General features: G+C 49.6%; 5 protein-coding genes and 1 long non-coding RNA gene across 10 annotated transcripts; 1 reads left to right on the top strand and 5 right to left on the bottom strand.

The window, feature by feature from the left end:
- Positions 1 to 3,590: 3,590 nt before the first annotated feature.
- Positions 3,591 to 13,087, bottom strand: BCL3 (BCL3 transcription coactivator). The gene is made up of 9 exons (XM_031459220.2): positions 12,646 to 13,087; positions 10,829 to 10,982; positions 6,510 to 6,618; positions 6,075 to 6,279; positions 5,879 to 5,967; positions 5,590 to 5,667; positions 4,791 to 4,958; positions 4,319 to 4,436; positions 3,591 to 4,205 (listed from the first exon to the last, which is right to left on the bottom strand). The coding sequence occupies exons 1-9, from the start codon at positions 12,899 to 12,901 to the stop codon at positions 4,018 to 4,020; spliced, it is 1,365 nt and encodes a 454-aa protein (XP_031315080.2). The 5' UTR covers positions 12,902 to 13,087; the 3' UTR covers positions 3,591 to 4,017.
- Positions 13,088 to 36,970: 23,883 nt separating this feature from the next.
- Positions 36,971 to 44,341, bottom strand: CEACAM16 (CEA cell adhesion molecule 16, tectorial membrane component). Its single transcript, XM_064490013.1, has 6 exons — positions 44,305 to 44,341; positions 42,726 to 43,070; positions 42,140 to 42,415; positions 40,909 to 41,190; positions 38,464 to 38,790; positions 36,971 to 37,035 (listed from the first exon to the last, which is right to left on the bottom strand). The coding sequence occupies exons 1-6, from the start codon at positions 44,339 to 44,341 to the stop codon at positions 36,971 to 36,973; spliced, it is 1,332 nt and encodes a 443-aa protein (XP_064346083.1).
- Positions 44,342 to 59,232: 14,891 nt separating this feature from the next.
- On the bottom strand, positions 59,233 to 73,580 carry CEACAM19 (CEA cell adhesion molecule 19). The gene is given in 8 exon segments (XM_064489983.1): positions 59,233 to 59,265; positions 59,457 to 59,542; positions 60,528 to 60,574; positions 60,973 to 61,041; positions 61,318 to 61,483; positions 72,554 to 72,715; positions 72,718 to 72,921; positions 73,526 to 73,580. Coding segments are annotated over 8 exon segments (822 nt in total).
- On the top strand, positions 66,271 to 137,908 carry LOC135322069 (uncharacterized). Of its 2 annotated transcripts, XR_010382378.1 has the most exons (5): positions 66,271 to 66,518; positions 134,685 to 134,767; positions 136,153 to 136,340; positions 136,474 to 136,646; positions 137,183 to 137,908. It is a non-coding gene; the product is annotated as an uncharacterized LOC135322069 (long non-coding RNA). The 2 variants fall into 2 exon arrangements; XR_010382377.1 differs by lacking the exons at positions 66,271 to 66,518; positions 134,685 to 134,767 and having other exon boundaries at positions 135,921 to 136,340.
- LOC105104707 (PVR cell adhesion molecule) lies at positions 80,123 to 96,397 on the bottom strand. Of its 4 annotated transcripts, none has more exons than XM_031458803.2 (8): positions 96,156 to 96,394; positions 93,332 to 93,691; positions 91,196 to 91,501; positions 89,780 to 89,897; positions 86,975 to 87,123; positions 85,792 to 85,914; positions 83,997 to 84,028; positions 80,123 to 81,565 (listed from the first exon to the last, which is right to left on the bottom strand). In XM_031458803.2, the coding sequence occupies exons 1-8, from the start codon at positions 96,232 to 96,234 to the stop codon at positions 81,497 to 81,499; spliced, it is 1,236 nt and encodes a 411-aa protein (XP_031314663.1). In that variant the 5' UTR covers positions 96,235 to 96,394; the 3' UTR covers positions 80,123 to 81,496. The 4 variants fall into 4 exon arrangements, with proteins under 4 accessions (XP_031314663.1, XP_010996763.1, XP_010996764.1 ...); XM_010998461.3 differs by having other exon boundaries at positions 80,123 to 81,568; positions 96,156 to 96,393; XM_010998462.3 differs by lacking the exon at positions 83,997 to 84,028 and having other exon boundaries at positions 80,123 to 81,568.
- Positions 109,726 to 121,720, bottom strand: IGSF23 (immunoglobulin superfamily member 23). Its single transcript, XM_010998460.3, has 4 exons — positions 121,657 to 121,720; positions 115,093 to 115,416; positions 112,104 to 112,373; positions 109,726 to 109,877 (listed from the first exon to the last, which is right to left on the bottom strand). The coding sequence occupies exons 1-4, from the start codon at positions 121,718 to 121,720 to the stop codon at positions 109,726 to 109,728; spliced, it is 810 nt and encodes a 269-aa protein (XP_010996762.1).
- Positions 137,909 to 141,017: the final 3,109 nt, after the last annotated feature.

Genomic DNA, 141,017 nt, shown 5'->3' with positions numbered 1-141,017 from the left:
CTGAGTGGTGGCCTCCCACGAAGATATGAAACCATTCCAACCCCCTAGGACCTGTGCATGTGATCTTATTTGGAAAAAGGGTCTTTGCAGATGCAGATAAGGTGAGGATCTCGAAGTGAGATGATTCTGGATTATCTGGATGGGCCCTAAACCTTAAGACAATTGTCATTATAAGAGAGATGACAAGACACAGACACACAGAGATGGAGATGGAGGCAGAGATGGAAGGGATGCAGCCACAAGCCAAGGAGTGCCAGAGCCACCAGAAGCTGGAAGAGGCAAGGAAGGGTCTGCCCTGAGAGCCTTTGGAGAGAGTGCAGCCCTGCTGACACCTTGATTTTGGACTTCTGGCCTCCAGAGCTGTCAGAGAATAAATTTCTGTTTTAAGCCGCCTAGTTCATGGTCATCTGTCACAGCCCTAAGAAACGAATACAGCTTCCAAATGAGGCAGCAGTAGGGCCACCGTAGCCCAGAGGCAGGGGCAGGAACACTGGCACATGGTCACAAAAACACACAAAGACACATGGCCACCTGGGTCAGGACGGTCAAATGATTATGGGCCACCCAGTCAGAGCTGACCCAGAAGTGCATGTGTGGATGTGTGTGCATGCATGTATGTGTCCACACATACACACACAGCTATTGATGGAGCCCAACAGTGTCTCTCAGTGTAACTGAGCAGGACTCTATTGTCATCGGTGGCCATCTGATATCTGTAACAGTGTTTGTAACTGCCTAACTGTATAATGGTTTAAAGGGTTTTTCTCATCCTCTTGCTGACCAAGTTGGGCTGGAGAGGAGGGAGGTTTGGGTGATCCACCCCACTCCCTTGTGGTTCTGGGTACAGGGATAATGCTCAGTGCTCTGCTTTTGCCCCCAGTGCCCTCCTCCTGACTCCAGTGCCCTCCTCTTGACCCCTTGTGGTTTCCTGGTATCCTGTTGTTTGAGCTGCAGTCTGAGGCCTGCAGCAGGAGATCCCAGGCCTCAGTCTGCTTAAAAGGAGAAAAGTACTTATCAACCTGACTTTAAACTGCGCAAGTTTTTCTCTAGAGCTCTTTTCCACAGAGCCCCTTCCTACGCATCCTTTGTTCTAGGCATAAGAATATTAAGAAAGTCCCAAACCTGGACGTGAACTTCATACCCAGCAGAGGGAAGGGGACCACAGCATCTACAAAAATAAGAACAACTTTGCAACAGTTTATCACCTTGTATGCAATCTCTATGAAAGATAGTTCTGCCTCTCAATTTCTTGAACTTTTACTATAAACCCTCTGCCTTCTCTCCCCAGCAGGCTCACAGTCATAGAAGTGTGATCCCACTGTGACCTCCTTTGCCTGGCAAAGAAATAGAGCTGCCTTTTCTACTTCATGCAAAGCTCTGTCCTCGAGTCTCAATTCGGTAAGTGGGGTATGGAGACCATGTTTTGGCAACACAATGAAGACGTTGAGACAGTTGGCCCCACAGATAGAACATGTTATGAAGTCATGGCAGCAGAAATGTTCACAATAGCCAAGACATACAAAGACCCAGAGGCCCACGGAGGCCCCCCTAGATTGAAAAAAACAGCAATTACCATCACTCAGAAACATACAAACACATGGTCACTCAAGACCAATAGATAGGAATGTAGTTTGGTACAGCCGCTATGGAAAACAGTATGGAGATTCCTTAAGAAGGAAGAAAAAACTAAAAATAGAGTTACCCTATGATCCAGCAATTCCCTTCCTGGGAATCTATCCGGAGGAAACTCAAATTCGAAAAGATACATGCACCCCAATGTTCACAGCAGCACTATTTACAAGACATGGAAACAACCTAAATGTCCATCAACAGTTGACTGGATAAAGAAGTTGTGGTATATTTATATAACGGAATATTACTCAGCCATAAAAAGAAAATACTGCCATTTATAGCAACATGGATGGACCTGAAGATCGTAATACTAAGTGAAGTAAGTCAGAAAGAAAAGTACCATATGATATCACTTATATGGGGAATCTAAAAAAAAAAATGACGCAAATTAAATTATTTACAAAACAGAAACAAACTCACAGACATAGAAAACAAACTTATGGTTACCAGGGTGGAAAGGGAGTGGTGCAGAAGGTTAAACTGAGTTCGGGATTTGCAGATGCTAACTACTATATATAAAACAGATGAACAACAAGGTCCTACTATTTAGCACAGGGAACTATTTTCAATACTTTCTAATAACCTATAATGAAAAAGAATATGAAAAGGAATATATATGTGTACAATGAATCACTATGCTGTACACCAGAAATTAACACAACATTGCAAACCAAAAATACTTCAATAGAAAGAAAAGACCAATAGAACGGGGCTAAGGTTGCCAGCTTCTCTGGAAGGACACCCTTTTCACCAAGGCTGGAGGCAGTGGGGGCTGACATCGGGTCCAGTCCTTCCTCAGGGGTCCCTGTTAGTCCTTGCTCCCCACCCCCACTGTACATCCATCTGCCCTTCTTGATGGGAAAATCCTTGTCACAAATCTCTCATCCACATACCTATCTCCTAGTAATGTTGCTTCTCTCATTGAAGTCCAGGGTCAGCTGCATTAAGGCTTCCAACAAATATCTACATCGTAATCTCTGGAATCTGTGAATGTGTGAAGTATCATATGGCAAAAGGGATTTGGCAGATAAGGATCCTGAGATGGGCAGATTATCCTGGATTATCTGGGTGGACCCAGGGGGATTATCACAAGGTCCTTCTAAGAGGGAGGCAGATCAGAATAGGAGATGTGCAGATGGAAGCAAGAAGTTGGAGAAATACCAGGAAGGGGCTACAAGCCAAGGAATGCAGGTAGCCTCTAGAAGCTGGATAAAGAAAGGGAACAGATTCTCCCCTGGAACTTCCAGAAGGAGCCAGCTCTGCTGACACCTTAACTTTGGCCCAGTGAAGCTGATTTTGGAATTCTGACCTCCAGAACTATAAGAGGATGAATTTGTGTTGTTTTAAGCCACTCACTTTGTGGTGCTTTGTTACTGTGGCAACAAGAAATGAATGTAAACCCTGACTGATACATAAGAGACATGTCTAGAGAGTTAAAAATAAACCTGTATGTTGTGGGGGCCCTCGAGCCAGAGTAAAATGTTACACATCAAGTAAGGTAGTCACACAAAAACAATCACACTGGATGACCACAGGTCTCCCTCCGTGTTAGAAACACCCACGGATGCTACACACAAGGCAACCCAGAGACCCCGGAATCAACAGTTTACAGCAGGCACACAACAGTCAGCTGTGGTACCACAGGGACCCACAAACTGCTGCATCACTCAAAAGCACACCACTCACAGCCCACACCCAGAGCTCCCATGGAATCCAAGAGTCCCCAGAAAGATGTCACACATCACGTCATTCACAGAAAACAGTGGCACAGTGACACAGTGACAGACCACTTACAACCAAACACACCAGGAGCCCCAGAGGCACCCATACACGTCACTGTCAGTCTAAGACTCACAAGGTCATTCCTGGAGTCAGCTGGATACGGTGTCCAGGTGTGCACACACACAAACACGCTTCCTCCAGACCTCTGTATGAGAGAGGCCCAGCCAAGCCAGGGATATGGTACAAAAATAGTTTATTACAAAAGAAATTCAACCAAAATGCCTAATAATTTACATTGTTATCAGTGCCTGGCTATAGTCCATCTCTCCTCATCCAACTGGGGAGAGCACAAAGAAGAGTGGCTTTTCCTCGGTTCCACCATCTCTGGAAGAGGAGAAGGAAATGAACATTTGGGTGGAGTTCCAGACAGGAGACTGGTGCCTGAGAATAATGGGGGTCAGAGTCCTGGGCGCCAGAGATGAGTTGGGGGAATATCTGTGCTGAGAAGAGGGGGCTTATGGGTAAATACATGTGCCTTTGTGCAAATCCTGGTCCAGAAGATTGGGGGGGGCAGAGTGAGATCTTCACAGTTTTCAGGAGGGCTGACCCCATTGGGCAGCAAGGTCCCTCCTCATGAGTCCGAGATCTGCCCCCCCATCCCTCTCAGCTGCCTCCTGGAGCTGGGGAAGGGGGCACCGGCTGGCCAGGGGCTCGGAGGACCCCAGAAAAGGGCAAGAAGGTAGGTGGAGATGAGGGAGGAAGGAAGAAACTGGGGGGAGCCATGGGGAATCCAGGGAGTTCTTTAGGGGGAGACTGGGAGGGCGAGGAGGGAGGTGATGCTGACAGAAGACCTGTGGGAAGAAAAGAGAGAGGAGGCGTGAGGGCAGTGAGACTGGATCCAGAGAGAAGGGGGCTGGGGGCCCCCACTCCTGGGTGCTGAGGGAGGAGGGGGCTGATTTCTCACCATTGGAGCTGACTCGGCTGCTGCTCTCCGGGGAGGTGGTGGTGCTCCGGTCAGAGGAAGGCTCAGGCTGGGATGCAGGAGCCGGCCGGGTGGCCTTCCCCCTCAGGATGTCGATGACCTGTAGGAGGATGGGGAGTCGTTACCAAGCCACCCTTGCCCACCCAGCACCGCCTTTCTCCACCTCCCCTAGCTCATGGGGTCTCCATGTTCAAATGGGCACTGCCTCTATCTCAGTATGTGAAGGCGGGCAGGTCCCTTCCCGTCTTTGTGCCTCAGTCTCTCCTCTGTCCAGAACTCACACCCACGCACTCAGGCTCACCCGCCCGCCTCCACGCCCTGCACGGACACGCACACGCAAACCGCCGCACCCCTGCATACAGTGCCCAGTCACATCCACGCTGACCGGCGCTCGGGCACAGACCCTTCCTCCGTCGCCCCCGCAACTCCCACCGCCACCAGCGCGCACGCTCACCCGGCGGCTGCGCGCCACCATCAGTGGCGTGTCGTTGTGGCAGTTCTTGAGGCCGCTGTCGGCGCCGCTGCGGACCAGCGTGCGCACGAGCGGGAGGAGCCCGCGGCCCGACGCCGAGTGCAGCGCCGAGCTGCCCGAGTACATCTGAGCGTTCACGTTGGCGCCGTGCTGCGGGCCAGGAGGGGCGGGTCAGGACCACCGCGGCGGCCTGACCGGGGCCAGGTCCGAGTGGAGGGGGCGGGGCCAGAGGGAGGGGCGGGGCCGGGTGGGATCAGAGCCTGGGGCGGGGCCACATCAGGGTGGGGCGAGAGAAGGCTGGAAGCTGGACAGAGCGGGATGGGGGGCGGCGCTGAATCAACCCGTGCTGGACTCGGCAGCCTGGCCAAGGTAGGGTGGAGTCAGAGAAGGGAAGACTCCAGAGTATGGGCCTGATGGTGGTCACAGTCGAGGCAGAAAGACAGCGTGGAGACAGGGCCAAAGCCGGAAGGCAGGGTCAGTAAGACTCTCGCTGGGTGGGGGAGCTTGGGCCATTTGGACGGCGGAGGAGTAATGGGAGAAGGGCCTGGATAAGTTCGTAGCCGGTGTGTGTGTGTGTGTGTGTGTGTGTGTGTGTGAAAGAGAGAGAGAGAGATAAGTCATAGGGTTGACAAAGAGTCCTGGAAGGAAGGGTCGGGGCCGGAAGTATAGCAAGAGAGAAGACAGAATTGGAAGGGGTCAGTGAGTGGCAGGGATGGGGCGACAGCCTGTTGGTAACAGAGGAAAGAGTGGGCGAGAGGCCACGGGCATGGGCTGTACCCACCTGCAGCAGCAGCTGCACCATGCTAAGGCTGTTGTTTTCGACGGCGTGTATCAGTGGGGAGCGACCGCTTTTAATGTCCTGAGGCAGGGAGGGAAGGTTTTGAGCATCTCCTACTTGTGTCCAAACAGTGGGCGGGTTCGCATCGCAATCGCTTAGTCTAGCATCTCAGCCGGATGCATACTTCAAGCCCCACCCCACTCATCAGGGCGTTCTCCCACTGTAGCCCCTCCCCGTTGGCTCCGCCCCTCCCCGCTCCTATTAGCCCCACCCCCGACCCAAGCACGCTCACCACAGCGTCGATGTCCGCGCCATGCTCCAGCAGCAGCAGTACGGCTTCGTGGCACTCGGTATTCACGGCCACGTGCAAGGCAGTGAGCCCTGAAGGAGAGGGAGACTCAATTAAACCTGGGCGTGGGGCTCTGCGGCCTCAGAAGAACTCCACGGCTTGCCAGACAGCCCCACCTTGCACCCGGGCAGGTGCTCACCGTCGTAATTGCGGGCCTCCAGGTCCACGGTGCCTCCGGCCGCGCTGTCCAGCAGGGCCCGCAGGCAGGCCGGGCTGCGGTGCTCGCACGCCAGGTGGGCTGCCGTCTGGCCATGGCGGTCCAGTGCCATGGGACTGGCACCGGCCATCACCAGGAGCCGGACCACAGACGGCAGGGTGGTGATCACAGCCAGGTGTAGCGGTGTCTGGGGACGAGAGACTGTAAGGGACCCGTGCACTGCCCTGCCTCCCAGTCCTGCCTCCCCCAGAATTTCTGAGTCCTGACACCTAGCTATAGTCTTATTCCAGAACCAGAAATCTGGAGTGCCTCCTCCCTCAGATTCAACAGTCAGGGCCCCCAGCTCTTCTTCCCCTAGGACCCAGGAGTCCAGGTCTCCAGCCCCCTGTTCCATCAGATCCAGGTCCCCAGGCTCACCTGCCGTAGGTTATTGTAGATATCCAGGTCCCGGCCGCCATGCTGGAAGAGGTTGACTAGCCGATGCACAGCTGGCAAATTGCCCTGCACTACGGCAATGTGGAGTGGCCTGGGGGTGGAGGATCACGGGCATGAGGGGCTGGTCACCTCTCACACCCACAATCTTAGCAGTGCTCATTCCATTATGTGCAGGCTACTCTAGAAAAATCTCCAGAATCCGGCCTCTGCTCCCCACCCCTACTCCCTCCGTCTTGGTTCAGCCACCATCATCTCCCTCCTAGACTGTCCCCTCCTCCCTGGCCTCCCTGCTTCCACCCTGCCCTATGGCCTGTCCCTCACATAGCAGCTAGAGAGACCCTTGTGGAATCTAAGTCACGTCATGCCCCTTTTCTGCTCAGAACCCTCAGAGTAAAGGCCAAAGTCCTCGCTATGGCCCACAGGCCTTATGTGATCTTGTCTCTCATTCTTCAATTCCTTTATCTCTGTCCACTCTCCTCACTCAGCTGGGACCATTGACCTCCTTGCTGTTCCTCAAACATACCAAGCATGCTTGCCTCCCAGGGCTTTCACACTGGCTGTTCCCTTTGCCTGGAATAATCTTACCCCTCCCCCAGATCTGCAGGGTCAGCTCCCCTCATCTGGGCCTCAGTTAAAATGGTACAGTGGCAGTGGCTCGCCCCTCTCCCTGTTTCATTTTCCCCCACATCATCACCTGACATTGTACACTTTACTTGTTTCCTGTCTAACTCTTCCCTGATAGAATGTCAACTCCACCAGGGTAGAGCATTTTGTCTGCTTCTGTCACTGCCCAGTGCTTAGGACAGTGGCTGGGGCTGAATAGGTGCTCCTCAAACACTCATGGAATAAATGAGTCCCTCTCAACGATCCTTGGCCATCCTTGAAGCTGGTGACCACATCCCCACCCCATTCCAGGCCATGAGTTTCTCATCTGTGACAGGAGTGGGGATGAACTCAAGGCCATCAAGGGCTCCCATCAGTTGTGACTGCAGATCACGTTCAGCCTTCAACCCAAGAGTGGAGGAAGTTTTGCCCAGAAGGGAGGTGGGACAAATGGGGATGGGGGTCATTGTTTGGGAGGCTGGGCTGCACAACCTAGATACCCCCCCCCCCTTTTCCGGACTGAAGGACTCATTCCCTCAGCTTCTGGGAAGGTTGTCAGCACTCTTTGTTAATTACTCTCTGCAGAAAAGAGCTGCTTGCCCAGGTCGTGGGGGTCAGGTGGGTGGGGGTAGATGTCATACAATGGCATCCAGTGACTGGTCAGTGTGGGCATAGAAGGTCTGGCCTTCTGGCCCCAACTCTGAAGGCCACTCCAGCTGCAAAACACTCCCTCTGGGATGGCTGAGGCCCTGGTGAAACTACACAGAAGCCTGACTGCTGCCCCTGCCAAGTCCAGCTTCCTCCACCCCTGCAGGCATTGATGTGGAGAACACTTTCCAATAAACTTCCTGCCACTTCCCAGGGCCCCCCACCTGGAAGAGTCATTTCAAAATGACGGCAATCTGGGATGACTGTACCGGGTCGGCAAGGGGACATTAGCACTAAGGGCACAAGGCTGAAGGTACATAGGCCCCACACCTTTCTTTAAAGTCCATTTACTGGAGCCACTACTTTCTCACCCACCACTGCTGGGGACCAACCAGAGCATGGCTCTGGCAGGTGAATAGCGGTTCTCCCACGCTGAGAAATCCTGCAGCCCAGGGGGCTCTGGGGAAACTAAGCAGGCCAGGGTTACCAACTGGGTGGCAAATCTCTCTAGCTGTGAGGCTAGGGCAAAGTCACATGGCCCTTCTGAGCCAGCCTCGGGTTTCTTCTCTGTAAAGCATAACCCATAATAACGCTTATCTCCCAGGAGGGGATTATGCAGATGAAACTCTGATTCTGGACCCAGATCAGTGAAAGACACATTTAAAAAGAAATCTTGGGGGAGGGGTCGCTTCTGGGCGAGGGGCCCCTGGGATGGGCTCCCGCCCCTCCCAGCATCTCCCAGGACGCCCGGCCCGGGTCTCTCTCGGGGCGGGCGGGGTTAAGTGAGGGCAGAGGGAGAGAATGATTTCAGAGAAACCGTCCAGGCCTGAGTTCCCATAAACGCGCGGGCCGCAGGGGGTGGGGCGGGGCTGGAGGAAGTGGGGACGGGAGGGGCGGCCCAGCCCTCGGACTTCCAGTAACAGGTCTGCTGGGCGGGGCTCCGCTTCCTGCTCCCGGGGGAGGGAAGCCTGTCCTGCCGGGGATCTACCCCGGCCACCCTGGCACCCCAACTTCCATCCTCGAAAGGGGCGGAGAGGGGAGCCCAACTTAGAGACCTAGTTACCGTTGGGGGAAGGACTCCAAGTCCTCCAGCCAGGGGACGCCTCCTAGAATTCCACCCTTCGGGGCTTAGACTCCAGCTGGCTGCCTATCCCCCCAATCCGGGCATCCACTCCCAAGATCTCTTGGGACCCCAGGAATATAGTTCCCTAACTCTTTGCAGATACGAACTTCCCCATTCCCTCCGAGTAGATCCCTAATCTGCCCTGCACCCTCGTCCTACTCTGCTCAGAGGTCAAGGACTACACTACCCCCACCTCTATTCTCTGGGATTCAGAACACATGCCCCCCTCTCTTGGAGACCCAGATGCCAGCTCCCCAGTGCCTGACCTCTTGGGGGTCCAAATGCCCTGATTCTTTCTCCCTTGAATCCCTGGAAGTCCAGCCTCCCAACTGTAGCTTTGCTGCTTTGGGGACCCAGACTTCGCGTGTCCCCCTCCCCCGCCCCCGCCAGGCCTGCGCCGGCTGCCCATTCCGGTAAAGTCTTGGGCCCCAGCGGAAGGGGTTAAGGTTAGAGGGAGAGCCGGGAGGGGGAGGCTGCCAGTGAGTGACGGGTGCTGACGTGGGGGAGGCAGAGCAGCTGGGCTGCGGTCAAGTTCTGCGGGAAGGGATTTCCCCCAACAGGCAGCTGAGGCAGAAGTGTTTGCTTTGGGGGAGAGGGGGGAGTAGGGGGTAGTGGGGGAGAGCGGCTGGGGTGTGGGGCTGCGGGCTGCTGTGCCAGGTCCCTCTCTGCACCCCTCTTTCACAGGCTGCAAACAAATCACCCCTGGGGACAGGTACAAATTAAATCTATTTCACAGATGACCCCAGAGGTACCCAGAGTGGGAGGGAACTAGCTTCGCTGAGTCCTTTATATATCTCACAGGCACTTTCTCCTGCTTTGGCTCACAAGGCTGGCTCACAACCACCCTGGGAGCTCTGTTCGAACAAAATCCCCTCCCACATACCGAGTACCTACTGTGTGCCCGGTCCTGTTCTATGCACTACATGTATGTCCATCATTGCTCTCAAGCCCAATTGTGATGATGAGCCCTGATCTCCAGCTAGGAGATATGAGCCTCAGGGATGGGAAGTCACCCAGGGGCCAGTGGTGGAGCCCCCATTTTCATTGCAGAAAAAGGCCTGTCCATCCCAGTCCCACCAAAACCATCCCCAGATCATCACCTTCTAGAAGTGATTGCATTTCTGCCTCACAGAGACCCCCACATACTCATGGTTCCTATTTTTATAGGAGGAGACTGAGGCAGAGAGGGGTGAGAAGTGGCCAGCTGAGATTCAAACTGAGGTGGATAGAATCATAAGAATCATGGCAGTCAAGTGTATTGAGGGCTCACTAGGTGCTGGGCCCGGGGCTAAACCCTCCGATGTAGGATTTCCCAGCGGTCCCAAACTGCAGGGGATCAAACCATGAGACTGGTGAAATCAATTTAAGGGATTGTCAGCCTAATTTAGTGGGCTATGACCAGGAAATGAGACTAGAATAGAAAAAACCCAAAGTAGACCCCATGTTGTAAGGGTGAGTCCTGTTTTGTTCTGTGCAATTTTTTTTTCAAGTTTATATGTGCATGTATGTCCTGGGCTTAATATAAAGTCATCACAACAACAATAATCTTAATTAATACTTACTGAGCACTTCCAATCTCCCAGGCTCAGTGCGAGGAGCTTATTATCATGTATAATTCATGTAAGAAATCAGTCAGTGAAATGTCTTTCTCATTTTTGGATTTTGATAAAAAATTGGAAATCCACTGCTTCAAAAAAAGCCCTAGGAAGTAAGTGCTCACAGGGTGCCCATTTTCCAGAAAAGGAAACTGAGGCTTAGAGAGGGAAAGGGCCTTGCTCAAAGTCACAGAGACAGCGGTGGAGACCGGATTCTAACTTGGGTCGAGATAACTTGAAAGCCGATGCTGAGGGCACCTGTCCTTCGGTGGGTGAGGTGGGGGGAAGATTGGCCCTACTAATCCCTCCATTAATGGGGGACTGTCACTCACGTGTCTCCGTCCTCATCCGCACGGGTGGCCATGGCGATGTCAGCCGACAGGGGGTGTTCCATGGAGCACATCATGGGGTACAGGGGTGTAGGCAGGTTCAGCAGAGGAAAGGGGGAGCCCATGGTCGGAGTCGGGTACAGGGACAGTAAAGGTCCTGGGCAGAGAAAGGACATGTCTGAGGCCAAGCCCATAGATCTTCAAACCCACCTGCCACCTCCAGGCTTTTGCTCCTGCCAGGCACCTGCGCTTTTCCCAGGTCCCCTTTGCATCTCACACTGAGTCCTCAACACGCATGACAAACTCCTCTCCCACATCCCTCCCCTGGGCTCCCGAAGCTTCCCCCTCAGCCCTGGTCACTCTCAATATCACTTATTTTCACTTGTGTCTGACTCCCAGCTCCTCCTAGGCAGAGTCCCTTAAGGACTGAACCCCTATCATCACCCAGCAGGGGGACCCCAGGGTCTGTTTGCTGAGTGAATTTGTGGCTGAGGGACGTAAGGATGGATGAAGCACTAGGTGTAGGGTGTGGGGTAGATGTGAACAGAGTTTGCAGAGTGGGGAGTGGTGCTGGGAGCCTGTTCAGATCAAACTGTTGGAAGGGACCGTGGTAGCAGGCAAATCCACATCCACCCATCACACAAATGGGGAAAACTGAGGCCCAGGTTCTCACTCAAGGAATGGGAAAGGAGGCAGTGACAGGCCTTGGGATGCACAGCTCAAAGCTGTGCTCTGAGGGGGTGGAAGGTGCAGGAACTGGGCAAAGGTCTGGAGGTACTAGGCATGGGGTCTCTGCAGCTCTGGAGGTTACTCTGGGATGCTGAGGTCAGCACAGCTGTGAGAGGGGATGCTTCTTCCTGGAGATCAGGGATGGAGACAGGATGGGGAAAATGGTGTTTGGCGTTCTCTGTCATCTCCTGATCCTTGGAGGCTCCCATTATTGAACTCTCAAGTTTCCTGGTTTTTGTATGTCCCATACCGGGCCTTGGTGCCCTGGGACCTTCTTCCCAGAGACTCCCTAAATCCTCTTTTTCTGGCCCTAAATCCTTGATTCCCAGAACTCCCCAGTCCTGCCCCCAATTCTTAGAATCCTCAGTCCCCAAGCCACCTGACCCCAGCAGAGACACTGATCACTTGCAAGCACACATAACTAGGTGCTCAAAACCCCAGATCTCTGTCCCACTGGCTCCTTAGGACTCCTAGTATCTGGATCTGTTTCTTTGGATCCTTGTGACCCCAGATATTGGGGTGCTCAGAACTCCAACTATGTTCTCCTAATTCCAATGTCTCCCAATATCTTGGTTCTTGAGATTTTTGACATCCTAGGATCCTTAATATCTGTCTCCTTAGAACCCCAGCCTGTTTCCTGACTCCCTTTGACCCCACATATCTGGATGCCAAGAACTCCAGTTTCTCGTGTCCAAGTGCTGATTTCTCATAACTCTAGATATCTGGGTTCTTAAGAGTTTATAATTCTGTGTTCCTGGGACTTGATTCCCTGAGACTGGGCACTGTCTCCTGGTTCTGGATACATGGCACTCGGACCCCGGGCTGTATCCCTCAGGGCCTCCTGACACCCAGCTTCCTAGAGCAAGGATATGTGTGTCCCAAGGTCTGCTCCCTGATGCTCTCGTATCTGTACTCCTGGGACCCCAGGTTCTGCCCCACTAAGGAACCCCGTATCTGTGTCCTTGGGACCTTGGCTTCCGTCCCCTCAGCTGCGTGAGACCCCTATATCACGTCGGAGCTCTGCCCCTGGATCTGGGGACCCTATGCCCTGCCTGCCCCCCAACCGGCCCGGACCCGCGGAAGCCACTCACCCTGGTAGTAAACTGCCTCTGGACGGGCCAGGCCGTGGGGGGGCGCGGGCACAGCGGGCGTGTCGGAGCCAGCGCGGAGGGGATCCGGGGGGACCACTGGTCCCGCGGCGCCGCGGGGGGCGGCGGGCTCCGGAGAGGGCGCGCGCAGGGGGCGCTTGCGGAGCGGCAGCGCGGCGCCGGGGGGTCCGGCGGCCTTGGGCCTGGTGCGCAGGTCCACGGGCCCCTCGTCCATGGTCCCCGCGGGGCATCGGGGCATGGGGCCGCCGGGGACGGCGGCCGAGCGGGCGGCCGGAGCGCGGCTCGGCTCGGCGGCACGGGAGGGTGGTTGCGCCGAGCGCCGGGACTTCCCCTGCCGCCGGCTGAACTGAAGGGACTTTTGTCGGCCCGGGCGGTGCCGGCCGCCCGCCTCCCCGCCCCCGGCCCCCCCGGGGCCACCCGTCCGCCCCAGGGGTTTCCTGGACCCGCCGCTGCTCCTGCCGTCCTGCGGCGCCGCCCGCCGAGCGCCCCGCCCGCGCCTCGCCCCGCGCCCGCCCCCTCTCGGCCCCGCAGCGCCCGGGGCGGCTGGGCCTCGGCGGGAGGAGAGGGTGGGGTGGGTAGGGGGCGGGGTCGGAGGTTGCGGGGTCCCCACCCCTGCGGCTGCAGGCCTCAGTTTCCGTCTCTGTTTTTGTCTTTCTGGCTATAGGTCTCTATCTCTGTATTTCCCAGTCTGCAACTGTCTCTGACTCTTGGGTTTGGAGAGATGTCTCTTTATCTCTGTGTTGCTCTCTGTTCTGTCTCTGTCTCTGTCTTCTCTTCGCGTCCCTCGCCATCTCTCTGTCTCATGAGTGTTGTCTGCTTCTCAGCCTCTCCCCCAGGGAGACAATTCCATGAGGCGCTGGGGTCTCAAGGACGCGGGTTCGATTCCCGATTCCCGATTCCCACTTCTCGCTGGGTGACCTTGACCGGGCACTTCTCTTCCCTGAGCCGTTTCCTCCTTTATGGGAACGAAAAGACGCACCTAGGGCAAGGACTACCCTCGGCAGGCGCCCAGGCACTGTCTCTCCGCCCCCTGACACCATCTCTGCCTCCTCCATGTGCCTCCTTAGCGGTGGGTTTGAATTTCGCTGGGGGTGGGGTGCGGTGGGAAGTGCACAGAGAAACACTGAATGTGTCTCTCCCCGCGAGGTCCCTGCACCCAGCCGGAGCCGCCGGGCACTAGGTGGGTGCTCCGGGAATCCTCGATGCACAGAAAGAGACGTGGCAAAAGAGGCAGAGAGGTCGTGAGAGACCAAGGGAGAGACGGGCAGATAGCAAGAGACGCAGGGACACAAGACCAGTGTCACAGCGACCAAACCCGGGCCCAGGAGGCGAGGGCAGTCTGGCTCCCCTTCTGCACCACATCCCACTCCCATCCCGGGCGGAGTTGGTGGGTGGGGAACAGGCCAGGCCGGTTGGGGGCATGACTCAGAGGCCCGCTGGAGCTGGGGGGCGGGGGACGGCAAAGGCGGGCCTCTCCCGCGTCCCCTCCCCTGCAGCCCTTCTCCCCGCCCCGGGGAGGGGCCTGGGCCTCGCGGGGCTTTCCCGGATTTCCCTGGAGGCGGGACCGTTGCTGGGGTTGAGTCCCGGTCACCGAGTTACGGGAGGCGGAGCAGGAGGCTTTGGGACCTAGCGGGGGCAGAGGAAGGGGGGCTGCACTCCGGCTCTGTTCAGGCGGCACGCAAGAGTCTCCCTGGTTCTCTCCATGTGTCTCCCTATGTCTCTGCAATTCTGTCCCTCTGTCCCTGGCCTCCCTCTGTCTCCAGCCCCACCCTGTCTCTTTGTTTCCCAATCTCTGCGTCTCTGTCTCCTCGGCAGCGTCTCTCTGGGACCCTGAAATTGGGTGTGGGGCCCCGGTTCCCAGGAAGGGACTTTGCCCCAGACTGGGGCTCCACCCGGTGGATCGTTAAACGGGATGTGAGGAGCAGCTGTGGGCAGACTCAGGCCTCAGCCCTTCCCCCGTCTCTCTACCTCTCTGGCTCTCCCCCTGGGTCCCCTGTAATGGGTGAGCATCTGCGGGCAAGACCTGGTTTCAAGTCCCACTTCCACCCCTTGCTGACGGTGGACCTCAGACAAGTTGTCTCTCTTAAAACTCAGTTTGCTCTTCTGGAAAATAGGGCTGATGTCAAGCCCTGGCCCTAGAGTTGTGTGGGCTACAAGGGAAGAGGTGAAGGAATTAGGTTGGAAAGTCTGGGTCCCACTGCCCCCCCCCCACCCAACCCTGGCCTCTGGTGACTCTCAAACACAGGGGAGGGACAGGATGTAGAATACTACCCCTGCACAGACGGAAAGTCAGCCTCAGGGGAGCAGGGCTTGCCCAGGTGATGACCCTAGGAGATAGTGTTGGCAGGACACCCACCCACCCCGGGCTCCCTTGTGGCAGGTGGCGTGATGGCTCTCGGCCCAGGCAGGACTGGAAAGGGGGATGACTGTGCTTGGTCCAAAGAGGGGTTGGAGGGGCTGAGGGAGAGGGTGCTGGTTCTGAGTCTGAGGATGGATGAGGGATAAGAGTCTGAGGGAAGAGGATCTTCAGGAGGAAGACAGATCTGAGACAGAAGTAGGTGGTCTAGGGAAGGGGAGAGAGTCTGAGGGAGGAGGTGAGAGTCTGAGGGAGGAAATGAGGGTCTGAGGGAGGAAGTGAGGTCTGAGGGAAAGGGAGAAGGTCTGAGGAACTCTAAGAAAGACCAAGTGAGGGCAGTGGCTCTGAGGGAGGAGGAGAGAGTTGGGGGAAACGGAAGGGTCTGAGGGAAGGGGAGATTTGAAGAGCATCTAAGAGGGGAGGCAAATTCTGAGGGAGGAGGACATTGGAGGGAGCAGACCTGAGGGTCTGAGGGAGGAGGAGCAGTTGGAGGAGGGCCTCCGTGGGCCGGAGGGAAGAGCGGCATGCTTGGGGAACCTGCAGAGACTCAGGGGAGGGAAGAAAAGGGAGGCTGGAGTCAGCCCCGCCCCGCAGCTGTCTCTAATTTCCCAGAATCTTCTGCTGCTCAGGAAAGTCCCAGCTCCCACCGCCGCCTCCCTCCAGTGTCGGGAACGGAGGATGCGGAACCAGGATGGCTCCCCCTCCTTTTCCCTTTGCTCCCTGCACCCTAGGCGGGGAGGACTAGGGTCTCCCCTCCCTGGGCTTTGAAATCTGGAGGCCCCCCGCCGCCAGTAGGGGCAGTCCCTGGATGAGTCCCAGAAACTTCCCAGAGAAGGCCCGAAAGTCCTATTTGGTCTCTAACCACTTTCCCTCATGCAGGCGACCCTTTGTACCTGTTCAGTTCTCCTGCGTCCTACTGCTTCTTCTCCCCTTGTCCTTCCCCGAACCTCCCTGGGGAAGGAAGGATCACAATTGTACCTGCTCGAGGTCCGAAGAGAGAAATGAAGTCCTAGTTAGAAAGCTGCAGGTCTGGGGCAGCTTTCTTGCCTTGGGGGCCTCAGTTTCCCCTTCAAAGAAGAGAAGATTGGGCTGGTCGGGCCCTATGTTCCTATTGACTTAATTCCTGGGCTTGTCCTGTTGGCTTCTGACTGAGGCCAGGATACAAGTCCTGTCTCCTGCTTTCATTAGTTATGTGAGTTCCAGGCAGTTAGCTTTCTCATTTATAAGACAGACTAACTCAACAAAATACACTTCCATTCTACAGGTTCTGAACTACAGAAAGTGCCTAATATGATGTAGCTGCTATTATTATTCTTCCTGTTATAACCTGGCATAGGAATAATAATTATTATCAATTAACCCATAATTTCAACAGCAGGATCCATTTCTTTGAGGAAATTAACATCCAGCCTACTGGGCTTAGAGACATGGGTTGGAGCCCTGGCTCTGCCATGTGTTGGCTGTGTGACCTTGGATAGGTGGCTGCCCCTCTCTGTGCCTTTCTATGACTTCATGGTTGAGGGTAGTAACAGCTTCTGCCTCCCAGGATTGCTGAGCAGATGAAGTGAGCCCAGGTGTGCAGAATGAACAGCTGAATGAATGAATGACTTCTATTCTTGTGTCCATGTTGCCTGCCTTCACCCAGCAGGCCGGACCTTTCTTGTCATCGTGTTCCACCCAGCGATCAGTCAAGATGGCCCAGTCCTCCTGGCTGAGCTCCCACTGGGAATTGGCCCATTTCATTCTCTTGACACCTTGTGAGGAAAAGTCAACGAAAATCGCTATTTTTACAGAGAAAGAAACAGGCACAGAGAAGTGACTTCTTAGGATCACACGGTGAGAGATTGGGGGAGTGAAGATTGTAAGCAGGTCTCTGTGACCCCAGCTTGGCTGCTGTACCCGCTGCCCTGCGTGGGGTGGTCATTAGTCCCAGAGGCCCAAGGCCTTCTGTCTCAGCTCTAATTCCAATTACTCCCTGGGAAGGAGTCGTTTAGATGGGGAAACTCAGGCACAGGAAGGCAAGGTCACGTGCCCAAGGGTCTACACTCTTTCCCCAGGGCTATTCTGCTGCCTCCTGGCACAGGGAAGTTTGAGCAGACAAGAGAGAAGTTCGCTTTGCAGCAGGAGGAAATAGAGTTAGATTTAAGAGTCTCGGGGAGAGCAAGTGAATTTTGCAGATAGAGGGAAACAGAGACAGTGACCCTAGATGGAAAAGGACTTGCCCGAGGTCACACAGACTGGCGTCTGGGCTCTGGGTTGAAAGTCCTCCCTGGGTCTGCACACAGCTGCCCTCTGAGGCTCCACCCCACCCCCAGGGGTGAATGCAGGCCAGCTTCCTGGAGCACAGCCTGCGCCTCCTGGTTCCTCCCCACCCTGGGGCCTTGGCAGCTGCTGGAACCCCTGGCACCAGGCAGGATCAGCGTATCTGGGGCCTAGGCCAAGACTTAATCTTCCTCTTTCTCCCTGTTGCTGCGTCTGCACGCTCGCCGCTGAGTCAGAGGATTACCACATCGTCTCCAGGCGGGCTTCGAGACTGGACACCCTCCCCCCTGCACTCCTCCCCCCAACTCACTGCCTTGATCAGACAGGGGAGATGGGAGGAGTTCGGGGATATCAGCATCTGCCCTGGGCGGCTGCAGGGGGTGGTGGCTCTGGGAAGGTCAGGTGGAGGGCAGAGGGGTCCCAGCGAGGTGATGATGGTAGACAGCCAGGCATTACAGTGCTAGGCCTTAGTGGAAATGGGGCTCATCTGTAAATGAGGCTCACTGTCTAACTGTTTGGGTTCAAGCTTGAGCTCAGCCACTTACCAGCTATGTGACCCTGGGCAAGTGACTTACCCTCTCTGAGCCTCAGTTTCCTCATTTATAAAATGGGGGCAGAACCAGTGCATGCCTCACAGGGTTGTGGCGAAGGTCAAATGAGTTCACACCTGTTGGCACAGGCCGACATGGAGTAAGTAATCAGTACGTGGAAGCTGTGATTTTCAAATTTGCTATTAATACTGAGTATGGGAGTGTTGCCACAGAGGCACACTGCTTGGATCCCCTTTGAAGAAAGGACTTGTTACCCAGCTGCCAGGCGTGTAGGTGGCTGACAGCCTCAACAGTTGGCTTCTTCAAGGGCTGCCTCAGTGTGTCAGTCGGGGGCAAAGTCCCCTGGGCAGCCTCTAGCCATTGACAGAGCCTGGCAGGATGGGGCGGGGGGGCGGTCTGGCTGTTTCCGGCTACTGTGGGATTCCTCTAATGCAATCTTTGCTTCAGGGGCTCCCTTTTGGGCTGGCATCGTGGCCTGATGGTTCTCTTGCCCAATCCTGCCCTCCCTTCCCTTTCTCACATAAACCTTTTGCCCTCCTACCTCTCAGTGTCTGCTTTCTGGAGGACCACATCCATGACAAGGCACTTGGGAGTCAGACAACTGAGTGGGAGTATCGGCTCTGCCTGAGTGGATTTGGAGTCGCATCTGATCTCTCTGGGCCTCAGTTTCCCCCTCTGAGTCATGAGGATGATAACATGACGGCTGAAAGGATCCGGTGAGTCAGCTACAGCGCCTTAGGAACTGTTGCCTACGTCTTCCTTATCCAGAAAGCTGAGACAAGTCGAATCTGGGTCTACCTTCCACTTTGCCAGTTCCCAGCCATGTGGCTGCTGCCAAGTGCTTTGCCCTCTGAACCTGGTCTGTAAAGAGGGGATGGGCCCCTCCCTTCCCGGGTAGGGCACTGGCGAGGTCAGGCATGGGGAGCCCCGCTGAGCCCGGCTCACTGGATGCTCAGTAGCCAGGTGGTGTCACCATTGTGAGTGCCATGACAGGGGAGGTGAGCAGGGGTCTGCATGGCGGGCATGTTTGACCCCCGTTGAGGTCCTGCTCCCAGGCTGACAAATAAAGGGAAGCCCCAGGGCTGGGAAAGTGTGGTGTCTCCTGGAGAAGTTCCCTGATTCTAGGATACACCGTGGAGGTGGGAAGGGGGAGGCCTCTGCCCTGCTCATTCTGTCAACCAGAGAAGGGGAAGGGTGTGCAAGAAAGAGGGCCGGGCGGGGAGGGCAGGTGCTGGTTGCGGGGACTGCCTCCCTCAGCAGACTAGAGCTCCCCAAGTTGGGGAGGAAGGCCACCACCACCAGACTGGGAGGTCCCTGAGGTGGGGACACGTTCCGCATCAGTGCAGGAGTTCCTTTGCAGGTTTGCCTTGGGTCCTTCCTCCTCCATCAGATCAGACTCTCCCTGAGAATGAGTGTGACTTCGCGGATTAGATATCTCTACGTGCAGGCAATGCCTCCTCTCTCAGACTTGGAACTCCCTTGGGTGGTGGCTGGGCACGCCTCTTGTTAGACTAGGAGCTCCTGATTGAGGAGGCAGTGTGCTTCCATCATCTGTCTCGTACATGGTTCTCAATGGAGGGGGACAAGTTTGCCTCCCTCCCAGGGGACATTTGGATGAGTATTAGACCAGAGCTTCCTGAAGAAGGTGGGCATGCCTCCACCATCATGCTAAAGCTCCCTGAGGGTGAGTCTGAGTCCTGAGCTTGAATCGGCCATCGTACTAAGAGTGCTTAGTGAGCTTAAGTCTTGTCCCCAGTATTAAAGTATAAGCTATGAATTACCCAGGAGGAAGTTGTGGCCTGCCTCTCCCATCAGCCTAGCCACTCCCTGAGATGGTGTGAGCCTCCCTCAATGAACTGGGGCCCCCCTTCCCAAGCCCACCTCCCCAGGGCAGAGCGCAGAGCCCATCCCAGAGGAAGGGACAGCACCTTCCCTGAAAATCTAGCCTTTTCCCTGGAAGTCGGTGCCTCCCCAGCCTGAGGCCACAACCTCCCCTGCAGCCACTAAGGCTTAAAAACACAGATGCAAAACCAGGTCATGCCAGGCCCTTCCTCATTTAAGCTGGGGCCACAGTGGACTCACCTTCCCTGTCCCAAACCACTGTCCTGGCCGGGGCTACCCCTGCCCTGCCAGACTTTCCCATGGCAGACATGTCACCACTGCCCCGCCTGGTGGAATCAGGTCGCCAGCTGGAAGCAAATCTCCACACGGCAGCGTCCCAGCTGCACAACCCCAGGCAGGCTCAGTTTCTCCAACTGAAAGTGTGGGGCTGGCGCCAGGCCTCTGTGAGTTTGCACTGGCTATGGGCCGGCTGGTGAGAGGGGGTGTCCAGAGGAGCTGTCACCATCAGGCTCTGTGGGAGGTGGGGGTGGGAGTTGGCTGTGGCATCTCCTTGGGGACATCACCCACCTCTCAACTTGTCACTTCGGCCTCCTGTGGTCACATAGCCGCGGAACATTGGCTCACTTCTGGGAAAAATCAAATCATTATCGTGAGTTTAAGATCCCAAATTCTCTTCTGTGGGTTCCCACCGCACCCTCCTGCCTCCGGGCTCAGGAATTTTGCCCCCCCTGGAGAACCAAGTCATCTGAGGAGCAATGAAGAGATGGTGGAATCATGGGATGTAAAATAATACATATTTCTAAATTAGGAAATATGATGTGGAGAAATGCATAAAATGCAATGTTCCACTTCACGAACGATTATAAAGGGAGCAGTTAGGTTCAGAAATGGTTCTGCTGAGTCCTCAGAAGCCCCTTCAGGCCTCTTCCAAATCACAACTCTCTCCCTCCCTCAAGGTAACCCATATTCTTTTATGTTTTATTGCTTTCCTTTTACTCCCTATGAATACACACCTGACCACTACAGTTTTCTTTCTTTCTGGAGGGGGAAGTATGTATGTATGTATGTATGTATGTATTTTAACAGAGGTGCTGGGGATCGAACCCAGGACCTCGTGCATGCTAAGCATGTGCTCTACCACTGAGCTATGCCCTTCCCCTCCTTCAATTTTTAATAAAGAGGATCTTTCAGTGCAACCTCTTGAATCCGGCTCCTTGCATTTTGCGTTTTATGTCTGTGAGGTTCATGCATGTTCTTACATCTGTTGGAGTGCCTTCATTTCCGTGACTTTGTGTCTATCATTCTCTGGCCTGGAAAACTATAATTTCTTCATCCGTTCTCCTGTTCGTGGGCATGTGAGCGGTCTCTCGATTCTGACTCTTTGGACGATGCTCTGTGCATCCCCTGGTGCCTCCAAGCCCACGCACTTTTCTGCGTTATCCAAGAGTGGTAGGGTTGGGTTGCAGCGGTCCAGCTGTGGAAAGATACAGCCACACGGCTTTGCTCTGATTTTCACTCCCATCTACTTTGCTGCTTTGAGTTCTACCTGCCCCACATCTTTGTTGGCACTGGATCTGGTCAGACTTTTGAAATACGAGTCATCCTGGTGTGTGTGTGTGTGTGTGTGTGTGTGTGTGTGTGTGTGTATCTTCTGGTGGTTATAATTTGCAATTCCTTGCTCAGGAATGAAGTTGAGCACCCTTTCCTGTATCCACTGTCCACTGGAATCCAAGCACAACATAATCTTCAAGACAAAAAGCTCTAGAAACTTAGAATCTTAGTGGCAAAGAATTTTAGAGTCCCAGACTTTAAGGAACTAGACATTCCAGAATCCTGTGCCTCAGTTTCCTTGTTTGTGTCACAGGGATTATTCAAGTCTCTGACTCAGAGGATTGGGGACAGGATTCAAGGAGTTACATGCACACTGAGAACTGAGCCCGGTGCATAGTGAGCGCACTGTAAATGTGATTTCCCCACAGGCAGGAATTTCATCCATCTTGTTCTTTTCTGTGTCCTTGAAACCTCCAACAGGATGGAAGCTCAATAAATATTTCCTGAATGGATCTTAGCCTCAAAGGATCAAAGAAACTTGCAATTGTGGAACCTCAGGAGCAAAGGCTAACAGAATTTAAGAGATGAAGACTTATCAGGCCAGAGAGTCTTAGATTTGCCAAGGATGCGTTTTTATCACGTGTAGTTCCTAAGACTGACTGTTCAAGTTTTAGAAATGAGGACATTCCATTGGTGGAGGCTTCCTAGCTCTTGGGAGTGTCTCATGTGGGACTGAAAAGACAAAACCTCTGTCTTCTCACCCTGCTTGTTACCCCTACTTCTCATATCCATCACCTCCCTCCTCACCCTCCCGGCCTCTTCCCGGCTCATCCTCCCTGAGCAAGTGAATGGATCTTAAGTAAGCTGTTCCCACCTAGGGTGCTAGGGTGTCAGCCAGAGAAAGTCCAGGCTACTGCCATGCGGCCTTGAGCCAGGCACCACCTCCCTCTGCCTTATCTCCCCCTGCCCTGCCCCCACCCACACCCCTGCTTTTAGCCGAGGCCTCTCCCCCCACCCTCCTGCCCACACATGCCCCTTTAACTTCAGCCTCAAAAACCCGTCTCTTCCATTGAGATCCAGACCAGGACACACAGGAGGGGTTCAAACTACATATCATGTCTCAGCTTTGGCAGCCTGTCCTCCAGGAAGTCCTCCCTGATTTCTTTCCGTAGGCTGGGTCAGGTGCCCCTCTCTGGATTCCCCAACTCGAAGCCCCAACCATTCGGAGATGTCGCTGTCTGGAGGCAGCTCAATCTCCCCTACATGTGAGCCTGTGAGGGCAGGCTGGGGCTGTGCTCGTCCAAACACTCCCTGGAACAGCTGAGATATCAGGGAACAGGTCCATCAGCTCCACCTGACTATTGAAAGAGGCTGTCTTACAATGCTCTGAATTGTGCACCCAGGATGCCATTCCTCTGGGGCCCTGGGATGGCTGTCTTCGCTTTTCTAGGTCAACAGGTGTGCCCAGTGGTTCAAAGGGACTCAGGTAAGGTCCGATGGTGCTCAGCCTAGGACCTGCCCTCCTGAGACACAGTAGCCATTGTCAGCAGCTCAGCTCTCATGTCCCCAGTTCTACCCTAAAGTCTCATAAAGCCTTTCTGTTTTATTTGTAAACATTTCTTGCATGTACCCATGTACCTGTGTACCCACTGTGAGACCCCAGACTTCAGGACCCATCTCCCCAACTCCCCACTCCTTCCCCTGAGGCACAGAGAGGTTAGGGGCTTTGCCTAAGGTCACACAGCCATGGAAGGGCCGGAGGAAATAGGCTTTTTAAAATCAACTTTATTGAGACGTAATTTACATACAGCAGAATGCACTCAGTGTACGGGGTGCAAGGGATGAGTTCTGATAAAAGTTTACAGTCATATCATCACACTCGAGATATAGAACACTTCCATCACCCCCAAACTACCCCCGTGCCCCTCCAGTCAAACCCTCCCTCCATCCCCAATCCCTGGCAGCCACTGATCTGTTTTTTATCCCTGTTGTTTTTGCTTTTCCAGAATATCACATAAATGGTATCATACATTATGCAGCTTTTAAGAAAAATTCATTAAAAAATTTGAATACAGTCAAATTTACTCTTTTCGGTGTCCTGTTCTATAAGCTTTGTGCCATGCGTGCAGCAAGGTAGCCACCACCAGAATCAAAATGCAGATTTTTCCATTACCCCCAAAACCCCCTGCTGCTGGCCCTCTGTGGTCACACCCTCCCCCGTCCCGCCCCCACAACCACTGATCTGCTTTCTGTCCCTACTGAGTGGCCTTTTTCAGAAAGTCTTATAAATAGAATAACAGAGATTTGTGAGTCTAGCCTCTCACTTAGCTTAACTCATCTGAGATTCATCCACGTGGTCGTGTGCATCAGAAGCGTGCTGCATTTCATGACCATGTGTGGATGGACCACAGTTAGCTTATCCATCTACCAGCTGAAGAACACCTGGGTCATTTCCAGCTGTTGCCCATTCTGAAGAGAGTGGCTATAAACACACGTGTACAGGTTTACGTGTGACCCTAGGTTCGCTTTTCTCTTGGGTAAATACCCAAGGATTGAAATTGCCAGGTTGTGCCTGGGAAGTGTATATTTCACCTCTGGGGAGATTGGCAAACTGTTTTCCAAAGTGGCTGCTCTGCTTTGCAGGCTCACCAGCAGCTCAGGAGAGTTCTGATTGCAGAACTAGGATGTGAGTCTGGGTTTGTGAGACAGGGCTGAGCTCTTGGTCACCAAGCCACAGGGCTCCTGTAAATGATTGCAACAAAAGGTCTTTCCCCTTTGGTCACACCATGCAGTTACTTAAAAAAAAAAAAAAAAAAAGAGGAGGCAGTTCTGGGCTGATGTGGTGTGATCTCCTAGACAAATTGCTAGAAGGAAAGTCCAGAACAGGATGAATGTGTGCATTTGCGGAAAGAGGGGAGGGGAAAGAAATATGTGTACATATTTTCTGATCCATTCATAGACTATCTCTGGAATAAACACAAGAAGCTGGTAAGAGCGGAAACTGGGAGGTGGGAACAGGACTAGGGAGGGGTTGGAGCAGAGGTCAAGTAGATAGGCCACATCTCAATTCTATTTTGTGCTTTTTGGATTTTGAAACTTGTGAATGTCTTACTGGTTCAAAATAGACACATACATTCCATCCACTCCACCGACAGGTATTTCAGGCCTGGCTCTGGTGGTAAACAAATAAGATCTGATCACTGGGGAGTTGTGTCCTGAGACATTGTCAATAAGACAAGGAAAATGTAGACAATGTCAAGTATTCGCTATGGAGAAAAATAAAACTGGCAAGTGACTGGGGGTAGGGTGGGGTGGGAGAGTGGGGAGTGGTTTAAAGTGTTTTTAAAATCAGGAGGCCCTCATCAGGAGTGACATTTGGGCAAAGATGTGAAAGAGGGGAGAGAAGAAGCCATCTGGACATCAGTGGGAAGAGTGTTCCAGGCTGAGGGAACAGCAAGCGCAAAGGCCCTGAGGTGGATTATACTGGCTGTTTGAGGCTGGTTGCTGGAGTAGAGTGAGCAGTGGGGAAAGTGGAAGAGAGATTGGGAAGATGAGAGCCCAAGGACAAGGGAGGGTGGGACAGATTGTTTGGGTCTTGTGGGCCACTGCCAAGACTTTGGTTTTACTCAGAGGGAGATGGGGGCCATGGGAAGGTTCTGAGCAGGGGAGAGATGTGACCTGACTTAAGATTTAACAGAGTCTCTCTGGCTGCAAGGGTTTCCCTTTGCAGGCAGGGCAGGGACAGGGGCAGGGAGCCCAGTGAGGAGGAGACCACAGAGGTCCGGGCCATAGGTGATATGGTGGTGGCTGCGTCAGGTTGGGTGCAGCTGTGAAGAGGAGAAGTGGCTGGATTCAGAAGCTAGTTTGAAGGTGGATACCCTGATCTGTCTTACTTCTGCCTGTGTTGGGGGGCGGCCAAGAAGCCCAGGGAACCAGGACGGGGAGGAGTGAGAGGACCAGGCTTGGTTTGCGGAGATCAGAGAAAACATCCTTGGGGCTCTGATGTTTTAGCTGAGACCTAAAGCAGCTGAGGAAGTATTTGAAGGAGGCCAGTGCCAAGATCTTTTAGCAAAACAGACAGGAGGATGGACCCAGGCAGGGGTCAGGCCACATGGTGCCCAGTAGGCCTGGAGCCCTGGAACAGCCCTTGGGTTTTCTCCTGAGAGCACTGGGGAGCCACAGCAGGTTCTGAGCAGGGGTCAGGGTTGAGTTTTGGAAAGACCCCTTTGACTGTGCAGGGAGACCAGCTTTGCCTCGAGCCAGCAGGTGGCTTGGGTGGGGAGGGTAGGTGAGGGAGGGGTGACGAGCATCCATTCCAGAGATTTAGGAGTTAACTTCCTAGGAAAGGGAGATGGTGGGGTTTGTGCTGACTTCTGGGGTCAATGTCAGCTAGCATCCTAGGGGTTTCTCACACCTGAACTCAGTGAATCTTCACAACCACCCAGAGAAGTATCCCCTTTTCACAGCTGGGGAAACTGAGGCTTGGAGAGGCTGCAAAGTTCCCAGTCCAAGGTCACACAATTGGGAACTGGAGTGTGGAGATTTGAACCCACAACCATTTCCCTAAGAAAGGCCAGGATGCAGCCCTGTCCATCTCCTACCCTCCCGGCTGCCCTCCAGCAGTGGCCTCAGGCAGGGTTAGGCCACCACCCTTCCCTCCCTCCCTGCCCAGAGCCCCAAGCCCAGTTCTGGACTTTATCCCCAGCCACCGCCCAGGTCAATAAAAGTCAGGCAAGCAGTGCAGAGGCCAGCAGGCAAAATTCCCCTACTCCCAGTGCCAGGGGAGTTACCCAGGGCGCGGAGGGCAGAAGGCAGGTGCGGAGAAAGGGGCCAAGGGGGAAGGGGAGCATCTGCAGTTCTGCGGTGCTGCCTCGTTGCCATGTGCCTCAGTTTCCCTCTCGGTAAAATGGTTGGGGCTCCTTCCAGGGACACAAGAAGGACCCTCAGGCATCTTCCCTTCTGGTCGGACTGGGAGACAAAGGTTTCCTCAGTCTGATGGGGGAGACAAGGAGCTCCACCCTGATGGAGACGATAAAGAGCTCTCACTAAGTCTGATGAGGGAGACAGGATTTCCCAAACAGGATAAAGATAAGTCCCAGCTCCCTGGATAGAGAGCAGGTGTCTAGTCTGCATTTCCAGTCTGCTGGGGGAGGTTAGGAGGGCCCATTCTGATGTGTGATATGGTTAGTTTCTAGTCTGAGGGAGGAGGCAGGTAGCCCTAGCCGCAGTCTGAAGGGGGAGGTAGAAATTCCTCCTTGACGCCCCCTCATCCTGCCCCACTCTCTGTGCTCCCCAGGGGGAAACAAGATGCTCCAGCCTGAGCTTCCAGTGTGATGAGAGAAAATGTTTGCTCCAGCTCAGCCTGCTCTTTCCTGAGCCTCCAGAGTCCAAGCAGCACCTGAATGCTTGAAATGCCACTGTTAGTCAGCTCCAGCTCTGGAGGGGGCCAAGACCAAGGACCAGGGAGGCAAAGGATTTGGGGGATCCAAGGGCAATTCTGCGGGGCTCTGGGCCTGACGTCTTTTGTGAGCTCAGATCTGGATGGTGAGGTACTGGCGCCACCTAGTGGCATCTATGGACCAGGCCTCCCATCCAGAGCTGGAGGAAAGCTGAGGCCCCCGAGGACGTGAACCCCTAGGTGCAAGTCCCTCCCGCCCCCCGAAAAAAAGAAACCCATCTGTAATTCTGTGGCTTCACTGTGCTCATCCTCCAGGTGTTCTGGGGGGAGGGGTCTTTCTGACCTATAAGTCTGCTCCTGCCTCTCTGCTCACAACTTCTCCATGGCTCCCCAGTGCCTGAGAAGGAAGCCCGCACGTGGGCCCCGAGGCTGGCCTCTCTAGCCTCTCCCAGACATCCCTGTGCTTCAGCTGAACATGAGTAGATTTTTGAGCATGTCAGACTCAGAAACTACCTTCAGGCCTTTGCACAGGCTGTTCCTTTTGCCTGGAACACCCTTCCCTGCCTCTTCCCCAGCATCTCTTGTACTCCTCCTTCAGACCTTGGAGTAGATGCCTCCTCCTCCAGGAGCCCCTCCTTGACCTCCCCAAGTCAGGGTTACAGTCTTATGGGGAGTGCTATGTCCCTACAGGGCCTGACACTAGCTACATACTCCAGGGAATGTTTGTTTGAATAAATGAATGAATGCCAGGCTGGAGAGTTTGCCAGGGCAGCCAGAGGAGAGTTTAATCAGAGGAGGGACAAGGTCAGATTTAGAAGCTTCCAGGTTTCCTCTTAATCCTGAGCCTTTGTATATGCTGTTCCTTCTTCCTGGAACATTTGCACGTATTAACTCCCGCTCATCTTCTAGGTCTCAGTGGGCCGCCCCTTCCTCCAGGAAGCACTTCCTGACCCCCTGGGTCAGGCATTCCCCAACCTGGCCTCCTGGGCTCCCCCGATCTCATCCCTGACCAATGCTGGGTTGTCACTGTCTGTGACAAGTCTGTCTCCCCTATTGGGTCCTGGGAGGACGGGACTGGGTTCTGTTCATCCACTGTCTTCCTGCAGAGCTTATAATAGAGACATCCTTTTGTCAAGACCTGGGCTTCAATCTCGACTCCCCCATTTGCAGCGTGTCTTGGGTGAGCTCAGGGCCCTCCTGGAGCTCCAGCTTTCTCGTGAGAAATGTGAAAAGAATGGGTAGTTCTTCCTCCAGCCTCCCAGGGACATCGAGGAGACAAGACCCTGGGTCCTGAACTGACCGTGTGCCGGGTGACTGTGGGTGACCCACTTCCCCTTTTGGGGCCCATCTGGCTATATGAATGGGTGGCAGAGGCCCCATCCTGCCGGGACATTTCAGGAGGCCGGCGCGGGGCTTCCCAAGGCGGGAGGGTCAGGGACAGGCAGAGGGAAGAGGTGTCTGCTGGGTTAGGGGAAAACCAGCCTTCCCCATCATAAAACGGATGATGGGAGGGAAACAAACAAGGCCGGCTCCACCCGGGCATGAGGGGAAGTTGGGGGAGAGGATAAGGGGCCCCTGGAGGTGGGTAAAAACCACAATCCACAGCTTGTGCCAGCTTCCCTCCCAGAGCCTGTATGCCATGGGGTCCAGGCTGTCTGCCCTGTCACTGGCCCCACCTCCAATCCTGCTCTGCCTGCAGCCTTCCAGCCTCACGAATGGCAGCTCCATCCTGCACATGCTCGGGGAAGAGCTTAGAGACCCCTCTACTTCTGTCTTCCCTCACACTGAATCCAGCCCATCAGCGAATGCTGTTGGCTCCACCTTCAAAGTCCATCCCCACCTCCACGGCCACCATCCCGGTCCAGCTGCCGCCACTGCTGTTGCCTCCTCACTGGGTTCCCTGCTCTTCTGTCTCCCTCCAATGGTCTCTTCCAGCAGGGGGCCAGAGGGATCCTGTTAAGACCTGAGTCGGGGCCTGTCCAGCCTCTGCTCAGATCCCTCCTGTGGCTCCCACCTCACTTGAGGTAAAGGCCAAGTCCTTACTGCAGCCTACAGGGCCCTGCACGCCCCCGCTTGCCCGCTGCCTTCACCGTCTCCACTTCCCCCACACTTGCTCCACTCCCATCACCCTGGCTCGAATCCGCTTTCCTGCCTCCGGGCCTTTGTACATCCTGTGCCTTCTGTTTGCAGTGCCTCCTCCCCACCAACTGTCCACCCAGCTCCTCTGATCTTTCAGGTCTCACCTTGTGAGAGGCCGACTAATGCTCCCCCAGAGATATCCACGTCGGAATCCCTGGGACCTGCGAATGTTACCTTGTATAATGAAAAGGACTTCACAGAGGTGGTGAAGTTCAGGATCTTGAGATGGAGAGATCATCCTGCGTGATCTGAGTGGGCCCTAAATGTTATCACAAGTATCCTTATAAGAAGGAAGCAGAGAAAGATTTGCTACAGAAGACACAGTGCTGTGACAATAGAAGCAGAGACGTGGGGTGCAACCACAGGCGAGGGACGCCGGCAACCACCAGAAGCTGGAAGAGGCAAGGAACGAATTTTTCCCTGGAGCCTCCAGAAGGAACCAGGCCCGTGGACACATCGGTTTTAGGCCTGTAAGATGCATAAGATGCACTTCTGCCTGCCAGAACTGTAAGAGAATGCACTTCTGCTGTTTTAAGCCACTGAGTTTGTAGCAATTTGTTTCGGCAGTCACAGGAAACACACACGCCTGAAATGTCACCCCTCCGGGAGGCTGCTTCGGAGCCTCCGCCTACATTACACACAAGAACCCACGCTTTTCCATCAGAGCATTATGACACTTTGTGATGACTTTGTCATGACCTGTTAACACCTGTCTTCCAGTCTGGGCTGTGAGCTCCGTGAGGCCAGGATCCCAGATGTCTCATTCAGTATGTGTTCCTGTGACCTTACGCAGGACCTGCTGAGGGTCTAGGCTCAACAGATATTTCCGTTCAAATTCATTCATCCATCCACTTATCAAGTATTTATCAAGTACCCAGTGTTTGCCTGGCACCGTTCTTGGAATTGGGGGATGCAGACAGTGACTCTGCCCTTGTGTCTCCCCTGGTTATGAACCGAATGCTTGTGTCTCCCTTAAATTCACATGTGGAAGCCCTAACCTCCCCCCGCCACTGTGCACCGGTACCTGGAGATGGGGCCTCTACGGAAGTGCTTAAAGGTGGGACCCCAAGCTGAAAGGATTAGTGTCCTTCTAAGAAGAGACCCGACAGCTTGCCCCCTCTCTCTCCCCCCGAGCTCACAAAGAGCACTGGGCAAGACGGATGTGCCTGCAAGCCACAGGAGAGGCCTTGGACTGAAACCCGCCTGCTGGCACCTTGCTCTTGGACTTCCCAGCATTTTGAACTGTGAGAAATAAATTTCTGTTGTTCAATCCATCCCATCCGTGGTATTTTGTTACGGCAGCCCAAGCTGACTCAGATACCCTCTAGCATTTGCTATTTCTCAGTTGTTTTTCCCCTCATTCCACACTGCTTTACTTATCATGGCAGTGGTGGTTTAAAAATCTGTCCACAACTTCTTTGAGGATCCTCCCCTCAGCGGTGAAGCGAATCCCCCTCCCCTTGAATATGGCTGGATGTAGCGACTTGCTTCTAGTCTGTAGAATACAGCGGAAGTGAAGGTGTGTGATTTCTGAGACCACTGTGGCTTCCTTCTTGCCCCGCCGTGGGATCACCAGCTGCCTTATCATGAACTTTCTACAGAGAGGCCTGGGTGGCAAGGGACAGAGGCCGCCAGCCAACAGCCACGTGAGTGAGCTAGGAAGTGGATCCTCCAACCCCCAGCCAAACCTTCAGATGACTGTGACCCAGCCAACCTCTTAACTGTACCCTCACAGGAGACCCTGAGCCAGAACAATCCAACCAAGTTACTCTTGGATTCTTGACTCACAGAAACTGTGAGATAATACAGCTGCTGATGTTGGGGGAATTTGTTATGCAGCAGTAGATAACTGATACAATCACTCTATGGTGTGTTTTGTTATCTGGTAGGGCAAACTTCCTGATCATTACTATGGCTATTTATTGAGCACCTACTGAGCGCAAAGCACTGATTTAAGTAATAGACAAGAGATAAATGTCCTGCCTTATGGATCTCACATTCTGGTGGAAAAGACAGATAATGAACAAGTGTAGAACAAAATACATAATATGAAGTGGAGTGTGTGTGTCATAAATGCTCTGAAGAACAAAGCTAGATAAAATTAGGTGTTCTGGGTGGGGGTATGTATCCCTCTGAGGTGGTGATATGTGAGCAGAGATCTGAATGGAATGATTCAGATATCCATGGTGAGAACATTCCTGGCAGAGGGAATGGCCAGTGCAAAGGCCCTGAGGCAGGAGTTGTGTGGCTTGGTCAAACAATAGCCAAGAGGCCAGTGTGGCCAGACTGGAGTGAGAGAAAAGGAGAGGAGGAGGGGTATAGACTGTGATCTGAAGAGGAGATAATTCCAGAAATGTGACCTCACCTCTGGGGCCTCTATTTCTTCTTCTGAGGAATGGGTACCTGATACCTGCTTCTGAAGGTCACTGTGGGAACTCAGGGAGATTCTGCCTGTGGTTAGCAGCACTGGTGAGGCCCTTTGGCTGCCCTTGTCCTGTGCAACCTTGAGGGGCTGGGACAACCTCTCTGGACTCTTCACTGTGTGTCAGGACAGGCTGGAGTTCACCAGACTCCCTGCTGGGTTTTGGTTCCCAAGGTCTGGCCTTGGCATCCTGGTGCCAGGCACCCCCCTCTTCTCTCCTCCCCTCCCTGCTTCTCACTCACCTCCTTCTTCCCCTCTCATCCTCCTCCTCCCTCACCTCCTCCCTATTCCATCCTCATCCCTCCTTCCCCTCTCCCTCCTCTTTCTCCTTCCTCCTCCCTTTCTCTCACCCTCCTCCTTTCTATCCTGAATCAACATTCTGGCCCGGGGAGAAAAACAGGGCAGGCTTCCTTCCTCACCCTGGCAGGGCTCCAGAGACTGACTGGGCTATTGTGTGTTTTGGCCTCAAGGTCATTCCTGCCCCGAAACTGCCCTCCCCACTGCAGAAAGTTTACTTGGGAAAAGGCATTTTGGGTGAGGAGGGGATGAATGGGGATGGGGAGAGGGGCAGAGGCAGTGCTGGAGGTCTGGCCTGGCTCCCACCATGGCTAGAAGAATCTGAGGGCCCAAGAGGACCCCAAGCACCCTCCGGGCTTTGTGGGGGGACATGGGGAGCCGTTATCAACTCCTTGGGGCAGAAGAGGGCCCCAGTCTCAATCTTGGGTCTGCAAACCTGCCCTGTGATCCTGGGCCAATTCCTGGCCCCACCCCTTCCTGGCTGGCTGACTTTGGGCAAGTTGCCTCCTACTCTTTGTGCCTCACTTTCCTTTTTTTGTCAAACAGTCCCTGCATCTGTGTCCCCCAATGTCTCAGCTGACAAAAATCACCCAGGCTCTTTATTTTTAAATAATCCAGCTTCCAGCTTCCTTTCTCTGGAGACACAGTTTCCCTGGGCCCAGGCAGGAACCTGGGAGGTATATTTTTAATAAACAGCTAGGAGACTGTGGAGATGTGGCCCCATTTCAAAGGGAGGCCTGAGGAGCAGGCTAGGGAATCAGCGCTGAGCGCACGTGGCACGGGCACCTGTGATGATCAGTGTCGGGATCTGGAAAGCTCGTACACATGGACTAGGTTTCTTATAGGCTGTTTTCAGGTGATGACAATTTTCAAGAACAGCCTGTATTACATAAAATGAGGGAAACCTGTGCCACAGGATTAAGTCCCCAAGGAAGAAGGCATTATGGAAAAACGGTGATTTGGGGCTTTTTCATCTGCCTGTTGCTCAAACCTAACATCTTCATGGTTAAAAAGTGCTTACGGTAGGGAGGGTATAGCTCAGTGGTAGAGCGCGTGCTCAGCATATATGAGGTCCTGGGTTCAATCCCCAGTCCTGCTATTAAAATAAGTAAACCTCACTACTCCCCAAAACAACAAACAAAAAATACTTCTATATATAAATAATATACTTTAAATAGATTTATTTACAAAATATTTATAATATTATATATTATTAAAATATAATATTTTTATAATAAATAAACCTAATTACTTCCTCCCAAAAAACCCCAACGAAAACAAAGAAAGAACCAAAAAAAAAAGTGCTTATGTTAACTAGATTCTTTCCTTGTATGGACTCATTTAATCTCTTAGTCCTAATTCTTTTTATTGTATCAGAAGTCTTATTTTTTACCGGGTTCTTACGAGGTTTTTATCACTCAAGCCTTCCTCCCATACCTGAATTAGGCAGGTGCTGGCCTCCAACGGGTATTCGTCCTCTAAATCCACTAGAAGTTCCACTTCTTAATACTTCCATCCTACTGGCTTCTGGAGTATCTATTACCTGGGCTCACCATAGCAGGAGGAGGCGGGCACTGTCATTATGCCTGTTGTGTGGGGGAGGAAGAGCCGGGCTGCCTGGAGTCCCACAGCGAAGGCGGCCAGCTCAGCTCTGTCGGGCTCCGAGGCTGCGCCCTTGCCCGGCAGCCCTGCTGAGGAGTGAAGGGGACTCGTCAGCTGGCGTGTCCACCAGGCAGCCGTGGGGACCGTGGGACCTGGAGCGAGGTTTTTGGCTCTCTGTGCCTCAGTTTCCTCACCTGTAAAATGGAAGAGCTGCCAGTAACCACTCAGAATGGCTGTTGTAGGGATTCACTGAGATAGAGCACACAAAAGGACAAAACTGATGCTCGGGATAGAGGAGCCATGATTATTGTATGATTGTGTTCCTCTTTTTTCCTTTTTCTTAAAAAAAATGTTCGTTTCTTGTTGTTACTCTTTCTTGGACTCTTAAAGAAGGGGACTGGACTGCCTGGAGGATTCAGTCCAGGAGCCCAAAGAGACCTAGGGGGATAGGAAACTTGGTCTTGGGGACATCTGAGCCTCCACATCCTGAGGACACGGGATCTGGCTTGACCTAGAAAACTGAGCTGCCCCCCCTCCTGTGGCCCCTCCCCCTGGCCTCATTCTGCATTGCACAAAGCAAACCCCAGCTGGACACAACCCCAGTCTTTCCCGAATCCTTGCTACTGTGGCTGGAGCTTTTTCTCTTTGGGCTTAGGTGAGAAAGGTCATTTTGTCCAGCTTAGTAGGTAGGAGATTCAAGGTCTGTCATGGCAAAGCCTGCCAGCTGCCCACCTGGGATCCATCCTTCCCGTCTTCTTTGAGAGCAGGACCCTGATGTTCTTTGGTGCAGCAATATACCCAGGGAAAAGGCTACATGTCCCAGCTGCCCTTGCAGCTAGGCTGGTCACATGACTAAGAGCTGGCCAATCAGATGCAAGTGGAAATTGTAGTAGTTGGGATTTGGGGAAGGGTTCCTTAAGAAGGGCACAGTCCATAATCTGGCATGGGGCTATTTTTACCCTTTGTTTCCTTCTTTCTGCTTCCTGCCTGGAACATAAATGAGGCAGCTGCAGCTCCAGCAGCCATCTTGGACCATGAGGTGATCAGGAGAATGGAAGTCCCCAGCTAAGAATAACGGAGCAGAAAGATAGAAAGAGCTGTGTCCCTAATGGCACTGTGGAGCCACCATTTCAGCTCTGAACAATCTACTTATGGTCACTTTTTATGTGAGAGAGAAATACTCTTCTATCCATGTAAGCTACTTTTATATACATATTATATATATACACCAGTTTCTCTTTTATCTTATATATTAATGTCCTTTCTCTTTGCTGTTTGTGTTACATTATTTCCAGTCTTTCTTACCAGCTATTGAAGAAAAATTCTAACTGATAGGTATGTCACTGATTCTTATGTGAACTTGGAGGTGTGGCAAGAACTTCGATGCTTTTTCTCATTTGGGGCTGGTTAGTGTTGTTGGGGTTAAGAGTATAGGTTCAAATCCATCCTCACTTTCTAGCTGTGCCATTGCCTGGAAACCTCATCTTGGAGATCACGGATTTAGCTAATAGCCTTCAAACTCCATGGAGCTCTCTTAGTGCTCAGTTTGGTAGGACAGAGTCAGTGGACAGAACTTTTAGCTCCCTCCTTCCTTCATTAGCCAGAACTGGTCACGTGGCCACCTGTTGCTGTAAAGCAGTCTGGGAAAGTGAGTACCTGACATTTTCAGCTGCTTTTATGGGAGGCAGTGCCTGCCATCATGAAAGAGGAGAGGGGAATGGTTGCTGGGGAGCTAACCACATTCTCTTCTCTCTCTCTCTCTGAGAGAGGAGAGAGAGAAAGAGAGAGAGAGAGGGAGAGAGCGAGCATCTACCCTGGGACAGACCCTTCACTTTAATCAAAACAGTTTCTCTTTAATTTTATATATTAGTCTCTGCTGTTTCTTGTTACATGTGCAAACAGTTTGTCCATTTCACTGATATTTTCAAAGAACCAGCTTTAGGTTTTATTGACTCACTCAATGTTTTATTTTCTATTTTATCCATTTCTGCTTTTATCTTTCTTAATTCCTTACCTTTTCCCCTTTGGTTTATTTTGGGGACTTTCCCCCTCATTTCTTGAGTAGAAACTTACTTTGCTCACTTTCAAGCTCTTTTTTTTTTTTTTTTTAACACTCTCAATGCATTTAAGTATTTAAGGCTTTCATTCTGCCGCCAAGTGCGGCTTTGGCCGTATCCCACGGTTTCATTATATAATGTTTTTACTGTCATTTGATTCTGGTTAGTATTTTGCATTTTAAGTGTCCCTGTAATCCAAGTATTATTTAAATTCAAGGGTTTCCGGGGGCAGGGGTATAGTTTAGTGCTAGAGCAGGTGCTTAGCATGCATAAGGTCCTGAGTGCAATCCCCAGTACCTCCATTAAATAAATGAATAAACAAACCTAATTACCTCTCGCCCCAAATTAAGAAACAAACAAGAAAGAAATTTTTAAAAAGGATTTCCCCCACTAAATGTTTAGAAATTTGGGGTGGGGAACGGGCTCTAGCTTTTGAATTGTTATCTACTTTTATTGCATTGCATTTTAAATAAGATATTGACCTACCATGTAAGCTTGCACTTGAAGAAACGGCTCTGAGGCTAACAAAATGGTTTGGAAAACTCTAGCCTATCCTAAGTCCACACCTTTTTTACTGATGGACAAATCGAGGGTCTAGTGAACCCACAGCAAATGTAGGATTCCAACCCAGATTTTATAACCCTCATTCTGGGTATCTTTCACCACTCACCATCTTAGCTCAACATAGCCATCCCCAGAAATGCTCTGGCCTGAAAGTTTTGGAGAAATCTCTCTACTAGTCCTTTCCATCCCTGCCCAAACCTCTCTTTCCACCCCAAGCCTGGAGTCTGCTATCTCCACTTCTAACACCAAGAGTCTCTCGCCAGTGGGTCATCTTGAGTGGGTGGGGGCCTGCGGCTCAGACTCCACTAGTGGGAGGAGTTAGAAGACACACTCTCTCTGCTTCCTGCTCCCCTGTTCTCCACCCCTCACCCCTACCCCTGCCCCATTTGCATTCATTTATTCATAGGGGATTTTTGTATTTAGAGGAGAAGGGAGATATTTTAGGGCCGTGCAGGTGATGTGTGAGAGATACGAGGGGTGGGGGGGAAATCCCAGGACAATGGAGGACACAAAAGGGCATCTTTGGTTAAATGGATGAAGGCCAGAAGGTACTGGAACTCTTCTTGAGAAATGTGGTCATTCCCTGTCCTGTGCACAAGCAGCTTGGCATCAGGCCCTGGATTAAGGAGCAGGGTGCAGTGTAGGAGAGGGCATGTCCGGCCACTGTTTGGTGCCAGAGGAGGGACGTTCTTTGCCCCACTAGGAAGCAGGACCCTCAGATATAACCTGGGGAGATGTGGGAAGGCCTGAGGCCCTGATATCAAGCAGTGGGAGCTTGGAGCCCTCGGATTTGAGTATCCCTGTAGATATATGCATCCCGACTGAGAATAATCTTGGGTGGGAAAAGCAGCAAGTGTGGCCACCAGGAAATGGCAGGGTTGGCGGTGGCGGAAGGATAGGCTGACACATACGTGTGTTAACCAGGACGTTTATGAACTCTGTGGCTCTCTGACAGCTCAGTGAAGGAGTAGGGCCCTGGTGGCTCTAACTCTAGGGTGGAAACAGGAGAACAGTGGACCATGGTCCGGCATCCTTGCTGGAAGCAAGAGGTCCTCCGCTCAGGAGGAGGCGACGAGGAGGGTGGCACAAAGCGCCCATCTCTCTGGAGGTCTCCAGGGCCACGACGCTACTCCAGGTCTGTGCGGAAGGATGGGCACAGCGGCGGAGGAGACTGTCAGGGAGGTAGGAGGCCAGGCCCCCGGCGCCCCCGTGCCTCCCGCTGCCCTGCCCGCCCCAGCCTCCCGGCGGCCCCGCCCACCCCCGCGCTCAGCCTGTGCCATGCTCAGGTTCAGGAAGGTGGCGCTGGTCCCGGTGCGAGGAAGGGAGGTTGACTGTGAGAAGAGAGACAGGGTGAAGAGGAATTCCGGGGCTTCATCGGGGGTGGCCTGCTGCCGCCGACAAGCATTCTCCCTCCAACACGGACCCAGAAAACCAGGGTTTGAGTGAGTGGATGAAGGAGGGTACCAGGGGTGCTTCGCAGTGATTGAGTCCCTGATCCTGGAAGCTTCAAGTCTGAGGCAGGAGGTCACTATCCTTGACTCAGGGACATGGCTTCTTGGACTGCCTGGGGGAAGCGAGACTGCAGACTGGGGAATGACCTAGCCCACAGTGTCTGATAGCTCCTGGTCAAATGGGTGAAACTTGACCCTGCCTCAGGGACATTGCCTCTCAGAGCTCTGGGAATGCTCAGTGTGATGGGAGAAATATGGTCCCTGACTCTGGGAGCTCCTGGCCTGATGGAGGAGACATGGTCCCTGGCTCTGGGAGCTCCCAGCCTGATGGAGGAGACATGGTCCCTGGCTCTGGGAGCTCCCAGCCTGATGGAGGAGACATGGTCCCTGGCTCTGGGAGCTCCCAGTCTGATGGAGACATGGTCCTTGGCTCTGGGAGCTCCCAGTCTGATAGAAGTGACATGGTCCCCAACTCTGGGAACCCCTAGTTTGGTGAGCAAGACATGGTCTTCAACATTTGTTAATTCCCAGTCTGATGGAGGAGACATTGTTCCTGACTCCTGGGAGCTCCCAGTCTGATGGGGAGACACGGTCCCTAACATCTGGGAGCTCCCAGTCTGATGGAGGAGACATTCTTCCTAACCATTGGGAATTTCCAGTCTGATAGAGGAGACATAATTCCTACGACCTAGAAACCTCCATCCTAATGGAAATCACCCTTATTTCAGTGTGAGAGATGTATTTTACCTTCTAGGGGTAGAAATTCTGTTCTCACTCTTACTATAATGCAAAGGACAAAACAGGACCCTCATTGTCCGGGATGACAGTCTGAAGAGGGAGGCATGGTCCACCCTCACTCTGCACCTCTAGTCTGATGGGAGAGGTAAGCCTCCATCATTAAACCATCCTCCCAGCATGGTGGTAGAGGCAATAGCTCCTGTGTTTTAGGGGCCACCAATCTGCAGGAAAAAGGATACCCTATCCTCAGGCTACGTCCCATGTTTTAAAACCTTTGGTCTGGTATGCCTCTGCCAGGAGCGAGAAGGCACAGAAGCCCTGCTTAGTGCCCCCAGTCTGATAGAGGGAGCCTCGCTACCCCTGGTCTAGGTTATCAGTTTGACAGAAGAGGCGAGAGCTCCACTGGGGAGTCCCAGGTCAGATGGAGGAGGCAAAGGCCCCTTCCTTCCGTCTGATGGTGAGGCATATCCATCCTTGACTTCTCTCCCCAGACTCACGGAGGAGGCAAAGGCCTCTTCTGGGAGCCCCTGTCTGAAAAGAGGTGCCCCCCGCCCCCTCCTGCACACTCACGGGCCACCTGCAGCTCCACTTCCAGCGTCTCAGTCTTGCCCTGCAGTGTGACGGTCTTGAGTGTGTAGCGGCCGGCGTCTGTGAGGTTCAGCTTCTGCACCAGCAGCGAGCAGTTGGGGAAGCCCACCTCCCGGCCTGTGTGCGCGGGGCCTGCAATCCAGTTCCCCGACGGCAGTTGGCTGAGCAGCCGGTTGGGCTCGGAGGCAGGCCCGCGGTACCAGGCGTAGACCAGCAGGTCCTTGGGGTAGCCCGGTACGGTCAGTGTCACGTCCTGGCCCTCCATCGGCCTGCTCGGCACCGGCACGATCATCATGGCCACTACTGCCGCTGGGGAGAGAGCCGGAGGGGCTGGGTCAGCTGGGCCAGCACAGGGCACAGCATCCCCTGCCCACCCCCAGCCAGCTCACCTATGCCTCCCCCACTGGCTGGTGCTCCCCTTGTGGGGTGCTGGGAGGGAGACAGAGGAAGCAGGTGGCGTGTGGTAGTGGAGGCAGAGTTTGTGTCCCAGCAATGCCCGCTGCCAGGGAGCTGTGTCTTCCCCCATCAGACTGGGAGGCCTCAGTGGGTGGGGGCCGTCTCTCCCCCACTAGACTAGGAATTTCCAGCCTTTGGGGGGATATCTCTCTATTAAACTGGAAGACCCTAGAGGGGTGGGTCATGTCTCCTCCATCAAACTGGAAACTCCCAAAGTATAGGGGCCATGTCTCCCCCATCAGATTGGAAATTCTCAGAATATGGGGGCCGTGTCTCCCCCATCAGATATTTGGGAGCTGTGTACTCCAGGTTGTGTCTCTTCTGTCAGACCGAGAGACCTCAGAATATGGGGGCTATAATTCCCCATCAGACGGAAAGATTCCAGAGGGTGGGAGGCCATGTCTCCTCCATCAGACTGGAAATTTCAGATTATTGGGCTGGGTCTTTCCAATCAGGCTGGGGACCTCAGAAGTTGAATGGGAACATGTCTATTCCATGAGACTGGAAATTCCTAGAAAGTGGGGGCCTCTACTCCCCCATCAGATTGGGAGTACCTCCAAAGTAGGAACTGTCTCCCCCATCAGACTAGGAATTCTCAAAAAAAAGGGCCATGTCTCTTCAAGACCATGTCTCCCCTATCAGAATACAAAATCGTCTCAAGTGTGGACTGTGTCTCCTCCATCTGACTGGAAGCTCACTGAGGGTGGCTGTCCTGTCTCCTTCATCACTGCTTGGATGGAGTATGAGGCGCTGACTCTTCTCTCTGACTGGTAGCTCCTTGATAGGGAGGCCCTGCTTCCCTGTTTCAAGACCATCTCTCCAAGGGCAGAGCCCATGTCTCCTCCATCAGATCAGAGTCTCTCCCAGTGGGGAAAGGGTGGTGTCGCCCTTTCCTCTGTCTCTCCCCTGGCACCTGCCACAGGGTTGCTGACAGTTCAGGAGGCTCTTGGGGACACTGTACCCATTCCCTGCACATACCTGCACACCTCGGACACCCCCCATCTTGACCTGCACAGACAGGGCTCTGGGCAGCGCCTGAGGTCATCTGGTCCACCCCCCTGTTTCTTGCCAAGACCGGCTGCCAAGGCTCAGGTTGGGTGGGGCAGGAGGTACACTTACCTCTGGGGATGCCATTTCTGCTTTGGGTGAAAGAGTATCCACCCTTTGGATGAGACCCAGCCTGTTAGTAGGAGGGAGGGTGGAGGCGGGGAAGGACTGTTCCCACTGTCCCTCAGGGGACGGTGGCCACTTGGGAAGGAACCAAGGCGGAATGAATGAGGCCCTAATGTTCAAAGCCACCATCCCCAGGGGAGGAGAAAATGTCCCCTGAGGCTCCTGATGGCTCTGAGAACACCAGCTGTGTCTGCACTACCCCCACCACCAGGTTGTTTAAGGACAGAGGCCAGACAGTGCCTCCCTCGCTGTGTTTTTCCATTTGCCAACAATTGGCTGTGATTGTCCGGAAGCGGATGCACGTGTGCCCATGTGCGCATGCGCTCCCCGGCATCTGGGCCGGATAACGGGGTAATCTAGTTGGCTGCGCGGAGGTGCCGCTGTCTGGGTGGCAGCTAGTGGGCCAGGCCTGGAGCAGCTGTGGCGGACTGCATTGAGAACAGGGGCGCCCCTGTGACGGGATGGCCGAATGTTTTTCCATTCTGCCGCTGCACAGCGTGGGCTATGTGGCCCGTTTCTCCCTTTGCCAACCCCTCAAGGAAGACAGTCTGATTTGTCATTTGCGTTCTAAGTGGCAAAGCACGAAGGACTGCCTCCTTTTGTCACCTGCATGAAGAGGGTCCATCTGATGTGCCACTTTGTTACTTGGCCAGTGAATGGGTTGGAAATCTCTCTCTTTCCCATCCTCTCTTGGGGAAATGGCGGCCTCATGGTGGGCGGAGAAGCCAAACCTTCACAATCTAACTGGGCTTCCACCGCGGGGGTCGGGGCGGGTGGTCAGGCTGGGGGTTGACTCACCGGAGAGCTTGACCACCACTGAGGCGGATCCAGAAAGCAGGGTCTTGGGGTTCTTAGCAATACACGTGTATGTGCCCTCCTGGGCTGCCGTCATGCTGCTGATGTTGAGGTGGTCCTGACCGTCGTTCTTCAAGGCCCGCCCGTTGAAGGCCCACACGTACTCGGGCTCTGGGCAGGACCGGGACACGCACCACAGCGTGAGGGAGGTGTTGAAGTCGACTTTGATGGTGCAGCCCGTGCGGGTGGTGGAATCCTGGAGGATGGCCACGCGTTCTGGGCCGACTGTGAGGGCGGGAGGGAGAGAAATGGGGCAGTAGAGGGGCAGGGCAGTCGAGGTGGGCACCCCTGGCTTTCTTTCCACCAGGCTGGGCCCCTGGGAATATCTGGGCCTAGCAGAGGGGAAAAAAAAAGTTACAGTCCCGCATGAATCTCTAACTTGCGCTAAGATCTTGAGAATCACTTTCTCAGGGATCTTGGTTTTTCTCTTCTGTAAAAAGAGGATGTTGGGCCAGACAGAATTTCAAGATAACGTTTGAAATCTATGGCTACATTAAAAAAAAAAAAAAAAGAAGAAGAAGAAGTCTAACTGATTGGTTTCTGATAAGCCATTCTAAGAGTCTAGAATTCTAGGGCTCCAAGAGCAGATGTTTCTAAGTTATTAGGCTTCTAAGATTCTAGAAATCTATGTTTCTGAGATTCTAGGATTGGGTGGCTCTACGGTTTTAGAATTAGATTCTCAGAGTCTAAGAATCTCTGCTTCTAGAGTTTGCAGGATTCTCAGAGTCTAGAATTCAGTGCTTCTTAAATCTAGGTTTCCCTGGTTGTAGGATTCTAAGTTCTAAGTTTTTCTACATCACTCATGTACCTCAGTGATTTCTTTTCTTTGGAGTCCACACTGCATATCTGCTGTCCCTGGGGATGACTCCACGCTTTGGTTATGTTTTTTAAAGTTTTGTTTCCACTCCCATCCCACCACTCACTTCCCGCCTCCCTTTCAAACCCAATCAGCTCGGTGTCCTTTCCTTGGAGTATTGATTATTTAATTTCAAAGGTGGTCTTTAGTCCTTAGGAGATGGAGCAAGTGCATTGTAAGGGGGAACCCCTGGTTTCTAATCCTGCTGGCCTACTGACTCACTGTGTGCCCTTGGGTGCCCTTTCCAGGCCTCAGTTTCCCCATCTAGGCGGTTGGGACACTGGGTATCTCGGATGGGGCCGGGCCAGGAGGACTCACAGTACACAGTCAGGTTGATGGGCTCGCTGCGGCTGACACTGACTGGGTTCCAGACCTCACACTGGTAGGCTCCAGCCTCCTCCCTGCGGACGCCATGTCGGGTCAGCACCCGGCCATCGGGGGACAGGCCAAGACGGATGGTGATAGGCAGGGCCTCGCCATTGAAGAACCAGCGGACCTCAGCGGGGCTGGGGCTGCTGCACGTCAGGTGCAGGGTGTCTCGGCGCTCCACCAATGCAGTGCTGTTGGCCGTAACCACGGGCGGGGCCAGGATCTCTGTGGAGCAAGAGACAGAGGGGGAGGGGGCCGGGCACCACCTGCTCTGGGGGCCTCCTTCTCCCCAGGCAAGGAGCATGATAGGATCCTGGCGGTGCCCTTGAACCTCCAGCCAGGACAGACAAGGAACAGGAAGGGAGGCAGATTTAATCCTGGAAGCCATCCTGAAGGATGTGAGCATTTTAATGTTATTTTAGGTCTTTTTGTTTGATGGTTTTAATATTTTTTAGAGTTTTTTTTTTTAAAGCAGGATTGGGAAGGAGACGGGGAGGCCCAGCTGGGGTTGAGGGGGCTCCAGGGGGTGTCTCACCATAGACCTGCAAGTGTCCGTAGCCCACCTCCGTCTGAAACTGCCTGTTGAGAGTCTGCAGGATGTAGGTGCCCGAGTGTCTGGGCAGGACGCCCTGGATGTCCAGGCCGCCGTCGGGGCGCACAGCCTCCCGCCCCGTGTGGGCCGGGCCGGGGGTCTCATCACCCGTGCTTACGATGTAGCTGGCCACCAGGTAAGACAGGCTGAGCGTGGGCCCCGCGTACCAGTTGTAGGCAAGGAGGTCCCCCGAAAGCCCTTGGACAGCCAGTGTGATGTTGTCCCCCTCGGATGGCTTGGCAGGCTGGGGGGTGATGGTGATCTCAGCTCCCACGCTTAGGAACGCGGCTGAGGAAGATGAGCCAGAGGGGTCAGATGAGGCAGGCTGGGACCGCTCCCCACATTTGATGGAGGAGGAGACATAGGCTCCTGCCGCATGTGTTCTTGCCACACGTGTTCCTGCTATGCAGTAAGTGCTGAATAAGTGTTAGCCAGGTGCAGGGGCTCAGTCCTGGGGAGATGGGTCTGTTCTGAGGACTGAACTGGATGGGCCATGCTAAGGATCTAGTATAAGGCCGGGCACACGGCAATCTCATAGCACACGCTCACAGCCTCCAGGAGCTTTTGGGTGCGTCCAGAGGGTTTTCCTTCTGTGAGAGTCATCATCAGGCCTACACTTATGAGATCAGGCTGCCTCACCCAGCCCCTGGGCCTGGACTCCCAGTCCAGTGCTCTTACTCTGCCTCCCCAGGCTCGGCCACAGCAGAAAGTTGGGACGTGATGAATACACCCCACCCTTTCTGTTCTCAACCCAACAGATAAGCCTCAAACCCATCTAGCTGGTTGAGTCTGCCTGGGTTGGAGTTGTATGTGGTTTCCTGGAGTGGGGAGCCGGGGCACCTCTTATGTAAGACGTATTTACATGCCCAGCCTGGTTTCCGGTACTTTCCATGCTGTTAGAGCATGGCTAGGAGTAAGGGCTCTGGGTCTGGCTCTTAGCCCTGCTGTTTTCTGGCTGTGTGACCTGTTACCAGTGACTTCACCTCTCTGAGCCTCAGGTTTCTGGTCTATGAAGTGGGGGTCACGAGTGGACCACCTTTGTAAGGTGGTTATGAATACATGGAAAGCATTTAGAACAGCTCCCAGTATCCAGTAAATGCTAGTAAACCCTGCTTGTAATGACCTTCAAGTGACCCTGGGAGTTAGGCCCATCTCCTAGATGAGGAAACTGAGGTTTAGAACTGTCCAAACCATATCCCCAGGCCCCAGGAGGAGCAGAGCTGCTGGTTCCAACTCACTCTAGTTCAGGCTTCCATAGCTCAAGTAAGAGTTTGCCCCAAGAATGCTCACACCCAAGCCTTAGAAATCTCCAAAATCCACCCCGAAAACCTCTCCGGGTGATGGTCCTTCCCGGCCTTCCCCTCGCTGGTGACCCTTGGAGGAGCAAACCACACCTGCATGATGCAGAGCAGTCCTCCCTACCCAGCATGCTGGATTTCCAGCTCACACCTTCCCTCCCCAGGCCGGGCATCCCCTCCTTTCCCCGTGGGGGCCGAATTCTGGGGGTGCCATCCTTGCTCACCACTGAGGAAGAGCCAGCTGTACCCGGTCAGCACCATCTTTCACCCCAGTCCGGCTCCTGGGGATAGTGGCGTTGGCGGCCCGGTGCTCCGAGGCCCTTCCTGATTGGGGTTTGGCTCCGTCTGGTGCCGGATCAGGGAGGGTTCGGTGATTTGGAGCTGGGGGGGGGAGATCACCTGAATTTGGAGGGATCGAGTCACCGAGGATCTGGGGCCCCGTTTGGGTACCAGAGTGGGTGTGGCAGGCACGGGCCAGGGGTCACGACCTGGTCAGGCCTCCTGGGGCGCTGCCTAACCTTCTTTGTGCCGAGGGCCCAGATTTGGTACCAGGAGAAGAACCAGGTCGCCAGGGAGGAGGGAGGAGGGGCAAGGGAAGATTTTAGGGCAGTTCTTAACCATGACCCAGGCCTTGGCTTCCCTGGTGAGCTTAGGGGTCACTGAGCAATAAAACCCATCAGCAGTGATTGCCCGTTTCCCAGTCCCAACGCCAAGGGTGACCTTCATGTGTCATCTCTGTGGCTGCCCTGTGATGTGGGCACTGTCAGAACCCCCAGTGGCAGATGAGGAAACTGAGGCACCAGGAAAGGACTCTGACTTACCGATTCCTGCAAGGCGGGGGGAGAGGTCTGAATCCTGCCCTGTTTCCAAAGCTACACAGAAGGGAAGGAGGCTGGGTGCCTCCACACTTTCTTTGGGGCCCTGCTTCATTTTGACCTCCTGCACAGGGCTGAGAAATTCAGTCTGTCTTCGCCTCTTGAGGCCTCGTTTTTGCCTATCTGTCAAATGGGTGTATGTGGAGACATTGGGGCCAGAGAGAGCCCAGTGTTGACCTGGGATCTGCACTTACTAGAAGTGGGGCTAGGGGCAGCCCCTTCCTGAGTTTCCGTTTACTGTGGAAAAACAGGGAGGATGTAGCCCTGACTCTGGTTGTTGAGAACAGTGAGATGCTACATGTCAGGAACTCTGCCAGCACCTGGCAGAGTCTGGGTCCCAAATACGAGGTGTGGTTGCTGTTACTGGACCTGGTTCCACTGTTCCTGGCCTCCATGACCCTGGGCAAGTTATGGAGCCTGCCAGGCCTTGGTTTCCTCATCTGTAAAATGGGAGTGATGCTTGTACCCATCTCATGGGGTTGTAAGGATCAAATGAGTGAACTTGTATGAAGTACTTACGATGATGGCAGACATGGAGCAAAAACGCAATAAATCACTCATTCATTTATGCTACAAATATTTAATGAGCAGAGACTGCCTGCCAGGCGCTGTTCTAGTGGCTGGTGGGTAAAATCCCTCTCTTCATCGTGCTGACAATTGTGGGATTAACACATAAACAGAAAATCTATTCCATGTTGATGGAGATAAGTGCTCAGGAGAAAAACAAAGCTGAGAAGGGGGCTTGTAATTTTGAAATTGGGGGCAGAGGAGGGGCTGAGGGAGGATGTCTCTGGGAAGGTGACCTTGGGCAGGAGCCACGGGGGATCTAGGAAGGGTGTTCCTAACAAATGTGTTATTATCAACATCTTGGTGGCTTCTGGGTCCTGGTCTCTCTGAGGCCCCAGCATCCAGCTTCTGGGCAGGGGGCCATACCTGCAGCTCACCTGTCCTGGTTTGCTCCTCCAGCACCGTGTCCTGAGCTGCCCTGGCAGGGGCAGGGCGGGGCTCTGACATGGGGGGTGGTGCTAGGTGAGAGGGGTGGGGGTGGCCAGATGCGTTGTGGGTGACCTGGCTCCTTCTGCTCCCCCCATCCCTCCTGCGACCTCACCTTACCCTTCTCTGTCCTGGCCCAGCCCTCTCCCCTGAGCCCTGGGAACTTGTCCCAGTGTCATTCAGAATGCCTCCCCCGGATGTCCCTGGGCACCTCTCCCTCACCCCGTCCCAAACTGACCTCGGCATCTTCCCCCCGACCTGCTCCTCCTCCTCCTTGTCCTTTTATCAGGGATGGCGCCACCGTCCACCTGTCACTGGGACAGAGAGACTGGGTCTCGTCCTTGATGTCCAATTCCCCCCCAACCCCTCACACCACACCCTCTCATGCCTGCCTCTTAAATATCTCTTCCTTGTGTGCCTTTGTCTCTGTCCCTGGGTCCAGGTCCTCCCACCCCCCCACCCCCCTTTCCCCACAGCTCCTTGTCTGGCTTCCCCTCCTCAACTCCTCCCTGATCTCTGGCCTTGGTTTGGCCCCATCTTGGTACTCAGAACCTGCTATGACTCCTTGGCATCCTCAGGAGAAAACCCAACTCCTCATGGTGGCCCACCGGGCCGTGCATGGCCTGGCCCTGCCCATTTGACCAGCCTCATGGAACATCCCTTCCTTCTGGAAACTCTCTGTTCCAGTTATTCTGCCTCACTTGCCCTCTCTCCACCCAGCATATCCTTGTTTCCCTCTGCTCTATTTCATTGCCTATTCAACAACTCCTCCTCTTCCAGGAAGCCCTCCTGGACTCTCAGACAGGGTTAGATATGCCCTGGATCCCCAGTCCTCACCCTGACCACGCTGGGTCCTCACTCTCAGAGGGTGGGTCTGTTTCTTCAACAGGACTATGAGTTGTGGGAGGGCAGGACCACAGCTGCTTTGGTTGCCACTGTGTCCCCAGCACCGCCCAGCACGGGATCGGGTGCAGAGCAGAGGATCAGAGAGTGTCTGTGGAACCAGACACCGGGTGTGGATGACACAGAGAGGAGTCTCCAGGGAGGCCTGGGTTTCTGATAACTTGCCGTCTGGCCGAGGAGTGAGAAGAGGCTGTGGCTCTGAGAGTCTTGAGGCAGGTCCTGGCTTTTGTCCTACTCCACCAGGGCTCCCTACCTCCCCCAGCATCACCCGACCCTTCCTGATCTGCTCCCAGCCCCTACCTCTCTGGCCCTGCCTCTGGTGCCTCCAGACATGAGCCCAGAATTTTGGTCCAATTGAGCACTGAAGTTTCTTGAGCACCTACTACGTGCCAGGCCCAGAACTGGGCAGGAAGTAGACCGGGCAGTCCTGGACAGGACCCTTTCTTTGCTTGTCTGGGAAGCAGGTGGTGGGTGATCATGACCCTGACCTCCCTGGAATTCCTCCAAGGGTGAGGGAGAGCAGGTGGGTGGAGAGTTCAGTGCTGGGCCTGTCCCAGAGTGGGAACTGGGTACATGGTTCCATTGTTCATTAACTTTTCAACAACCGTTTATTGAGCATCTGTTACGTACCAGGCACTGTGCTAGGCTCCAGGTTACAGCCCCATACAGGAAAGACAAAAGCCCTTGCCCCAGAGAGCTGACTTTTTTTGTCTGGGGAGATAGTCAACTGACAAATACAAACAGGTACAATATTATATCAGATGGAGATAATGCTGTGGAGAAAAAGAAAGCAGGGTTGGAGGTGTCTGGGGCACTGGCTTATAAAGCACAGAGAGAAGATGTTTTAGGAGGCTACATTGCCATACTGAATCTGGGGGAAAAGCATTCCAGGGAGGGGGAACCATAAGTGCAAAGGCCCTGAGGCAGGAGTGTTTTGGTGAGTGTGAGGTCATTGTAGCTGGAGCAGAGTCAGTGAGGGCAGAGAGGGAATAGGGTAAATTATTCAGGGCTTTGTGGGTCACAGGAGGATTTTGGCTTTTACTCTGAGATGGGAGCCCTGGGATGGATGTAAACAGAGGAGGGATGGGAGTTGACTTAGGTGTCAATAGGATCTTCTGGCTGCATGTGGGGAACAGACTGTGCGGGGGGTGATGGCAGATGCTGAGAGGCAAGGAGGTGACTGTAATAGTCTGTGCTGTCCAATCTGGTAGCCACTACCACTAGCTTATCTGAATTGAGATGAGCTATGAGTGAAGAGTACACACCAAAGTGGTGATCATTTTGTAATATATACAAATATTGAATCACTATGTTGTGCACCTGGAGCTAACATACATTGTAGATCAATTACACTTCAACTAAGAAAAGGAAGGACACATAATCACAGTATCCTAACAGGTTCTGCAGTGAACAATATTTACATTGTTGTAATGATGCAAACACTTACTTTGTTTTGAGTTTCCTTATATATACAATGGAATACTACTCAGCCATCAAAAGGAATGAAATAATGCCACTTCCAGCAACATGGCTGGACCTAGAGATTATCATATTAAGTGAAGTAAGTCAGAGAGAGAAAGACAAATATCATATGGTATCACTTATACATGGAATCTAAAAATTGATACAAATGAACTTATATACAAATACTCATTATTGATATAATTAAAATTATGATAAAATTTTGGGGAGAGGATGAGGAAGGAGAGGTGGAGGTATTAATTAAATTTTATCTCTTATAACATCTATACATTTTAAAATGTTTTTCTTTTCTTTTTATTGTATCTCTATGAGATAATAAATTTAACTAACCCTGTTGTGATAATCATTTCACAACAGATGTAAATCAAACCATTAGGCTGTACACCATAAACCTATACAGTGCTGTATGTCGGTGATTTGTTAATAAAACCGAGAAAAAACCCCCAGAATCTGAAGGTGAAAAGAAAAAAACCCACACACTAAATACTGAAGATTTATTGCAGACCGAAAAAAAACAAAAGAATGTAAAGTAGATCATTCACTTTTTATACTGAGTCCATGTTAAAATGATAACATTTTGCCTACGCTGGGTAAAATAAATTCATTTCACCTGTTTCTTTTTTTTTAACTGCAGGTACTGGGATGGAACCCAGGACCACGTGCGTGCTAAGCATGCGCTCTACCACTGAGCTATTACCTTCCCCCTTCATCTATTTCTTTTTACTTTTCTTCATGTGATACCGGAACATTTTAAGGTGTATATGTGGCTTGCATCATGTCTATTGGATGGCTCTGGATCAGGCAGAGGGTGGTTATGCCTGGACCAGGAAGGGGCGAAGCTGTCGGATTGTTGATATATTTTACTAATGATACACTATTCACTTGACGTTGTGGGCTTTTCCTGTTATCTCATCCGGGACCACCCTCCCTCCCTGAGAACCCATTTTGCAGATAAGGAAACTGAGACTTGGGGCCGCAGCCTTAGGAGGTTGGAATGGGTAGGTCTTGAACTCTGCACAGCCAGCTGGTGACAAGGTTCTCTGACCTTGTTTTGTCAACTCTCTCCCCCCACCCCGGCTCTCTTATCTCACCAGCCTCATTGTTTGTTCCCTAGGGAGCCAGAGGCCATTTGGGCCTCCTTCTGTCTCCCCGCTGAGACCCCGCCCATCACTGACGTCATCGATATTCGTGAGATGGAATGAGTGGTCGGTTCTCCCGTGGCAGGACCCTTGTCCTGTCCCCCTGGGCAAAGCCCTAGAAGCTGAGAGGTTGGCTAGAGCTGCTCATTTAGCTTGGCTGAAGCAGGCTTCTGACCTCCCGGCCCCCCTTTTCTCCTCCCCTTATCTGTCCAGGGCGAGGCTGAGGTGCTGCAATATTTACTCATGGATCTGACTTCAGGGTGTGGCTTCCTGTGCCCGCCTGGCAACTCTGGGCTTGGTCCTGGTGGGGGCGGGGGCGGGGGCATTGGGGGGAGGCTGTTCTATCCCACGTCCCCCACTTGATTCCTCACCCTCAAAAGAACACCGGGGCTACCCTGCAGAAGGGGACAGTGGGTTGGAGGTCAAGCCTCAGACCTTTGAGTAGGCTGTTCCCTTTGCCTGGGTACCTGTCCCTCCCCAACCCCTTGCCCCCTCTCCCCTCCTTCACCCGGGGTTTTCCAAGTCTTTTAATCATTTAACAAATATTTGTTAAACACTGACTATCTGCCGGGCTGTGCTGGGGATACAGGCAACATCACTTCCCTTGTGGGACTAAATCCTATTGGAGGGAGATGTGCAATAATTAAAGACTGATAGAGCGTATCTTGTCGGGTGGAGATAAGTGCTATAAAAATATTCAATAGGGGGAGAGGTTGGGGAGTGGCAGGGGCAGCTCTTTTGGTAGGGAGGGTGGAGAGGGCCTTTCTGACGAGGTGACGTTTGAGCAGAGACCTGAAGGAGGTGACCCGGGGGACTGTGACTATCTAGGGGAAGAGAGTTTTTGGCAGGTCTCAGCAAGTGCAAAGGCCCTGAGGCAGGAGGGTCCTGGATGAGTGTGAGGATAGGGAGGAGGTTGGTGTGGCTAGAGCTGTGTGAGGGAGGGGGATCATGGGAAGAGGTGGTTATAAAAAGAGCAGGGGACCCAGATAAGGGACCTTTGTACACCAGACGGCAGGTTAAAGATGAGTCGGGTGATGGTAAGTCCCAGCTTGGGGTAAGAGAGCCAATGAGAGGCAGAAGGGAAGACTCTAAGTGTGGGGTGAGGGGCTGCAGGGGTCTGGTTTGGTATGTGTGAGGGGCTGGGCTTTTCTGGAAGGCAGTTCAAGGCAGGAAGTGAAAGGCAGAGTTAGGGAGGTGAAGGGGAGCAGAGAGGGTGCCAGGGTTCTTTGGGGACCCCATAAGGGCTATGAGGACCTGGGAAAAGGGAACCCAGCTAGGTGTCCTTCCTTTCTGGGCCTCATGTCTCCCATCTGTAATGTGGGAAGGAGTTGGACTTGTATTTAGACTTATGGTCAAAAACAATTTAAAAAGTATTTATTTTCTATTTTCTTTAATTAATTAATTATTTTTGGGGGGGGTAATTAGTTTTTTAAAAGGATTTATTTATTTTTAATGGAGGCACTGGGGACTGAACCCAGGACCTCGTGCATGCTAGGCATGTGCTCTGCCACTGAGCTGTACCCTCCCCTTCTAAAAACTTTTTTATTCTGGAAAACTTCCAAGTTTTATAGACTCCTCAAAAACAGAGGAGAACAGAACAACATCCTTCCCCCTACAGCCATCTCCCACCTTGGGTCAATCTTGTCTCCTTTCCCCCACCCAAAACCCTTTCCCATTTTATTTGAAAGCAAATTCCAGTCATGGGATCATTTTATTCATAGATACTTCAGCCTGTATCTCTAAAAGATAAGGACTTGCTAAAAAGAAACAAACAAACAAACATACTCACAGTGTCATTATTTCATGTAAAAAGTTAAAATGAATAATGAAGACCTCTTTAGTATCTTCAAATACCCAGTCAGTGTCCAAATTTCCAATCATCTCCTAAATAGTAGACTCTTTTTACCAGCTTCACTGGGGGCATCATTTCCATCCCATAAAATTCACCTTGTGCAGCCATCCCCCAAATCTTGTTTTAGGACACTTTCATCACCCCCAAGAGTTTCCTTGTGTCGAGATACAAAAACGATTCCATATTTTGAAATGTTTGTTCCATCAGTGGAACAATTTCCTCAACTAAATTCTTCCACGGAACGCCAGGGTGTCCAGCAGATAAAAATACCTTGGTCTTGACTCATCCCCCCACCCCCAGGTATGGGAACAAGTCTGCACCCCCATCAAAGGTATGGAGGGTGATACTTCTGAGACCAGGCTACCTATGCCACCTGACCCCGTCCGGACCCTTTCAGAGAGCAATGCCCTTTGGCACACAGAGCGGTTGAGTTTGGGAGAGAAGGGTTTTCCCCATGAATCATAATCCCTCTTGGTCACGGCCCAACATACTTCCTTCCCCCAAGCAGCCACTTCCTCATTTGTCAAACAAGGAGCCACAGCCCTGAGAATCAGAGGTGCCTGTGGACTCATGGGAAGTTGGTAGTGGTGGGCAGTGACCCCTGGTGGGCAGAGCTTGGGTGGGGAGAGCCAAGGAGCCTGGGGGTTCCCAGTTCCAGCCAAGGACGTTGGTCTCTTCCTAATTGGGCCGAACACTGAACCCAGTGCCTGAAATTCCACCATCTGAGAATGATACCTCCTTTGGATTGAGCAGTGCCCTCTCCTCAGACCCCTCTGCTTGGACAAACAGACCCCTGACATTTTAGTAGGTGGGGATTACATCTTAGTCCTTCATTTCAGACTGAAACATGCAGAGGATAAAGCTTGGGTGTTAGAAAGATTTGGGTTCCATTCCCAGTTTGTCTCTTAACAGCCTGCGTGACCTGATCTTTCTCAGCCTCGGTATCTGCGTCTGTAAAATAGGGATAATCAAAGCTCTTGCCTCACAAAATCGTTTTGAGGATAAAATGAGCAATAAGTAAAGCACTCAGCACCGTGTATGGTGTTCAGTAAACGTTCAGTAAATGTGTATTATTAATTATTATTACATTTGCTTCCATATTGCCTCCCCTACTAGACTTTGAGTTCCCTGAGAGTAGAGGCTAGTCTGGCTTATTTTCATGTCTCTGGTGCCCAGTTCGTTCAATAGAGCTTGGTGTACAGTAGTTGCTCAATTAACACTTGTCAATGAGGAATGGAGATGCTGGGTACAGAAAGGGAAGGATACAGACCATGAGAATCCACACCTGTTCATTTATTCCACACACATTCCTGGAGCCCCTGCCCTGTGCCTGCCCTGGGCTGGGTGGTGCTGGGACCCATCAAGTGGCTGAGGCCGCCCTGGCTGTGCCTACACCTGCAACCAGGGTCTCCAGCTGCCTTCTGCCAACATGCTGAACTGAACGCAAGACTGTGCCCTGAGCTCATAGTCCAGTGGGGGAGATGAACCCATCTCCAGCCAGTGATGACCCAGAGTTGGCAGGGTTGGGGTGGATATGAACTCAGAATGAGGACCTGACCCAGCTTGGGAGTGAGGGAGGACTTCCTGGAGGAAGAGGTGTCTAAGTTGAGACTGGAGGATGAATAGGATTGGGGCAGCTAGAGTGGAGTGGTGTGGCTGCAGGCATACTCCAGGCAGAGGGAAGAGAATGTGCAGGGTTCTGGAAGGAATTCAGTGTCTTGGACCATAGACCACAGGGTAGGGGTTAGGGGCAGGGGTCTTAGAGGTGAGGCTGAGAGACCCCCAGGAGCCAGACCTCACAGGCAGTTGAATGATTTGGCCAGGATGGGTCCCAGCAGGGAGGGACAGCTGTCGAGTCTGGGCTTTAGAAAGATTCCCCTGGGCTGTTTTCTGTTGGGAGGATGGGACGGGGTGGGAGGAGACCAGGTAGGAGGTTGGGGAGGCACAGGGAGAAACAGGATGGTCTGGCCCAGGGCTGCACTGTAGAGAGCAGGGAAATCCCAGCTCAGGAGACTAGGGGACTGGTTCAGGAGCCTGCCCCAGAGAAATTGAGGGAAGGAGGCGCCCATGTTTCAGCACCAGGGTAGCTGGGTGGACTCTGGGCGCCCAGAAGGTTAAAGTCAGGGCTGGAAACTGAGGGTGGGTGGACGCAGGGGCACCACGCGGCGGGGCGCTCGGCTGTGGGACTGTGCGGTCCTCTGCTGCCCCCTGCTGGCTCCGTGATGACCCCCCCCCCCCCCCCCCCCCCGTCCTGCATGCAAGTCTAACTAGAGTGGATCCAGTAAGTCCATACCTAACCAGTGACAGATGACATTTCCTGGGCGATCGTGCTGCAGGGTGCACTCACGTTCACTGTCCCCAAGACTACACTCCCAACCTCGGTCCCCAGCTGCCTTCTGCCAACACGCTGAACTGAACACAAGACTGTCCTCCCAAATCTCTCTCTTCCTCCCAAACCCCTTCCTTCCTTCTTTCCTTCCTTCCTTCCTACCTTCCGTCCTTCCTTCCTTTCTAAAAACAGTGTTATTGAGATACAGTGCACATACCATACAATTCACTCCTTTAAAGTGCACAACTCAATGTTTTTCGTATGTTCATAGGGTTTTGCAATCATCATCACAACAATCTTAGAACACTTCCACCACCTCCCCAAAGAAACCCTGTCCCCATTAGGAGTCACTACCCATGCCCCCCTCCCTCCCAGCCCCTGGCAAACATTAATCTGCTTTCTGTCCCTATGGACTTGCCTATTCTGGACAGTTCACATGAGTGGAATCGTACAGTATGCAGTCTTTCGTGTTTGGCTTCTTTCACTCAGCATAACGTCCTCAAGGTTCCATATTGTAACATGAATTAATATTTTATTCCTTTTTAATGCCCAAACAATATTTCATGGTATGGATAGGTTGTACTTTGTTTATCCATTCATCTGCTGAGGGACATTTGGGTTGTTTTCACTTTTTGACTATTTTGAATAGTCAAATGCTTCTCTAACATTTGTGTGCAAGTTTTTATTTTATTTTATATATTTTTTGCTATCATCAAACATGGAGGTGCTGGGAATTGAACCCAGGACCTCGTGTATGCTAAGCACATGCTCTACCACTGAGCTATACCCACTCCTGGGTACAAGCTTTTGTGTGAACGTATGTTGTCATTTCTTGCAAACCTGGCCCTCTTGCAGTGTGAACGTCACCACTACTCCTTAAACCTCGTAGGCAAAGCAGGCACCTGGGGGTTCCCCCACTCTGGTACCCCAGCTTCCTCAGCACCTGTTCGGTTCTCCCTCAGAGCATCATCCCCCCTGGACATTCGATGCTGTTTGTTGTCAGCTCTCCAAGGTCAGGGGTCTCTGTGTGTTTTGTTCACGACTACCTCCTCAGAGCCTCAAACAGCTGCACACAACAGGTGATCAATAAATGTTTGTTGAATTGATGAATAAAAAAAAATTTCCCCAGTCACCCCCACCACTGTGGTCCAGCACTTGTTGAATGAATGAATGAGTCATTGATTGAATAGATAGGGGAGGGCAGGCCTGCCTGGGAATTTCTCTCAGGAAACTATGTGGTTGAGAGTGTGGGCTCAGGTGTGAATCCTGAAGGTGCATTGACTGACTGTACATATTTTGGTTCTCCCTATTCTGGGCACGTGGTAGGAATGCACCTGCCCAGTGCTCTTGACATTGGATTGTGCCGTGTGACTTGCTTTGGCCAATGAACTTAGAGTAGGAGTGTCACTTCCTGGTGGAAGCCCTTAAAAGCCAGTGCGTGTCTTGCTAGGTGCCCTCCCTTTCCCTGTACAGTGACTGGCCCTGTCATCCTGGTTCCTGAATGGGGAGATGTGAAGCAGAGCTCTCCTGACCCTCGCCACACCTGCCTGCCTGACAGGAACACGTAGCATGAGCAAAAAAATGAACCTGTGGATGTTCTGAGCCATGGAGATTGTAGGGTTGCTTGTTACTGCCGCATAATCTAGGTCATCCTGACTGCAACACTGGCATAAAGTCACATTGGAGGTTAGGGCTTCAACATGAGTTTTGGGGGACACAAGTCATTGTATAACAAAGCTAGTTCCAAGTGAGCTAGAAGGCGTACAGTCAGGCTCAGAGAACTTACTCTGGAAAACATTGTCATCTTGGATGTATTAAGATTTAGAAGGAGCTGGATGTAACAGAACCCCTAAGTAATGGTGGCTTAAACAAAAGGGTAACTATCTAACCTGGCATGGTGGCTCCATCCATATCACTGTCCTTCAGGCTCCCTCTAACTTGGCTTTGGGCTGTCCTTGTCCATGCGACCCCAGATAGTTCCCATCACATCTTTTCTTGAGCCTAAGGGAAAGTGAACCGAGAAGAAAGGGTATCCTTTCCCTTTAAGAAAATGACCCGAGGAGTGTGTATATCACTGCTGCTCATATCCCATTATTCTGGAATTAGTCACATGGCCACACCTAGCTGCAAGGGAAGCTGGGGAATGTAGTTTTTATGCTTGACAGCCATATACTTGGTTAAAAACCCTATTTCTGGGGAAAAGGAGATCACAGATATTGGCATTTGATAAGCAGTTGCTGGTATAGAGGAGAGGAAGGCAGGCATCTGGGTTCTTCTCATCTGGGGTTGGGATAAATTGAGTCCCTCACACCCTACACCCTAGCAGCCAGTGCCTGGCTGAGTTCTACCCGTGTGTTGACCTGGTTAACCTCAGCAAGCAGGTGGTCAGAGGTCCAGGCATTGGGTGTCCTGAGAAGTCTGAGGCTGGAGAAGTCCCTCACAGGGAGTATTTGCATATTGAGTCAGCGGGAGAGGCAACTTCCCTTCCTGTGAATTCTTCCTCCTCCTCTACATTAATTTCCCGTGGCTGCTGAAACAAAATGCCACCAATATTGTGGCTTCAAATGACACAAATTTATTATCTCATAGCTCTGGAGGTCACAAGTCCAAAGTGGGTCTCCCTGGGCCCAAATCAAGGTGTCAGCAGGGCAGAGTTGCTTTCTGGAGCTTCTAGGAGAGGATCTGTTTTCTTGCCTTTTCTGACTTCTAAAGGCTTCTGCTCATGGCCCCTTTCAATTTTCAAAGCCAGCAAGGACCACTGGAATTTTTCTCCCATCGGGTCACTCTGACTTTGGGCTGCCTTGGTTTTCAGCCCCTTCCTCCATCTTCCAAGTGTGTCACTCTTCCAATCTCTGCTTCCTTCCTCATCACAGCTCCTCCTCTGACAGTTGCTCCTCTGTGTGCCTCTTAGAAAGACCCTTCTTAAGACATTCAGTGCCCTCCAGGGTAATCCAGCATAATCTCCCCATCTCAGGATCCTTAACTTAATCACACCTGCAAAACTCTTTTTGCTATATAAAATCCTCTGTACCATTCACAGAGGATTTTGCTATATAAGGTAGACAACTTGGAGGGGCCATTATCCAGTTCTTAATTTTTTTTTTTTTTTAGCTTCCAGAGCAAAAGCCACAGTCTTTGCAATGCCTTACATGCCCTGCATGCTCTGCACCTCCCCATCTCCCTGACCTCACCTCCCACCCTCTCCCCCTTCCTTACTCTGTGCCCATCCCAGGATGATTCCTACCTCAGGGCCTTTGCACTTGCTGTTCCTCCTGCCTGAAATGCTCTCCCTCCAGATCCCTCTGGCTCCCTGCTTCTCTTCCTTCAGGTCTTTGTTCACTGTTACCTTCTGGGCGAGGAGGCCTCCTTTGGCTCTTTATTTAAAACCTTAGTCCCTCAATTCTCCCAACCCCCTTCTGTCTTTATTTCCCCAGTGCACTTGTCAGCACCCAACACAGCATGTATGTTATTTATTTATATTTTCTGGCTCTCTCTCCGTTGCCAGAGTGTCCTTCTAGGAGACCAGGAAGGTTTGTTTATTTTGATCCTTGCTGGAGCAGCAGGGTCAAGAACAGGGCACAGCCCACAGCTTATTCATTGTGGAGTGAATGAATAAATTAGAGGGTGAGAGATCCGGCCCACATTTAGGACAGGATTGGGTTGAGGGTAGAACAGGGAGCAGCTGTCCCAAGGGACTTGGTGTGAGGGGAAGTGGCCAGAAGGTGGTCACAGGTTTTGAGAGACTGAATTTTGAGTGGGGCTGGATCTGCCTGAGCAGGGAAGGGATCTGGGGGCCACAGCAACTGGCCAGGACTGTCATCTGGGGACACAGGCCCGTGAGACCAGGCCTGGCTGCCACGTGCCTTGTCCTCTGGGGCATGTGTGGTGGTGGTGGGTGCTGCCTTGTGCCCAGGGGAAGGGGCTCCAAAGGCAACCAGCAGAGCTGGGGTGGAGTGTTGTGGGCTGATAGTAGGGAGCCCTCTTGTGAGGTCTGGCTGGAGGTCGGCCTGAGATGACCCTCTTCACCCCCAAATATCCAGATGGGGGACTTTGGGGTAAGGGAGGCAAGAACCTACTTTCCCCAGGCCAGGTTGCTGGAGGGCCAGAGTTGAGGCCAGGCTGTACACGCAGAGGGTGAGCGGGATGCTGGGCCCTTCACTCCCCTGCCCCCTGCCCAGGACACCTGTTTGATGCTGTGCTGAGTCTTTGGCTGAGTCCACCTCACCAGCCTCACAGCCCTGATGGCCCGGTCCTTCTGGGTCTCTGATGTGGCTTTTCTGTGGGCCCAAGGCTCCCGAGGAGGGGTGAGGGAAAGCCACTGGCCTAGCCTGGGACCCCTTCAGGAGTTGGCACCAGCTGGCAGTACGGGGCAGGGTCAGGGTTCAGCAGGTCCTGGGGGGAGGGGAGAGGAGACAGAGGGAGGGGGTGTTGTTGGGGTGAAGAGCTGGGGGGAGACAGAGAGGAACCAGGTGGAGACTGAGAAACATGGGGAGAAACACACACATGGGGAATGCAGGACTGAGATGGAAAGACAGAGAGAGATACAGAGAGATGTGGAGGTACCCAAGAGCCAGGAAAAGGGGTAGACACGAAGCAACAGAGATCAAAAGACAGGAGGGACAGAGAAGAGGAGGGACAATGAAAGAGAGACAGAAACAAAGATATGGGAAAGAGTACAGAGCAAGAGAGAGACAGACAGACACACCCTGAGAAGGGTAGAGAGACACGCACAGGAAATGTGAGACGGGACAGTCAGGGGCACTGAGAAGAGGCAGAGATCTGGGGGCAGACAGGAAGGGATGAAGACGGGCTGAGACCCAGGCCCACGAATGGGCCCCCGTGCTGGGGTCCCTGCTCGAGCCCTGGCCAGGCAAGGCCCTTCCCCTCTCTGGGCTTCGTTTCCTCTGTGCAAATTCACTGCCTTGGAATCCTTTTCTGAAGGAGGAAACTGCCATCCCCAGAGGGGACAGGACTCATCCAGGGTCCCTCCTCAAGGCTGTGATGCGCTTTCCAGAGAGCGACAGCCCTCTCCCACCAAGCCCGGTTACCATGACCCCTCCCCACCCTCACGGGGTCCCCAACACCCACTCCTGCCTCCCAGCTCCACACCTGATAGTGGTGGCTCTCTGACTCCAGCGGTGGGAGTTGGGGCAGCGGTGGCAGCTGTGAAGGAAGAACACGGTGAGCCAGGCCCCAGGCACCCCAATACCCCCACTTTTGCCCTTTGATGTAGGGACAGACCTGGATTCCAAGTCCCTGCCGCCCCTCCCTGACCGTGAGCCCTCTGGGTGAAGGGAATGAACCTTCTGCGCCTCAGTGTTCTCCTCTGAGAAACGGGCATCACGGGGGGCCGTCCAGGGGCCAGACCATCACCCATTAACGAGCCTTCCTGTTGACACCTGTGGTTGTAAGCTTTTAGTCTTAGCTTTTATGTCCCTCTTCTTATTGAATTCTTCTTTTTGATCAACCTTTCCCACCTGATTGTAAAGGGAATATCTGCTCAGTGTGGAAAATAAGGACACTTACAGGGGGAAAATAAAATCCACCCACCAGCCTACGCGCCCAAAGACACATGCTGTTTATGTTGTGCTGTTTCCTTCCAGTCTCTTTTGCTTATGATTTTTAAAATGGGGAGCAGCCGAGAGAGAGAGAGACAGAAAGACAGACAGACAGACAGAGACACACACAGAGAGAGAGAAGCAGTTCCCAAAATGTGTGTGAAGCACCGCAGGGCACTGCAGCCAACTCGGAGGGGAGGCACCAGGTCAGAAGTAGGCTTTAGGGGACAGGGGTGGGGGCTCACCATGGTGGCATTTGTGGGCCTCGTGTCACTGAGAGGGGACACCAGGAGGACTGGAGTTGGCATCGCTTCATAGATGTTGTTGTCACCTGGAGCAGAAGACAAGGGGAGCAACGGCTGACAGGTGGCCCTCAGGTCCGCGCTAGCTGCTGCTGCCATTTATTTACTCATTCAACTACCATTTGTATTAAGCCCTCTTCTTGCCTGGCCTTATGCTGGGGACACAGCAGTGACTAAGGCAGTGCTGGCCTTGTCCTCCGTCCAGTGGGGGAGACAGACCCATCCCCAGACAGGGATGATTCAGAATGGGCAGGGCTGGAGTGGGATGAGCCCACAGGACTCCTGGAGAGGAGACCAGGAGGGCTTCCTGGAGGTGGGGACATCTGAGACTGGAAAGAGAAGTGAGAGTTATTTAAAGGCAGGAGAGCGTGCATACAGAGGCCTAGCAGTGAGAGAGCTGGCTGTATTTGAGGAACTATGTTCTGTCTGGATTTTGTATATATGTTTCTTTGTACCAGTTTGTTTTAAGGATGGAAACATTACATAGGACAGATGAAGCCAGGGAAGACAGTGCGACCAGTTTACAATGGGTCTGAAGAGCCACATTAAGGAGCCTGAACTTTGTCCTAAGGATACTGGGGAGCCATAGAGGGTGTCCCTCCATAGAGGAGGGACAGGGTCAGAGTTCTAAAAGGACCTTGCCCAGCAATAGGGTGGAGGTCAGCCTGGAGTTTGGGAGGAAAGCGAGGAGTTGAGCGTGGGGATCTGGGAGATGGAGCTTGGGTTGAGTTGTGACCTGTTGGTAGACAGGAGCCACTGGTGTGGCTGGGTGAGTGTGGCGTTGACTGGGGTTGGGAGTGCTGGGCACTGAGAAGAAGAGGAAAAGCAGGTTTGGGGTGAGCACTCATGCGCTCAGAATCTGTGGGCTGAGTCTAGGGGAGTCCCAGCAAGGGCTGGGTGGGGCAAATGATTGGAGGTCCCAGCGTGGGGACCACAAGGGGGTTTTTGGCTTGGAGGATGAAAGGGAGGGGCTGTGAGGAGAGCCGGGTAGCGAGACCAGGACCTCTGTCTTACCAGCGTGATGACTGGAACCCACTTCCGGTTTCTCTGTGGCCGTCATCCTGGGGACATATGGAGAGAATGACATTAGGATAGAAAGATGCGCAGGTGGGTGGGGAGAGACTCAGAGAAGCTGGAAAGCCCATCAGGCCCCAGAGAGAGAGATGGTCCTTGCTTCACAATGAGCCAGGGCAAGACCTGCCCCCACCCTAGCCTCTTCTCCCATAATCCCCAGCCACACAGCCCTTCCTCAAGTTTCCTTGGCTGCCACCTTCTGCCAACAAGCAACGCTTCCCTAATGTCCCCATTTACACACACAGACCACCTAAACATCCTGCTCCATCTACCTGTTTCATGATTTCCTTAGTATTCTTCTTAAGATTGGCTCGTTTGAATACCCTTACTTAAAAGGTATACTTGACCTCATTACTGCAAATTTGTTAATTTGCTACACACTGACCATGGGCTGGGCACTGTTGAAGGCCTTAGGGACACAGCTGGGAACAAAACTGACAAAGACCCCTGGCCTCTTGGGTCCCTTGAGAGGTGTATGAAGGAGGTTCTGGACAGAATTGAGCCCCTGAGCCAGCCATACCTGAAGCTCATGTTATATAGGACAAAACATTTTCTATTTTTTGATAAGCCAGTTTAAAGGTAGGGTCTCTGTCACTTGCAATCCAGAATTCCGTCTAATACAGGACAGGAAGATCCTGTTCCCCGTAGTGGTTCTGAGATTTGATGAGATTTGATGAGTTGGATGATGTGATTTGTGGGGGAGGGAGACAGAAGGGAAGGAGAGAGAGGCCTGGGGTTCCTGTACCTGTGGCTCTGGGCTCTCCAGCCTCTTGTCACCAGGAGATAGGCAATGCTGCCAACGCAGAGAGACCCGATGGCCAGAGAGCCAATGATGATGGCGGCCACGATCCCAGCACTCACTGGCAGGTTTGTAATGGGCAGCTCCTTAGGCTTTTCTGAGGGATATGAGCGAGAGAGAGAGAGGACTGTGTGATGTCTTGGGAAGGCCTCCCTGCCACCCTCCCTGCTGTATCACTGACTATTCACAGAGCACTGATGTGCAATCTCATCTTCCCAGCCCAGAGCTTTCTCCTGCTTTTCAGATCTGAGTTAGCCAACTGTCTGATTCCACCGCATGTGAAACTCAACATGTCCCGGCTGGAACACCTTGGCTTTCCTCACCTCAAAACCTCTGCTTCCCTAGGATTTTCTATCATCCTCAGCCCATCCAAAACCTATCTCCTGACACACTCCCTCACCCTCACCCTCACCCTACCAACCTGCTTTTTTTTTGCCTCTGTTGATGAGATCTCTATCTCTCTAGGAAAAGGATGGGATTCTGGGCTGTGTTTTGTGGGGGACATAGGGGACTTAACTCAACGATGTGCCAGATTTGGGGTCAAGCCTACCTGACTTCTGGCCCCCACCACAAGGACCTCTAGCCTTTAATCTCAAGCTGGATGCTTGTTATATCCTAGTCCTTGGCAGCTAAGCTTGTAGACTCTGAGGTTGAAATGCTGGGGTTTAAGTCCCTGCTGCCTACAGGCTGTGTGAACTTGGGCAAATTACTCAACCTCTCTGTGCCTCTTCTCATCTGTGAAATTGGGATAATAAGAATACCTGACTTTCTCACAAGGTTGTTGTGACAACTGGATGAGTTTACAACACACACACCCACGCACATACAAGCACACACAGAGTTCTCTCAATTATCCAAACAAAGTAGGCTTGGTGCCATTTTACATATGAGGAAACTGAGGCACAGAGCAATGAACTAACCTTCCCGAGGGCTCAGTAAGGGCAGTGCTGGGATCACACCCAGGCCATGTGAGCTCCTAATGAATGCTGTGTGTGCCTGTGTCCTGAGAGCCCTTGAAGGGTGGGAATGAGCTATTTCAGAGCAGAGAGTGCAGTAAAGACTGTTATCTCCAAATGGACTAGAGTCTGCATTTGATAGATAGATAGATAGATAGATAGATAGATAGATAGATAGATAGATAGATAGATAGACAGACAGACAGACAGACAGACAGACAGACAGGCAGGCAGACAGACAGAAAGATAGATAGATAGAGATAGAGATAGATATTTGTATAATCACAGTAATGAGTATTTTACCTATTTCATCCATCTCCCTAAACGTTTATATGTTCAAAGTATCCAAAACCCATTTTGAAATTTAATCTTGTCACTAGGAGGAAGGGCAGAGCTTATATCCAGACTTATCTGGTATGTGGGCATATTCAAAGTTGTCCCCACAGCCCAGGGAGGTGGTTAAATTAGGCTCATTCTGCAGATGTGCAAACCAAGGCCCAGACGGGTTGCATGTGGGTGGAGAATGGAAGGTTGTCCCTCTTCCAGATACTATACTAGCAACTTCTGCACCTTCTACTTAATTGAATCCCCACAACAGCAAGTGGAAATTCAGTGGCTTCTGTGAGCAGCTTAGGAGGAGGGGCAGGGCTGTGTCAGCTAACTTAGGGAGCCTCCTAGTCTCTGTCCACTCCCTCTCCCTTGTTGCCCAGTCTTCTTGCAACATCTGGAGCCCCTTCTCCCCAAATCTGCATGTTCTGGCCCATGCTGCCCCGTATACCCACCCATCCTCATCACCCACGTCTCCCTCCCTCACTCGCGGGGCTGCCTGGCCTTTCCCCATGTTGTTCGCTCTGCCTAGCATGCTTTTCTCCCCCACGCTATATATAGCTCCTGCTCGTTCTTCTGTGTCTAGTTCCTTCTGGAAGCCTTCTCTGACAGCCTGGGCCAAGGAGACTCCTGAAAGACTTCTCCTTTATGGATTACTTAATTATGCAATTAGTTGATTAGTGTTGCTAGAGTGGGCACGTGGGCTTCTCCCCAGTACCTACCTGCTCTGCGCGATTGAGCCCACCCCCAGTTCTGGGTGGGGCTCTTAGTAGCCTATTCCAATCTGTATAGCCCCACCCCTTGTCACAGTGATTGGATCAGAGATGGCGGCTATCCAGACCTAAGCCAATCAGAGCTCTGCATTCCTTTGGCCTTAGTGATTGGTTCAGATTGGTCCAATCAGAGTGAAGTGAAGGACTGTGGTTCAGAGTTACGGAAGAAGAGATCCCTTGTTCTGGAAGCAACCGAGAGGAGTTGTGAGGCCTGTGAACGTGAAGACTGGAGTCATTTTGCTACCACGAAGGCGCTATCCGTTTCCTTCCTTGGAAAGAAAACCCTGAGCTTTCGCTGGGCAGAAACCTGCCCCTAATTAAGAAGTTTTCCAGCCTCCTTTGCAGTGTCATGCAGTGCACAGCTCATTCACACATGCCTTAACACTGTATTGACCGAAGCACAACATTGCTGCCGTGTTCAAACCTGGTGACCTTATTTTAACTTGATTACCTCTATAAAAACGCTATTTCCAAATAAGGGCCCATTCTGAGGTACTGGGGGCTAGGACTCAACATGTCTTTTTGAGGGGACATAATTCAACATACAGCACCTCCTAAACCTGGCTCCCTGCCATCCTGGAGACTCTTTGAGCTGCTCAGATTCCTTTAATTTGTTCCCTTTCTGCTTTAATCAGCCAGAAGCAGTTTCTGTTGCTGGAGCAGAAACCTTTCCTGATTCACATGATTTTTGCAGTTTGTTATATTTCCTGCCTTTTATTACAGACCGTGAGCTTGTAGAGAGGGCATCTGTGAATCACTGTATTTTCCAACGTTGATTGCAATCGTATGCTCTTCTGTGATATGACTTCACCATCCTGCTATCCAGCAGAAGGTCTAACCTCCCTCTCTTGCATCTGGGCCAACCTTAGTGATTCACTTGTAATTGAAAGAATGCAGTGTCAGCGACAGTGTGTGACTTCCAAGGAAGAAGCTATAGAGTTTCTGCCTTGGTCTTTTGGAACATTTGCTCTCCACATGCTCTCCTCCATAAACCCTGAACCCAGCCACCACGTTGTGAGGAAGCCCAAGCAGTCACGTTGGTGAGAACATGTTACGATAATCTGGTTGACAGCCCCAGCTGAGGTCCCAGCTAACAGCCAGCACGAGCTGTCAGACATGTGAGGGAAGTCACATCTAGGTGATTCTAGTTTCCAGCATTTGAGCCAAGCTCAGCCTCTTGAAATGATTGTTGTTCTATACCATTGAGTTTGTTCCACAGCAAGAAGTAACTAGGACAGAGCTCTGCATTCTGTTTCTTCCTCTAAGACTGAGTTTTCTTTTGGCTTTTCTTTTCATCAGCCTCTGGGACCATGTGCACTCAAGTTCTATGAACAAAGAATCATCTGGGCCTTTTTCTTTGGAGCAAATTTATCCATGTTGGTCTTTGACTAGGTAAAATCACATCTAAAAAGTGTTTTGACACTGCTATATATAAAATAAACAACAAGGACTTACTGTATAGCACAGGGAACTATATTCAGTATCTTTTAATAACCTATAATTGGAAAGAATCTGAAAAGAATATACATATGTATGAATGTATATACAACTGAATCACTTTGTTGTATACCTGAAACTAACACAATATTGTAAATCAACTCTACTTCAATAAAAATAAATAAGTGAATAAATAAAACACTTTGAAAGACCAGTATACAAATGGACAGTGGCCAGATCATCTCTAAAAACAGGATTCTGACTCACAAGTTGCAGCAAGCTCCCTACAAAAACAGCCCTCTTATAAACAGTCCAGGAAGCCAGCATGCTTTAAGTCAGACTCACAGGAAGCCAGATTGCTGTCTCTAGTGACAATGCAGGAATAACTGCATTACAATAACTTCTGTAATAATCAGCTCCAAGTAGCCAGGACTTGATTAAAAACTAACAGCCTCTCTAATTTCTGTCCCTGCTTCTAACTTAGGACCAACCAGAGAAAGCTAAACACGCACCCTGATCACCTAGGATATCCTGCTTCTAATTAGCCTGCTTATAGCTTTTTCTCTGCCTCCAACAAGGACACACCTGAAGCCTTCCCTGTTTTCCATTCTAAAGCTTTCTCACCCTTCTGCCTGCCTTTGAGTCTCTGCAAGAGATAATGGCTGACTCCCCTGCTACAGCATGTTTTGAATTGATACACTTGGTTGTTCTTTGTTTATTTCTACAGCTTCAAAAGCAGCAGCTTCCCATGGACTTGTCAAGCCAGCCCTGGTAAGGATCCCATGGTGGGCGGTGTTGTGGTTCTGCCCTTCTTACAGACATGAAAATAGAGGTTCTGAGAGGTTTGGCCATTTGACTAGAAGTCGTATTGTCACCCACGCTCTGCAGCCCAGGTCCTAGGTGCAGAGGCTGTTTTTTTTAACCATCAGGCTAGTTGTGTTTTATCAACAGGGATGCCACAGAGGCCCTCAACAAAACCAGTCTGAACCGGCTAGGTTCACGGTGGCTGGCTTTCCTTGCCTTGATTTATCTCTGTGTTTCCCTACCAGCCCCTGAGAGCTGAAGGACACTGGCCCAGATTTATCCTGTGTTTGTTTCAAAGGCACTTAGTATTTGACACAGATGTTTTGCAGCTGTGCTTTAAGAGATAGACAGTGGTCAACGGCTCAGAATCGCCTGTATCTTGACCACAGGAACGTGCCTGTGTAGATGAGACCTGATGGTGTCCCAGAGTTACGTTGGCCTCATTACCACGCTAAGATCTCTGCCCGAGGTGGGGGGCGGGGCGGACTGCACCCTGCTAGGCGCAATTCGGGCCCTGGGCAAAGGAGCGTAGACTGCGCATGCCCGGCGGCTCCAGAAAGTCTCCTCCCCCTTCTAGAGCCCGGATGACCTGTCTGCCTCCTAACCCTTAAAACCCCGTTACTCGCCTCCTTTCGGAGAGAAGGGGCTTGTAGAACGTGAAATCCGCTTCTCCATTCTCTGGCCTTCCTCAACCCTGTCTTGCTTGCATCAAATTCAGTTTCATCCTTGGCAGCGCAGACCTGCGGGAAAGGACTCCCAGACCAAGCCAGGGGCGCTCCGAGTGAGCTTGGGCCCTCGGGGTGGGCCTTGCGTCTGATTTCTTAGCCGCAGTGCGGTGAGTACTTGACACCAGGGTCAGGCTTGGTGGCGAGGCAGAATCAAGTCCTAGTTAAGAGTGTGGCCTCTGGTTAAACGCCTCCGTCTTTTTGCCTCCATTTGTGACCCCGGGCGCCTCTTGTTTCTGTCAGCCTCTTTGTGACGCTGCGGCTGAAAGGCTCTGAAGGTCCAAAGAGTTTCTGCAGTTTTATGACCACTGTTTCTCAGGCTGTGAGGGTTGTGGTAGGTTCTAGGCCACCAAGAAGGTAACAGCTTTTTCGCACCAATTCTGACTTTCAGGGGCCGACTCTCCAGGGAGCTTGGTGCTTCTTTCCTCTCACGTGTTTTAGTAGTGGCAGAGCTTTAAAACAGAGGCCTGGTGAGTGTTGCCAAAGGCAGACTGCCGTGGACCCCCCTGGGCTGCCCGCACACGCCCGTGAGAGGTCCCCAGGCAGAACACTGGTGGTGGCAGAGAATCTGATCTCAACAGATGCTGCTGAAATAAATGCTAGAGTCTAAGGATTGTTGCCTCGTGTCCCAGCCCAGACTGAGGCAGGGAGAGGCTGGTAGGAAAGGCCAATGAACTTGGTTTTTCTCTTTCTCTTCTTTCAGTAAAAGTATAGAAGATTTCATCAAGAAGAGGGAAAAAGCAAGCTGTAATGGTACAAAATGTTACTGCTTATAGAAGCTTCCAGCACATGAGGGTAAAAGGTCTCTTTTATGAAGTGTGGCAATAAATACTCTAGCGTCCCGACCAGAGAGCTAGGTAATGAGAGGAAAAAAAAATGTGGGCTCTGGAGTCAAGCAGCCTGGGTTCAAGTCCAGCATCTGCTGCTCCGTAGATGAGTTACCTGGACGAGTTACTTAAACTATGTCTCAGTTTTCCCATCTGTCTAATGGGGATCATCACGCCTTGGCAGGGAGGATGCAGAGGATAAATGTGTCTGCACTTGGTGAGTTAAGGGGAGTTGGGTAATTTAACCACTATGGGTGTCAGAGAGCCCGAAGGTTTTGAGGAGCCTGTGTAGGGTTGCTTGAAGGCCCCAAATCCTCATGACTAGATTTACAGGACAACAGACACCAGCTGTAAATGACTGTGATCCCTGCACTGTGCTTTCGAGCCCAGTAACTGCTGCTTACTTGTTGTGGGACCTTGGACAACTGACTTCCCCTCTCTGAGCCTCGGTGTCCTCATCTGTAAAATGGGGGCAGCCACAGTACCTACAAGTCCAGGGCCTTTTCTTGTGTCTCTGTGAATCATTGGCCTCTGGAGTCCTGCCAGAGACTCACTTTCTTCCGCTCCTTTTTAGTCACGCAGTATCATGTGACCCAGGCTCCCTGATCAGAGGCATCCCTGTGAGCCTTGGCTTCTGACTTGCAGAAGTCAGAGACGCAGACACCATGTGGGGCCTTTGATGGTGAGGACAGAGCCAGCCCACCCACCAGCATAGAAACTTTAAAAAGGCAGAGATCTTTGTACTTTCCATCTGTAAACTCAGTGCTTGGCACACAGCAGGTATTCAATAGATGTTTGTTGATTGAATGAATGAATGCAGTTTTTCAGGGCTACCCAGGCATGGTTTTTCAAGGCTGATGTTGTGGGCAATGGTTTGTCTGGCAGGAGCAGTTCCGGTGATCATACCTTGTTCCTGGTTCCCAGCCTCGTGGAGGTCCTGTTCCTTTTTTTTTTTTTTTGTCATCTTTTTAAAAAATTTTTATTTCTGTTTATTTATTTATTTGTTTATTTTGTTGTTGTTGTTTGGGGGGAGGTAATTAGGTTTTTATTTTTAGAGGAGGTACTGAAGATTGAACCCAGGACCTCATGCATGTTAAGCATTTGCTCTACCATTTGACCTATACCCTCCCCCTACTTATTTTTTTATTAATTTTTAATTTTAATAGGTTTAAAAATTTTACAGTTGATTTACAACATTGTGTTATTGTTATTATGGGTTATTACAGGCATTGAATATAGTTCCCTGGGCTGTACAGTAAATCCTTGTTGTTTATTTTATATGTAGCGGTGTGTATCTGTTAATCCCAAACCCCTAACTTATCTCTCCCCCTCCCCTTTCCCCTTTGGTAAGCATAAGTTTGTTTTATATGTCTATGAGTCTATTTTGTAAATAAGTTGATTTTTAATATTTTTTTAGACGTTTATTAAACATCTTTCTGCCCATGCTAGCCAGGGTTGGCTTCTGTTACAGCCAAATCCCCTGATGATTAAAAGAGATCAAGTATGTGAGTTACCTGGGACGCAGGAAGTGCTGTCAGTCATTTCCAGTCCCCACCTAGGTCGGGGGCTAAATTTGGGGCACAGCTGCCTTCAAATATAAATCCCCTGGCACAAGGAGACTAGCAGCCAACCCCATCCCCAATTCCGTCTTTTCCTCTGCTCTTCCTTTTCCACTGAGCTGAACCGCCTTGCTTCCCTGCCTGCTGTGCTCAGCTCTCTGGAAGCCAAGGTTGTTCCTAGCCCCCTTAGCTTGCTGATCTCCATGGGGACCTCTCAGTGCTTCCCTGGGAGTCCCCGTGGAAGAGGCAGGTGGCAAGGGGCCAGGGCCATGGACTCGGACCCAGCTGGAGCCTTGGCCCCTCCCTTTCCCAGCGGCATGCTGTTGAGCCCTCTCTGGGCTTCAGTTTATCCTCCTGTAAAATGGGGATCATCCCAAGGCTACCTTTTGTGGGGATGGAATCAGGTGAGGCTGGCAGAGCGCTTAGCTGGAAGTGCCTGATGTGTAGTAAGTGCTCCATAGATGGGAGATGGCATCGAAAGTATTTTTCAAGTGGCTTAATGTGTGCTAAGCCCTGCTCTAGGCACCGGGGGAGTAATGGCGAACAAAATGGTGATAAGTCTATATTGTGACTATTACCAGGGATGGCAGTTGGTGATTCCTTGCTCATCTTCCCAGCCCTTAACTCCAGCCCCAGCTCCCCATCTTGTTGGTGGTACTTGATCCTACCCCCCTCAGAAAAGGGGTAGACCCTTGACCCAAGAGGAAGCAAATCACAGGCCAGGCCAGGCCAACCAGCTTCTCTCTCCATCTCTCTCTCTCCAGCTCCCGTTCTTTCTATCTCTGCATTTTGGAAGAGGAGATTTAGAATATGCAAAGAAACCTGGGCTGGCACCCTGTTTAGTGTCCTGGTGGGACTCCCCGGTCATGGAGAGGAGGGTAGAGCCCATGAACAGAGATGATACCAGAGATGGTGCCCCCTGGGGGAAGAGGGAGCACTTGCTTTCCCGACAAAGCTTCCTTTCCCACCAGGGACAGGGCTTCCCCACCATTCATTCATTCAACAGTGTGTCTGGCCCTGTTCTAAGCTCCAAAGAGACAGCTGGGAACCCAGGCCTCCTAGAACTGACATCTCAGGGGCCACTTCGGGTTCTACCAGGCACCCCAACTCTGAGCCAGGTAGAGAGAGCTTATGTCTTTACAACCTGAGCCTTGGTTCAAATCTGTCCTGCAGTGCTGGCCTCGTAGGATGCCCCCCTTCACTGTCCTGCCTCGGTCATGCTGGCCTCCTGCCAGCTCAGTTCATGAGCCCTACAGCTTCTTGCCACAGGCTCTTTGCACAGGCTTAGCCCTCTGCCCAAATATCTCCCAAAGCTCCTTCCCCTTCTACTTAGAACTGTTGTCATCATTCAAGCTTTGTTGAAGGATTACCTTTCCAGGCAACCTCCCTGATTGTGTTTGTGTGTGTGTGATTATGTAGCTAATATCTGTCTCCATCACTGGGCTATGAGTCCTGAGAGGGCAAGGCCAGGGCTGCCTTGGTCATCACTGTGTCTCTGGCACTGCCCGATACAGGCTGGACACAGAGGAGACCTTGAGGAGGCAGCACTTGGAGAGTGCTGAAGGATGAGTGAATAAGCAATTTAGATTCTGCTGAGGCAGCTGTGGGCCTGATTCATGAGGCCCTGCACTCGAATCCCAACTCTGCTGCTGATTTGATGATTAGCTGCCTGATGTTTGAGAGGTGCCTTAAATTGTCTGAACCTCAGGTTACTCCTGGATAAAACAGAGTTTCAGGCTACACTGTGCCTCGTGGACAGGTTAGGCTGTGAATCAGATCACTCCCCTGCTTAAACCCTCTGGTGGATTCTTGTCAATCTCTCCACGGCCTATGAGCCTGGCCCCGTCTCCCTCTTAGACCTCGCCTCCTAACACCCTACTTGCTCAGTGTCTTATAGCCCTGTGTCCTTCTGTCTATGCTTTGAATGTACCAAGCTGGCCTCGGGGCCTTTGCACTTGCTGTTCCCTCTGCCAGGAACTCTGTCCTCTGAAATCTACAGGGATCTTTTCCCTCCCTTTGCTCAAATGTCACTTCTTCAATGAGGCCCATCCCTGATCACATCTTCCTATTTAATTAAAAAAAAATTTAACTGGACAAGTCATAACCTTTCTGGGCCTCAGTTTCCTCACCTGTAAATTGGGTCTTATAATAATGCCTACTTCACAGGGCTGCAATGATGATGAAATGACCCATTATATGTAAAACTGGCATGTAATGAGCCCTAAAGAGTTAGCTATCACTATTGTTGTTCAAGTCTCTGCTTGAAATGTGATCTTTTTGTTTGTTTTTTGGGGGGGGGAGATAATTAGGTTCATGTATTTATTATTATTTTTTAATGGAGGTACTGGGGATTGAAGCCCGGACCTCATGCATGCTAAGCACGCACTCTGCCACTCCCCTGCTGAAATTTGATCTTAAATTATTATTTACATGTTCATTCTAAGCATCCCACATTGGAATGAAGGGAGGGGAATTTTTTCTCTTTCTCTGCTTTGAGAGGAAGTGGTTAAGCTCCCAGATGCTGGCCTTGGGACTTCATGGGATTAAATGCCAGCTCTACTGCTTTGTGTGTCTCAGTTTCCCCATCTGTAAAATGGACACAACAATGGTGCCCACCTCATGGAATTTTGTTTTGAAAGTTTTCATTCACTCATTTGTTTATTCAACAAACATTAACTGAGAACCCATTATGTCCCACCTACTGTGGTAGATGGATGACAAAAGGATGAGTATGTTCTATTTCTGTCACTTTGAATAATTACTATTCTAGTGAGACAAGTTTGTAGAGTGATAAATTAGAACATGTTGTGACAATCAAAAAGGTGAGAGGATGAGCAGAGTCCTACAAGAGCACAGATGATGATTAAAAAAACTAATCCCTACCTTCATTCCAATGTACGATGCTGAGAGTGAACATGTAAATAATAAATTAAGATCATATTTTGGGGGGAGGGTATAGCTCAGCAGAGTGCATGCTTAGCATGCACAAGGTCCTGGGCTCAATCCCCAGTACCTCCATTAAAAATTATAAAGAAATAGATCTGCCAGGGAAGGTTAAGTTATCCCCCCCACCAGCTTATTGGGATATAATTGGCATATAACATTTCACGGAGTTTTCTATTTTTTAAGATACAAATAAGTTAATATAGGGCAGTAGTTCTCAACCAAGGGTAACATTTGACCTTGTCTAGAGACATTTGTGGTTGTCACGACTGAAAGGGTGCTACTGGCATCTAGGGGCTAGAGGCCGGGGAGGGTGCTCAGTATCCTACAGTGCACAGAACAGGTCCCTACTGCAAAGAACTAGCCCAGGGCAAGCATTTAGAACAGTGTTCCCATAACAAGTGTCCAAGAAATGTTAGCTGTTGCTACTGTCCACCACCATCTCTCTGGTACTTTGCCCAGAGTGGATTCATCAATAAATACTTTACTTATGAACATATATCCTTTAAGACCAGGCATACAGTGGGTGCTCAATAGATTTTTCATGAATTAATGCATATGAGGAGTCAGTGAGATGGTGCATTCTCCATGCTCTGGCTCTGGGTCTGGCACAAAGTAAGCATTCAGTAGATACTTATTAGTTAATGCACAGGAGTATTAAATGATATCTCCAGGCCTGGCACACAGTCAAATGCTCAACCAATATGTATTGCATGGATGAATGAGAGGACCAAATGTTTGCCCAGAGCTTGGCATGTGGTAGCTGCTCAGGGTGCATCAGCCTCCCCACTTCCTCCTTCAGTGCCCAACACTCACCGGCCACCTGGACCTCAGTCTTGGCCCGCATAGTCCAGGCAGGGTTGATGGTGACAGCTACTTGGTAGGTGCCGCTATCTGTGGGTTGGGCATGACACAGCAGCATGGAGCCGTTGGGGAAGCCGATGATGTCTCGCTGCTTCATGGCACTGCCATCCCTCTGGGCTTCAGTAGCCCTGGGATGTAGGTGAATAGCATCGTACCACCATAGGTCTCCTCCCCCAGGTACCAGTTGAAGTCCTGGAAGGTGTCTGGGATGCCCTGGACAGACAGGAGAAGGTCCTGGTTCGTTTGAGGCTGTTCTGGAATCTTCTGGATGCGGAGGGCTGCCCAGGAGCCTGGGGGGACCCAGAGGGCCAGGACTGAGGCTGTGGGGTTACAGGGGAGGCCTGAAATCAGAAGTGTTGGGCAGGGACATCTCCTGCATTCTCTCCTCCCTATAGGTTCTCAACTCGGGGCTCTGTGTGCTATTCATTGGAAACAGTGCTGGGATTGACTAGTGATGTCTGTCCTCGGTGCAGGAGTGGGAACTCAGACATGAGTGCCACAGATTTGCCATCCCATTGGTCCAGAAGGTTTTCTGCTCTGAGATGCTGTGTGACCTGCCTTTAAACACATGGACTCTCTGAATTAACTTATTCATTTAACCAATACTTTTAAAAACCAATATATTATTTATGCTACAATACCAATTATATATGTCTAAAATTCCCTAGATTTCTAGGCACTGGGGACTCAGTAGGGAATCAAATATAGATAAATTCCAGCCCTCATGGTCCTGACATTCTAGAAAATTCCATAGAGAAAATGGGGATGAGATTATGATTCTGCTGCCCCTCCCTCCCATCTTACCCTAATAATTTCATCTTCCCTGACAATCTTTCCCTTGGAACAATCTTCCAAGAGGAAACCTCAGCCCCTGGGCTAAGTACCACTTCTCCCCTCAGCCCTAGAGGTATGTTTCCTCCTTACCTGAGAGAAGGAGGCTCTTTGAGAAGTCTTGCTGGGCTCCAGCAGGAATCTCCATCTTGGTGTCCTGTGGAGATGCCAAGGGGCCACCTACTGGATACTGAAGGGGCCAGAGGGCTGGGCCCAGGCTTTCAGAAGTGGGCCAGCTCAGTAGGGGTCCCGGGGGTGCCTGTGAGACCTGGCCGAGGCTGCCCCAGCCCAGCACCCCTTTCCTACAGGCTCTGGAGTCTTCACCTGTGCTCTCTGGGATGGACGTGGAGACACTGGTTGAACCAGTTTCCCAGGGTGACTGGGAAACTTTCTGGGGCTTCTCAGGACTCCTCCCTTGACCTCTTTTAATCTCTCTTTCCCACTGAGTGTGAGTAGCAGTAGGAACAGCAATAATTTTAACAACAGTCACAGCAGCCTCTGGTTGAGCAGCCCCCAGGCCAGGCAGGTAGGTAGGCGCCTCACCCAACTACCTCATCCCACATCCATGCATAACTCTTCCCATTTCGCTGATGAGGAAACGGAGGCTCAAGGAGAGAGGCATGTCTACCAGTAGGTGGAGACTTGGCCTGTGGCTGGCTCACCCTACAGCTCTTAGCATAGTTTTTCCAAAACATCCCTCCATTTGTTCATTCCAACATGCACTCCTTCCCTGTGCCTGGCCCTGTGCTGGGTGGTACTAAGGATACGGCGATGGTTGAGACAGCTTCTTCTCTGCCCTCAGTCCACAGTGCAGCTCACAATTCTGTGAGTGTAGGGGACAGACCCATCCCCAGACAACGATAACCCAGAATGATCAGCACTGGGATGGAGGAGTCCAGGGGCCTGGGAGATGTGGCACTCAGCCTGAGGGGATGTGGCACTCAGCCTGAGGGGCAGGGAGGACTTCCTGGAGGAGGGACTCTGGTCACAGTTGAGACCTGGAGTAGGAGGAGGAATGAGGTGGGGTGGAGTAGGGTGAGGTGTACCAGGCAGTGTCAATAGCACAGGCAGGGGCGTGGAGGCTGAGACAGATATCAGGGTTCACTGAGGAGGCTGCACAACCCTGGACGAATGGAAGGTCAGGTGGGAGGATGTGAGTGTGCGGGGTGAGGCTGGAGAAGGAGGGAACACTTGTAATTTTGAGCTCTATTGGGACAAGGGCCTGGGTGATGGCAGGTCCAGGATTGAGCTCATACCATAGCCACTAGCCACATATGGCTATTTAAATATAAATTTGAAGTAATTAAACTTAAGTGCCTTAAAAAAAAAAAACTCAGTTACTTAAACCAGCCACTTTCAACGGAGCAGCAGCCCTGTGTGACTAGTGGCTGTCACATTTGACAGCGCAGATCTAAAACATTTCCATCACCATCACAGAAAGTGCACAGCGCACAACTAGGGGTCTGAGGTGGGCAGCGCCAGGTGAGATTTCAGCCTGCAGGAGGAGAGAACACCAAGTCGGGGTGCCAAACATCAGTAGCAGTTTCTATGTGTGCGTGTGTATGTACTGGACACACATCAGATTGTAAGAGGTGCCAGCATCTTGCAGAGTCCCCAGGTTGGGATGAGAAGGAAATCTTGACTTTGAATCATCTTGACAACTGCAGACACCAGCGCAGGCCTGCTGTGAGTGGGTGAGCCCGGCTCTCAGCCCAGCTCTGTCATCATTTGGGATCTTGGGCAAATGAATTCACTTCTTGGGGCTTCGGCTTCCTCTGAAGGATGGGACAAGCATCCCCACCTCACCGGACTGTTGGGAGGAGCAAGATGCTGCATGAGGAGCCAACAAATGCCCGTTACTGACTTGTCTTTGGACTTGCCCTACCTCCCAGATTCATGACCCTGCTCAAGGGAAGTGCATTTCCCTCAAGGTGTTCCCAGTCCCCTGCCTCCCAGTCTCCAACACCTGGCAGGTTTCAAGGTGGTATTCCCGGTGGTGTTCATCAGGGTCAGAATCCGTCCAGGATCTACCCTCAGTCCTTCCTGCTGCAGTTTTAAGATTGCCTCTGTCTGTCTGCCTCGCAGAAGTTGATGCAAACCCAGCCATTATTTCCAAGTGGAGCTGCCTAGGGGAGAGAGCCCCAATCCTGGGCTTCAGCCAGATTGTCCAAACCGGCCTCATTCTGGTAGGAGTTCAGTATGGAGCAGAAGTGGAGATTAGAGGTGAAAGGGATTCTGATAAATGTTCACTGCTAATCCCCAGGAGCAAAGGCTCCATACGCAGAGAGGCAGTGCCTACAGCAAAACCAGTCATTTTGGATTTTCCAGTTCCTGAAACTCCTCTCTCTTTCATAATGACTTCAACTCCTTTTGATAGCCCCCTCCCCTGGAATAAAGTCTGCCTTATGCTTTAACTGGTGTCATTAAGTAATTTTTTTCTTTAACAGTTAGAATATTATTTTATTTTTTAACAGTTTACCCATCCTTGACTTCATGAATTTGATTGGTTCTGAAAAACTGCTAGTAAGAGCTGGGAGATGAAAATTTTTTTTCTATAAAAAATTTAAATGATTTTTTAATTGTAATAAAACCCACATAAAATTTACCGCTTTAAAGTGTACAATTCAGTGGCATTTAGTACATTCACAATGTTGGGCAACTGTCACTGCTATCTATTTCCAGAACTTTTTTTATTATGCCAAAATGAAACTTTGAACTCATTAAGCAGTCACTCCCCATTCCCCCTTCCCCCAGGCCCTGGCAACCATTAATGTCTTTCCTATCTCTATGGATTTGGCTGTGTTAGATATTTCATATAAATGGAACCATGCAAGGTATGACCTTTTGTGTCTGGCTACTTTCTCTTCAAATAATGTTTCAAAGGATTCATTCATGTTACAGCATCAATCAATGCTTCATTCCGTTTCGTGGCTGGATAATATTCCACGCTGTGGATAGACCACAATTTGTTTATCCATTCGTCCATTGATGGACATTTTCATTGTTTCTCCTTTTCGGCTATTGTGACTAGTGCTGCTATGAGCATTCGAGTATAAGTATTTGTTTGAGTACCTGTTTTCAGTTCTTTGGGGGACCTGCCTAGGAGTGGAATTCCTCAGTCACTTCATTGTTTTTTAATAAATGAGATTTCAATAGCACAGGCGTCCTCATCCTGAGTAATCTGCAGCCCAGAGGTTTCTGGAATTTTGTAGCAACTCGAAGCTGGATGATATTGACTTGAGCCCCCCTCCCCTTACTCTGTGTAGAAGTGCTGCCAGGGTTGGGAAGTGCTTGTTCTAGCCTCTCCATCAGACCTCTCCTTCCCATTCTCCAGTGTGGATAACGGTGGTTTTCTTATGTGGAGTTTACACTACACTTAAAACAGGATTCTGGGGCCACTGTCTACTCTTGGCTCTGTGGAATCCACACATCCTTCTCCCCAAACAGGCCATTGCATCCACCACTGGTGGGAACGAGACCAGCACAACTTCTCTGCGGGACTGTTCATCAGTGTCTCTCACAGTGACAGGGCACTGCTCTTTTTTTTTTTTAACGAATGGAATTTATTTTCTATATTGGAGAAGTTGGTTAAAGGGTGCTTTTTTTTTTTGGTGGGGGTAGGTAATTAGGTCTATTTAATTAACTGTTTAATGGAGGTACTGGGAATTGAATCTGGGACCTCATGCATACTGAGCATGTGCTCTACCACTTGAGCTATACCCTCCCCGCCAGGGTGCACTTTTTTTTTAATTGAGGTATAGTTGATTTACACTATCATGTTAGTTTCAAGTGTACGGCAAAGGGTTCTGTTATATATGTATATATGTTATTTTTCAAATTTTTTTCCGTATAGGTTATTACAAGATACTGAGTATAGTTCCCTGTGCTACACAGTAGGTCCTTGTTGTTTATCTATTTTATATATAATAGTGTGTATCTGTTAATCCCAAACTCCTAATTTATCCCTCCCCCACCTTTCCCCTTTGGTAATCACAAGTTTGTTTTCTATGTCTGAGAGTCTGTTTCTGTTTTATAAACAAGTTCATTTGTATCATTTTTTTTTAGATTGCACATATACGTGGTATCATATGATATTTGTCTCTCTCTGTCTGACTTACTTCACTTGGTATGATCATCTCTATGTCCACCCAAGGGGCACTACCTTTGATCCAGTAATTTCACCTCCAGAGTATGTCCCAATACCCATGCTTAGTGACCACATGCAAGGTCATTCATTTACTACATCACTTCCCTAATAGTGAAAGGGTGCAAACAATGCAAATATCCATCCATAGGGGCCTGGTTGACAAAGTCCTGAACAGCCCCTGGGGAGGAGGACAGTGTGGCTATAAAAAGACTAAAGAGGCTCTCTCTGAATCTCCAGAAAACTTAGGTAATAAAAGCAAGGGGCAGAACAGTGTGTATGAGACAAAACCTGTTGCAGAGGAAAATACATGTGTGTATCATCTGTGCGTAAATGAACTTACCATAAAAAATAAATAAATAAAATAAACTTACCAGAAAGTAGTGCCATGGTTACCTGCAGCGGAGCAGGGGCCCAGGGTAGGAGAGGCAGATAGAATAATGGGTCCCCAAAGATACCCAGGTCCTAATCCCTGGAACCTGTGAATATGTTTCTTTACATGGCAAATGGACTTTGCAGATGTGATTAAGTTAGAGACCTTGAGATGGGGAGTTTATCCTGCATTGTCTAGGGGGAGCCCTAAATGTCATCACAAGGGTCCTCATAAGGGAAGGAGGGAGGCAGGAAGGTCAAAGAAGGAAGAAGGTGATGTAATAATGGAGTGGGGAGGGGAATGGTGATGCAGTGCGGGACTGTAAGCCAAGGAACGCAGGCAGCCTCTAGAAGCTGGAAAGGCAAGGAAAGGGCCTCTCCCCTGGAGCCTCCAGAAGGAACCAGCCCTCCCCACACCTTGATCTTAACCCTCCGAGACTCATTTCAGACTTCTGACCTCCAGGACTGTAAACGAATAATTTTGTGTTTTTCAAGCTACTAAGTTTGTGGTAACACAACTCCCCCTCCCCAAAAGGTACAAGTCAAAGGTTTTTGATGTATCATGTTATTAATTTTTTAAAATTGAGGTAACAGAGATGACAAAAGATTTGCCATTTTAACCACTTTTAAGTGTACCATTTATTTATTAAATGATTCTTTTTTTTTTTTTTTGCAGGGGAGGTAATTAGGTCTATTTATTTTAATTTTGTTTTTTTTTAATGGAGGCACTGGGGATTGAACCCAGGACGTCGTGCTTGCTAAGCACACACTCTACCACTGAGCTATACCCTCCCTCTTTGAGTGTACAATTTTGTGGCGTTAATTCAAATGTGTAAAACTGGATATCCACATGCAAAAAAATGAAGTTGGACCCTTAACCTTATACCCTATATGCAAAATTAACTCAAAGTGGACCCCTGAGGTGCTTTTATAACTTTCAGTTTGGGGATTTTCTGTACAGGCAGAGCTCGTGTTATTGCTCTTTGTTTTATGGTGCTTTGCAGATATTGCATTTTTTACAAATTGAAGGTTTGTGGCAACCCCGGGTCGAACAGTTCTGTGCCATTTTTCCAACAGTATTTGTTCACTTCGTGTCTCTGTGTCACACACTGGTAATTCTCGCAATATTTCAAGCTTTCTCTTTATTCTGTCTGGTATGGTGATCTGTGGCCAGTGATCTTTGATGTTGTGGGAAACAGTGGTGTCCAGTCAGAGATGTGGTGATGCGGGTTGGTAAAAGAATTTACAAAGATGAAGGAGGAGCTAGTAAGGGAGTTTATTAGGTTACACTGCTATAGGCAACAGTGGGCCACACAGACGAGAGGTGCCTGTGTGAGCACCGAGGGCTGGTTGTTGGGGTCTTTTATAAGGGTCATAAGGTGCCTGATGGGCTTGTGCACAAGTCTCTGATTGGTTGTAGGTGAGGTAAGAGGTTTAGGGTCCATGAAGGGCGGTGTGGTTTATGACTGATTGGGTGGGCTGAAACAAACCAGCCTGAGCATTACCTAGGGCTGTTAGTTTGTTAGTGGAAACATGCCCAGTAAAGAATGTACTTTGCCTGTTGAGGGATCACAGGCAGACATCTGAGAGCCCAGAAATGGGGGTTGTTGGACTTTGAAGGATGTCAGTTGGCCCCACAGATGTTATAACAGCTGTAAGTCTGCTGTTACTGTTGACTGTAAGTCATAAAAGATTATGACTCACTGAAGGCTCAGATGATGGTTAGCATTTTTTAGCAATAAAGCACTTTAAAGTTGATGTATGTACATTTTTTAGACATAATGCTGCTGTACACCTAATAGACTGCAGTATAGTGTAAACATCCCTTTTATATGCACTAGAAAATGAAAAAATGCATGACTTGCTTAATTGCGATATCCACTATGTTGCAACATCTTCTTTATTGTGATATTTGCTATATTGCTATAGTCTGGAACTGAACTGGCAATACCTGAGGTATGCCTGTATTTTCTAGTTAAATTAAAGAGAGAGAGAAAGAAAAATAAGGTGCGCACTCCCCTTGGTGTCTGAGAATTCTGGGGACTTATGTCCTTATGATCTTCTTGATTCAAGGTCTTGCCTTCGCACCTCTGGTTCCATCTCACCCAGTGACAGCCCACATGAAACTTGGTCTCTCCTCAGTTCCCACAAAAGACCCCCTTGCACACAGCCACTTGAGGTTAATAAATAAACTTTAATGAGGTGTTTGGGGGCTGGGGACGGTCAGGGGTTTATATCAGTCCAGAGAAAAGCTGAATCCTTCTCATCTCTCTTGCAGAGCAGCTCATGCCTTGCATTCTGGTTCAAGGTCTCTATCTCCCTAAGGTATCTTCTCCAACAGACAGTTCTCTCTGTAAGAGGAATTCTAGTGCCTGGCATCAAGACCATTTCAAAGTAAACAGGTCAGTTGTATCTGAGCAGCTCTGCGCCCTGGGTCCTGATCTGTGGGAAATGTTTCTTCTGTAGTTTCTGCTCCCTCGGTGTCTCTTCCTCCTTGTTTTGGAAACAACTTCTTGCTTTACCTTGATGGGTTGCCAGCATCTTGTCAATATTAGCACCCTGGCTACAGATGTTCTCCTGGGGCTGAGTCTTGGCAGAAGGTGCTTGGAGCAGACAGCCTCTAAGGTCATGACCACCAGTTGTGCTGGCTCCTTGGACAGCCTCGGGCAGCTGGGCTCCAGCCTTTGGTTCTCTTCTGGTGATAACGGTCCGTCGCTATTTCTTGTAACTACAGACATTCCATATTATACAGAGATTTAGAAGTTCAAGACCAGAGGTCAGATTCTTATGAAAAAATCTTCAGTAGTTGGAGCATTCTGTGTGGTTCTACTATGCAGGAAAGGATTAAATTTGTTCAAAAAGATACCTAGCCCTTTGCCCTTGGCTCCTGGGAAGTAACCGCTAAGCTCTTGGAATGTGCTGGTTGATAGGAGTCTTTGTTGACCTGCGGCCGTGGGCCACACTGGATAGTCTATGCCAGCAGTGTACTTTGTGGTGGGGGCCTTGGGCCACAATATATTAGCCTGACCTATGTTGGTGCTAGAGACTAAAGTCAGCTATGTGGGTGGTCAGTTGTGTCTACATGATTGACCCCCAGTAAAAACCCTGGAAACCAAGGCTGAGATGAGCTATTCTGGTTGGCAATATTGTGTGTGTGTTGTCATACATCATCGCTGGGAGAAGTAAGTGTTGTCCACATGACTCCACAGGGAGTGGACAACTGGAAGCTTGTGTCCGGTCTCTCCAAGACCCTTCCCTGCAAGCCTTTTCACATTGCTGACCTTAATCTCATACTTCCAGTGTAATAAACTGTAACTGAGTATCCATGAGTATAACAGCATTCCTGAGTTCTGTGAGTCCTTGTAGTGAATGATTCAACCTGAAGGTGGTCTTGGGGACCCCTGAACTTGCACGTAAGAAGGGACATTCTTGAGGTCTGGCTCGGGGAGGGTCTCTTTGGAGGGAGATTTCATCTATTGAGGCGGGGTCTGGCTGTGAGACCCACATCCTCACCAGCTGCAGTCTCTCTCCATTCGGTCCTGATGCTGTCACCTTGTGCTCTCTGTTGGCGGATCCTGGGGAGAGCTGTCTTTACTGTCCACAGTTGAATAGGAGACCTTCTAGAAGGAGGATATGCAAACTTTAGCCTCAGGTGCTTTTCAAACAAAAATCTTCTCCCTGAAGCCTAGCATGCAAAGAGCTGGAGGCATTAGTAACTGAAAACTTCCCCAACTTGGGAAAGGAAACAGTCACCCAAGTCCTGGAAGTGAGAGAGTTCCACACAGGATCAACCCAGAGAGGAACACACCAAAGCACACAATAATCAAATTGACAAAAATTAAGGATAAGGAGAAAATATGAAAATTAGCAAGAGAAAAGCAACAAATAACATAGACGAGAACTCTCATAAGGTTATCAGCTGATTTTTCAGCAGAAACTCTACAGGCCAGAAGGGAGTGGCAGGATGTATTTAAAGTGATGAAAAGAAAAAATTTACAACCAAGAATACTTTACCCAGCAAATTTCTCGTTCAGATTTGATGAAGAAATCAAAAACTTCACAGATAAACAAGAGCTAAAAGCATTCAGCACCACCAAACCAGCTTTACAACAAATGTTAAAGGAACTTCTCTAGTCATCAAAACTTAAGAAAAGAGAACAAAAAGAAGAAAGAGAAAAAAAAGACTTAACAAAAGATTGTTTTGGCAATTTGGGGTCTTTTATGGTTCCATATAAATTTTGGAATTGTTTGTTCTAGTTCTGTGGAAAATGTGAGTATGTTGACAGGGGTTGCATTGGATCTGTAGATTGCTTTGGGTATTGTGGCCATTTTGATAATGTTGATTCTTACAATCCAAGAGCACAAGATATCTTTCCATTTCTTTGTATCATCTTCAATTTCTTTCATCAATGTTTTACGGTTTTCATTGTATAGGTAACCTCCTTGGTTAAGTTTATTTCTAGGTATTTAGTTGTTTTTGATGCAATGAAAATGTTTATACCTGTTATAAAATTCTGGTTTTTGAAGTGGAAATAAAAAGTGAATGAAGGGGTGCAAATGGCAAAATATCCTTCTTTTTTATGGGTGAATTGTATTCCACTACATATGTATGCTGTGTCTTCTTTATCCATTCATCTATTATTGATGTGCACTTAGGATGCTTCCATATCTTGGCAATTATAAATAATGTTGCTGTTAAAAAAATAGTAGGGCTACTACAACTAATAAGTAGGTTTAGCTAGATCAAAGAATAAAGGTCAATATACAGATATCAATTTTATTTCTATATACCAGCAATGAATAATTAGTAATCGAAATTTTAAAATAGTACCATTTACAGTAGCATAAAGTTACTAAATCTTGGGGAAAATGTGTAAAATTTGTATGTAGAAAACTATAAAACATTGGTAAGAGAACTCAAAGAAGATCTAAATAAATATACCATGTTCATGGATTGCCAGATCCAAACATGTATGGGTTTAACACAATCCCAATCTTAACATGCATTTTTGTAGATATTGAGAAGCTTATTCCAATATCTATATGGAAAGACATAGAAACTAGAATTGCCTAAAAAACAACTTTTTAAAAGAAGAAGGAACAAAGTTGGAGAACAAACACTAGCTGATTCCAAGACTTACAGTAGGGCTACATTGATCAAGGCAAGATGGTGTTAGCAAAAGAACAGACCCAGCTATTCCACTCCTAGGCATCTACCCAAGAGAAGTGAAAACATATGTCCACAAAAAAAACCCTGCACATTAATTTTATAGCAATTCATAATAGCAAAAAACTTGAAACAAACTAAATGTCCATCAACTGAGCAGTGAGTAAACAAACTAGTATATCTGATGCTACTCAGAAAAATACAAACACCAACTACTGATGGAGGCAGCCCAACATGGAGGAACCTCAGATGCATTATATGTGCTTATAGGATGTTCTAGGAAAAGCAAAACTGGAGGGATGGACTCCTGATCAGTGTTGGTGGATGCTGAGAGGGGAGTGAGAGAATTGACTAAAACGGGGCAGGAGGAAATTTGGGGGTGGTGAGAATGTTCTGTATCATGACCGTGGTGCGGATGTGGTCTATATAAACTGTTACATGTGTATAAAAATTCATTAAAAGTGCACCTAAAGAGAAAAAAAAGAGCTGCAGGCCTGTTCCCTACCCTCTGGGAGCCAGGGCAGCACTTCTCCAGGTGGTGTCATGAGTGGGGAGGGAAGGGGTGCCTGTGAAAATGCAGATCTCCAGGCTTCAGTGCGGACCCACCAGACCAGACTCTCAGGCGGCAGGGCACAGGAACCTGCATTTTCTCAAACCTTACAGGGGCTATGGCAGGAAGGGTTGGGAACTGCTGCTCAAGGCATTTGGAGAAGAGATCAAGGACCTGACATGTGAGGCCATTCAGGCTTTTGGTTAAGTGCTGCAGGTGCCCAGATATGCCTGGCTTTGCCTTGGGAAAGCCCACAGTGATTAATCTGAGGTTCATGGAGACCCCACTTCCTACACACACACACCCTCCTCAGCCCCACCACCACACTTACGCCATTAGCAGAGGGGCTGCGCCGTTTGTGACCTGGGGAAGCAGGAGGAGAAGTGGTCAGGAATTAATGACAGTGCAGGAGAGCATGGGAAGAAGACGTGTGGGTGGCTGTGTCCCTTGAATTCTAAGTCCCAGCTCTGCTATTGATATGGGGGAGTCACTTCCCAAAATGGTTTCTATATTTCTAAAACACACCTGGGGTATACGCTTCATGTAGTTCTTCATTCAGTTATTAGGTATAAGTCAATATTTACAGAGCACAGGCTCTGGAACCAGATGGAAGGGTTCAGATTCCTGTTCTGTCCTTAAGGAGCTGGGTGACCATGGGCAATTGACTTAACCTCTCTGGGCTTCAGTTTCCTCAACCATCAAACAGGGATTTATTCAGTAAATAGTGAATGTCTGCTTTGTGCCAGGGGCATCCTAGGTGCTAGGGATATAGCTGTTGAACAGACAAAAATCCCTGCTCTCATGGTACTTACATATTAAGCATCATAGACACCGCAGGAGTGGCGGTAGTAATCACAGCTATGCGTACGCCCCGCGTGTGGCTTACAGAGTGCAACCACTGCACTGAGGGCTTTGCCTGTATCATCAGGTACAGTTACTCCATTTCACAGATGAGGAAACTCGAGTCAGAGAGAGTAAGTCATTTGCTCATGGTGACACCATAAAGCAGTAGAGTGTGGGCCCAGACATAGGCAGTCTGGCTCTGGACATGACGCATTCAGCAAACACTTCCTCAAATATCTCTTTCATGCCTGTCCTGGTGGGTGGTGCTGGGGACACAGCCATGATTGTGATGGTTCTAGCCCTGCCCTCCTGGGGCTCACAGTCCACTGGAGAGACACACGAGTCCCTGCACAGTGATATCCCTGAGTGGGCAAGGCTGGGGTGGGGGAGCCTAGAGCTGGTGCTTGGCTCATTTCAAGGAAGAATATGGAGGGCCTCCTGGAGGAGGGGGCCTCCCACTGGGATGTGGGGAGGTAATTTTATTTAGTGATTGAGGGAACAAAGCTTTCCAGCCAACAGAACTGCCATCTACTCCTGACATTCCACTTGTGTGTCACTTGGCAGGTAACTTCACCCTTCTGAGCAAACATTTCCTCATCTGTAAGTTGGGCTCACAGCGGGACTCTCTTTGCAAGGTGGTTGTGGATATTCAAGGGGGCTGTGCAGAGAAAGTCCTTGGCACAGAGAAAGTGCTCAGCAAAATATAGTTCTTTTGATTACAGAATTAGCTGCAGGACTTTGTCAGAGGGAGCCATGGGGAGGGTGCTCCAGGCAGGGGAACAGCCTTGCAAAGTCCTTGAGGTGAGAGCATGAGGTCCTTTTTGAGCCAGGGATCGAGGTGCCGGTTCCTGCCACCCCCTCTTTTTCCATGAGAGCAGCTAGGGGGTCACTCCTGAGCAAGGCAGATAGAGGAAAGCTGGGGGTGGGTGGGAGTGCAGTTAAGTGTTACTCCGCCCTCCATCCTTCTGGCAGGGGCTCCTGTGTCACTGAATTAAAAGTTAAAGTCCTTACTCTGGTCTTCGAGGCCCTACAGGATCTGCTCTCACTCCTGAAATATTTGTAAAATGAGTCAACAGTCCAATGACTAAAACGCCCTGGTCTCAATGTCCTCGCCTGTCAAATGGGGGAACTTCATGGTACTGAGGTGAGGATTCAGTGAGAGGCTGCCACGTGGACGGCTTAGCGCAGAGCCTGGCACATAGTATGGGCTCAATTATGGCGGCTGTGGTGATGTTCATTTACAGCAGAGAGGCGGAGGGTGTGCCAGGAAGGAGGGGACTCACAGAGGCTTCTGCGTAGCCAGAGATAAACGAACAGGGACAAGGCCAGACCAACCAGGATTCCCAGAGTCAGGAGGATAATTTTCCAAGAGGATAAGCCCGAATGTGGTTGCTCCCTAGGAAGTCCTGCAGGAAAAGGAAGCAGAGATTTAAATTGAGAGACTTCTGGGGTTTTCACCTGACCCCAAAACATTACTCCTCATTTTTAAAGGAAGCTACCACTCTGCTTCCCTTAGTCTATATGGTTCAGGTGGATTTGACCCCATCCTCTGGTTCCTAGGATGGGACGTTGACCTGGGCCCGGCCTGTCAGAGCATTCCATTCTCCCCGGCTGCGGTGATTGGTTCATAGCGGGGTCTGTGACCCAAGTTGAGCCAGTGAGAGCCAGCCCTGAGACTGCGGCTAGAGCTATTGAAAGTGGTGTATTCTTTCCCTTGGGATTACTGAACTGGGCTGAGAGCTGAGGACCATCTCACCTTCCTGAGGGGAGAGCCTTCCAGAGAATGAAGTCAGCATAGATAAAAGCACAGACAAGAGAGGTAAAGAAAAGTTCCTGGGTTACACAGTTGGAGCACCTGGATCTAACCATACTTGGAGGCACATTTTCAATAAAGTCTCATTTTTTGTTCTGGAATTGGGTAGTCCTGATGGCTGTAAAACCTTGAAAATATACTAAGAAAAAAAGTGTACATGTTCAAAGGATGAATTTTATTATTTATATATTATATTAAAATATAATCCTACTGAAGGGTAATAATACTCAAATATGGTGGTGAAGGAAATGATGGAGAAAAATTTTTTTTAAATCTCATTTTTGCTTGACTATTTTGAGTTGTGCTTCTAGCAATTCTAAGTGGTAGGGTTCTGCCTGGTACACTTGGAAAGCCTTCCTGAGTCCCAGTGAAAGGGGCATCACCCAACTACCCCAGCAAGGTTTGCAGAGCGGCTGAGTCCCGGTGGCGGTACAGTGGTTCCCGTGGCACAGATGTTGAGTTAACAGAGAGTAAAGCTGGTCCCGCTGGACCTTCCATGAGGGAGCTTAGGGGAAGGATGGGAGTCAGAGAGCATTCTTGTGGCTGAGGGACTCCCTTACCAGGGACCACTTCTAAACTCTTCCCCCAGAGAGAATCCTCCCGTGACTTCCTTCTATGGTCCCTCTGCTCTCCCCACCCAGGAGGTGCCTCACCTCTGACCAGGACTGTCAGTTCTGCCTGGCCCGTCCCCAGGGCGTTGGTGACAAGGCAGATGAAAGTCGTGTTGATGGATTCATCCACAGTATGGATCAGGAGCTGGGTGTCCTGGGCCACAGCAGAGGGTGGCAGGGGTCCCGTGGACCTGGGAGAGACACATGGGTGAGGAAGTGGCCTCTGGTGGAGGCCTAGAGTGACAGGTGATTGAGCACTTACTGTATGCTGGGAACACAGAAACCCTCATGACATCTGTGATAGCCCCTGAGAGCAAGCCTGGAGTTCCCCTGACTCTTCTGCTCACACTCATGTCCAGCCTATCAGCAGATCCTGTCTGCCCCACCTTCAAAATCTATCCAGAATCCAACTGGATATACAGAATCCTGATCAGAGGCCTGAAGGAGGCAAGGGTAAGAGTGAGCAGTGTGGGAACTGGTGGGAAGAGCATTCCGGGCATAGGGAACAGCATATACGAAGACCCTGGGATGGGAACATAATTGAAGTGTTTGAGGATCCACAAGGAGGCCACTGTGGATCTAGAGGTGAGAGCAAAGGACCGCAGCCACCACCCAGGGCTGTGCCCCCTACTCCTGGTCCACTGCGGCCACCTTCTCATGGGGTTCCCTATTTCTACCCCCACCCCACCCCACTGTGTCCCCCATTTTGCAGCCTGAGAGATCTTATCAGAACTAAGTCAGCTCAAGTCCCTCCTCTATCCAAAGTCCTCCTGTATAATCTCACTCAGAATAAAGCAAAAGTCCTTACCATGGGTATAGGTCCCATACACGCTGGTCCCCTGATGCCACTGATCACACTGTCTGTTACTCTCCCCTTTGCTCTTAACTATCCACGGTGGCCAACTGTAGATCCTCAAACACTCCAGTTATGCTCCCATCCCAGGGTCTTCGCATGTTCTGTTCCCTGTGTCTGGAATGCTCTTCCCACCAGTACCACACTGTTCACCCTCACCTCCTTCAGGCCTCTGCTCAGATGTCACCTTTGTGACACCTTCCTGGGCCACTCTATTTCAACTGCAGTGACCTCCCTCCTCATCCCCCTCCCCCCGCTTTATCTTTCCCATGGGCTTTATCTACCTTTATCTACCGTCCTTGACAACATTATCTTGTTTATTGTTTCTCTCCTTCACCCAAATGGGAGCTCCAAGAGGGGAAGGAGTTTGCTCTATTTTATTTACCAAGATATGTGGGTCAACAGCATCTGGCCCACAGCCGTCAGGAAACACTGGCGTAAGGGATGGAGGAGACAGAGGCACGGATTTGGGCATTTGGCAGAGCGGGCATGGAAACCCCGCCGTGTGGCTTGTAAGCCTGAACTGTGGTGCTTTGGGGCAGGAAAATAAAGGCTGGCTGTCAACACCAGTTGGAAACCCTTGGCCAGCAGTTCCTTTCACCATCAAGACCCTACTGTGGGTATCCGTGGAGGTGGACAGACACGGTTGGTCGCCAACATGACATCTGCATAGTTGAAAATGGGAAAGCGCCTCTATCCCCACTTGGGATTGGTTAAGTCATTGAAGGCATCACCTAGGATGGAATCCCAGCAGCATGAAGGAGGGGTTGTGGGTATTTTGAAACATGAAAGATAAAGACTGTTTGATGGATGGACAGAGGGATGAACTGATGGGCAGGAATGTGATAAAAACAACTAACAGGAAAATATTAATGGGAGAATCCACGTGTGGGTTTTTGAGTGTTCGCTGGACAATTCTTACAACTTTTCTGTATGTTTGAAAAATCTCCTGATAAAATGTTGGGGAAAATGGATCTACAGGCTTTGACATGGAAAGATGTTCACAAGACAGAGAAGTTTCAAAATTGTACATACAGCACAAATTTTGTGTAGAAACATTGAGGGAAAAAAAAAGACAGGAAGGACATATTACAAGGGGTCACAGAGGCTATTCCTGGAGGTGGCTGGGTACGCTTGACCTTTGGTGTTGTTTTCTTCTTTTTGCAATAACCATATTGTCTAAAATTTCCACAATGCTTGCCAGTTATTTTTGTAGTGAGGAAAAAGGCCCAATAAAAATTATATAAAAACAATTTACCCCTTTGCCTGTATCTTCCCTCACTTAAAAAAAAATGCTTTTTATTTTTTTAAACTTTTTTTAGGGAGGAAGTAATAAAGTTTATTTATTAACGGAGGTACTGGGGATTAAACCCAGGACCTCATGCGTGCTAAGCACACACTCTACCACTGAACTATACCCTCCCCCTCTTCCCTCACTCTTAATCCCAGCCTCCGCATGAATTTGAGGAAATCTTCTGATTGCTCCGCCTCTCAATTTCCTCATCCAGAGAATAGGGACAGAGAATTGTTCCGTCAGCAAGGACAGAGCAGGTTACACGAGGTAGCTGGGGAGGTGGCCCAGCCCAGGGGTTAAGAGGATTGGGTTTGGATCCAGGCGCTGATTGGAGTCACCTCTGCACCTCCGTGGCTATGTGCCCCGGCCAATGACGGCAGCTGCTGGGGCCCAGCTGGTCTTTAACCCGACATGGCGATAGTGTGGATTGTGCCCAGAATATGGGGATTGTGCGGGCTGAGGCTAAGTACTTGGCACACAGCTGGTATGTCATCTCATCTGGACTAAACCACCTCGTAAACTCTGTGCATACGAGACAGAAATTTTCCTGGGGGCCCCAAGTTGACTTCTTGCTCTCTTTACTTTCCTGCCTACACCCCTCCTCCCTCAGACCTAGGAGTCCAGGTTCCCCACCCCCTCATTTCTCAGGATCCCGGGGATCTGGGTCCCCAGCCCCTCCCTCTTCCGACCCAGGACTCACGTGCTCCAGTTATAGCCCGTGGGCTCTGGTTTGCTGCGGACGTCACAGTGCAGGGTGGCCCCATGGAGGCCAAGGTACCAGTTGTCATCATAGCCAGAGATGGAAACCTCAGGGGAATCTGGGGGAGACAGACACGTAGGCTCAGAGACAGGGAGCCTTCACATTATTCAGCCTAAAGATATTTGGAATTCATGTCACAACTGGAAAAGGCCTCATTGGGTTTCGGGAAGGGCCCAAGATGGAGAGGCCTGGAAGGGGTCTGGGGCAGTGGGTTCCCTCTGAGAATAGAAGCCTGGGGAGTCCTCAGGAGGGTGAGAGGTGGTGAGGCACAGGGAGGGCATCTCAGGACCTGCTTCTCTCTACTCCTTTTCCTGGGTAAAGCCAGGTCCTGGCGTGCCTTGGACCTCCTGGGCGCTCAGAATGCACAGGAGCATGTTCAAGGCTCTGACAAGTCCTGCAGGAAAGAATCCTGGATGACGTTGTTTCAGCCTGCTGCTTATCCAACCCAAAAGTGAGCGACAGAGAAGACTTCAAAATCCCCAGGAGGAAGGCCAGTGAGACAGAATGTGTGTGTTTGTGTGTGGGGGAGTCAGTAGAGATCCCCTCCTCTCTCAGACCCAGTGGCAATGTTGAGGGGGTCCGGTGTAGACAGTGCCTGAGGGAATCAGTGCAGCAACTGCCTGGGAGGGTCTATTCAGTACAGACAACGATGGGGGCACAGACCCTAGACCAGCCAGTATAGACCACATTGGGGCAGAGGGGAATAGAGACTACACTGGGGGGACAGTTCTCCAAGGGAGCCAGTGTAGACAGTGTTGCAGGTCAGTGTGAGAGACATCCTAGGAGAACCCGTGTAGAAAATGTGGGGTATCAGTGTAGCGTGGTCAGGGGAACCACTTTAGGCAACGGGGGGAACAGTGACAACTCCCCACAGCTGATGGCCTAACTGGTGTAGACAATGGAGGCAGTGCTTTCTGGGACCCAGGGAAGCCAGTGTAGACAAAGGTAAGGCAGTATAGAAAATGAACAAGGGAGTCGGTGTAGACCATGGGGAAGTGTGCAGCCATGTGGACACGGTCAGTGTGGACAGTTGCCCAGGGAGGCAGATGTAGGCACTGTGTGTAGATTGGGCTCAAGGAAACCAGTGTGGGGCGTTGGTGGAGATAGTGGCCAGGAGAGCCAGGTAGACAACCCGGGCAGGAGTGTGGACTGTGGCCTTAGATGTTGGTTTAGGCAATGAAGGACAGTGTTGTTTGTGGCCCAGGAGAGCCGGTGTAGATGGTGTAGGGGGTGTAGACGATAGTCAGGGGAAGCTAGTGTGGATGATGGGGTAATGTTGAAAGTGGCCCGGGGAGTCAGTGTAGACGGTGGCAGGAGGAGGGTGGGGGCGGGGTCCCTCCTCCAGGGCACACTCACAGGGCATGCTGAGGGTCACAGGCAGCAACACCGGCTCCTCCAGGCTCTCATGCTCCACTCTGCATGTGACGTTCTTGCCATCCATCTGGCTCGAAGGTGTTAAGGTTAAGAGGCTGATGACGGTGAAGGTGCCGGGCAGGGGCCCTGGCACCTGGCTCTTATTTGCCTTCCCGTCCAGGTGCGAGGACCAGGAGATGTGGGCAGGCGGGCGACCCCCCGTGGAGACACAGCTGGCCACAGGCACAGGCTCTGGGCCGAGTGGGCTGAGTGGGACCTCCTGGGTCTCGGCCTTGTTCTGGGGTTTGGCTGGGGATAGGAGTGAAAGAGATGGGTCACTCCTTGCCTGAAGTCACTTAAACATCTCAGCAGCAGAGGAGGGTGGACAATTGAGGGTACAGAATGGCCAGGTTCAAATCTCAGCTCTTGGGTTGGGGAGGGTGTAGCTCAGTGGTAGAGCGCATGACTAGCACGCATAAGGTCCTGGGTTCAATCCTCAGTACCTCCATTAAAAATAAATAAACAAAAACCCAATTACCCCCCCCAATAAATACAAATAAAAAATGTGAAACTATACATATATATATTAGGGTGGCCTTGGGCAAGTCAGTTTCCTTGTCTGTCCACTGGGGATGATGATAGAGTTATTGGTGATGAGAAAATGCAGGTAAAGCTCTTAAAATGGTCCTTGGCACATAATAAATGCCCAATATATATATATATTTATTATTGGTAATTGAATCCATTGGCTGGTTCTGTGATGGGCAGTGTTGAGGACCCAGCAATGACCGAGACAGCCTCATCCTTGCCTTCCTGGGGTGGGCGGTCCAAGGGGAAGAGAGACTTCCCCAGACAGTGATGACTCTGAGTGAGCAAGGCTGGGATGGGGGAGCCCAGAAGGGGTGCCTGAATCTGGGGGTGGTATGTAGGTGGTTGCAGAGGGCTTCTTGGAAGAGAGGAGGGCTGAGCTGTGCCCTGGAGTTTCAGAGGGAAAATGACTGGCCCAAAGTTACATGGCTGTAAGCGGCAGAGCTGGGCTTTTACACGAGGTCTATCTGACTCCAAAACTACCTTGACTGTTTCTTAATCATCATTTTGGTGATTCCCTGACCTGGGGCTTCACTTGGTTCCTTTCTCATCAGTACCTGAGTTATTGTTACTGAAGATTTCTCTTTAACTTGACTCACTGGTTCTGTTTTACCCTCATCCTAAACCATCAGTCCTAAAGTCCCAAGTTTTCTGAAATGATGAGATTTGCCTTTGTCTGGGTACTGTATGCCAGGCATTGTTCCAGGTACTTAACCTTTCATGAGTCATTTCATACAAGGCTTGGAACAGTTCCTGGCATCTAAGTGAAAAGGTAATGTCAGCTCTTATTCATCGTCAGAGTGAGCTCCCTTTCACAGCTGAGGAAACTGAAGAACAATTGTACTCAATTGCCAAGAGGAAAGCCTGACTCCCTGGTGCTCATGAAAATGACCGCAGGATTCCATGACAATGCCCAAGGGCAACTGGCCCCACGGGGAAAGCCCTCCACTACTGGGTATCAGAATCCCCGCCTCCCAGTCTATTTCAACTCTTCCTCCCGGAAGGGAGTAGTCACTAGCTCACATGGGCTTCTGTTCTAAGCAATTCACCTGATAAACTCCCAGGACCCTCAGGATAGCTTTCTGAAGGCAGCAGTATTTTTACTAAGCCTATTTTACAGATGAGGAAAGGAGGTTCTGAGAGGAAACCACTTGCCCAGGCTGGTAGTGGCTAGCTGGGGTCCAAACCCAGGTCCCTGGGCTTCCTAGACCCCTCCCTGTCCCCCCACCCCATACTCGCATCAGCCCCCACCTTCCCCCACACAGCATCCCCAGCCTCTCCATCCCCTCTGCTCTCAGTCTCCCAAGATCTTACTCCCCATGATCGCTACTCTCTTCTGGTCCTCCAGCCCCTCCCCTTTCTAACCTCCCCCTCTGCATCCCCCCCCCCCCGCCCCCTATCATTGCCCTACATCCTTTTGTGCCCGCAGAATCGCTGCTCTGGAGGGAATCTCACTCCCTCCCGGCTCTCCCCACTCTGTGCTTACCTCTCTACGTACTGCACCCCACCCCACCCCACCCCCTTCCCTTTCGTCCCGTCATCCCGGCTCACCCAGCACCCGGAGCCAGGTTCGGGCGCTCCTGTCGCCTTGAGGGAACGTGGCGAACTGGCAGGTGTAGTTGGCCTCATCCTCTGCGCCCAACCCCCGCAAGGCCAGCGATGCGTCCCGTAGCTCCTCTCCTGGCTTGGCGGCCACAAACTCCAACCGCCCGGGCTCGGGGAAACTGGGGCCCTGGGTAGGGTGGAAGACTGCCACGCTGCGGATGGCCTCCGTCGGCTTCTGCCGGGTCCAAGTCACCTGAGTCACTGTCACTTTATCCTCCATGAGCTGTAATTTGCATGGCAGCTTCACGGTGTCGCCCAGGAAGCCGTGCACCTGGGCAGGGGCCAGTACACTGACCACCTCAGTCTCTGTGGGGAAACATGGGGCGGGTCACACCCGGGTGTCCCTGATCTGAATGGGGAGGGGCAACCAGGAGGTCGCTCGCCTGGGGCCTGGAGCCCCTTGGTTGGGAGCGTGTAGGGGGGTGCGGTGGGAATCATTCTGGATCTGGGCAGCAGCAAGGGTTAGCGGGGCTGGACTGGGTTTGCAACCAGGCCCACGCCCCTTCGAAGGGCTGTTATTACTGTATTTCCTCTATGTCAGCATCATCATTTAAAATATTGTGGTCAATATTGTGGTTAAAAAACTTAAAATTGCCATTTAAATAATTTAAAAGTGCCATCTTGCAGTGGCAGTAAGTACATTCATGATGTTGTGCAACCATCATCACTTTCTAGTTACAAAACTTTTTTCATCACCCTAGAGACATCGATTTTAAGAGGCACTGGGGATTCTGTCATTTACAGCACGACTCACTGTCAGTGGTTACAGCATCTCTGATTTAGAGGTCTGAAAATGGGAAGAAACTCTAGGTCTCAGAGTCCATGAAATATGGTATTATGATTACTCTCCGTGGCCTGGAGGTAGGAAAATATTTGTAGGGGATCTTGGCACAAGAAGGGAGGTGATGATAGCCCTAGGGTTTTGAATCCCTTCCGGATTTCTGCTGTGAGGCTTCAGGCAGATTACTTAACCTCTCTGATTCTTTTTCCCAGTTTGTAAAATGGGACTAGTAACAGTAAACATTCACAAGTTGCTTACACATATCAGGGACTGTTCTGAGTGCTTCTCATGTCTCCCAGCATTTAGTCCTTAAATAGCTCCTCGAGGCAAACACTATGGTCAGCCCAACTTTAGAGAGGGGGGAAACAAGTCTTTTAATGCAGGTCATATACAGTGGGCAAGTGGAAGAGGTGGGATTTGAACCTAGGGTACTCCTGACCTCTAATCCACCAGACTTCATATGAAATTCTTTCTTCCTAGGGCTCCAACATATAATAGGTCCTCAATACTCGTTGGCTTTTCTTGATATTGATAAACACAGTGCTATGCATTCTTATAAATAATAATAAGGATGAGGAGGAGGTGAGAAGGAATTAAGTTCTTTCAATCTTGGTCCTGCTACTCACTCACTAGCTGTGACCTTTGTGCCAGTGGTTTCACTCCTCTGAGCCTCAGTCTCCTCGTCTGTAAAGTGGGAGTGGTTATAACTTGACAGGGTGTTGTGAGGACTAAAGGATGAAATTTCTGGAAGGCATAGGCCCAGCACGCTATAAAGACCAGTATCGTAAGTATTGTTACGAAGAAGAGGAGGCTGGGAGGTAGTGGGCAGGGGTGCTAGGAGCTTGCTGTGTGGAAGAAGGGCATGGTCTGGACTCAACGGGATTGTGGAGTGGTGAGCATGCCAGTCTGGGTTCGGATGCCAGCTCCACCATTGATGTGCTGTGCTGCTCAGAGCAAGTGAGTCTCCTCTGATGGCAAGGCCACTATGAGGATGAAATTGGGTGAAGTGACCTTTCTCTGGGCTTGTTCCCTGTGTAATAGCCAGGTCCAAGCTCCTAATGTGTGCCAGGCGCTGGGCTGCTCCCTTAAGCAAGGCTGTCTCCAACCCTCTTCACGGTCCATGGGGCACACACTAGTATTTTCATCCCCATTGGATCGAGGGGCAAGTGAACTTTGGAAGGTCAAACTACTTGCCTAGGCTGACCAGCAAGCAAGGGGCAGAGCATGGGACCTTTGGGAAATGATGACACGAAGGAGTCTACACTCAATACTACTGTTGTTCACATGAATGGTCATTATCATCATTACTGTCTTCTGGAGTGCATTGACCTAGTTCAGCATCATCCCAAGACACAGTCTTACAAGGTAGGTAGGATTCCACCCCGACCCCGAGACCCCCAACACACACTTTGTGGAAACAGAGCGCTTAGGTCACTTTCCTGAGCTCACACAGGTATTAAATGTCAAAAGCTATTTTGAACCCGGGGCCGTCTGACATCAGAGCTGTATTCCCAATACTTGGAACGCTGCCCCACACATAGTAGGTACTTAATAAACGTGTGTGGGATGAATGCATGCACGAATGCACGGCCACGTCCTTAGAGCCACACATTTGGGGTCAAAGGGGAACGGGGTTCTGTGCCGCTGCCCCTCTTTCCCCCAACCAGCAATCTCTCTCACCGGCAGCGGGCTGTTGGCAGCCGAGGAGAAGGGTTTGCGAGTAGTGAGCAGGGTGAGCAGGTTCGCCAGGAGCCGTGCCAGGGCACAGCACACCCACTTTATTTTACCCTGAGGCTGACCGAAGTCTGGCTGCTTTTCCGGGAAGCTCGCTGAAGGGTCCGACTCCGGCCCGGCATCCGTCCATCCCTGGGGCGGAGCGGTTCGGGGAGGACGGCGCTCTCAGCCTCGGGGAACGCAGGGACCGAGTGCCCGGGCTGGTGAAGAGGGAGGAGGGGAGCAGGGGCAGCCCGGCCGCGCGGGGTCACTCACCGGCTACCGTGGGCGACCAGGACAGAGACAGCAGGGATACCAGCAGCCGTGGCCAAGCTAAGCGAACGGCTTGAGCCATGCTGGGCGCGCCGCCTTCTCCACTAACCCGGCGTCCGCTCGCTGTGGCCGCGCCGCCGCCGGCGGCCCTGATTCCGCCGCTCCTGCCGGGGAATCGCGGCCGCGCTCCGCCGCCGCGGCCTGGGGGCGGGGAGGGGAGGTTCGACTTCTTCCCTCCGCAGACTGGCTTAGAGGAAGACCTGGGCGCCCGGTCCCCGCCCAGCTCCTGGTGCGCCGGCTGAGTCCCTCCCTCCGCGCCTGCGCTGACACTTGTCATCGAATTCCGGTGACAGTCCTAGGAGGTGGATACTGATAGCACGAAGCTTCTGATTTGGAGATCCCACGTGACAGGCGAGGAAACTGAGGCAGGCAGAGACGTTCCGCGAACTTTCTAAAGTTCGCGTTGGCGAGTGACAAAGCAGAGATTCAAGCCTATATTCGGGGCAGTTCCTGAGTTCCTAACCACCAGGACTAAACCCCCTGGATTCATATTAGGCAAATCGCTGCTCTTCTTGGGGCCTCAGTTTCTCACCTGAGAAATGGACAGGATAATAGAGCTCACCTCACAGGAAGGTTTGTAGGGTTTAAAGCAGCAACTGCTTAGTTCAGTTCCTGGTACATAATTTGTACTCAGTAAACAGCAGCTATCACAAAACAGCTGTTAGTGCTGCTTTACAGAAATCATCAAATAATAATGTTGATGAGAATGACGGCTCATTCATTTATTTTCACTCAACAGATATTTATTGAACCAGGCAGTATTCTAGGCACAGGAGATGCTGCAGAGAATAACATAGACAAAAATCCCTGCCTTCACGAAGCCCACCTTCTACTGGTGGGAAACAAACCATTAACACATCAATACACAGAGTACCATCATGTCTGGAGGTGATAATGGTTATGGATGGAGCAATGTATAGAAGGGAGAGAAATGAGAGAGGGACCAAGGTAGAGACAGAAGATGAGAGACAGAGAAGGGACTGGGGGGACAGGACAGTCAGTGAGATGGGAGAGAACTGAGAGGTCAGAGAGAGACTCAGAGAGCCATCTACTCAGACATAGAGCTTGGGAGACTTCCTGGTCCCCACCTGGCCTGCTAGTGACTCTGACCCTTGTTCTGTGACATCCTTATATCCTTTGAGAAAATTCCCTCTGGGCTTTGGCCAGTTTGAGGGGTTCTGTTTCCTGCTGCCCTCTCTGTCTTGGCACAGCCGTGGGTGAGTGCGTGGCTCTGATGCTTGGTGTTTTTCACTCTGGATGTATGTGGGTGAGTTTCTGAATGGAACTGTTGAGGCTGGTCTCTGGGAAATCTCTGAATTTTCTCTCTGACACTCTTTTTCTGGGCCGCTGAGTTATTTCCGAATTGGGAATCTGTGGCAGTTTCTGTGTTCCTCCCCTGGAACATGATGTCACCTTCGGGAATTCCCCTCCTCCCAGGGCTCCTGGCTATGGCTACTGTGGTTTCAGCTGCCTCCTCCCCTCGCCAGTGTTTGGACTTGAGATTTAGGGCTCACTTCACCCCATATTCTGTCTCTTCCCCACCAGGCATCTGACTTCTTGGTGACAGGAATGGGGCCTCTGTCTGAAAACAAACAATGAGAGCCTTGGTCCTGAACAATTCTGTGCAATGGGAATGATATAGGTTCTGTTACTGAAGCTCAAAAGTGGGGTCAAGGCAGGGCTGACGGGTAGGGATAGGGCAAAAGTTAGGGATGAAGTCAAAGATGGGATCAAGAAAAGGGCAGCTCTCAGGGATAGGGCTTGGGTGTGGTGAGGGTCAGTAGGAGGGAGAGGGCCTTTGGTGGCTGGTATTCCCAGGGTAAAAAACCTTTGAGTCAGTAAATACTTGGGAAGGCCAAAAGGTCCAGGCTGTCAAAATTGCTGAATTAAATAAAATGTCTTATTGCAGGTCTGGATGAGGCTGGATGAGGATGTGCTGGAGGGAGATTAGTGCCAGTTGGAAAGGGTGGATTGAGTCAAGGAGCTGTCTGGTTCCCCTGACAGCCTCTCCCCTGGCCACTCCCCACCTCTGAGCCCTGAGGGGCGGTCTGGGGTTTCACTGAAGCCACCCACCTCTGGTTCCCACAGCTCCCGGGGTTCTCTCCCCATGGCCCTTTGCTCTTTGTATTCATTCAATCAGTGCATGTTTATTAAACACCCACTGTGTGCTTTGCCCTGTCCTATGCACTGAAGATACAGCAGTGAGCAAGAGATAAAATTCCTGCCCTCCTGGAGGTCCCATGCTGGATGGGACTTGGGTGGAGAAAGATAATTTTTTAAAAAATGTAGACAGGTACTATACATACCAGGGAATGGCAAAAGCTGTGAAGAAAAATAAGACACAGTAAGGAGACAGGAAGAATTTCTTCAATATTCCTCCTTTGTGGCTGCCCAACACTTTTTGGGGGGGGGGTAACTAGATTTATTTATTTATTTACTACTACGATTATTGTTTTTTAATGGAGATACTGGGGATTGAACCCAGGACCTTGTGAATGCTAAGCACGTGCTCTACCACTGAGCTATATCCTCCCCACCCACCGTGGCTGCCCAGCACTTCTGACTCTCCCTTTTCTAGCTTCTTCTATGTATTCTTCCTTCCCAAGTCAGAAACAAAAGAACCTTCACAGCTTTGTGCTTCTTGAAGCAGGTGTGAGCCTGCGCACTAGGTGTCATCAGTTGACTTGCATTTGGAGGGGACCACGTGAGCCGGTTCTGAGCAGATGTTTTAAGGCTGTGGCCTGGCTCATCCATTGTTCTTCTTCTTTTTTTGGTGGGGGGGGTAACTAGGTTTGTTTATTTATTTATTTATAATGGAGGTCCTGGGGATTGAACCCAGGACCTTGTGCATGCTAAGCATGTGCTCTACCACTTGACCTAAATCCTCCCCACTGTTGTTCTTCTTTGGTTCCCATAACTGCCTGTACCAGATGGGGCTGCTCCTTCAGCCATGATCGTAGGACAAAGAAGATGTGTGAAGGAGAGCCACAGCTGACCTGCTGTCAACGTGTAACATGAATGAGGAGTTGATGATTCAAAGCACCAGGATTTGGGGGTTGTTTGTTATTGCAGCAAAATCCAGTGAAAGCTGACTGATAGAAAAATCCTCTCTGAGATGGGGAGTTGAAACCTAAATGAAGTCAGCCCGGCAATTGCCTGGGGATAATTCAGGCCCAGGAAAAAAGCAAGTGCAAAAGCCCTGAGGCACAAACCTGCTTACTGACTTGACAAAGGGGCCCGTGTGGCTAGAGTGGGAAGAGTGATGTGGGTATAAGGAATAGTTTGGAGAGGTAGGAAGGGGTCGAATATTATTGGACCAAGTGGCCCATGGTAAGATGTTTACATTTTATGGAGATGGGAAGACTTTCGAGGGTTTTGAGCTGATGTGATCAGACTTGTGTTTTAATGGGATCCCTCTGGCTGCCATGTTGGGGACAGGCTGTAAGGGGTTGAGTGTTGGAGCCAGTGGGGAAGTGACTGCAGTGGTCCAGGTGGGAGATGATGGAGGCTCACCGCTGGGTGATGGTGGGGTTGGAGAGAACAAGCGGTTGGATTCTAACGTATTTTGAAGGTAGAGACCCAGGGATTTGCCAGCAAATTGGATGCGGGGCATGAGGGAAACCTCTCTTTCTCACCGAGGACCCCAAGGTCCTGACCTGGCGGAAGGAGGAGGTGCCTTTGACTGAAATGGGGACGAGGTCAGAAGTTGTAGGTTTGGAAGGAAAAGCAAGTGTGGTTTTTGGACATAAATGCTTGCTTCTGTGCGTCTCCCTGTCAAGATTCTAAATTCCTTCAGGGTTGGGACCAGTTCTGGACATTTTTCTTTACACAAGTGCCGAAATATCTATTGAAAGAATAAATAAGTGAATGGATGTCTCCAACGGGCCTGTTACAATTCCTTGGGGCTCATCCCATGAATGCCTTGGTTTTCTAACTTCTGCATCCAGGAGAATCACCTGGAAGCTTGTATCATCAAGCAATGGGGGAAATATTTCCTTCTTCTTCTCTCTCACATTGAAAACAATAAATAGTAGCATCATTATGCCTTTTTCTGCTGTTTACTCAACCATGTATCTCAGTGATCTTTCGATAAAAGGACATAACAAGCTGTCTCATGCATTCGTTTGCTTATTCATAGCCATGGATCATTCCTTTGGATGAACACTGTGAAAATTTTGAACGTGTCTTCAGCGGATAGCCGTTTCAAATGTTTCCAACTGTTAGCATTGGCAAACTGTCCTTCTCTGAGTAACCACATCCACGCCATTTCACACGTGTGTGACAGTATCAGTTCCATAGGTTCCTAGAAGTGAATTTGCTGGGTCAAAGGTCACGCGTATTTGTGGTCTTGGAGGATAGTGCCAAATTGTCATTCAGTGCTCTTGTCAGCAAAGTCGGAGATTGGTGGGGTTTCCTACCCAGGGTGGCTCATGGTAGTGAACTGAAGCTTTTACAATTTCAGATGTGAAGGTTTGTTGCAAAGGGTTTGATGTAGGAACCTGGAGGCTGGGCAGGAGGGTGGGGAGAGAAAGAGAGGGAGGGAGGGGGAGAGAGAGAAAGGAAGAAAGAAGAGGGGAGGGGGAGAGAGATGGAGGCTGAGAACGGTGAGGTGGGGGCTCCTGAGTGTGACTCCCTTGGTTCAAATTCCATCTTCACCAACTAACAGCTGGTGGTTCTAAGCAACCTGTATGATTCTCTTGCCTCCTTTTTCTCACCTGTAAAATAGAGGATCATGAAAACATGAGGTGATGGTTAAATCGGTTATTTAGAAATGAGTTATATGGCTAAAAATGTTGTTTATTTTGCTGCTCAACAAACAGCAGATATTATTTCTGGTGTCCTGGGGCTTGTAGCACCTTGCTGTGCACCCTGACCAGGAGGCATGTGGGCAGCAGAGAGCCGTAGGGTTGTTTTTTCTAATTGAAGTATAATTGATTTACAGTGTTGTGTTGAGCCGCAGAGTTTTGTGCAGGGCAAAGACCTCATGGCAGCTAAATCTCATGTTCCTCACGTGGAAAACAGTGATGAAAACCCCTGTCCTGCCCTCTTTGTGGTGCGGTCGTGGACTGGACAGAGCATGGGGTGGTGGGGTTGGTGAGGGCAGAGCTTTTACCTTCTGTACTCTGAGGCTGGGTGGGAGAAAGCTGGCAGAGAAAGCCCCAAATAACAGCCACCTGCCTGTCCTTCCCCGAGAGCTACCAGAGGGGACATGTCCTCTCTCTCACCTCCCACCAGCGCCCCCCCTACAAACCTCATATCTTTTGGGGTGTAGTGGTGCCTCACAATGGTTGTTCCCCTCGGTTCTTCCCTTCCAGATCCTGCAGTCCTCTCACCGCCCAAGGAAGGAAATGAAACCCGCCCCCTCCCAGCCTACTTCTACCCACTGTGAGTCATCAGAGCCACACCCTTCAGCACATCCCTGTCATTTGCAGGAAAGAGTCCAGGTTCTGGAGTCCTGCGTGACCTGGCCCCTGATGAAAGTCTGCTGTCTCTTCCTCTCCCCCTTTACACGTCAGCCCTGCGGAAACCCTTGTAGTCCTAAAAAGATCATGTTTGCTCACCTTCAGGCTGGAACATTTTCCCTCTGTTCTTCATTGGCTACTCCCACTTTAGGTCTGAGCCATCCCCTTCTCCAGGAAGCCTGCCAGGAACCTCCCCGCCCCAGGCTGGGCAAATCCCTCCTCTGGTCTCCCAGAGCCCCCCTGAGTCCCACTGTCCCAGCCCTGCCCACTCTGATGTGTCACTCTTTAGGGATAGATTTGTGTCACCCACTGGGCTTTAAGTTCCAAAGAGGCAGATCCCAGGGCTGTGCAACTCACAGATAGGCAGTGACAATTCAACTTCCTCATCTGTGAAATGGAGCTAATAATAGCATCCACTTTCCAGGGTTTGGGGAAATAAACGGAAAGGATGCATTAAAGCCCTTGAGCGCAGTGTCTGGTAAATATCACCTTCAGGAGATGTGGCTGCTCGTGTTCATCATCTCAGTGTGTTCTCCAGGACAGCTGGCCCCTCTGCAGGATGCCCTCCTGATCCCCCAGGCTGGATCAGGAGTCCCTTCTGGGCTCCCATGTCCCAGCCCTGACTACTCTGGGTTGTCACTATCTGGGGGTGCTTCTGTCTCTCCCACTGGACTGTGAGCCCTGGGAGGGCAGGGTGTGGCTCTCACAGCCACCTTTGGGTTCCCAGTACTGCCCAGCACAGGGCTCCACACAGACCAGGTGCCAGAGAAAGGTGTGTTGAATGAGTGAATGTATGAATGAATGAATGGCTTTAGTGATTATTTGTTCTCTGTTATATGTCTTTTATTCCTCCTTCCCACTCTAGCATATACAATTATGTTTTCTAGAAATACTGGAATTTAGAGAAAATTTACTTACTAAGTGTGTGTGTGTGTGTTTGTCTCTGTGTGTGTGAGAGAGAGAGAGAGAGTTTGAGAGACGGAAAAGGTTGGGTTGGGTGGAAAGAGGGGTGGGCTGAGGACTTGGGCAAAGAATGGGCTGGATTTTGGAGGTTGAATCTGTAAACTCTCTGAAAGCAGAGACCAAGTCTGTCTTGTTCATGGCAATATCTCCAGCATCTAGCATGGATCCCGACACAGAAGGTGCTCAATAAATATTTCTTGAGTGAATGAATGAGCCAGGCATTGTTAAAATAGCTATGGAACCTTGCTGTGCCTCTGTAATTGTGAATCACAGTGTATTCTGAGTAGGCGTTGAACTGGGAGTAAGTTCTTTGGGTCCCCCTTAGAGTAGAACACCTGGCTGAAGCGCAGGGGAAGCAATCACGGGGCTACTGACTCCACCATCTAGTCAGACATCAATAATTGATGCAGGCACTCCTTCCTGGCAAGCATGCCAGCAGGCATTAACAGTCGATGGGGAGGGTGGGAGGAGGATAATGGCTCAGTGATAGAGTGTATGCTTAGCACTCATGAGGTCCTACGTTCAATCCCCAGTACTTCCATTAAAAAAAAAAATGGATACAGGTATTCCTTCTTGGGGGCATGGGTGGTTTCCCAGAATTCTTAATATAGATCTTGGCCCACTGCCAGTCTATCAAAAATGGTAGTTGAGACATTCACCTCATGCTCCAATATGGCTGCTCGGTTCCAGCGATCACGTTCCCATTCCTGCCAGCAGGAAAGGATGCTCCCTCACCTTAAGGATATGTTCTGTAAGTCACATGTAACACTTCTCACATTTTATTGACAGTGTAATTTTTTTCCCCTTGGACATCATGTACCCAGCTAAAATTGAGGATTCTGTTACTATGGAGAGAGAAGAGAATGAATTCTGGGGCTCTGAGGGCAATCTCTACCACAGCTGCTGACGAGGTTGGGCTATTCTACTGAGGCCAGATGACTATTCACCCCACCCTGGGGTTAGGGTAGAGGCCTCAGGATGCCTGACCCAGTTTTTCTGAGACAGAGAAAAAGTGAAAGGAGTTTGAGTTAAGTTATTCCAGTTAAACTCCAGCTTGGAGAAAGGTTTGGAATTCAGTCAGTGCTTTCATTTCTGAGCCTTTGAGTTTTCCTAGTTGTGTGGTTTTGGTCTCTTATTCATTCAACAAACATTTATTGAGCACATGCTGTACAACAGATACAAGTCTGGCATTCATGGAGCTGAGAGTCTAATAGATGAGATAAATGTTAAATAATCACACCAATAAATATTTAATGACACAATGTGGTAAGTGCTATAAAGCAGAACAGTACGATGAGACAGTTCACCCCAGGGATTGAATTTATAACAGGAGTGGTCAGGAGATCTCTTTGAGGAAATGTGCACAGTTTATTTTTAGTGGAGGGAGGAACATCACAGTACTCTCAGCTGTTCCAAAGCGCAAGAAGTATTGCTGCAGCCGTGGCCAGAGGACAGCTGGAGGCTGGCTGGTGGCCGAGCAGTGGCTGTAGTGTCACGTCTGAGACGCAGATAGACTAGGAGCTGCAGGAACCAGCTCTCTCCATCACCACCCCGGCAGCAAACGACTAACTTCTCCTTTGACAATGGAGGGAAGTGGGAAGAAGAAGTGGTAGGGCAGGATACCTCAGGTGGGTGAGGAGCCAGTTAGACAGTAGGGACTTCTGAGCAAATCTGGACCCTTGGACAGGCCAGGTCTAGGATCCCAGAACTGCCATAGAGTCAGTGATCTACACATATGGATGTCAGGGGATTGATTTATTTATTTTAACATTGGGAGTAAGAGTTGCACTGTCTGATATAATAGCCTTTAGCCACAGGTGGCTAGATAAATTAAAATTAATTAAAAATAAAGAAAATTTAAAAATTCAGTTCCTTAGTTACACTATCTCCATTTCCAGGGCTCAGCAGCCACCTGTGTTGGACAATACTGTATTGGTCAGTGCAGATACAGACATTACCATCACCACAGAGAGTTCTATTGGACAGCGCTGGTCTAAGGCACAGGCTTTGGAATTGAGTAGACTTGAGTTGGCATCTCATGTGGCTGTGTGACCTTGGACAAATCACTTGCCCTCTCTGAGCCTCACTTTTATCTTATGTACATGAGCACAGTGACATTTCCCCGACATAGGAGGTGGGAAGCCCATGAGAGGATGAGAAGGAGGCTCCAGCTCCAGGAAGGGAGCAACAGAGCAGTGGAGTGATTGGAAACAGGGATTTCAGAGCCAGGGAGCATGGCTTGGAGACCAGCCCCACCGTGTGCTGTGGTGATGACCCTGTCATACCCTGTCTGAGACTCACTTGCTTTGTCTGTAAAATGGGGGTGGTTCTCCTTTCCTCAATGGGTACAGTGAGGATGATGTAACACGTAAGAAATCTAGTGTAGAGGGTGGCACATGGACAGCCCTCAATAGACAAGATTTGAACTCAGGTCTGCTACTATTATTGCTAATTGTAGTAATATGGTAGGTGGCTTTGTGTTGACACGGTTATGTGTCACAGAAGCACTGAATGTCCCTCAAATGTTAGCTATATCCACACAGGAGCACTATTCATACTCATTTTAAGCAGATGAGTCTCAGAGAGGGTAAGTGACTCACCTAGGGTCACACCAGTACCCTTTGCCTACCATCTGTCAGGATTCTCCAGTGAAAGAAAGTGTTGGATCTTATTTACAAATGCATCATGGATTTCTGAGGGTTGAGACCCTTCACCCACTTCTCTGCATTTGGAAGGTGTTTTTTTTTTTCTCTGAAAAGGAGCAAAAATAAGCTGCATGTGTAGAAGACATATTTTGGAGTATCTGCCCAGTTTATAAACCAAAACCTCTCCCCCTTTTTTTTTTCTGAGTACTGAGTCTCCATAGACAAGGAGCTGGAGCTCTGATTGTACAGAACATCTCTTACCCTTACCCCAGCTACAGTGATAGGGCCTGTATTGACACCTGTCCCAAGTGAGCCAATCAGATACCTTCTCCAGGGGGTTCAGAAATCAGGCAAAGGGATGCTAGCTAAGTTGGGCTGTTCCTCTGAACATGAGCGTTGGGGATTTAGAAGCTATGGGATGGTGCCTTTCTCCATGTGGACCAAGAAGCATTGAGTGCCCATTTGCAGAGAGACACAGAGAACTGTGAATTCTATGTTCCTGGAGAAGAGGTTTACAAAGGCTGAGGGGTGGGGGACTGAGAGACGCAGTGAGCAACTGCCCTGGTTCCAGCAGCTCTTCTGCTTTCTGAAAACACACTCGAGGCTTTGGTGGCAGATTACAAGAATAGCCACAGATTTTTCTCTTCCCATCAAGGATGAGGTCATTTCCCTACCCCTCACCATGTGACTTGCTTTGGCCAGTAGAATGTGGCATAAGTGATATGTGCCTGTTCTTAACCTTGGCCCTAAGAGGCATTGTAGTTCTGCTCTCATTCTTGGAATCCTGCCTCTGTCTTGTGAGTATGCCTGGGTTTGCCTGCTAGGGAATGAGAGATGACATAGAAGAGTGGCTAATTGACACAGCTGAGGCTATCCTATTCCAGACAGCCCCTAGGCAACCTGCCAACTGACCAAAGATGCATAAGTGAGCCTGGCAGAGACCAGAAGAACTGCCCAGCTGACCCTGGCCCACACTGATAACCTGTAGAATTGTATGCTAAATAAATGGCTGTTGTTTCAAGCCACTAACTTTTGGGGATAGTTTGTTACACAGCACGTGCTAACTGATAAAGCCTTCAATTCCTGGAACTCTTCCTGGGTCCTTATATTAAATTCCTTAAATTTCTAAATTCCCTGTGTTTTTTCTTGAGCGACTTCAGTGAATTTCTTTTGCTTGTAGCCCAAGAGTTTCAAGAAATATAGACTGCTTGTTTATGTGGCTCCCAGGGACTTGGTGAGATGAGCAGATGGGGTATTGGTAGATGGCAAGAGGAGATGAGAGCAGTCCCTGGGGTTTTCAACAAGATGGGGACATCCCAGAGACAAATGATCCGGAAGCCAGGAGGAAGGAGCTCCCAGGAACTTCCTCTTGTCCCCAGCCCCGGGATTCTCCCCACCCCACTGCCTGTTCCTGGTATTACCTCTTGGGCTGATAGACAAGTGCCCACACTTCAGATGCACATTGTATTTTTTTTTTTTTTTTGCTACCCAACATATCCTGTCATGTAATAGCAGAGAGTAGTTCTAGTAATGCTTGAATTATTAAAAATGGTACTATAACCTCTACCTTCTCTTGGAGCTGTGTTTATGAGACTTCATGCTTTTGTGATTTATCCATATTTGTTCCATTACTGTGTAGTATCTCTCTGTGGAACCCACTGTGAGAAAATACAATAAATTTGATTGAAAAACAATTTGGGAGCATCAATAAAAGCTGAAGATACACATATTCTATAACTGAAATTGCACTCTAATTATCCACTGAACAGAAATGTTCACAATGGGTTCCACAAAATGTATATTTTGAAACAGGATATTGTAAAACAGCTGTCAGTATTTTTGAGTACACACAAAAATTCATGGTTAAGATCTGCTTGCAATTATCTCCTTTTGTCTAGAGTCATTTATTTGTTTTTTAGTTTTAGTCAATTTATTTAAACTGAAAAAAAAAACCCAAAATGGTTCAACCATTTCTTCGTCTGCCACACCTACAAGGAAGAGAGAAAAATAACAACAATAGCAATAATAATAGTAATAATAATAAAATGTGGCCAATGTTCATTGAAGGCTCACCATGTGCCAAGCACTATTTACAATATTTTACTTTTACCATATTAGTTAATCCACATACCTACCCTTTGAGGTAGGTGTTACATTACCATTATCCCTGTTCTACAGATGGGGCACAGAGCCATTAAAGGATTCACCTGAAGTCCCACAAGGTAGCATATGGCAGAGCTGGGATAAGCCAAAGGAGCCAGGCCTTAACTGCAAACCACGGGGAGGGTCAAGACAGCCATGCTTATCCTCGGGACCTCACCTCCAAGGTCACAGCTGATTGGACAAGGCTGGTTCCTTCTGGATGACGTCAGCATCGGTCTATCCTAACAGGTGTTGGCCAAGGTGGCGGGAGGACAGGAAGGGATCCCTCCTGCCACTCATAGAGGTAGGGACTCCAGGTAGTCTGGGTGAGGATTTTCACACCAGCCTGATTTCTCACCTTTCTCTTCTAAGAACCTAACTTTAGAGTTGTCTCTGGGTCTGATACAAGATCAGCTCTTTGTCAGCGTCATGTCCTTGATGAGTTGATGGATTTCTCTGAGATTTAGTTCTACTCATGTGGAAAATGAGCACAAGAACAGTCCCCATCCATGAGAGTTGTTGTGACTTGACTGAGGGCATGGGAAATTGGAGCCACAGTGACAAAGGTGATGTGGGTGATTCAGGCAGCAGCCTGGCCCTCCCCTATTCCCCAACTCTAAAGGTTCCATACAACACTCACGGACTGGAGACCTGGCCCCAGGCCCTCCCAGCTGGTCCACGAGGCCTTTCCAAACCATTTCAACATGCAGATTTCTCTTCCTCAGTACATAAGCTACCAAGGCTTGTATTGTCAATGGTGGAGAAGAAGCACTGAGGGTTAGGGGCTAGAACCAAGAGTGAGGCAGGGTTCAGGGTTCGAACCCCTCTTAAACTGTGGGGTCTGGAGCCAGTCCCTTCTCTCTGAGTCTTAGTTTCCTCTTTGACACAAAATGAGATCTTCACTCCTACTCCACCCCACCTCCTGCAGAGCTCTTGTGGAGATTAAATAATGTTTAATAAGCACATACTAGGCGCTCAATCCACAGTAGGATAGTACAGTATTATCATGCTCTTGTGGAGATTAAATAATGTTTAGTAAGCACATACTAGGCACTTAATCCACAGTAGGATAGTACAGTATTATTGTAATAGTTAATTTAATCTAAGATTAAAATGAAAATCAGATGTAAGTGAGATTCCATCCCTCCTCTTTCCTAAATCCTCCATGGCTCCTGTCTCACTCAGAACAAAAGCCAGGTCCTTACATGGCTAACAAGACCTTATGCTGTCTGGTGCCCCACCACTCCTGCCCCCTCTCCACCCCTGTTTCCTTCTCTGATTCCATGTCCTATTTCTCTTCCCATTCCTCATGCCACATTGGCCTCTTGGCTGTTTCTTGAACATGCCAGTCAGATCCCACCTCAGGGCCTTTGCACTTGCTGTTCCCGCTGCTGGGTATGCCCTTCCCCCAGATCCACTGGCTTCCTCCTTCCTTTCCTTTGCTTAATGTCTTTGCTCCCATGTCACTTTCTCAGGGAGGACTTCACTAGCTTAGTTAAATTGTGTCCCATCCCCACACTCCCTGTGCTCCTTCCCAAACTTACCCCGCTCCTTAGCACTCACCATCAGCAACATACTATTGATGCTTTACTTGGTCATCACGTGTACCATTGGCATCTCAACTAGACTGCAAGTTCAGGAGGGCAGGGACTTTCCTCTGTTTATTCCCATGGTATCCCCAGTGCCTGGCACATGGTAGGGACTCAACAGTTATGTGTAGAAGGGATGAATAGGGCTCTGACCATATCCCTGGCCCTGCTATAAAGGCTTTAGAAATATTACCTTGTTTAATCTAAACAACGGCTCTCTGAGGCAGGGGCCGTTATCATCACCCTGACTCTGCAGGTGGGCAAACTGAGGCACAGAGAGAGGAAGTGACTTGCACATGGCTTCACTGTGGGTAAGTGACAGAGCTGGAATTTGAACCCAGGTCCAGGTGGGAAGGTATAGCTCAGTGGTATAATGCCTGCTTAGCATGCACGAGGTCCTGGGTTCAATCTCGTACCTCCATTAAAAAAATTAAAAAAAAAAAAGAAAACACCTAATACCCTGTCCCCTCCCCCAAAAGAGATGGCCCTAGCTCCAGAACCCTCTCCTGTCTCTTTGTTCCCCAGAGGCCACTTTGAGAATGGATGATGGCACATCAGGGGTCAGCGTCATCCTTTCTGTTTTTGTCATCCTTTCTGGATGAGCTAAAAGCTCCTTGGGATGAGGCTGTTGGTCTGGCTTCAGTCTCGCTGCAGGGCAAGTTCTGTGCCTTGTGGGGGCTGAGTGGATGGGAATGAGGGACGGAAAGTACCTTCACTTCTGGATTAAGGTGAAAACTATGCTTCCGATCAGTAACACGATCCCCACAAATGCAGCCACGATGAGGGCAATGGCAGATCCTCCTGACAGGGAGAGAGTGGGGTCCGGCCGGACAGGCGCGGGGTCTGTGGGATCCACATTGGCTTCTGGGGACCAAGAGAAGGAGAGACTAGGGAAGCCACCCTCCTTCCATACCCCATCCCAGCTCCTGCCATTCCACCTCTTCCCATCCTCTGGGTCTCCACCCCAGCTTCTCCCTGTTCTCCTGCCCCAGTCTCTCCCCACCCATCTCCCCACCACACAGAAGCCAGAGGGGTCTTTTTAAAGTTCAAACTTGATCCTGTTCCTTCCCTGCTCAGAACCTTGCTATGGCTCCCCAGGACTTCACCTTGGCCTTTGAGTCCCTGACGCCTGGCCAGCCTCAGCTATCTCCACCCTCCACCTTTATAACGAAGCCCCACTGGATCCTCCTCAATTTTCTTTCTTTTTTAAAATTGAAGTAGAGCCGATTTACAGGGTTGTGTTAATTTCTGGTATATAGCATAGTGATTCAGTTATATATGCATATATATATATTCCTTTTCATATTCTTTTTCTTTATAGGCTATTAGAAGGTATTGAATATAGTTCCCTGTGCTAGACAGTAGGTCCTTGTTGTTTATCTATTTACATATAGTAGTTGGTATCCACAAATCCCGAACTCTCAATTTATCCTTCCCCACCCCCTTGGATTCCACTCAACTGTCTGAGCTCAGCCCCTCTCTCTCCTACTTCCAGGCCTTTGTCTGGAATGCCCCTGGAGTGCCATTTATGCCATTTTCTCCCCCTTGGGCTGGATAATTCCTGTGTATTCTAGAATCAGCTCAGATGTCCCCTCTTCCAGGGAGCCCTTTCTGATTCACTTGCTGAGTTGGATACCCCCTTGGGTCCCACAGACTTTTGAGCTCCCCAGCCCAGCCTTGTGCACTCTGGTCATTACCATTTGTGGACAGGTCTGTCCCCTACTGGACTGGGAGTTCTGTGAAGGCAGGGCCAGGGCTGTCTCTGTCACCAGATGTCCTCAGCACTGCCCAGCATGGACCAGTCATATAATAGGTGCTCAAAAAACATTTTCTGACCAGTTGATGAGTGAGGAAAGGGGTCTTAGAAGTATTGTCATTCTCAGTAAACATATCAGGGTCACCAGATACTCTGAGATTTAAATTTTTATCTCCCAGTAAATCACTGCAAAACCAAATCCTGAAGCTTCCACTGAACCCTAGCTGGGGAGAGGAGGCAACTTTTAGGAACGCAGCCAAGCCATGCCCCTTTCCATGCTCTGGGCCTTTGCTTATGCATTCCCTGCTCTCTAGATCCCTCCCCATCTTCTCTACTGGCCAGCAACTCTGCATCCTTCCAGCTTGCTCCATGCTGCTCATCCTCCATGGATAGAAACATCAAATATAATATGCATAACAGCTGCTATTTAAAGGTGTTATGCCAGCCTCACCCATATACTGTTTCAGTTTCTTGTAGCAATCTTGCAGAGGTCTACACAACCACCTCTGTTAGACACAGGAGGAAGCTGAGGCTCAGAGAAGGGACATCACTTGTTCTAGGTCACCCAGCCAACAAGGCATAGGGGCAGGAATTGAACCCCACTTTGGCTCCCAAACCACTTTTCTTATCCCAACAACTGGCTGTTCTTGTTACTGCCACCCGAGCCTCCAAACACACTACTGCACATGGTAAGAGGCACAAATGAATAATAATATAGATAATGCTAATCACAGCAGTGATGCTTGTCCATCCTTACTGAGCATTCACTAGTGTTCAGTAGTGCTAAGCGCTCTTATTTTAAGCTGTTCACCTGCTTATCTCATTGAATGCTCACAACTACACTTTGGAGTGGGCACAATTATCTTCCCAATTTTACATATGAGGAAACTGAGGCACAGAGATGTCAAGGTACTGGTCTAAAGTCACACAGCCAGGAAGTGGTAGAGCCAGAATTCAAATTCCAAAGCCCATGCTCGGAACCACTCGTTATATTATCACTTTCATTTTTCTCTCCCACATATGCTGAGACTCAGAGAGGTGACGGGGCTTCTCAGGTTCACAGAGCCAGCAAATGGTTGGATCCAGGACCCAGGCAGCAGCCTCCAGATCCTGCCCTGAGCTTTCATTAGAGTTCATGTCTTTGGGTCTCAGCCTCCCATCTGTAAAATGGGCTAATGATCCTCACTCTGCCAGGCAGATGAAAGAATGGGGTGCCTTCTTGGCTATAAAGGGCCTCAGAGGGGACTGCTCATAGAAGTGGCTCAACGGAATCAGGAAAGCTGGCCACTGACCAGCAAGGGTGCAGGGGTCTGGGGTGAGGGTGGGAGACTCACGTGGCAGCGAGATAGTCACGGGCCTGGAGAAATACACTGCCTGGCTATTCTCAGCGAAGCATACGTAGGTGCCCAGATCCTCTAAGGACAACCTCTGAATAATTAGCTTCTCCCCGGTCCCACGAGGCTTCCCATTGAAGCTCCATCGTAGCACAGGCTCAGGGTTGACGGAAGCCACCCACTGCAGGATCACTGAGTAGTTGAGGTCACTGTAGATGACACCGTTTGTATTCCCTGGGAATGTCAGCAGCAACACCCCGTCCAAGTTGGCTGTGCAAACAAGGAGCAAGGTCATGTGGGTGGAGGCCACTCACAGAGACTGAGCACTTCTTCAGTTCACCACAGAGGCATTCATTCATTCATTCATTCATGAATGAATGTGCTTGGAGTGCCTGCTCTGTGCCCAGTGTTGCTCCAGACACTGGGGGTAGCAGAGCTGTTGGCGTCCTCACCCTCAGCACTTCCAACTGCCAACACTGCACCTGTTGCCCCACGGCTGCCATGGAGGCAGCGGACCAGAGAGCTGGGAAGTGGACACGCCCATGCCCTCTACACTGCTCTGCTCTCAGTTTCTCACGCTCACCAAGTCCTCTTACCCCTCCAGCCCTGTCCACACTGTTCTTGCTGTCTGGAACAACCTTTCTCATCATCTTTACTGGCTAACCTCCCTTCAGATAGCATTTGAAATGCCACTTCTGCAGAGAAGCTTTCTTTGGCTCTGCCCTTGAGATTATTCATTTCATGTCTCTCTCCCCCGCCAACTGGGAATTCCATGGTGGGAGGAACCAACTCTGTGTCATTCACTGCTGAGTTCCTCCTTCTCCAAGAAGCCCTCCCAGGCAATCCAGAGGGAGCCAGGCGCCCTCTGGGCTCCCATAGCCAGCTGGCTCGTCCCAGCCCTGCCCACTCTGAGTCATCCCTGTCTGGGGATGCATCATTTTCCCCACTGGATGCTGAGCCCAGGAGGGGAAGGCCAGACCAGGGCTGTCTCAGCCAGGTTGTGTCTCCACCACTGCCCACCACAGGGCCAGGTACAGGGTCAGGGTGGTGGTTTGTTGAATTAATAGATAGTAATGGGGTCATGCCCACCTCAAGCCTTCCCCTGAAGCCCCAGCTCCCTAACCCATATCACTGCTTCTAGGGACCAAACACCTTTTCTTCACACCCCATCATTCACCCACTGTGGAGCTGGGAGCCCACAGGCATGCTGGGACACAGAGACAAGTTGGGGAGTAGGCTGACCAGCAGGTGGCTTGCCTGACTGATCTAGAAGCCAAATGCACTGTGGTTGGAAGGAACCATTGGCTAAGCTTGATGTACACTTGGCTTAAACTTGGGATGGAGGGAGTGGGTGAGACCCCCCAAGGGCATCCTCAGATAGAAACTTGTGGCAGAAACTTCTGGCTATCTCCCTCCATCTCTTCTCCCCTTCTTCCTTTAGTTTCAGAATCCCACCTTTCAGCTGGGTATATGATTGCCCAGGATAAAGACTACATTTTCAGCTTCTCTTAAAGCTAAGTATGACCATGTGACTAATTCCCAGCCAATGAGATGTGAGCAACCTCTGTGTTGGGCCTTAAAAGGAAGGCATCTTCACTCCCCTTCCCCTCCCCTGTAGTATTGGTTGGAGTGCAGATGTGATGAGAACCATCTTGGGTCCCACAAGCAAGACAAAACCTGCTGATGATGGAATAACGAGAAGGAGCCTGGGTCCTGATACCATGAAGCCACCATGTCATCCCTAAATGGTTTATGCCAGACTGCTACGTGAAAGCTAAATCTCCTTCTTGTTTAAGACACTGTTACTTTGGGTCTTTGTTAGAGCATCAATCTCTGAGTCTTATATGGTCTCCATTATGGGCTAAATTATGTCTTTCCCTTACCTTCTCCAAGATTCATATATTGAAGCACTAACCCCCAGAACCTCAGAAAGTGATAATATTTGACAATAGGGCATTTAAAGAGGTAATTAAGTTAAAATGAGGCCATGAGGGTGGGTCCAAATACAATCTGACTGATGTTCTTATAAGAAGAGATTGGGACTCACAGGGAGACACCAGGGGTGACAAACAGAGGAGAGACCATGTGAGGACACAGGGAGAAGGCAGTAATCTGCAAGCCAAGGAGAGAGGCCTCAGAAGAAACCAAACCTGCCGACACCTTGATCTTGACTTCCAGCCTCCAGAACCATGAGAAATAACTTTCCGGTTTTTAAACCTCCTGGCAGGTGGTCTCTTGTTGTGGCAGCCCTAGTAGACTAATACATCTCTAAACCACCGTCTAGGGAGGATGAGTCTGGTTAGCCTCAGGACTTTGTTTTTCCGGTTTAGGTGTGAAAGTTCAAGTCCAGAGCTGAATAGCTCATAAAAACAGAGGTGAGTTTGAAGGCTGCCACCAGAGACCCCTATCCTTCCCCAAGTGATAGTGAACAAATATTTAATGAAGATCTATTGAAAAGTGTGATAGGTGACAAAAATGGCCAAGCACATTGCAGCTCCTCTCATCAGGAGGTGAAGCTTATTTCCCTCCCATTGGAGCTGGGCCAGTCATGTGACTCATTTTGGCCAAAACAATGTGGTGGAATTGATGGCACGCTAGTTCTGAGTCTGGGCCTCAGGAGGCCTTGCAGCTTTCGCTCTTGTTTCTCTTCCGTTGCTGAGTGAACAAGCCCGGGCTAGCCTGCTGGTGGATGAGAGGCCTCGTGGCCCATTTACCCCCATTGTCCCAGCTGCCAGCCAGGCCACTGCCAGACATGGGAAGGAGGCCACCCTGGACCAGTGCCCAGGTACTCACTCCCTAGCTGACCAGAGATACATAAGTGGGCTCAGCTAAAACTAGCTGAGACCAGAAGAACTGTCCAGCAGAATCATGAGCTAAAGAAGTGGTTGCTATTTTAAGTTTTGGGTTGGTCTGCTAGGGAGCACAGAATGGATCCTGATGGGCCCTGCTGACCAAGAACTCACCCCTCCTGCCATAGGGCCCCACTCACCCTTGACCTGTATCTGCTCCGTCACACTCCTGCGTCCCTTGCTGGTTTCCAGCACCATGGTGTAGCTGCCCGCGTCCTGAGTTGTCACATTTCTAATGACCAGGCTGCCTTGGGTGTCCAGTGTCTCCCGGCCAGTGTGGCCAGGCCCTGGGAGACCCTCAGGGGAGAAGATCATGGCTTCCGTCCGGGCCTCGTGCCCTCGAAACCAAGAAGTGGAGAGAACACCATCGAGGCTTCCGCGGACAGGCAGGTGGGCATCAGCTCCTTCCGTCAAGGGCGCCAGAGATGCAGAGGAAGGCAGCTCCAAGAATGCAAGCAGGGTGCCTTGGAGTGGGGAGCAAGGAGAGGAGAGAGCAGGCCAGCAATTGGGACCAAAGGCAAGATGCTGCCCCAGCAAGTAATCCTTCCTGACCTGGTGAGATTGAGTACCACCCAGAGTTGATGATGACAATGGTGATAATAATAATAATAAAATAGTGTAGAAATAAAAGAAATATTCCTTGAGCACCTGCAAGCCAGACATTGCCTAAGTGTTGGACATGTATTATCTCCCTTATTCCTACATCAGCCCCACAAAGTACTTATTATGCTGGATGTCATGCAGGTTCATCCTCCACCTTTTTCTGCTCCCTCAACGGCTGACTTCTCTGAGCTGAATCACTAGGGATCCCTTGCCTTGGGTTTCTGGTTGCCTTCTGCCAATGGAGGCATTGGTGAAAGGCAGGAGGACAGGAGCAAGTGACCTTGAGGGAACTGGTCCCATAGCTCCCTCCCTGCTCCATCAACACTGATTGGCGAGGTCCCTCTACTAAAGCTCCCGTTGGGTGCCCCCCTCCATATACCACTCTTTTTAGGCTTTGGTGTCTGCTCTTCCTCATATAGCTTCCAGCCCAGGGGAAGTAACAGCTTCCCGCTGTTGCTAGCCGTTAGGTGCTGCACAGTTCCCTGTCTTCCATGGGTTACCCATGCCCTGCCTACACCTCTGCCAATAGCCCCCCTATTAAACCCCCCTCATTACTCCTTTTGAGTAAACCATCTGCTTCTTGCCTCAACTCTGTCTGATACAACTATTATACTCCTATTAGAGATGAGGAAAGGGAGGCTCAGAGAATTTAAGACATTTGTCCAGGATGTCTTAGGTGATAAACAACAGAGCTGTGATCCATGCCCAGGCAGTTGAAATTCTCAGCCACTAAACTGTACCATCCAGTGTGCCCCCATCCCCGTTTCTCTCACTTCCTCTAATTAAATTTCCATATTGCTTAGAGAATGAAGTTGAACCCTTGGAGTCTGGCCTCCAGACCCTATGCACTTGCCCACTCTTCTTTCTCTCACTGGAATGATCACCAATGCAGTAAAAACATCAACTTCAGTCAAAAAAGACTGAAAAAATTGACATCATAATAAAAAGGAACTTCTGCAAAGTTTAATAAAAACCCCAAGCACCCACAAAGTCTAAAAGACCATGACCTCCCAGGAAAAATTATTTGCAACTGATATCACAGACGAAGAGCCCATTTCACTAATACAGAAAGAGCTCCTAGATATCAGTAAGAAAAATATCACCATCCTAACAGAAAAATGTACAAAGGAGATGAGAAGGAGGTTCACAGAAAAGAAAATTCAAATGTCTCTTGACATAGGGAAAAACGTTCAGTTGTACTCATAGTAAGAGAAATGCAAATGAAAGCAAACCAGGATTACGCTTTTCATCTATCAGGTTGGCAATGATCCAAAAGTCTGACGCCATGTGTGGGTGAGGCTGAGGGCAACAGGAAGCTCGCACACGGGGCTGGTACAACCCCGGGTGGAGGACAGTCTGGCAAAGTCTTTCAAGATGAAAAATCCCCATATCCTTTGACTTTGTAATCAAACATCAGGGAGAGTGTCCCACAGATACACTTTCCCAGTCTGAAATGACTAAGGTGCAGGGTTATTTGCCACACTATATCGATAATGGCAACTGCCCATCCATAAGGAACTGATTAAGTAAATGATGGTCCATTCACACAACGAAACAATACAGCTATGCCAAAGGATGAGGAAGAACTCAGGGAAAGGTCACTGAAGTAAGTAGTTAAGCTACAAATGCACACTGCTGAACAGTCTGTGTGGTATGCTACCTTTGCTGTAAAAATGGGAGAAAAGTAAATATGAATTTGCATTTTCTTGTAAACACATAAAGAATCTCTAGAAGGGTACATAAACATAGTGGTTATCTGTGTCTGGGGTGTGGGGAGGGAGGGGACGTGGAAAATGGGGTAGGTTGGTGGGGGGACAGACTTCACTAAAGGCCTTTTAATATATCCTTGAGACTTGAGCCATGGGGATGTATAGCCCATTCAAAAATTAAGTAAAATTTGAATAAATGAAATAAGAGAGTATAAACTAGGTTCTTAATTATCTAAGACACACAAATGCACACATCCCAGAATGCAGGCTCCAGAGCTGGACTGCCAGCATGCAAGTCCCAAAACTTATTAGCTCTGGTGACTTTGGGAAAGTTACTTAACCTCTCTGAGCCTCAGTTTCCTTATCTATAAAATGAGAATAATAATGTCTCTGGTGATTTTCGTCTGGGGACGATTTTGCCCCCCACCCGGGGGACATTAGCAACATCTGGAAACTTTCAGGTTGTCACTACTTGGGATGGGGGTGCTCCTGGCATCTGGTGGGCAGAGGCCACGGAGGCTGCTAAACATCCCACAGTGCACAGGACAGCCCCCCAACAACAAGGGCTCATCGGGTCCAACTTGCCGGTCGTGCCGATGCTCAGAAGCCCTGGTCTAATGCTTGTAAAGTGCTTAGAATAGTGCGCTAACAAAGTGACTGTCGGATAAATGCTGGACATTATAGTTATCATCATTCTTATCATTCTTGCCTCCACACTCACAAGTACCGTAAATATGCCTTTTAAGATAAAAAAGCTATAGAATAAGTGGTTAAGTTTTAAGGGTCAGAAATAGCCACTGACAGAACAGATGTTAATACATCAGGTTTCTTCTGGGTAAATTAATAAGAAATAGTGGCGAGAGAGAATGCATCCCAGGGCAGGCGGCATCATCAGCTACATATGCACTGAGCCCTGGGAGTGGGAGTGAGCGGTCTCAGAAGGCGGCTTCCAGCAATCAGCTGCTACTGTGTGCTGGCTGAGTGCCCGGGACTGCGCCAAACTCTCAACTGTTACCTCACAGATCCTCTCAGCAACTCTGAGATTGGCACTAGTCTGTTTTACAGGCAGGGAAACTGAGGCACAGCCAGCACAAGTCTCAGAGCCACGGTCATAAGTGGATTGCTGGGAGTTGTCCCGCCGTAGGGCCTTCTGGGGGGCTCACTGCCTACCTCCCGCCTCCACTGATTTTTATCTCTGAGTCGGCAGCTAGTGTGACTTTTCTACCCCCATGCTCGTAAACCTTCCATGGCTCCTTAGTGCCCTCAGTGCTCCTTTGCCTGGCATCCCCCTCCCATTTTTTTTTTTTTTTTTTTTTTTGCCTGGCACCCTTGCTACATCTCCAAGACCCTCTCACCACTCTTTCCTCATTCTCTGCATCAGTCAGACTCCATGCAGCTGCTCTGGCCTCTGGGCCCCTGCCTGTGCTGTTCTCCCCACCTAGAATGCTGTTCCTCCCCAACTCTATATCCAGCTGTGATTCAAGCCCAGGCGCCCACCTCCCCTTCTGAAATCTTCCCTGACCCTCAAGTGTGCTTGGTAATAGATACTACGATGTTTCAGCAGGGAACTTCAGTGACTTGATGGGGTGATGGAAGCTCTTGCCAAAGTGACAGGAATAAAGTATTATACCCAAGAACCTGCTCAAGATTTTGCTCTTCTGTCTTGATGGAAAAGTTTGCTGTCTTATGCTTATGAAGCAAGAGCACAGGGATGCAATTGGCATAGCTGGTGTCCTATCTTTCTGAGGTCCTGTTTCGATTTTGACAGGTTTGAAAGGTTCCCCATCCCCATCCCCATCCACCACCTCCCCAGCTCCAGACCTGAGTCCTCTCGTCTGGGTCTCCCTCCCCCTACCCACTCCTGCCCCAGCCAGCGATGCTTGGTCAGCGCGATCTGGGGATGGGTCTGTCTTCCTTCTGGACTGTGAGCCCCAGGAGGGCAGGGCTGGGACTGTCTTGGTCACTGTTGTGTCTCTAGCACCACCCAGCACAGGCTGGGCACAGAACAGGCACTGGCAGGGGTTTGTTGAATAAGTGACCAGAGGGGGAGATCCCAGGTCATACAGTTCACATTCTGGGATTGAGTTCTGACTCGGACACAGCTGCAGGTACCTGGTGATTCAGGAGTGTCCTTAGGCATCTTGAGAAGGAAACCTCATATCTGAGCAATCCTCACTCTAGCCGGTGTAGAATCATGGTTTCATTTGCAGACTTTGAGGCCACTGGACGTGGGTTCATAAACCTGACTCTGCCACTTTTATTTCTGAGCTCTGACCCTCAGTTTTCCCACTCGTCATGGAGGGTGGATAGTAGCCAGTTCATAGGAGTGCCTGAGATCCAATGAGATCATGAATTTTCAGGGCCGAGGACGGTCTAACTTAAGTATTATATACATATATATTTAGGTATTTTACATATATATATATAGGTATTTATATATATGTAAACATATATAGCTTGTATATAAGGTAAACACAATATAATAATACGTTACCTATATAAAAATACCTATAAAGTATATATATAAATATATAAAGTGTATATATATATATGGAATTTCAGAGCTGGAAACACATAGATGATTCCATAACTCTTTTTTTTTTCCTCAGGGGGAGGTAATTAGGTTTACTTATTTATTTATTTTATTGATAGAGGCACTGGGGATTGAACACAGGACCTTGTGCATGCTGGGCATGTATTCTACCACTGAGCTCTACCCTCCCCCTAGAACTCTTACTTGACAGGAGCATGGCTATTTTATTTTATCTCTAACCTTCAATCAAGTGGGAAAAAGTCTCTATTCAAATTTTTCCTATTTGAGCCCAGGACATTCCCTGAATCACTATATATATTGATTATATATGTACGCCAGCATGTGTAATATATACATATATATATCAGATTATACCAGATAGATATACCAGAATGTTAAACTTGACTCTCCCATTGTCTCAAAATTTCCCCAGAGGTTTCAGAGGCTGAGAACAAAACAGCAGATGACAAGAACCCTACATTCTCAATTGAGGTCTGGCTAATGGGTTGCCCATCCCCAGTTCCTCCAGCACCAGCCGCTCTGTGCTCACCAGGCTTTGGGACGGGAGACAAGAGCTCATGGAGAGGAGGAGGCGGCACAGAGTGAGGCTTTCTACAGGAGAGGTGATGGCTCCTCTTGGCCAGCTGGAGCTGTGCTCCCTGGAGTTTGTGGGAACTTAAACTGATAAGTCCCCAGGGGAGGGATGGAGAAGAGGCCCTTTGGGGTGGAGGAGAGAGAGGGCTGGGTTAACATGGCCCATACCTCCAGCTGTTGGTGGGACAACAAAGATGTTCACAAGTTTCCCATGAGCCAGTGTGGATGCCTCGGAAGGGAGCCAGCTGGAGGCCACCCTGGCAAAGACACCCCCGTTGGGAGAGGACTTGCTGGGTAGGTTCCCTCAACCATGCCTCAGCCACACAGGAGGCCATGTCTTCACCTTACAACTACAGCAGCCAAGTAGAAACTTTCCTGCCCCCTTCTAGCCCTCCTACCCTCTGCCCATGGCCTTGGGGGGCCGCAGACCTCAGCTCTGGGTTGGGAGAAAGGACACAGAGAGAGAAATAGGAATGAGGCCCACCACATCCCACCACGTCCTCACTGCAGTCTGAACCAGGCCTGAGCTGGGGAGGAGGCAAAGCCTTAAACTAGGTGGAGTTTGAGGTTTGGAAATGATACAGAACTGGCCTTTTCTAAGACCTGGAAATAGAGGCAATTTATTAACTATCTGAGAGGCAGATGTGTGTAATCTCTGGAAGGTGTGGTCTTGGAGGCCAGACCATCTGGGTTCCAATCTTCCTTCTGCTACTTCCAAGCTGTGTGGCCTGGGGAGGATATATAACCCCTCTGTGCCTCAGTTTCCCCCTCTATGAAATAGGGATCATACAGCCCTTGCCTCATGGGGTTGGGAATTAAATGTTACTACATGAAAGCACTTAGAACAGGCTGCCACATAGATGTATTCAGTCACAATGACCTCTCTATATTATGATTGTTATTATTATTACTGTTCTTATTATTAAAATTGTTATTAGATATGGATAGCTGGGGTGAGACGGGATGCTCTGGTAGAAAGTGGCTGAGGTGGGGTCCTGGATTCTGCTTCTGCCCTTGCCAGCTGCCTGCTCTTGGGCAGGTGACCCCGCCCCTATCTAAGCCTCATTTTCCTCCTTCTAAAAGGGGGGTCAATTGCACAGCCTCTTGGGAATTTCAAGAGATCTCGGGTGCCCATTCTGCATGGGTTTTAAACTGACCAGAGTCAGAGCTCCGAGTGGGAGCGTCTCTGATTTGGATAGAGACTCTCCCTGGGGATGTCCCTATCTTGTCCCCAGCCTATAGGGTTACCCCTGTCTCTCACGCACCTGTTAGAAGCAGCCTCTTCCAGGCAGGGCTGTGGCCGGAGCCGGCGCCCAGAGGACACCTCATGCCGGGTCCTGTCCTGGTGGCGCGGAGGAGGTCGCCGGTCAGGAGTGGGGTCTCCCAGACCGCACAGTCAAGTACTCAGCCTTGGCCCCGCCCCCGCACGTGCCCCGAGCGTTTCCTGGCAACACCTGCGCTTCGTCCAGTCTCGGGTTCCAGCCTTGGGCTGGAAAGTCACCTCCAAGTGGTCACCCTTCTCTAGCACTGAGTTGATGGCTGTGGTGGGTGGGGAGCAGGCTAGGGTGGAGTCCCTGAAGAAGGGGCTCTGAGATTTCACTCCCCTCTCTCTCTCTGCTCCCACTCCCAGCCCCTCCAGACCTGGAGAATGATGAAGGTGGAGGGTGGGGCAGGCTTGTCCTGCCTCTGTAACCTCACGTCAGAGGAGAGGACCGACCAAAGGTCGTCAGGTAGGCGGTGCTGGCCTCTTGGCTTTGCTCCAGACTCTCTGACTATTGTTCTGAGCCTCAGTAAAATGGGGGTGTTAATAATAATGCCTGCCCTAGAGTCAGAGGGACCCATGGACATCAGGTTCCCAGCAAAGTGCCTGGCATATAGTAGGTGCTCAATAAATGAACATAGCTATTAAAATAATGCAAATTATTATTGATAGCCGGGGTGTCTTGGGAGTCATATTCAGAAGCCTCTTGTTCATACTGTATCCTGAATTTGGGATTTTGGAAGGGTAAGGCACAAAAGTTCATTTCTCACATCCTTTTGATCCTCTAGACCCATTCTTTCCTTCTCTAATTAATAATTTTATTGCTTAAACTATAACTGATGTTCACTGAACACCTGCTGTGTGCCAGGCACAACACTAGCCTTTTATAGTTGCCTGATTGAATCCTCATAGGAGTCTTGAGGGGCTGGTATGATCATCCTCATTTTCCAGTGGTGCATGGAGGCTGAGTAATTCACCTGACATCTCTCAGCAATTCACCATGGCTTTTGTCAGGTCTTGGATCAAGCCACCTCAGGGCCTTAGCACTTGCTCTTCTTAGAGGTTTACCCCCGTCATCTCATGGCTGACTGCATCTCATTATTCCAGCCTCAAATCATATATCAGCTCCTTAAAAAGGCCTTCCCTAACACCTACTGTAAGTCAGGCCCCAGCTTCTTGCTAGCAAGACACACTGTTTAATTTTCTTTACAATATTTATTACTCTCTGAGATTATTTATTTCTTTGTTTGGTTGTTTATTTATCTGTCTCTACTCCCCTACACCCACCTCCTGAACTAGAATGTCAGATCCAGGAGGGAAGGGATTTTTGTCTGGCTCACCACTGTGTCTCCAGTGTCTAGAACCGTACCTGGCACATTATGGGTGAAAAAATTTCCTTTAGGGGATGCATGAAAGAATGAGTAAGTGGGTGAGCATAATATGAGTGTTGGAATTTGAACTCAGAAGTTCATGCTTTTCTCTCCCGGAGATGTCCAGGTTCTACCCCACCCTGGGGCAAAGTTTCCTCCATGAGTCTCTAAAGCAGTCATCATCAAGTGACTTGGTTATGTCTTTATTAGCATTAGCCATACTGCCTCTTTTATGATTTTTCTGAAGGCCTCTGTTAGGGGACATGGTAGGCCAGGGGATGACCAAAGGATGATAAGCAAATACTTGCAACATCATTAATAACCATCTGTGGATGAGGACTGTAGTTTCCGCTCCACCAGCATTCACTCTCTTTTATCTGGGTAACAGCATCTGGTGCCCTGGAGCTGAAGGGCCCAGGTCTGGCCAATCAGAGCACTTCATCCTCCAACCACAGTGATTGGGTAGAGACTGGACATGTGATCCAAGCCTGGCCAATGAGAGCATTTCAATCCCATGCCTGGGTGATGTCTTGAGAGTTGGGCACATGACCTAAAGCAGGCCAAGGAGGAGCAAAATGAGGATTTTTATTGGAGCTCTGGAGAAAACAGCATTTCTTTCTGCTGTTCTTGCTAAAGCTGAAAGGATACAACTGTGGATACAATCATGAGTAGAGATGCTGCTTCAGAGTGAGGCCAACCTTAGGAAAGCATAGCTGGTAGATGGACAGAAATTTCTGACGCCATCATTTAAACACCTAGATCCAGCTGTGCCTAAAGTTGGTGTGGTGCTAATCCTTCATATTTTTAATATTTTTATTTAATTATTTTTAATGGCGGTACTGGGGATTGGACTGAGGACCTCAAGCATGCTAAGCATGTGCTCTACCACTGAGCTAACTATACACACCTCCCTCCTTCATATTTTGTTTTATGTGAGTCTATATATATTCTCATTGATTTCCCAGAACAGTTTGATTTGGAATTCAGTTACTTGCCTCCAAAAGAACTTTGAAAGGAAAAGTGAAAAATAGAGTTTTGAGAGCATATGACTTGGGATCTAGCAGAGACTGAGGATGGGGAGGGGAAGCCCCTTGCGGAGGCGATGGTTACACTGACCCTGGGGGAGAAGGAGAATTTAGCAGGTCAGTGGTTCACAAGCTTCTGTCTTTCTCATACCACATCATAAATCCTTCCATATCACACCCACATCCATTTTAATTTGTTTACTCAATAGTTTTCTTTAAAATGACTGAACTAAAATAAGCTCAAGTCAGTTTTAAAATATTAACGACCCCCAAATTATATACTAATATACTAATTACATTAATGCAGATGAAAATAAAACATTTCTGTCCACATGACTGAGGAAATTTTTGGTGTGTCACCAAAAGAACATGAGTCCCAGTCTGTTACATAATGATGTGAAGATACTTAACATTACTGAACTGCACCTTAAAAAGGGTTAAGATGGTAAATTTTATATTATGAGAGTTTGTAAAAACCACAATTAAGTTTTTTAAAATTTGTTTTTTAAAAAAATAGAAGAGGGCCAGGAGCAATCAGGTACATAGCTTGACTTTACAGTCCAACCAAGGTAGGATGCAATTTAAATAAACCCTTTCTTATATTCCAAGAAATAGCTAAATTACTTACATAGAAATCATGACAAACCATCATTGAGTCCATAGTTAACTTGGGGAAGGGATTGACTACTTAAATAGGAAGAAAGAAGGCAAATGGCAAATGTGACATCTTAATAAGTCACTTCTCTTTTATTAGGGTCAGATAGCTTAGTCCACCATCACTAGTGATGTCATGTGAGTATTATGTAGCTCATAATATGTTGTGATAAGAAGGGCACTTCACCTCTGTGGTATTTTCCTCCCCAAACTCATAGCCCCTGTCTGAGTATGTGTAATTTAAGTTATTGTCATTTTGAATCTGTTACACACAGACAAATTTTAAGCCATTCAGTTTGGAGGCAGCAGAAAGTAGGGGAAGGTGATGGCAAACCCAATGGACCACAGGACCTGGCCATGTTTCCTGCTATTGTTTATTGTTCAGATAATAAAGCCATCGTGGTACCCTCCCTTTTGCTTACTTCTGCATCTCTTTCTCTCTCTCAATTGTTTCTGCCTGCAGACCAGGATGAGGGGTGATATTCATTGAGATCTTAAGTCTCCACCCAGATGCTGGTAGAAAAGTAGGTGTAAAGAAACCAGAGGTTATCTGGATCTTCTAATGCAAAGCAGGCCCTCCCTACGCAGGGAAAGACCAGGTATGGGTTTCCCCCTGGATGTAGGAAGCTGAAGAGAAAATGTCCCAGGGATTTTAGATTGTGGATTCATTTGCTCACCATCCGAGCCTTCCTTCTTCTGGCATGCCTTCATATAGCTAAAACTACACTTCCTTATGTCCCTTGAAACCAGGGTTCTGCCAGTCTGACCCACTTGCATGAGATCTGGAAAGAGAAAGTGGAACAGAGATTCTGCTTACGATGCTTTTGCCACATATTTTGGAAAGCACAGTCACGAACAGGCTGGTGGTTTTTTTTTTTTTTTTTTTTTTTTTCTGAGGCACTGCTAGTGACTGGCTTCATGCATTTTAAGAGGTTCTTCTCTTTCTGAATCCAGCAAGCATGATGTGGTTCTGGAGCACAGGCCTGTTAGTTTTTTTGTTTTGTTTTGTTTTGTTTTGTTTTAACAAATTGAAGGTTTGTGGCAACCCTGTGTTGAACGAGTCTATCAGCGAGCACGATTTTTCCATTTGCTCACCTCGTCTCTGTGTCACATTTTGGTAATTCTTGCAGTATTTCAACCTTTATCATTATGATTATATTTGTTATGGTGATTTGTGATTAGTGATCTTTGATGTTGCTACTACAACTCACTGAAGGCTCAGATGATGGTTAGCATTTTTTAGTAATAAAGTATTTTCAAATTAAGGTATGTGCATTTTTTAGACATAATGCTATTGCACATTTAATAGACTACAACTTTTATACGCACTGGGAAGCCAAGAAATTCCTGTGACTTGCTTTATTATGATATTTGCTTTATTGCAATGGTCTAGAGCTGAACCAGTAATATCTTGAGGTATGCCTGTAGCTGCAGTTTTTTGATTCCCCACCTTTCAGTGATGGTAGAGGGAGCAGCTCCCCTAGTGGGTCAGTTCTGCAGCCTCAGTTCTTCAGCTTGTGGGGTCTGGTGGCAACAGCATTATTTACCTTTTCCATCAGAGGACACCCAGTTGTCTACCCCTGGCGTGGGTCTGTCCCTTTCAGTCTCTCACAATTTAATCAATCCAATCCTAAGTCAAATCAGATGCACAAGAATGTCACACACCAGACCCATCCTCCCAACATTTAGAAAACACAAGTGCAATAGCACCTCCCAAGTGAAAGCAGTTTTCTTGCCTTGCTGTTTTCAGCCATGGCCCATACAGCAAAAGGAGGTAAACAATTTAAACGACACAACACTGTTTGTTTAAATAAAAAGGATCGAGCAGAATCACAGGTGTTCTTTTTAGCTCCATGAGGATGGAAGAAGAGAGAAGTGACAATGAAAACTGAAGTCTTTGCACTTTTCAGGAAAAGGGAGTATCATTGTAGATCTTATTACCTGGGGCAACAGATTATTATTAAGACAACCAGTCTAGATTTGGGAAGTATTATGAACTAAATTGTGTCCCCCTCAAATTCATACGTTGAGCCCCTAAACCCCAGTGTGACTGTATTGGAGACAGTCCTTTAAAGAGGTAATTAAGTTTAAATGAGGTCATAATGGTGGAGCCCTAATCCAATTGATTCAGTGACCTTATAGGAAGAGGAGGAGACACCAGAGATGCTCGTGCACACAGGGAAAGGTCAGCTGAGGACACAGCAAGACGTTACCCATCTGCAAGCCGGAGAGACCTCAGGAGAAACCAACTCTGCTAGCACCTTGACCTTGGACTTCCAGCTTCCAGAACTATGAGAAAAAACTTTGTTGTTTAAGCCACCTTGTCTGTGGTATTTTGTTAGGGCAGCCTTAGCAAACTAACACAGCAGGTTAGTGGGGGCTCTCAAAGGATGCAGCAACCTCAATTTTTGAAGTCTGGGTGTCTTATAAGACTCCTTTGTTTGTAACATTTGTAAAGAGAGTTTCACCTGGCAAAAAGAGTCTGCTTTTCAGAAGCTGCAGGAGAAGAGAGAACATTTTCTTTCTTGTTGCTCAGATTTTTGTTACCAGTTAGAACAGCCTAGAGTTCCAAGACCAAGTGTTGCAATCACATTTCTTTTCAGTGTTGAGAGGAGAACAAAGAAGCAGCTTCAACATGGTCAAAACTTTTATAATGTAGAAGGAAATGGGAATAATAGAATTATCAATAGAACATGAGGCATGCAACATTTTGCACCCATCAAAATGAAGAAGTGACATAGGAGAGAAAAGTAAAAATTTTAGTTCGAGCTGTTCCAGGATGGCTGTGAACACAGGCCAGTCTTTTGGACTCAATGACCTGTCACTTTAAGCTGTATCCTAACTCGAGGTTAGTGGTGGCATTCAGCTATCCCAGATCTCAGAAAAAATCTGCCTCTGCACAATCGCCTCACCTCTCAGGGAGCTGCATTTGAAAAACTCTTGTATTCTCACAAAGTTGAGAAGTCTACAATGGTTACAACTCCAGTCTTCAGGTCTTACTTGGGTGGGGGGGCGGGTGGCACTGTGCTCTTTCCCATAATGTTCATCTCGTATTTTAAAATGTTTTAATGGACATTCCTTCTTGCCCTCTGTCTCCCTGCTCCTTATCCCATCCTATACTTAACTGAGCCTGGACTATGATCAGGTGAGAAAACCAGCCTCCAAAATATCATGCTTTTGGCTGCAAAAAAAAAAAAAAGATAACCCAACTTAAAATAGTTTAAAACTCTGACATATATGATCCTATGCAGCAGGGATTCCAATGATAGGGCAGTTCTGGGTTGGTTAACACAGTGGCTCAGAGATAACACTGAAGACCCAGGTTCTGCATCTCCGTTCCCGGCCCTTAGCAGGTTGAATTCCAGGGCCGAGTCCCTTCCCAGTCCAAAATGATCACCATATGGGACAACAACAGCTTCCGAAAGCAGAAGCCAGGACCAGCTAGTCCTAGTTCTCTTCAAGGTCCAATAAAATCTTTCCCATCAGCCCCCCACAGACTTCCTCTCACTTGGCATAGGCCAGAACCAGGTCAGATGCCTATTGCTGGGAATGGGAGCATCATGATTGGCTCAGCCTTTGGCCAATCAGGACTTGTCTTTTCTGGAGCACTCTAAGTAGAATTCCACAAAAAAATGCATTTCCCATTGTGAAAAAAAGTGGTTCCACGGTTAAAGAAATTTGGGGATTAAAAAAAGCAAAAAGAAATATGTAAAATTAATTTAAATAATATATTTTATTTAACCCAGTAATCCATAATGTTGTTATTTCAATATATATTCAATAGAAAATATTACTAATGAGATACTTTACATTCTTTTTTTTGGTACTAAATCCTCCAAATCCAGTGTGTATTTTACACTTGGAGCACATCTCAAAGCAGACCACCTGCATTTCAGGTGCTCACTAGCCACACATGGCTAGTGGCCACTGTAGTGGACAGTTGTGTGTTCTTAGGTGTGCAAGGTAAAGCAGAATCAGAGAGGTTGGGAGCCTGGCTCAAGGGCGCACAGCAAGGCCCAGCTCTGTGTTCTTTTCAGCCCCTAGTTTTCCCTGGGAGCAGGACCCAACCCACAGCACATTCTAAGCCAATTGCTCTCAAGTTCTAGAGAATTCTAGAGCATTCGAGAATCACCTGGGGAGCTCATTAAAATGAGGATCCCAATCTCTCCCCAGCCCTACAGCATCAGAACCTCTGGGGTAGAAGCCAGGAATCTGCATTAACAAACTCCTGTGACTCTGATGCACATCTGCAGGGTGCACCTGGAAGACTGCTGCTGCCAGATGTTTTGGAATCACTTATCAAAATTCTAGTGCCCAGGCTCTACCCCAAACCAAGCAAATCATAATCTCCAAAGGCAGACCAGGATAGCAATATACTTTAAAAATTTACTTTATCATAGTATAATATACATCCATTAAAATGTACTTATTTTAAGTGGAAATTTTAACATATTTGACCCACGTAATCACCACTACAGTCAAGATACAGAACTGTTAAAGTATAGTTGATTTACAATGTTGTGTTAGTTTCTGGTGTACAGAATAGTGATTCAGTTATACATATATTCTTTTTCATATTCTTTATCATTATAGGTTATTACAAGATATTGAATATAGTTCCCTGTGCTAAAGTTGAGTAGGGCCTTGTTGTTTATCTATTTTGTATGTAGTAGTTAGTAAGATACAGAACATTTTCATGACCCTGAAAGATTCCTTTGTGCCTCTTTGCAGTTAATCTCCCACCCTAGGAAACTGCTGATTGGTCTTTTTTTTTTTTCCCAAAGATTAGATTTGTTTTTCTTAGCATTTCTTATCAGTAGAATCACACTGAATGCACTCTTTTAAGTACATTTTGAGCAGCCATTTCACTCAGGACAATGGTTTTGAAATTCAGCCCTTTTATTTCACCCCTTTTTATTGCCAGTTAGAGTTGACCCTTGAACAGCTTGGGTTTGAACTGCATGGGTCTACTTCTACGTGGATTTTTTCAATAAACATACAAGAATATATGTGTAGAACGTCGCATGCCATTCTTATTTTGAAGTGCCTATCCTTACATAGGCATAAGGTGAATGATACTTAATATAAAATCAATGTGTTAGTTTTCTTACTGTTTTATGACTTTGCTTTCAAAGAATTGCATTACTGTGGAGTATGCCCTCCTCCTCCCTCCCTTCCCGCCCCCCCAACCCATAATTGGAGAAACTGTGTCAGTCTATACTCACAGGTAAGTGATTTTTTTTTAAATGTGATGTTTCCAATACTGTATAGACTTGTATGCCATACAAATTTATAGGCCAGGCTACCATGACACAATTATACTGGTTGCACTAGGCTACCTACCATAAAGCAGTCTTATTACTGCTGCTTCATTATCAGTGCATGGGTTGTTGTGGTTGTAAACAAGAAAGAATTTGTTTTGCACGTTATCTTTTCACTTTTGATGTTGAGTGTTGGTAATACGTATATAACATCTACAGTGTTTTGTATCACGTATTTGGGTAGGTACTTGCAGATGGTTCGTCTTGTAAATAGTGCAAACTTATGTACTGATAAATACAGGACAGTATTGTAAAAGGATTTTTTCTCTCTTCTGATTTTCTTACTAACACTTTCTTTAGCTTACTTTATTGTAAGAATACAGTATAATACATCTACTGTAGAGAATATGTGTTGGTCAAACTGTTTATGTTATCAGTGAGGCTTCCAGTCAACAGTAGGCTCTTAGTAGTTAAGTTTTGGGGGAGCCAGTTATATGTGGATTTTCGACTGCACAGGGGGTCTGTGCCTCTAGTCCCCACGTTGTTTGAGGGGCAGCTGTATTCCACTATGCGGATGTACAGTGTACAGCTCACTTATCCCCTCATCAGTATTTGAAAGTCTCCCCAGGTTTTTCCAATGGATGAACAATATTAAGAAGCCTTGCTTTGAGCTTCAGGCTTTTAATATATAAGCCTACAATCCTGTAAACTCATGGTCTTCTAAATGTGATCCTGCCAACTTCACCTACTGAGTGTGAGAGAGACAGAGATGAGTGATGGGATCACGCCGTGCCTCCCACAGGGTGATTCTCCCAGCCATGTGCCTGCCTGGTGGTTTGGGGATCCCAATGAGGAGGCTACAGCCATGTCTTTGCCCCTGCTGTTCCCTTAGCCTGAAGCACCCTTCCCACTTTCTCCAAGTGTCTAAAGGATACGGACTGGTTGCTGCTCTCAGCGTCCAATTCCTCCCCCTGGATTGCTGGTCAGAACCCTAACAAGTATGGCCAAGGGACTAGTTAGTTCGGATAGTTCAGGATGTGCTGCCTGGGTCAGGGTGCCCTCTGCTCTTCTCTCAGCGGCTCAGAGCCCTCCTCCAGCTGGTCTCCCTATCCCTCCAGCTCCAGTCCATCCTCCACTTGCCACCAAATTCTTGTTGCTTGGCTGTGACCCTGTCACTTGGGCTGTAAGAGGAATTGTTATTATTCCACCCCCTCCTGCCCCACCCTGCCATTCTCTTCTCTTGAAGCTGATGCCAGTGGGGTGAGGATACACCCCCTCAATCTGGTTCTTATACCCCTTCTTCTTACCCCATGAGGATGTAGACCAAGATGCCACTGCCCTGCATAACTCTGTTGGATGTGCTCCAGGTGAATGATGCCTCCTGGTGGTGAAGGTGTGTATGTTGGGTGAGAACAATAGTATGATGGGTGTTTGTCCAGACAGGGGTAGGGGGGTTGGGTCTTCCATCTCTGGGGGTTACAGGAGTCCAGGGCCCCACTCCATTTACAGCTTCTGGGAACCACAGGAAAGCACTCACTGTGGCTGCCTCATGGGAAATTTGAGTTACTGATTAGCATCGGCTCCCAGCTGGGCAGGCAGGGACCTTGCCCTGGGTGAGGCTGGGATGGTTTCCTCTCTTGATAAGAAGGGACAGAGCTGGGCTCTAGCAGGAGATCAACAGCTCCTTGGCCTTATGCCTGCTCCCCAGGCTACCACCTGCCCTAGGTGAGCTACATCCACTGGCCCACTGATGAGTTTCTTTTTGGTGCAACCAGTTCTCTGAATACCTGTCAGGAAACTTCTCAGTTTAGAGAGCCTCTAAACTGGCTGAAGGTTCGGGATGCCTTCCATCTCTGCAGAAGAATAAGATTTTGGAAGAGATTCCCCTGGTATCCATGCCCCTTTCTTCCTTGGTAATACAAACATTGATTTTTAAATGGACAGATTGGCCCACCAAAAATTGTATTGTCTATGTTCCCCTCACCTAAGTGTTGCCATGTGACTACATTTTGGCCAATAGATAAATAGATTTGTTATCTGGGACTTCCAGGGATTGGCCTTAAAGAGCATTTTTTTTAAAACCCCTTCTTTCTTTGCACTACTGACTGGAATGTGGATATGATGGCTGGAGCTCCAGCAGCCATCTTGGATCACAAGTTATACTAAAGATGACAGAGCAATAATATGAAAGGAGGCTAAGTCCATGATTATGAAGCTGCCACATTAGCCCTGGGTGCCCTACCTCCAGATTCTGTTTATGTAAAAGCAAATTAAACTTTCAACTTATTTGGGTCATTTGATTTTGGGGTTTTCTGTTCCTTGCACCGGAACCTAGTCTTGACAAAATGCTCTCTCATGGAGGAGAAATCCAGGGTGCATCCTGTCAAGGCAGGAGTATTTCTTGAAATTCTTCTGGGTTTTCATGGCAGGAACCCAACTTGAAGTAGTTTAAGGAAGAAGGGAAATGTGCTGTAAGGGAATTTCAAGACAGTTGTGGAGCTGTGTCTCTAGGACACCTAGAACCATAGGCTCAAACCCTCAAAGGGATTTCTTCCTCTCTCTTTCATATCTGCCTCCCTCTGTGCCCTGGGTTTGCTCCTATCTCTTCTTACAGCCTGGCTTTCTCCACAGAGGCCAGAACATAGCTACTCATAGTCCCCAAGCTCTCCTCTCACAGTTTTGGCCACTGAGAGGGAGACAGATTCCCTCAAGCTCCCCTGACTTAGAATCCACAGTGAGCACAGATGCAGTTCCTTGTTTCAGCAGGGCCAGTGGTGTGCTGGAGGGGTGCTGACCCGAAGGCTCTGACCACTGGGAGGGTCCGAGCTTTCCCGCCTCTCAGCCTCCCAAGCCACACCCACTGTGACTTCCAGGATTTATCTCCCCCAAACCCCATTCTGTTTTGCCCGTTTCCCTTGTCCTGATTGTCCCAACTGGAAAAATCACTCAGTCACTAAAATCGTTTTGGGCTTGATAAATAAATTGAACAATGTGAGGAAATGTTGGTGACATAATATGGACTGAAATAAAAGGGTGATAAAACCTTTCTGAAATCACTGAGCTCAGATTCTCAGTAAGATTCCATGATCTGAATTGAAATAAGGGTGGAGGATGGAGCCTGACCTGTGGGTGGTATAGCCCAGAGGTTGAGGGTGGGTGCCAGTCCTGCCTTCACCACCAGCCAGCTGTGAGCTCTCGATCTTTCTACCCACAGTTTCCCTACGTGTAAAAAGGCGGTAATGATAGAATCTACCTCTAGGGTCGTTAGAAATTAACAGTCCTTGGGTGGTGCCCCGTGGGCGGTGAGTGCTCAGTTCAGGAAGCTTCTGGGGCACAGCAGTCAAAGTATCAACACTTCCGCAGCATCACACCTGTCTTCTGGGTTCGAATCCCAGGCTCTCCACTTGCTGGTTGGTGGCTATGGCTTTGAGCAAAGCACCTGTTTGCATCTCCATTTTCCCCTTTGAGAGAAGGAAAGCGCATTGTGAGGGTGTGTTGCCAGTTAGACAGTGTTAGTGCTTGCCGGATGTTAATTAGCAGGGTTCTTAGTGCCACTCCTGCCAGCTGGGTTGAGCTGTTGAATATTCGGGAATACCCGCTAGTTGTTAAGCTACTAGAAGCTTAAAATTGGCCATGGTGGGAGTATGTGCGTCACAGAAATTGACAAGCATGACAAATCAGGGCTTTTATTCCACCAGAGAACTAGTTTACCAGCACACCATTGTCCCCTGCTCCGTGTTTCCCGAACACCCTTCTCTTGTGCCCACCTCCCTGCCGAGACCCCGAACAATCCATTCAGTTGTCTCCTGCAAGTTGCCATGTACAGACCCACAGGCTCCTCAAGCCCCATGCGGGAACTTGACTTTGTTACCTACCTCCATTCTGCCCTGCCCCCAGCACCTCCATGGAGACCGCATCACTGCTATTCACCTCGTCACCCTCAGCCCTCCCACATTTTGGAGTCACCCCCAGCTCCCCTCTGTCTCTCACACCCCCGTCCAATAGGTCACCAAGTCCTATTAGCTCTTCCTCCAGAATATTTCTCGTATCTCTGTTACCGAGTCCAAGCTTGTTCTGCTCCATGCATGACAGGCCAATAAATCGGGAGATGAGGTGTTGGGGCAAGGAATAACGACTTTATTCAGAAAGTGGGCAGACCGAGAAGATGGCAGACTAACCATCTTGATATTGATGGACATTTAGGTTGCTTCCATGTCTTGGCTATTGTAAATAGAGCTGCCATGAACATTGGGGTGCGTGTATCTGTTTGAATTAGAGTTTCCTCTGGATATATACCCAGGAATGCATGCACAGTAATTACCTTGTGCTGGATGGCCAGGGTGCAAATCCCAGTGTCACCAGTTGGCTGTTTGATCTTGTAAAATTACTAATATCTTCATCCTAAGGTTGATGTGAGAATAAAGTGACTTAATCCATAAAGCTCTTAAGACTGTGCCAGGCACACAGGAAGCACTCAGTAACTGTTCACTTTCATTATCCAGGTTTAAGGCTGAGCTGGTCTGCAGACAACACCTCCACCCACCCAAGGGAGGCAGGCTTCTGGGTCCTGAACTTCTGCTTCTAAGTCCTGGGTGCCTTCTCCTCATGACCAGCTTACCTTAAATTCAGCCCCTCTGAAATGTGTTTGCATCTGTCAGAGTGCTGTAAAATTCCACATTACATTTAACGAACAGTGAAAACCAAATTTAATTTTTGTTCTAGAAAGAAAAGGTGCTTCAGCAAATTGCCTCAAGCGTCCATGAAGTCTTTGCCAAAGTGGGTAAAACAGAATGAGAGAGGCACAGGTGTGTAAATGAATCCTATCCTTCCAAAGAGGCTGCAGATTTAGGGGGGAAAAGGTTTATTGTTAACACAAAATTAAACCCAAGTGCCCTTCACATTGTTTTTTAAATGATAACTTTCCAGCGAGCCCTGCCAGCTGCACCTGCTTCTGCCCTTTCCTGGGAGTTCATTCCCAAGGGAGCTTCAGGGCTGGGGATCTCTTCAAACTGAGCGCCAGCGGTTGCGTTTATCCGCGTTTTCATCTAGAAGGGAGGCCCAGAGAGCTTTCTGCTGATTCTCCAAGGAATCTTTAAGCCTCCGCCGGAGACGAACAATCTCACTAAATTTGCCCCAACAATATGGTGTGAGATTCATGCTGGTAGTTGCCTTTGGGGAGGAGGGTGGGCGTGGTGACTGGGAGGGGCGCAGGGCCGACTCTGTCTCAGGCTCTAGCTCATGCCTACGTGGGTGCTGGCTTTGAGAATCTGAGCTGTCTGTTTAGGTCTGGCATACTTTCCCTCTAAATGCATGAGAAAGATTTTGGAGTATGTTAAAGTCAATGTGGCAGAATGTTAATAATTTGTGAAATCTAGGTAAAGGGATATAGAGGTTCATTTAACTGCTCTTACTTTGTAGGTAGGTTTGAAATTCTTCATAATTAAAATTGGGTAGGATTACAAAGAAGCAAACACACAGGCACTAAAACTAAAACCAAAAAGCTTTCCCGAAGAAACAGGCAGGAGTCAGACCACATTCTATATATACCCTTTTGTGTGTCTGTCTTGTTTCTGGCTCTCAGGCTCATTCACAAAACTTCCATCCTCCCCTTTCAGGAAATCATTAAATCTGTCCCCTTCCCCAATCATCACCACCTACATCCCCGCAAAGTCTTCCCAGCGCTGCCTGAGCCTGGGAGCTTCAGTTTCCTAGGGAGGAAAACCCAGTCATAGACTCCAGTCTCAGTCCAGTTCCCAGCTCTGCCACTTTCTAGGTCTGTGTGTTATCTGTTGCTGTGCAAACAAATTGCCCCCAAGTGTAATGGCTTAAATAAGATGCCTGAAGGAGAGGCATAGCTGGGTGTACCAGCCTGAGGGATCCTAAGCCAGAACCACCCCCACGGAGCCCTTCCTGCCTTCCTGACCCATAGATATTGAGAAAGAGAATAATGCAGTTGTTTCAAATTGCTCAAAGTTGGGGCAATTTGTTATGCAACAGTAGTAACTGGGGCACTAAACTGGGACACCTTGAAATAGGAAGGAGTATGTCCTGGGACACAGTGCATGTTGTGAGAGGGTTCAGCCAGGTCTCAGAAGAGAAAGGAAACAGGGAGACAGAGTCAGAATTTCATCGAAGCCCCACACGACCTTGTTTCTGTGTCTCTGCTTGCCTTTCTTCTCCTCTCCTACAGGTCGGCCTCACCTGTCTTTCGGCGCCCAGCATGGGGAAAGGAGGCTGTCTCCAGCTCCCGTTTTCATATCCTCTCTTTAAGAGGCTGAGCCAGAATCTCTTGGTTTCAGTCCCCAATTTCCTGGGAAAGAGAATCTTGTCAGCCAGTGCCAGTCTGGTGTCTAGACTGGGATTCTGAAGTTGCACAAGGTGTGTTTGCCGCTGCCCCAAGTGATGCTGGAATCCAGCCCCTCCTCTCCCTTCCAGGCTGGGCATCTGGTCCAAGGCTGGAGGTAGGGGCCCTGGGTGAGTTCGGGGTCCCCAGAAGCAACTCTTGTTTCAGATCCTCTTCAGTAATAAAAGGCCCTGAAGCCACCTTTTGTCCCAAGAGCTGTCTCAGATCAGTAATAAGAGAATGCTGCACCATTTTACCATGTGAAAACTCAGAATGGTACCAAGATTCTGGCTTCCTCCAGTGAAGATGGCTTCAGGCTGGGAAGCTGAGGACAGAACAAAGTAGGTGGGAAATTCTCTATTTTCTCTGCTTGGGTGTCTGAGTCCCTCCCTCCCTCCCTCCTCACCCCTCTCCCTCTGTAGGGCTGAGCCATGGAGGCACCTGGAAATTTCTCAATGGGCAGGTCCAGGCGGGGCAGGTCCCGGCACTGCTCTTCTCCCCTCAGTGGGGACTTTTGTGGGCTGCAGCTGTACCCAGGCATCCGGCACCAGATGTGGCAGGCATCCGTGTGCCTGCATCCATATTATAATCGCAAGGATAAACAGTGTGCCAGGCACTCTTCTGAGCACTTCACATGAGTGTCTCAGGCTGGGTTCTCTGGAAAGCAGACACCGAGACTGAGTTAACAGTGCAAGAGGCTTGGTTCGGAGACACACCTGTGACAGCAAAGGAGAGGGGGACATAGACTGCGTGTCAACCTGATGAAGTCCCAGCCATGCAGGGAGGATCTCCAGAGCCAAGATGGCCCTCCTGTCTGTATGTTCGTGCATTGTTCATCACAGCCCCAGCTGTAAATAATCCAAATGTCCATCACCAGGCCAATGGACAAATCATGGGCCCCCTACACAGTGGAAGACCACCCAGCCATGAAACAACGAGCTCTTGATCCACGCAGCAACTTGGATGAATCTCAGATGCGTGAAGCTGAGCAGAAGAGTCTGGATACGAAAGACCACATGTCACCTGATTCCATTTCTATGAGCTCTCTAGAAAAAGAGGCCTCAAAATGTCCAAGAATGGGTGGCACCAGCAGGCTTCAGGGAGAAGTGGTGTCTGGGGCTTAAAACCAGAGAGTCGGGCGCCCCCTGGTGGCTCATTTTCAGAGACATAAAGTCCAGGACCCGTAGCTACCATTTACTCCCCTTGGTGGAGAGAGCTTGGGGGTGAGAGGATAATTGTTATTCATAACAATAAACATTATATGTAACACGTATTATTATATGTTATATCCATACATAATATATATACATATGCACCAACAAGCCCGAAGCCATGCTGTGGGCCAGGCAGGGTTCCCACAGGAAGCAAAGTTACCATTATCCCTCCAGGGCATGAGAACAAGACAAGGAAACGGAAGGTTGGAGGGGCCACACGACTGGAGGTCGCACAGCCTGTGAGTGGGATGTGAAGTGGGATATGAACTTGGTCTGTCTGAGTTCAAGGAAATGGAACGACGCTGCTCTGAGGGTGTGGGGGTGCTGGCTGCTTGGGTCCACGAGACCGAGTCCCATCCTGTCTTTGATTTGGAGGCAGCCTTCGGTCTTCTGACAACGAACCCCTCTCCACTTGAATGACTTCACACCGGGCTTTCCGTTGAGGCCAGCAGGGCATTGGCAGTGCGTCCACGTCCTCGGGGGCCCCATGCCCTGACTTGCTTTGTGTGCCTGTGGCTGGGGGCGGTTTGCTTCATTTAATTTGGTGTCTGGTGGGAGTTTCCTGCTGAGACCCTCGGGAGTGATTTGCCCCCCTTCTCATGTGGCCTCCTGGGGCCTCCTATGTTCACTGTCCTTTGATACCTAGTTCATGTCTCATGGCCAAGGGGGTGAGGTGAGTGTGACCCACAACACAAAAGCTCACGGCTGTCTTTGGGGATCCCTTCCCTCAGAAGGCTCAAGCAGCCTTGGCAGGCCCTAAGAGCTGGGGGTCTATGCCTTTGGCCACCCCAGCTGGATGTGACCACTCTCCTCCATGACTTCAGAATTCTTACTGAACCAAACTTGGGTCTGTTAACCTATGTGGTCTCCATCATTCCATCGGAGGAGTGACAAAGCATTTGCAGCCATTTTAATATCCTAACAACCTCATGCTGGACATAGTCATAATCTCCGCTTATCAGATGAGGAAATGGAGGCTCAGGGAGGTCTAGTCATTTGCCCAAGATCACTCAGCTAGAAAGCAGTGAGCCAGGATCCCAACCCAGAGCCCGTACGCTGAAGCATTGCCAGTTTGCTCTCTGAATCAGTGTGTTCAGAGCCTTCTGCTTCCACAAGCCAGGCTGTTGGCACCTCTTACCTTGTTTATTCCTTCCCTCCTAACCAGATGTGGCCACGTGCCGATCACGCATGATTCTGGTGTCAGTTCAGACCGACCTCAATTCCATGTGTATTTTCAGAGAACTCACACTACAGAATAAAGATGTAAGGGCTAATGGCATATAATACAGAGATGAATCACCGATTCCAGACAGCAGAGTAACTGAAGCAGACAGAACAAGAAGTAAAAATAAGCTTGATATCCTCTTAGTAGAGAGAAGAGGAGTGTGGAAGTAGGAAGCCCCAGGAACACATTATAAAGATGACCTCACCTTTGGGGTGATCAAAACCACTCCTCCACCAGGCTCGTCCCCCCAAACTGGACCCCACTATTACATTTTATATATATATATATATATATATATATATTGAAGTATAGTCAGTTTACAATGTGTCAGTTTCTGGTGTACAGCACAATACTTCGGTCATATATGAACATACATATATTTATTTTCATGTTGCTTTTCAGAATAAGTTCCTTCATGATATTGAATATAGTTCCCTGTGCTATACAGTATGAACTTGTTGTTAACCTATTTTATATATATTAGTTAGTATCTGTAAATCTCGAACTCTCAGTTTATTCCTTCCCACCCTCTTCCTCCCCTGGTAACCATAGGTTTGTTTTCTGTGTAAGTCTGTTTCTGTTTTGTAAATAAGTTTGTTTATCTTTTTTTTTTCAGATTCCACATATAAATGGTATCATGATATTTTTCTTTCTCTTTCTGTTTTACTTCACTTAGAATGACAATCTCCATGTCCATCCATGTTGCTGCAAATGGCATTATTTTATTAATTTTTTAAACATTTTTTATTCAGTTATAGTCATTTTACAATGTTGTGCCAAATTCCAGTGTAGAGCACAATTTTTTAGTTATACATGAACATACATATATTCATTGTCACTTTTTTTTTTCGCTGTGAGCTACCACAAGATCTTGTACATATTTCCCTATGCTATACAGTATAATCTTGTTTATCTAGTCTACATTTTGAAATCCCAGTCTGTCCCTTTCCACCCCCTACCTCCTTGGAAACCACAAGTTTGTATTCTATGTCTATGAGTCTGTTTCTGTTTTGTATTAATGGTCTTTTTTTTTTTTTTTTTTTAGATTCCACATATGAGGGATCTCTTATGGCATTTTTCTTTCTCTTTCTGGCTTACTTCACTTAGAATGACATTCTCCAGGAACATCCATGTTGCTGCAAATGGCATTATGTTGTCGATTTTTATGGCTGAATAGTATTCCATTGTATAAATACACCACACCTTCTTTATCCAGTCATCTATTGATGGACATTTAGGCTGTTTCCATGTCTTGGCTATTGTAAACAGTGCTGCTATGAACATTGGGGTGCAGGTGTCTTTTTGAAGTAGGGTTCCTTCTGGATATATGCCCAGGAGCAGGATTCCTGGGTCAATTAGTTTATTACTTTTTATGGCTGAGTAGTATTCCATTGTATAAATATACCACAACTTCTTTATCCATTCATCTGTCGATGGACATCTAGGTTGTTTCCATGTCTTGGCTATTGTATATAGTGTTGCTAGGAACACTGGGGTGCATGTACATTCTTGAATTAAGGTTCCCTCTGGATGTATGCCCAGGAGCGGGACTGCTGAATCATATGGTAAGTCAACCTCTGGTCTTTTGAGGAATCTCCATATTGTTTTCCATAATGGCTGCACCAAACTACATTCCCACCAACAATGTAGGAGGGTTCCCTTTTCTCCACACCCTCTCCAGCATTTATCATTTGTGGACTTTTGAATGATGGCCATTCTGACTGGTGTGAGGTGATACCTCACTGCAGTTTTGATTTGCATTTTTCTGATAATTAGCAATATTGAGCGTTTTTCAGTTGCCTATTGGCCTTTTGTATGTCTTCATTGGAGAATTGCTTGTTTAGGTCTTCTGCCCATTTTTGGATTGAGTTGTTTGCTAAAGATATATTCAGGATGTTGTTCATATCCTGTTTCTGTCCTGGATCAACCGTTTCTGGGGGGAGTCCTGGTTCCTTTCAGTAGGGAATGGTATTAGAAGCCAAGATCAGTGTGTACTCATTACTACTGGGATGTCTGTTTTTTAGGACCTTTCAGTGACCAGAGCTGGGGAATATATACACAGACACACACATACATCCACATATACACACCTATGCACGGACATTATATGAAAGTACATTTATGCATCATATACACATAATTATGCATATTTTCAAAATCATGAGTTTACACCAATGCTGCAAATTCCAGGTTCTCTCTTACTTTCCCCTGTTCCATTTTTGTATGTCTCTTCTTCCACAGTGAGGACACTGGCTCCCAACAACATTAACACA

This window comes from Camelus dromedarius, chromosome 9, assembly GCF_036321535.1.
Source record: "Camelus dromedarius isolate mCamDro1 chromosome 9, mCamDro1.pat, whole genome shotgun sequence".
NCBI classification, from domain to species: domain Eukaryota; kingdom Metazoa; phylum Chordata; class Mammalia; order Artiodactyla; family Camelidae; genus Camelus; species Camelus dromedarius.
This window is presented reverse-complemented; position numbering and strand designations above follow the sequence as displayed.

Bases quoted from the DNA above. Each gene is read 5' to 3' on its own strand.
- BCL3 (XM_031459220.2), bottom strand. From the start codon at position 12,901: ATGCCCCGATGCCCCGCGGGGACCATGGACGAGGGGCCCGTGGACCTG. The intron at 6,280-6,509 runs GTGAGCCTGGGG...TCTCGTCCCCAG, and splicing joins TCTACAATAACCTACGGCAG to ACACCGCTACACCTGGCTGT. The intron at 4,437-4,790 runs GTGAGCGTGCGC...ATCCTCCTACAG, and splicing joins TGGTGGCGCGCAGCCGCCGG to GTCATCGACATCCTGAGGGG.
- LOC105104707 (XM_064489410.1), bottom strand. From the start codon at position 96,234: ATGGCTCAAGCCGTTCGCTTAGCTTGGCCACGGCTGCTGGTATCCCTG. The intron at 91,502-93,331 runs GTGAGCCGGGAT...TCCTATCCCCAG, and splicing joins AACCTGGCTCCGGGTGCTGG to CCAAACCCCAGAACAAGGCC. The intron at 86,827-86,974 runs GTGAGGCACCTC...CCTTCCCCTAAG, and splicing joins ACTGACAGTCCTGGTCAGAG to CTCCCTCATGGAAGGTCCAG.
- CEACAM16 (XM_064490013.1), bottom strand. From the start codon at position 44,341: ATGGTGCTGACCGGGTACAGCTGGCTCTTCCTCAGTG. The intron at 42,416-42,725 runs GTGAGACACCCC...CTTGCTCCACAG, and splicing joins CGGACACTTGCAGGTCTATG to AGATCCTGGCCCCGCCCGTG. The intron at 41,191-42,139 runs GTGAGTCCTCCT...CCGCCCTCACAG, and splicing joins CATCAACCTGACTGTGTACT to TCGGCCCAGAACGCGTGGCC.
- IGSF23 (XM_010998460.3), bottom strand. From the start codon at position 121,720: ATGAGGTGTCCTCTGGGCGCCGGCTCCGGCCACAGCCCTGCCTGGAAG. The intron at 115,417-121,656 runs GTGCGTGAGAGA...CCCCACTCCAAG, and splicing joins GAAGAGGCTGCTTCTAACAG to GCACCCTGCTTGCATTCTTG. The intron at 109,878-112,103 runs GTGAGTCTCCCA...CTTGGTCCCCAG, and splicing joins CGTGACTATCTCGCTGCCAC to AAGCCAATGTGGATCCCACA.